This window comes from Bufo gargarizans, unplaced genomic scaffold (assembly GCF_014858855.1).
Source record: "Bufo gargarizans isolate SCDJY-AF-19 unplaced genomic scaffold, ASM1485885v1 fragScaff_scaffold_726_pilon:::fragment_2:::debris, whole genome shotgun sequence".
In the NCBI taxonomy this organism is placed as follows: Eukaryota; Metazoa; Chordata; class Amphibia; order Anura; family Bufonidae; genus Bufo; species Bufo gargarizans.
Genome location: NW_025334173.1, coordinates 365,027 through 499,995, shown reverse-complemented (window position 1 = coordinate 499,995; position 134,969 = coordinate 365,027). Strand labels below are relative to the sequence as shown.

The following is a 134,969-nucleotide window of genomic DNA, read 5'->3' as shown; positions in this document are numbered from 1 at the left end:
AGCCCCATTAATGCAAAAGGGGCCTGGCTGCGATACCAAGCACAGACGCTATACAATGTACGCACTGTGCTTGGTAACCACAGAAAAGGCTGCAGCGCTACTGCAAACGCCGAGGCCTTCTCAAACAGCTGATCAGTGGGGGTCCCAGGTGTCGGACCCTCACTGATCAGGTGTAATCATTAAAAAAAACACTTGGAAAACCCCTCCGACACTAACAAATGCCCCCCCATATGCCCGGCCCCTCACACTGATTCTACTTAACTGGCTTCCCACACCGCCGCTGCTGCTTCTCTCCATGCGCGGATGAAAACATCCAGTGTTGGGGGGAGCAGCCAGTGGCAGGCGGTGACGGGGACGAGCCTCCCCAGTATTGTGGTTGACGCGGATGTTTTCATCTGCGCACGGGGAGAAGCAGCAGAGGCGGTGCGGTAAGCCAGGTAAGTAGAATCCGTGTGGGGGGCCAGGCATATGGGGGAGCATTTGTTAGTGTCGGATACCCCCTTTAAGGATTTTCTGGGTCTCTAGAAAGTCCATAAGCATTACCTTGTCAATGTACACTGGGTAATCTTTTGGCACAAGGTGCTGACATTTTTCTCTGTTTCCAATAATTTTACGAAATTCAAATATCCTTTGAAATAGTAAAAAAGAAAATAAGTTACAATTAATTGACAGATCATTTTGAAAGTAAAGGCCTGGTAGGCAGGAATGCACAAATTTCAATGCCCTGAGCTTTTCTGTATTTTAACAAGAAAAAAAGGTCAGCAAACGTCTCTATTAGCATCTGTTATAAGTTTTATGGCTTTTTATTTTGCTTTGACATACTTCCAATGTACATTTAGCAGTTTCCTAACTGAAAGATGGAAAGAAATAGATTGGCTAAATGGAAGCATATACACTCGCCTAAAGAATTATTAGGAACACCATACTAATATTGGACCCCCTTTTGCCTTCAGAACTGCCTTAATTCTACGTGGCATTGATTCAACAAGGTGCTGATAGCATTCTTTAGAAATGTTGGCCCATATTGATAGGATAGCATCTTGCAGTTGATGGAGATTTCAGGGATGCACATCCAGGGCACGAAGCTCCCGTTCCACCACATCCCAAAGATACTCTATTGGGTTGAGATCTGGTGACTGTGAGGGCCATTTTAGTACAGTGAACTCATTGTCATGTTCAAGAAACCAATTTGAAATGATTCGAGCTTTGTGACATGGTGCATTATTCTGCTGGAAGTAGCCATCAGAGGATGGGTACATGGTGGTCATGAAGGGATGGACATGGTCAGAAACAATGCTCAGGTAGCCCGTGGCATTTAAACGATGGCCAATTGACACTAAGGGGCCTAAAGTCTGCCCAGAAAACATCCCCCACACCATTACACCACCAGCCTGCACAGTGGTAACAAGGCATGATGGATACATGTTCTCATTCTGTTTACGCCAAATTCGGACTCTACCATTTGAATGTCTCAACAGAAATCGAGACTCATCAGACCAGGCAACATTTTTCCAGTCTTTAACAGTCCAATTTTGGTGAGCTCGTGTAAATTGCAGCCTCTTTTTCCTATTTGTAGTGGAGATGAGTGGTACCCGGTGGGGTCTTCTGCTGTTCTAGCCCATCCGCCTCAAGGTTGTGCGTGTTGTGGCTTCACAAATGCTTTGCTGCATACCTCGGTTGTAACGAGTGGTTATTTCAGTCAACGTTGCTCTTCTATCGGCTTGAATCAGTCGGCCCATTCTCCTCTGACCTCTAGCATCAACAAGGCATTTTCGCCCACAGGACTGCCGCATACTGGATGTTTTTCCCTTTTCACACCATTCTTTGTAAACCCTAGAAATGGTTGTGTGTGGAAATCCCAGTAACTGAGCAGATTGTGAAATACTCAGACCGGCCCGTCTGGCACCAACAACCACGCTAAAAATTGCTTAAATCCCCTTTCTTTCCCATTCTGACATTCAGTTTGGAGTACAGGAGATTGTCTTGACCAGGACCACAACCCTACATGCATTGAAGCAACTGCCATGTGATTGGTTGACTAGATAATCGCATTAAATGAGAAATAGAACAGGTGTTCCTAATAATTCTTTAGGTGAGTGTATATCTGTAAGAGGTAGCAGAATGGAGCTTGGGAGGAGGGACGTGCATGCTGCATAATACTAAGAATCTATATTAAGACTCGGTTTTACAAAAATACATTTCTTATGTTGCTAAACGGGTTGTGTTTTTTTATCGAATGTGATCATGAGGATCATTATCAGGGCTCTAATATTAATGTATGAATTAGTAGTGCAAGCTATATGAATTATTAGTATATATGTAGTATTTTCTATGAATCATTAACCCCTTCCCGACCGCAATCTGTATATATATATATATATATACACACGTGATAGCTGCACATACCCCGTGCAGCTACCACGTATATATACGTTCTGGCAGCTCTTTAATCCAAGCGCTGCAAAGCGCTTGGATTAAAGCTTCTGCCCCTGCCCTGTATGCTGTCACGGACAGCATACAGTGCAGTAATGCCGGCAAGGGACCAATCAGACTGGCCCCTTGCCGGCAATCAATCCGATTGGTTAGTCTGCACAGACTAACCAATCGGATCGCGACAGTGTTAAAATGCTGGTTTCAGGCTCTGATCTGCGCTCTGCAGATCAGAGCCTGAAAGCCGATAGTGTTTCTCATGCCCCCCGATCTGGGCCGCTCCAAGCCCTTGGTGCCCCTCTGTGCCCCCCCTGATCTGTGCCCCTCTCCTGTGCTCATCTCCTGCCCTGATGGCATGCGATCCGCCCCCTCCCCGCCCCATGCATTAATTTTCTAGCCGCCCCTCCTGCCCTATTGTAGTCAGTACCCCCCGACCCCCCCTTTCCAGCGCTGCCCCCGATTCCCCATTCTGTGTGTGATGGCGGTGGCTTCATTACTCAGCCGCCGCCATCAGAAGAGAGTGTCAGCTCTATGCTGACACTCTCCTGTAACCCCATAGATGCCGCGGTTGCGGAATCCATGGGGTTAACGGAGGGAGGGAGCTCCCTCTCTCCACCATCGGGGCTGCAGCGCTGTGATTGCAGCACCCGATGGTTGCCATGGCAAAGGCGTCCAGTGCTGCCACCTACAGGCAATCTGGAAGTATTATACTTTGCAATGCTCTATCAGCCCTATCAGTACAACTATCAGCCCCACTGGATCTTCAAGATCCAAGAGGGAACTGATAAAAAAAAAAAAGTGAAAATAAATAAATAAATATGTAAATTTAAAAAAAAGACATTGCCTTTTCCTATAAAAAATAAAAGAAAAAATTAAATAAAATACACATATTAGGCGTCACCGCGTCCGTAACGACCGTCTCTATAAATATATCACATGATAAACACCATAAAAATAAAATAAACTGTGCCAAAAAAGCTATTTTTGTCACCTTACATCACAAAAAGTGCAACAGCAAGCGATCAAAAAGGCTTATGACCCCCAAAATAGTACCAATCAAACCGTCACCTCATCCCGCAAAAAATGATACCCTATTTAAGACAATCGCACAAAAAATAAAAAAGCTATGGCTCTCAGACTATAGAGACACTAAAACATCATTTTTTTGGTTTCAGAAATGCTATTATTGTGTAAAACTTAAATAAATAAGAAAAAAGTATACATATTAGGTATTGCCACGTCCGTAACGATCTTCTCTATAAAACTATCACATGACCTAACTCCTCAGATGAACGCTGTAAAAATAAATAAATGAAAACTGTTCCAAAAATGCAAATTTTTGGGTCACCTTGCCCCATAAAGTGTAATAATGAATGATCAAAAAATCCTATGTACCCAAAAATGGTACCAATAAAAACCTCAACACTTTCTGCAAAAAACGAGCCCCTGCACAAGACGATCAGCAGAAAAATAAAAAAATATATGGCGTTCAGAAAACCAATCCAGCACAATCTACCTTCCAAAAACCGTATGGCATTCCTCTCCTTCTGCGCCCTGCCGCATGCCCGTACAGCAGTTTACGACCACATGTGGGGTGTTTCTGTAAACCGCGGAATCAGGGTAATAAATATTGAGTTTTGTTTGGCTGTTAACTCTCAATGTGTTAAAGAAAAAAAAAAATTATAAAAATGGAAAATCTGCCAAAAAAGTGAAATTTTGAAATTTCATCTCCATTTTCCTTTAATTCTTGTGGAACGCCTAAAGGGTTAACAAAGTTTGTAAAATCAGTTTTGAGTAACTTGAGGGGTGTAGTTTCTACAATGGGGTCATTTATGGGGGTTTCCACTATGTAAGCCCCACAAAGTGACTTCAGACCTAAACTGGTCCTTAAAAAGTGGGTTTTGGAAATTTTCTTAAAAATTTTAAGAATTGCTTCTAAACTGCTAAGCCTTCTAACATTTCCAAAATGATGCCAACATAAAGTAGACATATGGGGAATGTTAAGTAATACATATTTTATTAGGTATGACTTTCTGTTTTAGAAGCAGAGAAATAGAAATTTTGAAAATTGTGAATTTTTCAAAAATTTTGGTACATTTGGGATTTTTTTTATAAATAAAAGGTGAAATATATTGACTCAAATATATGACTATCATGAAGTACAATGTGTCACGAGAAAACAATCTCAGAATGGCGTGGATAAGTAAAAGTGTTCCAAAGCTATTACCACATAAAGTGACAGATTTGTAAATTTTGACCTTGACACTGGGGCATCCATGACCCTTGGTCATGAAAGGGTTAATACACATTTAGCAATTAAAACTTTTTGGGGATATTATCTCATTGCACGTATCTAGACATTTCCAGTAAGAGGTGTGCCTATCATTCTATAGATCTTTATCATTCCACTAATATTGGCTGGCGTGGATAGGGCACCCTCCTTTTGCCCATAGAAAGAGTGGGTGAGCCACTTCACTAGTGTAGCATATCTTATGTTGTTAAAGAGTTGTCCGGGCATTTACTATTGATGACCTATCGTCAGGATAGGTCATCAATATCAGATAGGCGGGGGTATGGCACCCTCTCCCTTCCTGTCCGCTGCTGCGGTCTATGGTCTTTGCCATAGACAGCAGCGGTGAACAGGAGGAGAGACGGAAGATAGCACTGCACGCGTCATCTCCTCATACAGCTGATCGGCGGGGGTGCTGGATGTCGGACCCCCACCCATCTCATATTGATGACTTATCCTGAAAATAGGTCATCAATTGTAAAAGTCCTATAACCTATACCTAAACGGTTACAAAAAGCCTAAACATTTTTGTAATCTATTTTAGTTATTTCCCTGCAGCTCATACAGAATCTGTAAACTGTAGACAAATGTGGCGTACATATTCTGATTTCTACAATATGCTCTGCCGTGAGCAGTGTACTGCCTGTGCCCGCGCCGCTGAAACCTCAGCATAGCACACTGGAGCAGGATAACCTGCACCGATGTGCTATGCCAGGCTTTATTAAAGCAGAGCAAGGACAAACAGGAGCAGCTCTGCTACAGCATGGCATAGCACATTAGTGCAAAGTATCCTGCACCAATGTACTCAGGGCCGGCCTTAGGTGTTCAGGCGCCCTGTGCGAGCTAACCTTGTGGCTACAATCTGGCTCTGGGGACTCCATTGTCACCCTCTTCTCCCCCCCCCCCTCCCTCCCTTGTCACTCTCTCCACCCCCTTCCCTTGTCACTCTCATTATTCCACCCCCTCTCCCTTGTCACTCTCATTATTCCCCCCCTCTCCCTTGTCACTCTCATTATTCCCCCCCTCTCCCTTGTCACTCTCATTATTCCCCCCCTCTCCCTTGTCACTCTCATTATTCCCCCCCTCTCCCTTGTCACATCATTATTCCCCCCCTCTCCCTTGTCACTCATTATTCCCCCCCTCTCCCTTGTCACTCTCATTATTCCCCCCCTCTCCCTTGTCACTCTCATTATTCCCCCCCTCTCCCTTGTCACTCTCATTATTCCCCCCCTCTCCCTTGTCACTCTCATTATTCCCCCCCTCTCCCTTGTCACTCATTATTCCACCCCCCCCTCCCTTGTCACTCATTATTCCACCCCCCTCTCCCTTGTCACTCTCATTATTCCCCCCCCCCCTTGTCACTCTCATTATTTCCCCTCCCTCCCCCCTTGTCACTCATTATTTCCACCCCCCCCTCTCGTCACTCTCATTATTCCCCCCCCTCCCCCCTTGTCACTCTCATTCTACTCCCACCTCCACCTCTAGTGTAGCGTGGCCGAGCTCTGTTCGATCCGCGGTACAGGAGCATTTGTTTCCTGTACCCGGCCGGACTGACAGGAAGTGCACACTAAGTGAGCACTTCCTGTCAGTCCGGCCGGGTACAGGAAACAAAAGCTCCTGTACCGCGGATCGAACAGAGCTCGGCCATGCTACATTAACAGCACACAGCAGGCAGGATTCTTTAGAGCGGCAAGCGCTCAGCCTCAGCCGCTCAGGCGGCGCAGCATGAGGGGCGCCGCCGGCCGCCCGAACTTATATAAGCAACTTTTTTTTTAAACCGCAACGGGCGCCGGGCGCCCCCTGCTGGATGCAGGGGAGGGGGAGATGGAGGGGGCGGGGGCGCACCCCGAGGGAGAACACAAGTGCCGCCTCGCCTGCCGCATATTACATTGCGAGCTGTCGGCCGCCCGGCGCCCCTGTTGCTATGGCGCCCTGTGCGGCCGCACAGCCCGCACACCCCAAAGGCCGGCCCTGAATGTACTATGCAGAGGTCTTAGCGGAGCGGACACAGGCAGGAGCAGTGATGTGTGCGCCTGCCAGTACGGTGCTAACTACAGCACATACTGTACTGTAGAAACCAGAATCCGTACACCACATATATAGCTACGGTGTATGGATTCTGCATGCACTGCAGTGAAAAACTTTTAAAGGCTCGAACTTCAGGGACCTATTTTGCTAGAAAGACAAAAAATAAAAGTAAAAAAATGTTTATGTGCCATTTCTAAAAGTAAAAAAAAGGGAATGTGTCATCAGAAAATAACCTATTGTTTAAATCACAGTTTTAGGCTTCTTGCACAAAAACATATTTTTTCCCCCTGTTTCTGTTCCGTTTTTTGGGTTCCGTATACGTTCCATAGAAGTCAGTGCGGTCTGCACAGGTCACAGAACATGCCTAGAAAACTCTCCCATAGGAGTCAGTGAGGTCTGCACAGGTCACAGAGCATGCCTAGAAAACTCTCCCATAGAAGTCAGTGAGGTCTGCACAGGTCACAGAGCATGCCTAGAAAACTCTGCCATAGAAGTCAGTGATGTCTGCACAGGTCACAGAGCATGCCTAGAAAACTCCGCCATAGAAGTCAGTGATGTCTGCACAGGTCACAGAGCATGCCTAGAAAACTCCCCCATAGAAGTCAGTGCGGTCTGCACAGGTCACAGAACATGCCTAGAAAACTCTCCCATAGGAGTCAGTGAGGTCTGCACAGGTCACAGAGCATGTCTAGAAAACTCTCCCATAGAAGTCAGTGCGGTCTGCACAGGTCACAGAGCATGCCTAGGAAACTCCCCCATAGAAGTCAGTGCGGTCTGCACAGGTCACAGAGCATGCCTAGAAAACTCTCCCCTAGAAGTCAGTGAGGTCTGCACAGGTCACAGAGCATGCCTAGAAAACTCTCCCATAGAAGTCAGTGAGGTCTGCACAGGTCACAGAGCATGTCTAGAAAACTCTCCCATAGAAGTCAGTGAGGTCTGCACAGGTCACAGAGCATGCCTAGAAAACTCTCCCATAGAAGTCAGTGAGGTCTGCACAGGTCACAGAGCATGCCTAGAAAACTCTGCCATAGAAGTCAGTGAGGTCTGCACAGGTCACAGAGCATGCCTAGAAAACTCTCCCATAGAAGTCAGCGAGGTCTGCACAGGTCACAGAGCATGCCTAGAAAACTCTCCCATAGAAGTCAGTGAGGTCTGCACAGGTCACAGAGCATGCCTAGAAAACTCTCCCATAGAAGTCAGTGAGGTCTGCACAGGTCACAGAGCATGCCTAGAAAACTCTGCCATAGAAGTCAGTGAGGTCTGCACAGGTCACAGAGCATGCCTAGAAAACTCTACCATAGGAGTCAGTGAGGTCTGCACAGGTCACAGAGCATGTCTAGAAAACTCTCCCATAGAAGTCAGTGCGGTCTGCACAGGTCACAGAGCATGCCTAGAAAACTCTCCCATAGAAGTCAGTGAGGTCTGCACAGGTCACAGAGCATGCCTAGAAAACTCTCCCATAGAAGTCAGTGAGGTCTGCACAGGTCACAGAAGCATGCCTAGAAAACTCTCCCATAGAAGTCAGTGAGGTCTGCACAGGTCACAGAGCATGCCTAGAAAACTCTCCCATAGAAGTCAGTGAGGTCTGCACAGGTCACAGAGCATGCCTAGAAAAACTCTCCCATAGAAGTCAGTGAGGTCTGCACAGGTCACAGAGCAATGCCTAGAAAACTCTCCCATAGAAGTCAGTGAGGTCTGCACAGGTCACAGAGCATGCCTAGAAAACTCTCCCATAGAAGTCAGTGAGGTCTGCACAGGTCACAGAAGCATGCCTAGAAAACTCTCCCATAGAAGTCAGTGAGGTCTGCACAGGTCACAGAGCATGCCTAGAAAACTCTCCCATAGAAGTCAGTGAGGTCTGCACAGGTCACAGAGCATGCCTAGAAAACTCTCCCATAGAAGTCAGTGAGGTCTGCACAGGTCACAGAGCATGCCTAGAAAACTCTCCCATAGAAGTCAGTGAGGTCTGCACAGGTCACAGAGCATGCCTAGAAAACTCTCCCATAGAAGTCAGTGAGGTCTGCACAGGTCACAGAGCATGCCTAGAAAACTCCCCCATAGAAGTCAGTGAGGTCTGCACAGGTCACAGAGCATGCCTAGAAAACTCTCCCATAGAAGTCAGTGAGGTCTGCACAGGTCACAGAGCATGCCTAGAAAACTCTCCCCATAGAAGTCAGTGAGGTCTGCACAGGTCACAGAGCATGCCTAGAAAATCTCCCATAGAAGTCAGTGAGGTCTGCACAGGTCACAGAGCATGCCTAGAAAACTCTCCCATAGAAGTCAGTGAGGTCTGCACAGGTCACAGAGCATGCCTAGAAAACTCTCCCATAGAAGTCAGTGAGGTCTGCACAGGTCACAGAACATGCCTAGAAAACTCTCCCATAGAAGTCAGTGAGGTCTGCACAGGTCACAGAGCATGCCTAGAAAACTCTCCCATAGAAGTCAGTGAGGTCTGCACAGGTCACAGAGCATGCCTAGAAAACTCCCCCATAGAAGTCAGTGAGGTCTGCACAGGTCACAGAGCATGCCTAGAAAACTCCCCCATAGAAGTCAGTGAGGTCTGCACAGGTCACAGAGCATGCCTAGAAAACTCTCCCATAGAAGTCAGTGAGGTCTGCACAGGTCACAGAGCATGCCTAGAAAACTCTCCCATAGAAGTCAGTGAGGTCTGCACAGGTCACAGAGCATGCCTAGAAAACTCTCCCTAGAGTCAGTGAGGTCTGCACAGGTCACAGAGCATGCCTAGAAAAACTCTCCCCATAGAAGTCAGTGAGGTCTGCACAGGTCACAGAGCATGCCTAGAAAACTCTCCCATAGAAGTCAGTGAGGTCTGCACAGGTCACAGAGCATGCCTAGAAAACTCCCCCATAGAAGTCAGTGAGGTCTGCACAGGTCACAGAGCATGCCTAGAAAACTCTCCCATAGAAGTCAGTGAGGTCTGCACAGGTCACAGAGCATGCTAGAAAACTCTCCCATAGAAGTCAGTGAGGTCTGCACAGGTCACAGAGCATGCCTAGAAACTCTCCCATAGAAGTCAGTGGAGGTCTGCACAGGTCACAGAGCATGTCTAGAAAACTCTCCCATAGAAAGTCAGTGAGGTCTGCACAGGTCACAGAGCATGCCTAGAAAACTCTCCCATAGAAGTCAGTGAGGTCTGCACAGGTCACAGAGCATGTCCTAGAAAACTCTCCCATAGAAGTCAGTGAGGTCTGCACAGGTCACAGAGCATGCCTAGAAAACTCTCCCATAGAAGTCAGTGAGGTCTGCACAGGTCACAGAGCATGCCTAGAAAACTCTCCCATAGAAGTCAGTGAGGTCTGCACAGGTCACAGAGCATGCCTAGAAAACTCTCCCATAGAAGTCAGTGAGGTCTGCACAGGTCACAGAGCATGCCTAGAAAACTCTCCCATAGAAGTCAGTGAGGTCTGCACAGGTCACAGAGCATGCCTAGAAAACTCTCCCATAGAAGTCAGTGCGGTCTGCACAGGTCACAGAGCATGCCTAGAAAACTCTCCCATAGAAGTCAGTGAGGTCTGCACAGGTCACAGAGCATGCCTAGAAAACTCTCCCATAGAAGTCAGTGAGGTCTGCACAGGTCACAGAGCATGCCTAGAAAACTCTCCCATAGAAGTCAGTGAGGTCTGCACAGGTCACAGAGCATGCCTAGAAAACTCTCCCATAGAAGTCAGTGAGGTCTGCACAGGTCACAGAGCATGCCTAGAAAACTCTCCCATAGAAGTCAGTGCGGTCTGCACAGGTCACAGAGCATGCCTAGAAAACTCTCCCATAGAAGTCAGTGCGGTCTGCACAGGTCACAGAGCATGCCTAGAAAACTCTCCCCATAGAAGTCAGTGCGGTCTGCACAGGTCACAGAGCATGCCTAGAAAACTCTCCCATAGAAGTCAGTGAGGTCTGCACAGGTCACAGAGCATGCCTAGAAACTCTCCCATAGAAGTCAGTGAGGTCTGCACAGGTCACAGAGCATGCCTAGAAAACTCTCCCATAGAAGTCAGTGCGGTCTGCACAGGTCACAGAGCATGCCTAGAAAACTCTCCCATAGAAGTCAGTGCGGTCTGCACAGGTCACAGAGCATGCCTAGAAAACTCTCCCATAGAAGTCAGTGAGGTCTGCACAGGTCACAGAGCATGCCTAGAAAACTCTCCCATAGAAGTCAGTGAGGTCTGCACAGGTCACAGAGCATGCCTAGAAAACTCTCCCATAGAAGTCAGTGAGGTCTGCACAGGTCACAGAGCATGCCTAGAAAACTCTCCCATAGAAGTCAGTGAGGTCTGCACAGGTCACAGAGCATGCCTAGAAAACTCTCCCATAGAAGTCAGTGAGGTCTGCACAGGTCACAGAGCATGCCTAGAAAACTCTCCCATAGAAGTCAGTGAGGTCTGCACAGGTCACAGAGCATGCCTAGAAAACTCTCCCATAGAAGTCAGTGAGGTCTGCACAGGTCACAGAGCATGTCTAGAAAACTCTCCCATAGAAGTCAGTGAGGTCTGCACAGGTCACAGAGCATGCCTAGAAAACTCTCCCATAGAAGTCAGTGAGGTCTGCACAGGTCACAGAGCATGCCTAGAAAACTCTCCCATAGAAGTCAGTGCGGTCTGCACAGGTCACAGAGCATGCCTAGAAAACTCTCCCCATAGAAGTCAGTGAGGTCTGCACAGGTCACAGAGCATGCCTAGAAAACTCTCCCATAGAAGTCAGTGAGGTCTGCACAGGTCACAGAGCATGCCTAGAAAACTCTCCCATAGAAGTCAGTGAGGTCTGCACAGGTCACAGAGCATGCCTAGAAAACTCTCCCATAGAAGTCAGTGAGGTCTGCACAGGTCACAGAGCATGCCTAGAAAACTCTCCCATAGAAGTCAGTGAGGTCTGCACAGGTCACAGAGCATGCCTAGAAAACTCTCCCATAGAAGTCAGTGAGGTCTGCACAGGTCACAGAGCATGCCTAGAAAACTCCCCCATAGAAGTCAGTGAGGTCTGCACAGGTCACAGAGCATGCCTAGAAAACTCTCCCATAGAAGTCAGTGAGGTCTGCACAGGTCACAGAAGCATGCCTAGAAAACTCTCCCATAGAAGTCAGTGAGGTCTGCACAGGTCACAGAGCATGCCTAGAAAACTCTCCCACAGAAGTCAGTGAGGTCTGCACAGGTCACAGAGCATGCCTAGAAAACTCTCCCATAGAAGTCAGTGCGGTCTGCACAGGTCACAGAGCATGCCTAGAAAACTCTCCCTATAGAAGTCAGTGAGGTCTGCACAGGTCACAGAGCATGCCTAGAAAACTCTCCCATAGAAGTCAGTGAGGTCTGCACAGGTCACAGAGCATGCCTAGAAAACTCTCCCATAGAAGTCAGTGAGGTCTGCACAGGTCACAGAACATGCCTAGAAAACTCTCCCATAGAAGTCAGTGAGGTCTGCAAAGGTCACAGAGCATGCCTAGAAAACTCTCCCATAGAAGTCAGTGCGGTCTGCACAGGTCACAGAGCATGCCTAGAAAACTCTCACATAGGAGTCAGTGAGGTCTGCACAGGTCACAGAGCATGTCTAGAAAACTCTCCCATAGAAGTCAGTGCGGTCTGCACAGGTCACAGAGCATGCCTAGAAAACTCCCCCATAGAAGTCAGTGAGGTCTGCACAGGTCACAGAGCATGCCTAGAAAACTCTCCCATAGAAGTCAGTGAGGTCTGCACAGGTCACAGAGCATGCCTAGAAAACTCTCCCATAGGAGTCAGCGAGGTCTGCACAGGTCACAGAGCATGCCTAGAAAACTCTACCATAGAAGTCAGTGCGGTCTGCACAGGTCACAGAGCATGCCTAGAAAACTCTCCCATAGAAGTCAGTGAGGTCTGCACAGGTCACAGAACATGCCTAGAAAACTGTCCCATAGAAGTCAGTGAGGTCTGCACAGGTCACACAGCATGCCTAGAAAACTCTCCCATAGAAGTCAGTGCGGTCTGCACAGGTCACAGAGCATGCCTAGAAACTCTCCCATAGAAGTCAGTGCGGTCTGCACAGGTCACAGAGCATGCCTAGAAAACTCTCCCATAGAAGTCAGTGAGGTCTGCACAGGTCACAGAACAGGCCTAGAAAACTCTCCCATAGAAGTCAGTGAGGTCTGCACAGGTCACAGAGCATGCCTAGAAAACTCTCCCATAGAAGTCAGTGAGGTCTGCACAGGACACAGAGCATGCCTAGAAAACTCCCCCATAGAAGTCAGTGAGGTCTGCACAGGTCACAGAACATGTCTAGAAAACTCCCCCATAGAAGTCAGTGAGGTCTGCACAGGTCACAGAGCATGCCTAGAAAACTCTCCCATAGAAGTCAGTGAGGTCTGCACAGGTCACAGAGCATGTCTAGAAAACTCTGCCATAGAAGTCAGTGAGGTCTGCACAGGTCACAGAGCATGCCTAGAAAACTCTCCCATAGAAGTCAGTGAGGTCTGCACAGGTCACAGAGCATGTCTAGAAAACTCTCCCATAGAAGTCAGTGCGGTCTGCACAGGTCACAGAGCATGCCTAGAAAACTCTCCCATAGAAGTCAGTGAGGTCTGCACAGGTCACAGAGCATGTCTAGAAAACTCCCCCATAGAAGTCAGTGAGGTCTGCACAGGTCACAGAGCAAGCCTAGAAAACTCTCACATAGGAGTCAGTGCGGTCTGTACAGGTCACAGAGCATGCCTAGAAAACTCTCCCATAGAAGTCAGTGAGGTCTGCACAGGTCACAGAGCATGCCTAGAAAACTCCCCCATAGAAGTCAGTGAGGTCTGCACAGGTCACAGAGCATGCCTAGAAAACTCTCCCATAGAAGTCAGTGAGGTCTGCACAGGTCACAGAACATGTCTAGAAAACTCTCCCATAGAAGTCAGTGAGGTCTGCACAGGTCACAGAGCATGCCTAGAAAACTCTCCATAGAAGTCAGTGAGGTCTGCACAGGTCACAGAGCATGCCTAGAAGACTCTCCCATAGGAGTCAGTGCGGTCTGTACAGGTCACAGAGCATGCCTAGAAAACTCTCCCATAGAAGTCAGTGAGGTCCCCTCCTGTCCATTGTGTCTATGGACCATGTAGCGATGGCAGCCCTCATAATCAATATTAAGATAGAGAATGTGTTACTATCTGGTTTTAGCAGATAACATTTTTGGTGACACATTTCCTTTAACCCTTAGGATACCGGAGGTTTTTTCGTTTTTGCATTTTCATTTTTCTTCCCCATCTTCCTTCAGCCATAACTTTTTTATATTTCCGGTCACATAGCTGTATGAGGGATTATTTTTTGCGAGACAAGTTTTACTTTCTAATGCCACCATTTAATATGGCATATAATGTAGTGGGAAGTGGGGAAAAAAATCCAAATGGGGTGGCATTGGAAAAAAACAATTCCTCCACCGCTTTACGGGTTTGTTATTTATGCAGTTATTTAAACTTTTATATATTTTTTAACAGGTTTTTTTTAAACTTTTTTGTTATGATTTTGAAGCTCGTACTTGAGCGAAGAAATCCATTTTTTTGCTTTTGATTCTGAACAATCGTTAATTTTTAAAAATCCATTTATTACTGAGAATTGCTAATTTCTTATGTTGGCCTGCCACCTGGTGGCCAAAATAAGAATGGCAGCTTAAATGCCTTGAGTCTCTTCAGCGAGACCCAGCGTATTTAAATCAATTACCTCACTGGCCGCAGAGGAAGCCGGTAAGAAGCCACTGCAGCATGACAGTAGCACTAAAATCTATCTTGGAAGGATTTTTTGCGACTGTCGTTTTGCTGTCGCAGCATGTTGCAGTGCGACACCATTGACTACCTTTACGAAAATATTGCGCGACTTTCCTGCAACACATGTCTCCGTGTAGCACTAGCCTAACAGATAAATGTATCGAGGACAATATTTTTCAGTTCCTTACTGCCATCATATAAACTGTAGGAATAAAATAATTGGAGATATTTTGTATTCCAGACATACTGTTTCAAGTCTTCTGGTTTTCCCCATCCTCGGATGAAAAACTTAGCAAGGAGTAACCGTCTGTAGAGAACATCCAGCTTGCTCAATCCCATTTGTATAATTCACATCTGAAAATAGAAAATACATTTATAATAACTGACATGCATTATACACCTCATTTCAAATAATATTGCAAATAAGGTAACCTATTAAAATATCCTGAAACCAGCCACATTAGTCAGCTCGGCAACGCATCGAAGGAGGACTCTTCCATAACTATAGTAATAGTCACCACCATAGTAGTGCCCCTAGTGGTGGTGGTTAGGAGCTGCACCATACCAGACCTCTGCATAACCGGACATGTTGGGCACATAAAATCTGCTCTTATTAGAAGGGTATGTGAAGATTTGTTGTGGATATTTTCTGAAGCGGGTGGATGAGATTTTTTTTTTTAAATCTCACTTACTATGATGCTAGTGTAACCACTGGGGATTTTCCACACAAAAATCATTTGTCAAAATTCTGCAGCTTTTCTGCCACAACTGGCTGTGCCCTGAAAAATACAGCAAATGCCGCTGATCGTGCCCGAGAGCAGAGGCCGCAATAACGCCTGAGCAGGCAATTTTACTAGTTACAGAAAGTCTTGTGCGTATCTCTACATATGACACTTTCTTTGGTCCGGAGCGCTGTATAAGCGCAGTCTACATAATGGTATACAAAGTATGCTAGTGCAGTGATGGCGAACCTTTTACAGACCGAGTGCCCAAACTGCAACATAAACCCACTTATTTATCGCAAAGTGCCAACACAGCAATTTACCTTGAATACTACAGTCCAATATAGAATATCTTCTATGTACTTTATCATTTATTTACAATATCCTGCCTACATTCAGTGCGCTGCCTGTGCTGTTTATAGTGCGCTGCCTGTGCTGCTGAATAACAGGAAAAGTCTAAGGCATATTGATACACCATAGACTTTTTTCAGGGTGTGGGTGCCTACAGAGAGGGCTCTGAGTGCCGCCTCTGGCACCCGTGCCATAGGTTCGCCATCGCTGTGCTAGTGCATTATAAAACACAGTCCCCTAATAACAATATATTTTTTTTTTTTTTAAAGATGATTAAAAAGTTTCTTTAAAAAAAAATATATATTTCGTAAGTGGTAAAAAAACAAAACAAAAAACAAAACATGCACACATATTTACCACGTCAATGCCGTCATGTTTGTCAAAACCCATATAAGGCTTCTTTCACATTAGCGTTAGGCTTGTCCGGCAGGGGAACAGCCTGCTGGATCCGTACTAACACTTGCACACGTATGCTGCCGGACCCATTCACTATAACGAGGACGGGCCGGAGATGAGGCCGCAGCATGGCAAACATGCTAAGAGATGGCCGGACAAAAACCGCAGCGTGCCCTGCCGGACAAGCTTAACGATAATGTGAAAGAAGCCTAATAAAGATAACGTGATTTAAAGGGAACCTGTCACCCAAAAATCGTCTATCAAGCTGTTTACAGTACCTTATAGTGCTGTGTCCTCGTTTCTCGATGCACTTTTTCTTCGTTTTGCCGCATGTCTGCTCATTCAGAAATCGTAGTTATATTCAGCTGCTGCCCCGTGCTGCAAGTCAGGCTTGAAGTCACGGGGGCAGCGGCCTCGGCGTCTTCCATGGCCCTCTCCCCGCCCCCTGCCTCTGTGACTGACACCCGAACATCCGAATCCGGGACCGCGCTCAACGGCCGCATGCGCAGTAAAGGGCGGCAGGAGCGCGGTCTCGGCTGCCGCGCGTACTACGCGCCGTCTTACTTTCGCCGCACTGCGCATGCGCCCGACATCCTGTATCAAACGCGCCCGCGCCCAGATGCCGGGCGCGGGCGCGTTTGATACAGGATGTCGGGCGCATGCGCAGTGCGGCGAAAGTAAGACGGCCCGTAGTACGCGCGGCAGCCGGGACCGCGCTCCTGCCGCCCTTTACTGCGCATGCGGCCGTTGAGCGCGGTCCCGGATTCGGATGTTCGGGTGTCAGTCACAGAGGCAGGGGGCGGGGAGAGGGCCATGGAAGACGCCGAGGCCGCTGCCCCCGTGACTTCAAGCCTGACTTGCAGCACGGGGCAGCAGCTGAATATAACTACGATTTCTGAATGAGCAGACATGCGGCAAAACGAAGAAAAAGTGCATCGAGAAACGAGGACACAGCACTATAAGGTACTGTAAACAGCTTGATAGACGATTTTTGGGTGACAGGTTCCCTTTAAATCATCCCGAAAAATAATAAAATACTAATCAATAAATCCCATGTACCCTAAAAAAAAAAGTACCAATCAAAATGTTATCTTCCCTCACTGAAAACAAGCACTCATATAGCTACATCAGAGCAAAAATGAATGAATGCAGCAGCATAACGAGGCGTGCTATTATTGTTCAAAAGTAGTGAAAAACAGATACAACTATACATAGGTGCTATCCTCATAATAGTACTATGCTAACGTAATGTGCTAGGTGTGCTGTATAAGGAAAGTCAGAATGGCAAGAACTGTTTTTTCCCAATACCACCCCAAAAAAGGTAATAAAATCTTATTGCATACTCCTTGGCTAAAAATACTCCTCAAAAAATTGCTAAAAAGGAGTATTTTTATCTTCCAGAAAAAAATGTCATGCCAGCTTTGGCTCAGAGAGATGTTTAAAACAAAATCTAGAAATATTATCAATTCTTAAAATAATTCTCAGAGATTGAATTACTGGTGACCTATCCATAGGATAGGTCATCAAAATCACATCGGCAGGAGTCCGACAGTGGCACAGCTCCATCCGCCTATGGCAGTGTTTCCCAACCAGTGTGCCTCCAGGTGTTGCAAAACTACAACTCCCAGCATGCCCGCACAACCAAAGGCTGTCAGGGCCTGCTGGGAGTTGTAGTTTTGCAACAGCTGAAGGCACACTGGTTGGGGAACACTGGCCTATGGGACCCATCTGTATAATGGGGCCCCCAAAGTAAATGAGAGTGCACCATGTATGCGCAACGTGCTCCCTATTCTTGCCGATAGGAGCTAACTTCTTATAACCGGAATACCCCTTTAAAAGAGAATCTGTCAACAGTTTTAGGCTCGCCTAATTGCTAACTTCTAATAGCACAGATGCATGCCAATGAGTCTGGATCGTCATGAGCTCCCAGCTCACCCTGCCCCAACTGGCACCTTATTGGCATATTGACTCCCTCTGTCTCCCCACAAATGCGATCACGGGGTGCCTATGTGTATATGGGCTGGCTAGGACCTGATGTAGACCCCAAGCCTGCTTTGAGCGTCCCTCAAGTGCATTACAGGGATAGTGCATTGTATTTTAGAAGAATAAATTGCGCCCAAACGTAATCCAGACCCATTCATTTCAATGGGGCTGCGCACATGTGCGTTGGTTTTCACGCATCACTCTTGCGTTTCGTGAAATGCGCAGCATGTTCTATATTCAGCGATTTTCAACGCTGGCCCCATAGAAGCGAATGGAGCTGTGTGAAAATCGCATACGCAAGCAAGTGCGGATGCAATGCCTTTTTTTACACATGGTTGCTAGGAGATGATGCTTGTATACAGTCAGTTTTTTATCATGCGCGTGCAAAACGCATTAAATCGCATTGCACCCGAGTGATAAAAACTGAACGCGATCGCAAACAAAACTGAATGGACTTGCTTGCGAAATCACGCAGTTGGTACTGAACGCATCCGCTGGACCTTATCCGGACATGCTCGTCTGCAAGGGGCCCAAGTGTAACGGTGACACCCCCGTTGCTCCTAGAGGCTCATTTGCATATATTAAAACATCATTTTTCTCAGCAATGCGGACACATATGAACATAGGACCAACACAGATGCCTTCAGCTGCCAGGCGCACATGTAAGAGGTCAGCCAGCGTCATAGGTACAAAACTGCTGACAGATGCCCTTTAATAACTGGAAAACTCTGTTATACACTTAATAGTTGTAAGAAATCTATCAGAAACACTAGATTTATGTCCTGAGAATTTAGAGAATCATTTGCAAGTGGGAATAAAAGGAACATGTAAAGCTTGTAACTGCTATACTCAGTGCTGCCATGAGATGGTTGTCTGCGAATAGATAGCTTCTCACAAGAGCCCGCATCCTCCGCTATGGAGAATCATACTTACCTGCTATCTGCAGCTCTGGTCATGAGCACTGAATACGTGAGGAACCAAGGAGCAGAGCAGAGGGGAGGGGGGAGCAGGGAAGTAGGACTCTTTCCATAGCTGAGGCTGCGAGCGTCTGTGAAAAGCTACTTATTCCCGGACAACCCCTTCCTGAGAAGGCTGCAGGCGTGACTAGTGGTGACCTCCCTCCTCAGGTCGTGTGCTGCACAGTTTCAGGCATTGTGACTAGGGATGAGCGAACTTCTATTTTTAAGTTCGGCGTACAAGGTTCGGGTTATCTAAGAATTCTGTTGTGGATCTCAACTAACTCGGACCATAACTTATGGTCCGTAGTAGCAGAATCCATAATAGAATTCTTACATACTCCAACCTTGTACGCCGAACTTGAAAACAGAAGTTCGCTCATCCCTAACTGGTGCAGCATGAAGATACCTAGTATAAGGCCTGTACATTGGGTGTGCTTGGTATTGCAGTTCAAGCCATTCACTTGTCCAGGCTTTTAGTATTGATGACGTATCCTCACAATAGGTCATCTATAGAGATCAGCAGACTTCCGTTTTGTGAGTTCGGGTTCGTGCTGAATTGCGTTCCCACGTTCCGTTACCAGGCATTCTGTCATAATAGAAGTCTATGGCCAGCATTAGAGTTGAGCGAACTCCGCTTTGGTTTAAAAATTTATTACCAACATTATTCAACAAAGTCACGCGCAATTTCACTTACTTCGGAGCCCATACATTCTAATACTGTATGGAGACAAATCTCCATACAGTATTATTCTGAGGTTTTGAACTAAGCGACTTCAGATGAAGCATCCGAAGCTCCCTTCACTCAACTCTAGCCAGCACAATGGATCCGTCCGGAGGACTCCTGCATAACGGAAACCGGACGGATCCGTTATGCTGAGCATATACGTCTAAAGGCATTCTGTTATGGATCCGTGGTAACGGAACCCAAACTCACAAAACTGAAGTTCGCTTATCACTAGTCAGCTGTATGAGGAGGCGGCGCGCAGGTGCCGTCTATGGTAAAGATTATTAATAATTGCCACCATAGCTGACAGCAGATTTCGCCGATGCTAGACAACCCCTGGCAGTGGCTGATGTCCCAGAATCCTGACAGCAATTCACCATGAGAATACTCCAGTGTGCACATAGCGAGGGCCCTGCTGGGCATCCACTGATGACAGGGACCACGTGAAGAATATGGAGAGCATTAGGTGCAGACTAAGGACAAGGCCGCAGTCTGACGGATTTCGCTGGATCTGGCATTGCCGGATTCAGTAGTTCACCGCCGTATCCCTGTAGACTGTAGAGGTCCAGTGATGATGCGGCCAGACAAAGACCACTGCATGCCGCAGATCTGAACACAGCCTAAAGACAGGGCAATTCAGTCCACAGCTGTCACTATTACAGCAGGTGAGGGGCACACACCAGTGTGAACACATCCTGAGGGTCAGACTGCTAGAAAACACCTTCTAGGACAGAGGTCAGGAGCTGCAGTGTCACCACCCTCACATCAGCCTCTGCAGGTGACATTCCAACCTCAGAGGTGCGGTAAGTGTCCCCACATAGCACACCGAGGTGACCGCATACTCACACGGGGCCCGGCCGGCAGGAGGCGCCTCTAACTGAGGACCTGGGCTCGCTCACTGGAGCGGTGCCCACCTCGCTCAACCCCTACAGAGTGGGCGGAGACATGACGTCACTTGGCACATGTGTAGTGTAGAAAAGATTGTTTGACACTGTGCCCTTCAGATGGAAGGTAGCCTGTACAGTGCTCTTCTACAACCAGTCACCACAACTCCCATCCTGCCCTGAGAGCCGTACGGCAGGATGGGAGGTGTAGTTTCTACAGCACCGCCGTGCAGTGGCTAATAAATAACAGTACTAGTGTTTTTTTTCCCATAGTAAAGATGGCGCAGAAGGGCGGAAGCACTATTGTCATCTGACTGCACTACAGAGGTCATCTCTAATGTCTCTTCTGGGTCATCTGCGGCGGGAAATTGGCGCCGCCTACTGTATGTGCTGTAGAATGACAAGTGCAGAACGCTGCTAGTCTGCTGCTCCTGGCAGTTGGACCTATGACCTCACACATGGTGACAGCTATTCGGTAGATGGATAAAGTTCTCCTCCAATGTATTTTCTATGGCTATGGACTGCTCTCTGAATATAGAAACATTTTGTTACCAGTTTTACAATGGTTTGCCACAAAGTCTTTTCAGAGAAATGTCAGGTTTTAGTGACAGTTTTTTTTTTAGCCACAGTTAAAAAAATGAAATTAAAAAATGAAAAGTTCTGGAAAATATAAAGGAAGGGCTTGGGTATCTTCACGCTGTCAAAACCTGCAGCATACTCCGCAGCAGAGACTTCCGTGGTTTCTGCCGTGGTTCCATTGAATACAGCAGACTTGCTTGCGGCTTCGCGCCATTGAGTGGAGCTAATCTATGAGCAGACACCTGCGGTGGCTTCATGCCAAGGAGGGACATGTCGCAGCTTTAGGCTAGGGCTGCGATGATGCTGAAAAGTCGCACAACATTTTTTATAATGATAGTCAATGGTGTCGCACTGTGACATGCAACTGCAACACGAGTCGCAGAAAATACATCCAAGATTTTTGTGCGACTATCGCAGTAGCAGCGTGTCGCATGTCGTAGTGCAGGCATGCTCAACCTGCGGCCAGGGCCGTCTTTACCAAGGGGCAGCTGCCCTGGGCCCAGTTGCTCCTGGGGGGCCCAAGGCAGCTGCCTCTTGAGCCCTGCTAGCTACTGCCCCAGGTGTCAGGCTGTCGGCTACACAGGCATCATGATCGTACTGTGTTAATGATCTTAATTCTAGGACCTTAATGAGTTTTGATCTAGGACCTTAATGACATCATTACCATGTGACCAGTAACCTAGCAATTACTGGTCACATGGCTATGAGGTCATCACAGGTCCTAGCAGGAGTGTTGCAGAAGTTAACTGTGGAGCTTTTTTGTGTAAAGATTACATCAGAAAAAGGTGACAGGGGCTGTTATGTTAATATACTGTAAACTATTGTATAGTGGGGTGCTGTATACTGTGTGGTAGGCTGTATATTGTGTAATGGGCTGTATATTGTGTGGTGGGCTGTATACTGTGGGGGGGGGGGGCTGTATACTGTGTGGTGGGCTGTATACTGTGGGGGGCCTGTATAGTGTGTGTGGGGGGGGGCCTGTATAGTGGGGGGGGAGTGCTATACTGCTGTACTGTATAGTGTGGGGGGCTGTATACTGTGGGTGCGGTATAGTGTGGAGTGCTATACTGCTGTACTGTATAGTGTGGGGGGCTGTATACTGTGGGTGCGGTATAGTGTGGAGTGCTATACTGCTGTACTGTATAGTGTGGGGGGCTGTATCGTGTATAGTTTGGGGTGCTGTATACAGTGAGGTGTTGTATACCGTGAGGTGCTGTATACTGTGGGCTGCTATACTGCTCTACTATATACTGTGGGGTACTGTATAGTGTAGGGTGCTATACTGCATGCTGTGTGGTGCTGTATACTATAGGGTGCTATACTGCATACTGTGGGGTGCTGGGGTGCACTGTAACACTAGGGTGAGCCGAGCCCTGGTCTCCTTCCTGCAGAGCGGTGCCCACTTCCAGCCTGAGCCCAGCTGCCCAGAGCACTGATCCTGAGCCGCTGGAGTCTTCAGAACTGGAAGTATTTACAGTCATTCACTGTACTCTACCAGATGTGTGGATTTTTTGTGTGTGTGTTGTGGTGGAGGGCGTGATTGCATGCTAAGGTGTGGGAAGGCGGGATCCAGGGGGCCTAAGTAAATTTTTGCCCAGGGTCCAATCATTATTAAAGACGGCCCTGCCTGCGGCCCTCTAGCTGTTGCAAAACTACAACTCCCAGCATCCCCGATCAGCCTACAGCAGGGCATTGTGGGAGTTGTAGTTTTACAACAGCTGGAGGGCCGCAGATTGAGCATGCCTGTCGTAGTGCAACACCATTGATTATCATTATAAAAAAGTAGTGCGTCACAGTGTAGTTGTTCCCTTATTGTTGCGTGACACATGTCGCAGTGTAGTTGTTCCCTTATTGTTGCGTGACACATGTCGCAGTGTAGTTGTTCCCTTATTGTTGCATGACACGTCGCAGTGTAGTTGTTCCCTTATTGTTGCGTGACACATGTCGCAGTGTAGTTGTTCCCTTATTGTTGCGTGACACATGTCGCAGTGTAGTTGTTCCCTTATTGTTGCGTGACACATGTCGCAGTGTAGTTGTTCCCTTATTGTTGCATGACACATGTCGCAGTGTAGTTGTTCCCTTATTGTTGCGTGACACATGTCGCAGTGTAGTTGTTCCCTTATTGGTGCGAGGCAGACGCCACACACCCTTCTCCAGAATTTTGGCGTAGTGTCTGGATGGCATAAATCGCCATGTGAACGTCCTCAAAGGTCTAGTTCCCACGACAAATTCCACCTTTGTCAAAACTGCTGGAGATCCTGCAACAGTTTTCCAGTTTGAACGTGGTGGTCCTGCTCGTATTTTAGGCCCATGTTTACACTTCTGTTTTAAAAAAAATGCTTTAGAAAGCAGCATTTCAGTTCTTATTTCTAAGCTGAGTTAAATTGTTTTTCCACTTTAAAAATCAATTACCAAAGTCATTCAATGAAGTCACATGCAACTTCACGAAATAACTAACTTCGGCTCATCGGAGCCCATACATTCTAATACTGTACAGAGACGGATCTCCATACAGTATTATTCCGAAGTTTTGAACGAAGCAACTTTCGATTAAGCATCCAAAGCTCGCTTCACTCAACACTAGAAGTGACCTTGAGGGGCTTACATAATTGAACCCACCTATAAATGACCCCATTTTAGAAACTACACCCCGTACAAACTTTGGTAACCCTTTAGGTGTTCCACAAGGTGTTCAAAATTTTCATTTTAATTCAGTTTTCCTGTAACACAGCAAGGGTTAACTGCAGAATAACCCTTGATATTTATGACCCTAATTCCGTCGTTTACAGAAACACCAAACAGTATGTGTGATCATAAACTGCTGCTTATTTTGCTGGAATAATTTTTAGGTGTCATGTTGCATTTGACGTCACCCGGAGGTACCTCTACATTTGAAGCCCCCAAAAAGTGACCCCATTTTGGAACTTACACCCTACAAGGTATTTCTCAAGGGGTGCAGTGAGCACTTTGGCTTAACAGGCGTTTCATAGAATTTAGAGACACATGGCTGTGAAAAATTACAGTATTTTTCACTTTATAAGACACACCTGATGATAAAACGCACCTAGATTTTTTGAACCAAAAGGTGTGCTTTTGGTGGGTTTTCAACTAATAGTGGTCTGTGGATGACGCACTGTTATGGGGAGATCTGTGGATGACACACATATAGCATCTTATGTAATGGGGGTCACTATTCACACAGGGACAATATACTGTGGCACATAGGATACTGTGACCAGCATAAGATGATCCTATGCTGGTCACAGTATATTGTCCCTGTGTGAATAGTGACCCCCATTACATAACGTGGGCCCCGCTCACAGCAGTCTTTATATGTAAAATCTTTTTGTTTAAGGCTCCAGTAATGGCTCTGCTTTCTTCTGTAACAGTACTCACTATCAAAGCAGCGGTCCGGCCGGCGTGTGATGTCACTCACTCATTCACGCTCCTCCCACTTCATTAATGAAGCAGGAGCAGAAGCGTGAATTAGTGAGTGAGGTTACATTGCCGGCCGCTTTGATAGTGAGTACTACTACAGAGGATTGTGCTAGTTTAAAGCAGAGCCACTGCTTGAAGATTACATGAATGGACTTTACATATTAAGGGATCTTTCACACTTGCGTTGTCCGGATCCGGCGTGTACTCCATTTGCCGGAATTACACGCCGGATCCAGAAAAACAGCAAAGCGGCCGGCGATGTATCAGTGTCAGACATTTAAAAAGTGCACCATTCGCTTTATAAGATGCATTGCCATTTTCTCCCCATTTTTTTTTCTGGGGGGGGGGGGGGGAGGCCGAAGAGTGAGTCTTATAAAGCGAAAAATAATTTAAAAAAATTTTATAAGAAAATGCTGCTTGAGGCCCAAATTTGTCATTTTCACAAGGGGTAACAAGAAAAAAATGCACCCCACAATTTGTTACCCATTTTGTCCTGAATACAGCAACACTCCATATGTTGTCATAAACTGTTGTATGGGCACACTGCAGGACTTAGAAGGGAAGGACCCTATGGCTTTTGGAGGGCAGATTTTACTGGAATAATTTTCAGGTGCCATGTCACATTTGAAGACCCCCTGAGGTACCCCTATAGTGAAAGCTCCTAAAAAGTGACCCCATTTTGGAAACTATCAGCCCAAGGAATTTTTCCTTGGCCCAACAGGTGTTTTGATATAATTTAGAAACACTTGGCCGTAAAAGTGAAAAATTACATATTTTACAAGAAAATGTTGCTTTAGCCATGTTGCCTTTTCATTTTCAGAAGGCGTAACGGGGTGTAATGCACCCCAATTTTTTTTACCCATTTTCTCCTGAATGTAGCAACACCCCATATGTGGTTGTAAACTGCTGTATGGGCACACCGAAGTGCTCAGACGTGAAAGAACACCTACAGAGAATCTGTCACCTGCTTTTACCATTTTAAGCTGTCACCAGCGCCATGTTCACTAAAGTACCTTATTTCCTGCAGTCTTCTTCTTACTTTATTTCGTTTTGTCCTTTTGATAAAAAAAGCCCTTTTTATGATATGCTAATGAGGCTTCAAGGTGCCCAGAGGGGCGTTTTTTTCCTCTCTGGTGCGCAGTGATGCCCCCCTGCAGTGCCCAGCCCGCCTTCATTTGAATCCCAAGAACGCCTCCTGATCCTCAAATAACCTTCCACAGCCCCGGCAAACTGTTCCGCCCCCTCCCCACGTCATCGTCTACCTTCTAGAAATGCCCCGTCCTTCCTGTCGGCGGCCAGAAATCTCGCGCTGGTGCAGTACCGCCTGCGCGATCGTCAACCTCCTCAGGGCAACAGCACTTAAAAAGTCTTACTGGGCATGCGCTGAGCCCAGTGACGTAATCTGAGCACTGTTGCCCTGAGGAGGTTGATGAAACGTCCCTCACAGAATATACAGTACCAAAGGATGTAGTGAGCATCTTGACCACACAGGGGTTTTGCAAAAATGAATTTAGATGCTGCAAAGTGAAAATTGCAATTTTTACACAGATATGGCATTTCAATGCCGAATATGTTGTGCCCATCGTGCGCCAGTGTGAAAAGTCAGTCCTCATAAGCTATATTCACACGACTAAGTAACGGCCATTTTTAGCACCAAAGAAAGTCTATGTGGCCATTCTTTTAACAGCCAGTGACTAGCGTCCGCCCAAAAATAGGACATGTCCGGATGGACCCCATTGAAATCAATGGGACAGTTTTTAACGGCCGATTGACAGGATTGCACCCGTCTAACGGCCGTTAAAAACGGGTACACAGGCCATTTAGGCCTCTTTCACACGGACGTCATGGTTTTGGGCCTGATAAGATGCGGTTGCGTCACGGGAAAATGCTCAATTTTCCCCGCAAGTGCAAAACATTTTAATGCGTTTTGCACGCGCGTGAGAAAAATCGGCATGTTTGGTACCCAAACCCGAACTTCTTCACAGAAGTTCGGGTTAGGTGTTGTGTAGATTGTATTAATTTACCTTATAACATGTTCACGCAGCCCAGCTTCTCTTCTTTCTTCAGGACCTGGGTAAAGGACCTTTGATGACATCACTGCGCTCATCACATGATCCATCACCATAATGATGGATCATGGGACGGACCATGTGATGAGCGCAGTGACGTCACCACAGGTCCTTTTCCTACTGCACAGCAAAGATTAAGACAGAAGAGAAGCCAGGCTGCGCAAACAAGTGGATTAAGGAGAGTTAAATTATTTATTTTAACCCCTCCAGCGCTAATTTTACTAAACATTCTGTATTAAGAATGCTGTTATTTTCCCTTATAACATGAAAATAATAATGATCGGGTCCCCATCCCGATCGTCTCCTAGCAACCGTGCATGAAAAATCGCATAGCATCCGCACTTGCTTGCGGATGCTTGCGATTTTCACCCAGCCCCATTCACTTCTATGGGGCCTGCCTTGCGTGAAAAACGCACAAAGTAGAGCATGCTGCAATTTTGACGCAACGCACAAGTGATGCGTGAAAATCACCGCTCATGTGCACAGCCCCATAGAAATGAATGGGTCTGGATTCAGTGCGGGTGCATTCACCTCACGCATTGCACCCGCGCGGAAATCTTGCCCGTGTGAAAGAGGCCTTAGGGGTTTAAAAATAAAATAATAAACACACTATGGGGGACATTATTTAAGATGGGGTCCTACATTGGGGGCATTATTAAAGCTAGGGGCAGTTAAAAAAATTATATACACTGTGGGGAACATTTATTTAGCTGGGGGCCTACATGGGGGCATTATTAAAGCTGGGGGCAGCAAAAAAAAAATAAAATAAATAAAAAAAAAAAATTATGGATTTTTTGGACTCACCGTAAAATCCTTTTCTCGTGGACTTCCGGTTCCGGCGCTGAGATGGCAGACGAGGAGTGAGTGAGCTCCGTCCATCCCTCACCTATAGCAAGCTCCGGACGCTTTATATCGGCAGGGGGAGAGTTGGGCCTGTTCCCCTGGCCTTCCTATCTTGCCCTGCAAGGGATCCATGGATAGATACCTGCTCCGGAGTGGTAAAAAGCAAGTTCGGAGCGGCGTTACACAGGCCGACAGCGAGGCTACAGACAAGATGGCAGATCAAGCTCCCGCGTCTCCGTCGAGCGCGGTTGAAAGTGTCATAGACTCCTTACCTGACTCGCCACTCCATGATATATCGGAAGGGGCCAGAATAAATTACAAAGCACTGGCAATAGAAGTGGCCAGACACCTGGCACCAGATATTAAGGAGACACTCTCTAAAACACTGGCGGCGTCCCTGCATCAGTTACATGAGACCGTGGGGCAGCACGAGGTGTGCCTAGTGGATCTAGGACAACGATGCACAGCATTGGAAGAGGAGAACTCTAAGTCCAACCTGGCTATACAGGAGCTACAGAACCACAACATCATTCTGAGAGATCGTCTGGAGGACTTAGAGAATCGTTCCCGGCGGAACAATCTGTCACGAGGTTATCGAGAACCATGCCTGACTCCGTTATACCCGGGGTCAGGAAGTCGCAGCGGTTGGCTGCACGCTCTATTTAAGATAGGGCTGTTTTCCTTATGGTAGCTTTCTGGGTTTGCTTTGCAAACCCTTTTGGCTCACTCAGGGATCCGTAGCTCCTTCTCCTCAGCTGTTCCTTGTCCAGCACTCCCAAACCTCCTTATATTCCTCTCTCACACTTCTCTGGTTGCCAGAGATAGAGCTTCCTGCCTGGACATCTATTCTGACCCACTGGAGCTGTGTTGCTGCGTTCTCTGATTGTTGCTGTAGAACACTACCCTCCGGATCCCTGTTGGACCTTTGTGGACTGCTGTGGTCGCCCACCTGGGTGTTTGTCTGTCCTTTCCTGGTGTTTCCCTCTTAGTGCAGTGGTGCGGACTAGCGATCCCACCGGCCCGTTCACTATCTAGGGCTCATTTCAGGGAAAGCCAGGGTTTAGGAACGTGATCGCCGCACGGGTGAGGAACCCGTCTAGGGACGTCAGGGCAGTCAGGTGCCAGTCGCAAGGTGAGTTAGGGGTCACCACCTTTCCCTCTCCCTTGGGCAGGGCTTTCCCTGTTTTCCTCCCTGTGCGTGACGCCGGTCATTACACAATCTGAGGCTCCTAGGCCTACCGGAAGGGGTGAAAGCACAGGCCCTCAAAGAAATATGCGAACTTGACTTACCAAAGGCCCTGGATGGGAAGCACAAAGTTGAGCGTGCACACCGGATCGGAACGCTACCAGACCAAAGTAATTCACCAAGCCGGAGCAGCAATAACCCTACGCAGAGACCCCGTCCTGTGATCATGAGGTACCTGGATTACTGCGATAAAGAGGCGATTCTTAGGGCGTAAAGAGCCAGGAGAGGCCCCTTGAGGATTAAGGGGCAGGTAATACTGTTGTTTGCGGACTATTCTGCTCAAGTAGCGAAGTTACGGAGGGAATTTAGCGGCCTTTGCTCTGCTCTGTATCGCTGTCAGATCAAATTCCAGTTGCAATATCCGGCTACGTTGAGAGTGGCTATGCCAGATGGAACTTCTGCCGTATTCAGTGACCCCTCTATGGCGATGGAATCCCTGCAAGAATTACTTACCGCTGATGATGCACGGGACTTAGCTGACCGGGGAAGGGGTAACTAAGAGATGGGAGCGATCGAGGAGTCCGGAGGAGAAGCATCTTCCTCAGAGAGATCGTGGTCGTAGAGGCGGAGAACAGCCACCTGGAAGAGGTCGAGCACTACGGGCCAGTTAAGGACTATTGATAAGCTTGAAGTAGTCGTCTATAATATGGTGTGGGCATAAGGGCTAGTGGGGTAATGATGTTAAATTATTCCCATTAGAACCAGGCCACTATTTCTTTATGTGAATGTGAAGGTCGCTAATGTCACTTGGTAGACGATGTATTATAATATAATAACGGATATATGCATAGTTGGTGGGGGGTGGGTGTGCCTTGCAACTCAGAAAAAAGGAAGTTGTAAAAAAAAATAGAAAGTGTTTATGGTGTGAGGAGGAGCTGGTTAACCGTTGTTGTGGACGGGTATAGTTCGCGGTTACTTTTGAAAAGGGGGAGGGGTTCTTAGTTTATCTGCTGGTGATCTGTTGTCCTATTTCCCAGGGAAGTATAGTCTACTAAAATAGGAGATAAGGATCTCATACTGGTGTATCACTTAGGAGGCTAGAAACATGAAGGTCATTTCCTGGAACGTTAAGGGCCTAAGATCACCCCAAAAGAGATGGATGGTGCTGCGTCACCTGAAAAAGGCCAACCCAGATATAGTACTACTTCAGGAAACGCACCTTGCGGCAAAAGATTTAACAAGGATGAACAAATTGTGGGTTGGGAGAGTATATGGCTCGGCCTCGGTTGATAGAAAAGCTGGAGTATTAATCCTAATTAACAAAAATCTAAACTGCCAGGTTCTAGGATCCTTCTCTGATGAAGGGGGACGTATTATCCAAATCCAGGTTGAGGTTCAAGGAACGCAATATAGTATCTATAATGTATATGGCCCCAACAAAAACAATGGGAAGTTTTTTAAAGATCTAGAATCCAAATTACTGGCTGATCCCTGCGAGAACAAAATAGTGGGGGGGATTTCAATACAGTGGCGAGAGAGGCGGAGGATAGGCAGCGTAGTGTCCCTTTAAAGGCAGTAATCAGCAACCATGATAGAGCACTGGGTAGACTGATGGAGGGGGTGGTTTTGGTTGATCCATGGCGCCAATTGCACCCGGATGAAAGATCTTATTCCTTTTATTCTCATTCGCAAGATTCGTGGTCGCGTATAGACTATATACTGACCAGCTCTAACCTGGCGGGAAAGGTGGAAAAGGCTGCAATTGGCGACCTGGTGATATCAGATCACTCCCCAATTTGGATACAAGTGAGAGATACTTACCCCAAGGGCTCTGACTACTTATGGAGATTTCCTACTAACCTGATAACGAATGAGGATTTTACTAATAAGCTGATTGCATGGTGGGAGGAGTACATAGGTGACAACCAGGTTCATATAAATTCGCCTGAGCTATTGTGGAATGCCTCTAAAGCTGTTATACGAGGGAAAATCATGAGCCATGTTTTTAGACTCCGGAAACAGTCTCAAGCCAAATTTGAGCAAACAAGTCTATTGGTAAGAGAATCCTACCAGGAATATAGGAGGAACTCCACAGTCATCAACAAACAAAAGTGGATGGATGCCAGGGGAGCCTTTGAAGCTAATGAAAAAAATAGGGAGATACTAAATAATACTAGGCTGACGGCAACGCTGCACAAATATGGGAACAAATCCGGGCGTCTTATGGCTAACCTTGCTAAAGGTAGGAGGGCCCCTCAATTCATAACTGGTCTTAAGGGGCAAAAGGGACAAGTGGTCACTGACCCTTCTAGGATTAATTCAATGCTAGGTAATATTACGAAGAATTATACCAGGATGCCACTAAACCTGATCTTAAAGATTCTCTTTTGGAAAAAGTCAAGCTACCATGTCTTAGCACAGAACAGTTACAACTTCTTAATAGAGAGATAGGACTTGAGGAACTTCAATCTGTCATCAAGAAACTAGGCAATGCTAAAGCGCCAGGCCCAGACGGGTACCCTGGGGAATACTATAAAGCGTTATTAGGTCAGGTATCACCGATCTTATTACAATGGTATAATACAGTATTACAGGGAAAAGCATCCCCAGATCAGGAAAATACCTCGTATATCAAGTTACTTCCCAAGCCGGGTAAAGACCTTTTATTACCAGGGTCATACAGACCGATCTCGTTAATTAACGTGGATACCAAAATCCTATCAAAAATTGTAGCGGATCGTCTGGCGGTCATATTGCCATCGCTCATTAATAAAGAACAGGTGGGATTTGTGCAGGGTCGTTCAGCGGTAACAAACCTTCGCACGGTATTAACGGTCCTCGATAGAGTTCGCCACCAACCGCGACCCGGGGAAGCTCCAGCCATGCTCACCTTAGATGCTGAAAAGGCTTTTGATAATGTGAGGTGGGCATGGCTGGAGGCAGTGCTGGATAGGATGGGGTTCTCGGGGGCGTTCAGGGTTTTTCTTACACAACTGTATAGATTACCGAGGGCACGGATATTCACTCCAGGCTTCCTGTCCAAGCCCTTCTATCTCCAAAAAGGGACACGCCAGGGGTGCCCATTATCGCCCCTTTTGTTCAACCTTTCCATTGAACCACTAGCTAGGTTCTTAAGTCAGTCGGATTTATATGAAGGAATACAGATTGGAAACCGGCATCTGAAGGTCGCACTATTCGCGGATGACATAATGTTATTCATAGACAATCCTAGAAAACACATAGATAACATCTTCCAGGCTCTGAACCATTTTGGCTCCTATTCGGGGTATAGATTGAATGCGTCCAAATGCGAGATGTTGGCCTTATCCCGGAGTGATGCGAGAGGATATCAGATACCGATGCACCTGAATATAACAAAGGCGCAAGGTAGTATTAAGTATCTGGGCATTCATGTTGGCAAGGAGCCGCATTCGATGTATAGCTTGAATTTTCCCCCTCTTATAACCAGGATAGTGCAAGAGCTGGATAGATGGCAGGGTCTGCCACTAAACTTGGTAGGTAGATGCCATCTCATTAAAATGATGAGCATGTCCAAGCTATTATACCCACTTCAAACTATCCCGCTTCTTATTCGTCACGCAGATATCCAATTGCTGGAAAGCAGATTCATCCGCTTTTTATGGCAGGGAAAAAGGCCTAGAATCTCACTGGATAAGCTAAAACTAAGGAAGGAGGGTTGAACTTTCCTGACATCAGGGGCTATAACTTAACATGTTTAAGTAGACACATCTTAGATTGGGTAAATGAGACGAGTTACTATTCCAACTTGACTTTGGAGCGGGATTTGGTGCGGCCCTGGAATCTGGTTGCGTTATTGCATGCTAAAAGGCCCAATCTACCAGGTCACATAAAATCTTCCCTTATAGTAAGAGACACGATGATAGCCTGGAAAGCTCTTAGAACCCATTTTAATCTCCCATACCAGATATCCAAATACTTACCTTTACGGGGGAATCCGTCATTTCGTTCTGGCAGTGAAAATGCACTTTTCAAAGAATGGACCCTTAAGGGGCTGAATAAGATAGGGGATCTGTTCCACGAGTCGGAGGGGAGATGGGCAACGTTACAGGAATTAGGGAATAAATTGGCATTAGGACGTTCCTCATTTCTGCAGTACTCTCAAATTAAGAGTTATTGCAGGACTCTAGGGATTTGTCAAGGGAATGGAGTCCCAATAATTTTGATGCATTTATTAGTGTCAAAATGAAAAGGTCACTGTCAATGTTGCATCATGTGCTGAGAGATAGATGGAGAACTAAGGATCCCAAGGGAATTTTCAAGAAATGGGCCAAAGAATTAGAGGTGGCGGAGATCCATGAAACAGTTTGGTCAGGGATATCAGCAATGCGCGAGGCTATAATAAACGAAACATGGAGGGAAACACATGTAAAAATCCTGCATCATGCTATATACGGATTTGATATCCCAAGTTCCCCGTCTAGTCCGGGGAGGATTACAGCTTGCCCTAAATGCGGCACCCCCAAGACAAATTTATATCATGGTTTGTGGAAATGCCCAAAGTTGGGTAGGTACTGGGAAGCAATAGGCCAGATGTTGGGGAAAATTAGCAAAATATGTGCTGTTGTCTCGCCATCAGCAGCAATACTACACTGTGAAGCTAAGACTCATACAGGTGCTCAAACCTTAGGGGAAAAGGAAGGCGATCTTTCTAAAATACCGCTAGTGGGCCACAAACTATTCATGGTCGCTAAAAGGTGCTTGCTCCAGTTTTGGCTGTCAACCGAGGTCCCCACTATTACAATAGTGGAAGCCCAAATGGGGAATTTATTTCATTTGGAATGGCTTGAGGCGTTGAATTGCAAAGAGGTGCTTGGACAGCGTTTATTTCGGACATGGAAACTGTACATTCTGTCATATGTCCCAAATACGGAGTTCATGAAAATTATGAGCCCATTCAGACTGACGGCGTGGTATTTGAAAGAAGAATTAAGGGGAGGTCTAGGCCCATTGCATGTAACCGGATGAGTTTCTAATGTCATCCTCTGACTCCTATGGAGGCTAATCACATATGTGATCGGAAGGGAAATATTGATAGAGCTTGCTAGGGTTCTTTAAGGATAACAGATCTTCATCAGATGGGGGGGGGGGGGGGAGATCAGGGGATGTACCAGCGTTTTGGTGGAGGGGGGGGAGAAAATTGAAAATGAGATTCCAAATGTACTGTTTGATTTGCTTTTTACAACATTTCAATTGATGTAATGCAATGATGTGAGAAGGATACTGTTATGCCTTCAAATTGCTTGATATTTGTACCTTGCTTGTCATTATATGGAATCTCTTAAACTTAATAAAAAGATAAAAAAAAAAAAAAAAAAAAAATCCTTTTCTCGTAGTAGGCATTAGGGGACACAGCACCATGGGTATATGCCCAGCTGACACTAGAAACAAAAAAAAAGTGTTGGCTCCTCCCAGGTGGGCTATACCCCTCTGCCAGAGCCGAGAGAGAACAGTCGGTACGAAAGCAGTAGGAACACCACACCTGAACCAAAAAGAAAAACTGAAAGCCAACAAGTCTTCAATCAACTGGTGAGACCCGACGACCACACAGGCAACGTCGGGACCACAAACAAGAAGAAACTCAAGAAGGGTGGGATCTGTGTCCCCCAATGCCTACTACGAGAAAAGGATTTTACGGTGAGTACAAAAAATCCATCTTTCTCGTGCATGGCATTGGGGGACACAGCACCATGGGATGTCCAAAAGCAGTCCCCGAGGGAGGGAAGAAAAAAAAACGCCATGCCGCCAATCTAAAGCACAGCTGCTTGCAGAACCTTGCACCCCAGGCTGGCGTCAGCAGAAGCCATGGAATGAATGTGGTAAAACTTAAAAAAAAGTGTGAACTGACGCCCAGGTGGCGGCCCTGCAGACCTGGGAAGCCGATGCCTGATGACGCACCGCCCAGGAAGCCCCAACAGCCCTAGTCGAATGAACGGTCAACCTGGAAGGGGGAGCACGGCCCTTAGCGACATAGGCCTTCTTGACGGCCGACCGAACCCAGCGAGAGATGGTGGCCTTGGAGGCAGGCAAAACCTTACGAGGGCCCGACGGGACCACAAAAAGAGTCCGAGCGACGGAAGGATTACGTGAGACGAAGATACAGGCGAAGAGCCCGAACAACATCCAGGCAATGAAGGGATTTCTCCCTAGAGTGAGAAGGATTAGGGCAGAAAGAAGGAAGGACGATTTCCTCAATAATATGAAACGAGGAGACCACCTTCGGGAGAAAGGAGGGAACTGGGCGCAAAACCACCTTGCCCTGATGGAACACCAGAAAAGGCGAACGGCAAGAAAGCGCCGCCAGTTCGGAAACCCGGCGGATGGAGGTGACAGTCACGAGGAAGGCCACCTTAAACGAGACAAAAACGACAGAGATCTCTGCCAAGGGTTCAAAGGGCGAAGACTGAAGGGCGTTGAGGACGAGATTCAGATCCCACGGCTCCACCGGGAAACGAAAGGGAGGGGCTCGACGGGCAACACCCTGTAGAAAAGTCCTCACCTGAGCCCGCGAGGCCACAGGTCGCTGGAAGAGGACCGACAGGGCCGAAATCTGCCCCCTGAGAGAAGCCAGGCGAAGACCCTTCTCAAAACCGTCCTGAAGAAAGGCTAGAATGTTAGGGACGGAGAAGGCGAAAACGCCCGGACTCGCACCAGGCAAAATACGCTCTCCAAGTCCGGTAGTTAATGCGGGCCGACTGGGGTTTGCGAGCGTGAAGCATCGTCTGGATGACCGAATCCGAGAGTCCACGGGCCTTCAGGACCGCGGTCTCAACAGCCACGCCGTCAAACGAAGCTGAGGTAAATTCGGGTGGAACAGAGGGCCCTGAGAAAGGAAAGGAGATCGTGGTGCAGAAGAAGTCGCCAAGGAACATCGGCGAGCAGAAACACCAGATCTGCAGTACCACGCCCTGCGGGGCCAATCCGGAGCCACTAGGATCGCCGGAACACGGGCTGCCTTGAGATGCTTGAGGACTCGGGGCAGGAGAGGAATGGGGGAAACAGGTACATAAGGTCGAACTGAGACCAAACCAGAACTAGGTCGTCGACAGCGAGAGCTTGAGGGTCCCTGGATCGCGCGACATAGCGCGGGAGCCTGTGATTGAGGCGCGACGTGAAGAGATCCACGTCCGGAGTTCCTCAACGGTGACAAAGTTGGAGAAACACTTCTGGGTGGAGAGACCATTCGCCCGGGTCGACGAGCTGACGACTGAGGAAGTCTGCCGCCCAATTGTCGACCCCGGGAATGTGTACGGTGGAGAGATGCCTCTCCGCCCACTTTAGGATATGGGAGGCTTCCTTTAGGGCCATCACACTCCTGGTGTCCCCTTGGTGGTTCAGATAGGCCACGGCGGTGGAGTTGTCCGTCTGAACCCGGATCGGGAGACCGCGGAGACGTGGTGTCCAGTGAGACAGTGCCAGGAAAATTGCCCGTAGCTCGAGAACATTGATCTGCAGGGAAGACTCCTGAGAAGACCAAAGACCCTGGACAGTGAGGGACTCGAAGACCGCCCCCCAACCCGAGAGGCTGGCGTCCGTCGTGAAGAAAGGACCGGCCCAGGGACACCGTCCGAGGATTCAGCCACCAGGAGAGATCTTGGCGAAGCTGGGGAGGGAGACGAGTCCGGCAATCGAGGCCTGCCGGGGACTTGTCCCACCTGGATAGGATGAACAGCTGAAGGTCCCGAGAGTGGAATTGGGAATAGCTTCGAAAGAGGCCACCATCCTCCCCAGGACGTGCATACACGTCCTTATGGTCAGAGAGGACGGGCTGCGGAGACGAGTCACCCCCGCCTGAAGAGAGGCAATTTTTTTCCGGGGGAAGGAACACCCGCACGAGGCGAGTGTCGAAAATCATGCCTAGAAAGAGCATCCTCCGGCAAGGGACGAGAGAGGACTTGGAGTGGTTGATGAGCCACCCGAATTGGGCAAGAGCAGAGAGGGTGATGTGTAGGCTGGACAGGTTGTCCTCCAATGACGGGGCCCTAATCAGAAGGTCGTCCAGGTAAGGCACCAAGGCGACCCCCCTGGCACGGAGAAGGGCCACGAGAGGCGCTAGCACCTTGGTGAAAACCCTCGGAGCGGAGGCCAGGCCGAAGGGCAGGGCGACAAACTGAAAATGAAGAGAAAACCCACCCATCGAAGGAACTTTTGATGGGAGAGGGCAATGGGGACTTGCAGATAAGCGTCCTGGATGTCGATGGACGACAGGAACTCGTCCGCCTCCAGGGAGGCGATCACCGACCGGAGGGACTCCATACGAAAATGACTGACCCGGACGAAGTGATTGAGCGCCTTCAGGTCCAGTATTGGACGGAGCAAACCGTCCTTTTTGGGAACCATAAACAGATTCGAGTAGAAACCCCGAAAGCGTTCTGACTCAGGAACCGGAACGATGACCCCCAGAGAGCGAAGGGAACGAATGGCCTGAAAAAACTCTTCTGCCCTGGCTGGAGACCTCTGGGGCGACGTCAGGAAGAACTGTCCCGATGGAAGATCGGAAAATTCGATCTTGTATCCGGAGGAAACCACCTCCAGAACCCAAGCGTCTTCCACGCTTGCTTGCCAGATGTTCTGAAAGGCGAGCAGACTCCCTCCCACCTTGACCGAAGCCGAGTCATGCGGAAGGAGGCTTAGCGGACTGGGGGCGAGCAGGTTTGGGCTTGGCATGCCAAGATGGCTTGGCCTTAAAGGAAGGCCTGGTGGACTTCTTGTCTGATCGGGCGGAAGGGGCCCGAAAGGACTGCGCCCAAGAGGACGACCCAGGGAAGCGACAGCAGCGAGGTTGATTCTGGGGGAGAAGGGAACTCTTACCACCAGTGGCCTCAGAGATGAGCTCCTCCACACGCTTCCCAAAGAGCTTCCCACCGAGAAAGGGAAGGGAAATTAGAGCCTTCTTGGAGGCGGAATCTGCCGCCCAAGAACGAAGCCAGATGGTGCGGCGGATGGCCACGGAGTTAGCAGCCGGAGCGGCGGGCTGATTCCATAGAGGCATCGCAAAGAAACTTGGACGCCTGGTAAATTTGAGAGGCAAGCACTGCCAGTTCCCCCTGGACAGAGTCTGGAGGTAAGGCCCGAACAAGCTGTTTTGCCCAGATTGCCGCCTCCTGGGTGGCTAAGGCATGCGCTAACGCAGGACGGATGGCGGCACCCACTGCCACGAAAACAGACTTGGCCAAAGAGTCGACCCGTTTGTCAGTGGGATCCGACAAGGAAGCCACGTCAGCCAGGGGAAGGGTAGTAGCTTTTGCCAGGCGAGCAACCTGAGGAGGGACCGTCCAGAGATTTACAGATTCCTCAGAAAAAGGATAAGGGACATCAGAGGCCTTGGTAAGGTGAAGGCACCGATCGGGGTGACGCCACTCCTTAGCCAGAAGTGCGTCAAGATCCTTGTGATTCGGGAAAACCACAGCGGACCGTCTAGAACGGCGGAAGGACACCGACTCCTGGGAGGAGGAAGAAGGAACGTCCTGCACATGGAGCGCGTCCCGGACAGCTTTGATGAGATCCTGTATGGCCTCAGACATCGCCGAGCACCTCTCTGATTCAGAATCAGAAGCGGAGGAGTCCCCAGGAGCGGCGGAAGCAGAAATCTCGCCCGTCTCAGACCTATCCGGGGAATGATCCGGGGTAGCTGAGGAAGAGTGGGACCCGGCCGAGACCGTACGAGGTCGCTTGCGGGACCGCGTGCCAGAGCTAGAACGGACGTCCCCAGCGGGGGGAAGTCCCTGCCAGAGGCGGCCGCAATTTGAGCAGGCAGACTGTCCAAGGACTGCGCCAGGGATTGGGAGAGGCTGGCAAGGTTGCCTATGGCTTGGGACAGGGTAGCAGCCCATTCCGGAAGAACCGACAAAGAGGGGGCCGCAGGAGCGGAGTGGGCAGGCCTGGGGTTGAGGCACTGCGCGCAGAGAGAGGTAGACTGGCCGCATGGGAACTTGCTATTGCACATGGAACATGCATAATGAGTGGAAATGGCGGCAGGGGGTGTGGGGTCCTGACCAGAGGAAGACATGAGGGCGGATGGTGGAGCCTGCAAAAGAAAAAAGTCAGCCAAAGGCTGCCTACCAGACCCAATGGGGCTGTGTCCAGACAGAGAACCGATCGCAGGGATGGTGCAAGATGGTGAAAAAACAGAGACTGCAGGAAGGAAGGAGCCAGAAGAGAAGGAAAGCCCCCCCAGGAGCCCGCGCTGAAACAGGGTTGGTCAGAAACAAACGCCTCCCAGGGCTCCACCCACAGAGGGGAGGGAGAAAGAAGCAAAGCCCGGGAAGCAAGGAGAAGACGGAGGCGGAGTTTCGCCCCACGTGACCTGCGGCCTAGTAGGCCGAAAAAGCCGGGGCCTCGATTGAGAACGTGCGGCCGGAAACGGACGCCCGCGGTCACGTCCGGAAGCAGCAGCAAGAGCGTGGACACAGCACCGATGCGCGGGGGCCCAGAATAGGGCAGGTAGGTGCAGGCAATGATCGCCGTGATAACGGCCGTCTTAAAGGGCCAGGCCCAGGAAGAAACATGTGCCCCCTTGTAGGAGACCCGGCCCAAAAAAGATCCCTTGGGGATGAGTAGGTGCCGCAGGCAGTGCCCCCTTGCACAACAGCGGCCGTCTTAAAGGGCCAGGCCCAGGAAAAAGCATGTGTCTCTTGTTTTACAGCTACTCTAAGGGGAAGGGAGAAGGAGGGGGGGCTACAGGGTCCCCGAAATGGATCCGGATCCCTACTCACCTTCCGACGTCTTCAGGCGCGGCAATGACCACCCCCTCGGCGGCCGTGGGTCCACCGGAATTCCACTGCGGAAGCAGATCAAACGGGGACTGGGTGGCTGCCAGGTACCCAAGTATGCGCCCGCAGGGGGCAACTAAAGTGGAACACGATGGAGCCACCCATGCAGCAGGCCGAAACCTGCAGAGAAAAAAAGAGAAAAATAACCTGCGATGACCAAGGCTGACCTGCGAAAAAAAGACAGCAGGTCATGTCTGCCTCCTACGGACACTAGAACTAGACTGTTCTCCCTCGGCTCTGGCAGAGGGGTATAGCCCACCTGGGAGGAGCCAACACTTTTTTTGTTTCTAGTGTCAGCCGGGATATACCCATGGTGCTGTGTCCCCCAATGCCATGCACGAGAAAATAAAAAATTCCTACAGTATGGGGGACATTATTTTAGCTGGGGGCCTACGGTCCTGTGGGTGTTCTCAGAAGGGTGGGTCAAATTCATCTATTTTTCATGTCCGTTTTTAACGGACATGAAAAACTGATGCAAAACGGACATTAAAAATGGACACACAGCCAGAAAATGGATGCACACACTGATGCAAAATGGCCATGAAAAACTGACAGTGTGCATGAGGCCTTAGGCTTCGTTCACATCACTGTTCAGCCTTTCCGTTCTCCTGCCCAGTTTAAGAGCAGGAGAATGGAAAGGACGTATTCGGCACATAGCTGAGCCGAACGGAGCCCAAGGACCCCATAGGCTAACCTAGGAGGGAGGCATACAAGGGGTTAATTATTGTCACCGATGCTGGTGGATAGTGTCAGTAACAGCCAGGCCCCTGCCGCTAATCATACGAGCGCAGCTTCTGCACCCTCCCTATCAGTGTGCCATACATGTAAGGCGCTGGGACTTTAGGGGTTATACGCCAGTGCGACATTTTGTTATACGTGTGTTTTTGTGCTACATTCTACACTTTGGAGTCGGGGGGGGACCCCAATAAATGTACACCTGGAAACAGGCGTAAATCTTGGCGCAAAAACGACTCCAGTCAGGGACCGTTGTAGTTTCTACATCTGGTGCGCAGACTGCCGGAGGCAAGCCTTATAAATTATGTGCATCCTCTGCCAGCACAAAGGGGTAAAAAGACCGGATAAAAAGCTGGGCGCCCCCATTGTATAGCAAGCACAAGTGACCAATCTAGGGACCTGGCATCTAGCAGCTCCACACCTGTCATGGCATCCATTACCTCCAGCCAGGGGTCATGAAATAACACACCGGTCTACTGCTGCAGCAACACTCTGCATCACTATGGCCCCTAGTTCCCTGCACAGGTGGGGTCTCACCTTCCAGCCATTGATAGCAGCTTATGAATGACCTAAATAACAACTTCCACATAGTAACAAAACAAATCCCACTGAGGCTGTTGTGTAAATTAACAGAGCAATAGGCGCACCTTCCCGCCTCCCTTCACTCCTGAGGGCTGAAACTGTGGAGAGTCACTCTGCGCATGTGCAGTGGGGCGCGCTTTATGACTGACACATAGTCACATACCCGGCGACTTAGTGAGATGTAAGTCACTACTAAAGAGCTGGAAGTGGAGGGACTCGGTATAGACCATTAAGCCGTTGCTTCTCTTATTATTACTTTTGCCCACAAGAAAGATGTCGGGGAAGGGCGGAAGCGGTGTAAGCAGTCATGTGACCACACAGTCCCGTGCCGCGATGTCTGCAGCCTAGAGTTATGTGTACGTTGCACGGCTCGTCACGATGCAAGGCAGGTGCTTGTGTGCAGGATGGGTATAGCTGTGGCCTCTCGTGCTTTAGTATATTATATGCAGGATATACTCCAGTGTTTGCTACTTTATCTACTGTGTAGAGTAAAGCTCCTTTTCCTGCTCTGCTATGGATGGCATGTTTACAAGTAGGTTTTCCTATGCCCTGACCTATCGCAGATTCAGCTTAGCACACTGAGACTTAAAGGGGTTGTTCACCTTTTGGGGCGTTTGGCAGACCTGTAAAATGACTCTCTGGGGTCCCCCTCTGTCAGACACTGCTGCTGTCAGTCTGTGGTGGCAGTGCTGACCTGCTCACCTCTGTGTCACATGATCAGTTGACCTGACACAAGGGGAGCAGGTTAGGGTGGGTTCACATCACATTTTAAGCCTCCATTTGATGTATAAGTTGGGGGGGGGGGGGGGGGGAAGGATACAACAACGCAGCACTCCACGTTCTTTTATCCTGCACAGTCCGGTAAAAAAAAAAAAAAGTATATTTATTTTATTTTTACAGCAGAACTGTATGGTGAATTATGCCACTGTATGGTAGCTGAGGCATCCTTTTAACATACACGTTAAACGTATGGCGAAACGTGATGTGAACCCAGCCTTACTGCTGTGGCCAGCCATGCCTGTAAGGATGGAGCTACACGCTGACTTATGTCTGAGAGAATCATTTGCATGGTCATGTTATATCTGGGATTTGGTGCGGAAGCATTGTGGTCGGTCATGGTAAAGTCGTGTGTGACCAAACATCCAGCAGTGTTTAATTTATTTATTTTGGGGAGGGGGGGCTGTCGCAGCACCATGTCAGGAGTATCATCATGACCTCATTGACTATCACCAAATGAGATGTGGCATTCTGATCTTAATCATGTGCAGCACATTCACTGTGTAGCCCCAGCCTTACCCCCACTAACGTGGTGTTGCCAACCTGCCAAAAAATGTGCCTAGCAGCATGTTGGTATGCACATTAGTTGTTATTGATCGCACGTTTTTGTGGGTAAAGCTGCAGTTTACCTGCCAAATTGCATTAAAGGGGTTGTGTCACTTCAGCAAATAGCATTTATTATGTAGAGAAAGTTAAAGTAGTTATCCAACCCCTATAATGCCCAGACCCCTCCCACAGGTTGTACTTACCTTGCTCCCTGGCACCCGCGTTGATTCTGATGCCCACACGGCCGCCTCTGGATCCCCCGCATATGCATATTGTCTCCTTTGCTGGCTGGATTAATTATCCTATCACATTATACTCTGCTCGTTTCCATGGTTACGTCCACCCTGCAATCCAGCAGCAGTGGTCGTGCTTGCACACTATAGGAAAAAGCTCTAGCCCAGGGATCAGCAACCTTAGGCACTCCCAGCATGCACACCTCCATTGCTGTTCTCAGAACTTCCAGAGAAGTAAATGAAGCATGCTGGGAGTCGTAGTTTTACCACAGCTGGAGTGCCGGAGGTTGCTGATCCCTGCTCTAGCCTATGAGCGCGTCCATGGTCCTGGCCACCAGAGAGGCTGACGCTTTTTCCTATAGTGTGCAAGCACGACCACCACTGCTGGATTACAGGATGGTCGTAACCATGGAAACAAGTAGTGTATAATGTGATGGAAAAATAAATCCAGCTAGCAATACGAACAATAACAGTACATTAGTACGTGCCTTGTATTAACTTTCTCTACATGATAAATGCCACTTGCTGAAGTGACACAATCCCTTTAATGGGGTTCTGCAGTTCTTTTACACTGATGTATCCTAGTCTAGACAGATCATCAGCGGGGGAAAGACACCCGGGAGCCCCGCTGATCAGCTGTTTAAGAAGGCAGCGGCGCTCCAGCCTTCTCACTGTTTACCGCTGGCCTAGTGACGTCACGCCTAGTATCACTGGCCTGGGTGCGGGTAAGCTCCATTCAAGCGAACAGAGCTTAGCCGCGCCAGTGATACTAGTCATGATGTCACTGGGCCTAAAGAAATCTGGAGTGCCACTGCCTTCTCAAACAGCAGATCAGCGGGGCTCCCGGGTGTCGACCCCCACCGATGAGATGCTGATGAGGATACATCATCCGTGTAAAAGAACTGCAGAACCTTTTTTTTTTTTTTTAAACCAAATTTTATTCATTTAGTTTGACCAACATTAGTTACATATACAGTATACATTCTTCCAATGTTTACAATAACATTTTGCAAAAGCATTTTGACAAGTGATATACAGAAATATCAATCGGAGGATGCTGCAGAACCTTTTAAGGGATCATGCACACAAACGTATTTTTGGTCCACATCTGATCTGCATTCTTTAGGGGGTCGGATGTGGACCCATTCATTTTAATGGGGCCGCCAAAAATACGGACAGCACGACGTGTGCTGTCCGCATCCCCGGAGCTTCTAAGTTTCATATAGTAAGTATAGCAGTGATGCAGTTTACATTTATTCATGTTTCCAGCGTTTGCATGTGTCGTTGCGCATGGCAGTGTGCTGCTACTTGTTTACTTTTAGCAGTGTGAACACAGCCATGTTTTCATGAACTAGTAAAAGGTGGCTCTACCAAGAATTTCTAACATCGGGCTTCTTTTCACAGCAGTAAATATAACACAGTTATGGTAACACAGCTGGAGATAAATCCCACAAGTCAGGTAAGCAACGTTCCCTTCCTTACTGCCTATTGAAGTGAATAGGAGCAGCACTGCTATGCCATCAGCCAATCGGTGCGGCTGATCAGATATCGATAGCCTATTCTGAGGAAAAGACTCAGAAAACACCCCTTTGATTTTGTGTTGTACAGATCACTAGGGGGCAGTGATGGCCAGTTCGCCCGCGAACACATGCGGGCTGCCATCTTAAATCATAAGTCCGGCGAGGCACAGGTAAGTCCTTACCTGTGCCTGCACAGTGAGCCGGTCTGAAACAAATGCGGTCACCGGGAGCAGGCAGTTCAGAGAACAGCCCGATGAAGGCTGCCGGTGGCTGTTCTCTGAACTGCCTGCGGTCACGATGGGGAGTGGGGAAAACCCCCCACCGTACGATGACTGGGGGATAAGGAAAACTAGGCCTGAACACAAGGATAAGGGAGCAGGTCACCTCCTAATGCATCCCTATACCTAGCCCTAACGCCTAACCGTATGAGTGGACCTGGATGGTAGGACGGCTCATACCCTGGATACCTAAGGCCCTGAGAATCCCTCACAAAAGGAGCTGAGGAGAGGCGCCCTGTTCTTCCAGGACACAGAAGAACAGGAGTCTCAAAAGGCCTAGCAGCAGGGAAAGGAAAAGACCGTATGCAGCAATAGGAACAGCAGGTAAGAAAACAAGACAACACACCTACCTGCCGCTGCCACAACAACTGGAACCCGTGAATACGTACCGGAGCCCTAACACCAAACAGGACACCATACCAGCAACTCTCACAGGTATCCAGCACACCAGACTCCGCCTTGACCCCCATGCCACAAGGTGCGTGGCAGCCCCACATACAGGCTAGTGGTACAATAACAACACACCAAACAGACAACACATGTAAGCGAGGGAAGACATCGCCCTCACTCTGGGAGATGGAACATTAAGACCAGGAGCATAACTCCAGCACACACCATGGCTGGAGTACCACTGACTCCCGGCCTCTAGCCACAGGTAGGATGAAGCACCTAGTGACCACGCCCAACAAGGTGGTTAACTCCTCCAGCACCAGACAAAGGAGGAAACAACTGACAGGGCAAGTGCACACACCAGCATAAAAAGCTATACGTTGCCGTAGGCAACAACATGCAAGGCAACCATGTCACGGCACACACCACAAGGGCCGTGACACTGTCCCCGCATGCTGAAACAGCAACACGTTGCCACAGGCAACAGCAAGAGTGGCATAAGTGTCACAGCGCACACCAAAGGCCGTGACACCTGCTCCCGGTGACCGCATTTGTTTCAGACCAGCTCGCGGAGCAGGCACAGGTAAGGACTTACCTGTGCCTCGCCAGACTTGTGATTTAAGATGGCAGCCCGCATGTGTTTGTGGGCGAACTAGCCATCACTGCTAGGGGGTATTTACCAAGGCTTTTACACCACTATTGTGGAATAAAAAAGCCACAAATTATCGCACACAGCGTATTTGTGCCATAATTTGCAACTTTTTTTAGCTTCTGTAACTTTTTTTAGTGTGGCGAGAAAAGGGGCAGGGCTAAGCAGGAGGGGTGGGGTCTGTGCAGCCCTCTGGATATACTATAACGTATGGCAGAAACTGGCGTAGATCTCATTTGCTGGCGCTTAGAGGGGTGGAGTTGTGCCCAATAGTGCAGGGAGATCAAGGCAGGCAAGGTTTATCTCTGCCAGATTCACATAAAATCTGTACAAAATGACATTTTGCCATGTTCCAATAGCTTATGGAGTTATTCTTCTAAGACTAAGGCCTCATGCACACGACCGTTGTGTGCATCCGTGGCCGTTGTGCCGTTTTCCGTTTTTTTTCGCGGACCCATTGACTTTCAATGGGTCCGTGGAAAAATCGGAAAATGCACCGTTTGGCAGCCGCATCCGTGATCCGTGTTTCCTGGCCGTGAAAAAAATATGACCTGTCCTATTTTTTTCACGGCCAACGGTTCACGGACCCATTCAAGTCAATGGGTCCGTGAAAAATCACGGATGCACACAAGATTGTCATCCGCGTCCGTGATCCGTGTCCGTTTTTTCCTATCATTTCAATGGCAAACTTGACTTAGATTTTTTTTTCATTTTTCATGTCCGTGGATCCTCCAAAAATCAAGGAAGACCCACGGACGAAAAAACGGTCACGGATCACGGACCTACGGATCCCGTTTTTGCGGACCTTAAAAAAAACGGTCGTGTGCATGAGGCCTAAGGCTATCTAGTGACTTCTGGTCATGCAAGTTTAAAGAGGTTTTCCGGGCTTTTACTATTGATGACCTTTCCTCAGGATAGGTCATCAATATCAGATCAGACCGTCCAGGGAGACAGCGCACGCGCAGTGCCCCTTCTGTCTTCCTGTGTGCTGTTATATGTCTATGGGGCAGCAGTGGGCAGGAAGGGAGATGGCATGTGCCTACTAAGCGCGCCGTCTCCCCGTACAGCTGATCGGCAGGGGTATCGGATCTCCGCCAATCTGATATTGATGACCTATCCTGAGGATAGGTCATCAATAGAAAAAGCCTGGACAACCTCTTTATTATCACAGAAGTAGCACTGCCAGTCATGCAGAAATCCAGCAGGTTTCACACGAGCGAGTTTTCCGCGCGGGTGCAATGCGTGATGTGAACGCATAGCACCCGCACTGAATCCTGACCCATTCATTTCAATGTGTCTGTGTCCATGAGCGTTTTTTTTCACGCATTAGTTCTGTGTTGCGTGAAAAACGCAGCATGTTCTATATTGTGCATTTTTCACACAGCCCTGGCCCCATAGAAGTGAATAGGGCTTCAGTGAAAAACGCATTGCATCCGGAAGCAAGTGCAGATGCAATGCATTTTTCACTGATGGTTGCGAAGAGATGTTGATTGTAAACCTTACGTTTTTTTATCACGCGCATGAAAAACGCATCAAAACACATTGCACTCATGCGGAAAAAACTGAACGCAATCGTAGACTAAGGCACACGACAGTATTTTTTCACTGTCCGCAAAACGGGGTTCCGTTGGTCCGTGATCCGTGACCGTTTTTTCGTCCGTGGGTCTTTATTGATTTTTGGAGGATCCACAGACATGAAGAAAAAGTCGTTTTGGTGTCCGCCTGGCCGTGCGGAGCCAAACGGATCCGTCCTGAATTACAATGCAAGTCAATGGGGACGGATCCGTTTGACGTTGACACAATATGGTGCAATTGCAAACGGAGTCCCTTTTATACCATCGGATCAGAGTTTTCTCCAATCCGATGGTATATTTTAACTTGAAGCGTCCCCATCACCATGGGAACGCCTCTATGTTATAATATACTGTCGGATATGAGTTACATCGTGAAAACTCATATCCGACAGTATATTCTAACACAGGCGTTCCCATGGTGATGGTTAGAATATACTACAAACTGTGTACATGACTGCCCCCTGCTGCCTGGCAGGACCCGATCTCTTACAGGGGGCCGTGATCAGCACAATTAACCCCTCAGGTGCCGCACCTGAAGGGGTTAATTGTGCGTATCATAGCCCCCTGTAAGAGATCAGGGGCTGCCAGGCAGCAGGGGGCAGACCCCCCCCCCCCCTTCCCCAGTTTGAATATCATTGGTGGCCAGTGTGCGGCCTCCCCCGGCCCCCCTCCCTCCCTCTATTGCATTAATAACATTGGTGGCAGCGGAGTTCCGATCGGAGTCCCAGTTTAATCGCTGGGGCTCCGATCGGTAACCATGGCAACCAGGACGCTACTGCAGTCCTGGTTGCCATGGTTACTTAGCAATAGTAGAAGCATCATACTTACCTGCTGGCTGGTAAGTGACAGGTCTGTGCGGCGCATTGCTGTCACTTACCAGTAGGAGGAGCTCCCGGCCGGACACAGACATCGCAGCAGCCAGCAGGTAAGTATGATGCTTCTACTATTGCTAAGTAACCATGGCAACCAGGACTGCAGTGGCGTCCTGGTTGCCATGGTTACCGATCGGAGCCCCAGCGATTAAACTGGATCGGAACTCCGCTGCCACCAATGATCGGGGGGGGGGGGGAGAGGGGAGGCCGCACACTGCCACCAATGTTATTAATGCAATAGAGGGAGGGAGGGGGGGCCGGGGAGGCCGCACACTGTGCCACCAACGTATTAATACAATAGAGGGAGGAAGGGGGGGGGGCGCACACTGTGCGACGAATGAAATTTAAACTGGTGAGGGAGGGGGGTCTGCCCCCTGATCTCTTTCTCTTACAGGGGGCTATGATACGCACAATTAACCCCTTCAGGTGCAGCACCTGAGGGGTTAATTGTACGGATCACAGCCCCCTGTAAGAGATCGGATGCTGCCAGGCAGCAGGGGGCAGTCATGTACACAGTTCGTTCTATATTCTAAACTCAGCTCTGAAAAAGCTTTTATGCAGACGGATCTTCGGATCTGTCTGTATGAAAGTAACCTACGGCCACGGATCACGGACACGGATGCCAATCTTGTGTGCATCCGTGTTCTTTCATGGACCCATTGACTTGAATGGGTCCGTGAACCGTTGTCAGTCAAAAAAATAGGACAGGTTTTTTGACGGACAGGATACACTGATCACGGTCTCGGCTGCAAAACGGTGCATTTTCCGATTTTTACACGGACCCATTGAAAGTCAATGGGTCCACGAAAAAAAACGGAAAACGGCACAATGGCCACGGATGCACACAACGGTCGTGTGCATGAGGCCTAAACTGACTGAAGTTGCTTGCAAAATGGTGCGAGTTTCACTGAATGCACCCTGAACGCATCCGGAGCCAATCCGTTTCGTTCGTGTAAAAGAGGCCTTACACTGACCTCCGTGGGAACCTACTGGTCACAACATGACCACCTACACTATGATTAGGCGCAAGGTATCTGGTGCCTCACGCATACAAGGAATGGTTCAGAACCAAACCAAACAAAAATGGATTGGGCATTTCTATGAGGTTCTTTAATAAGATATACGCTGAATAATCTTTAAAGGATTTAACATTTTTAGCCACTGATTCCCAAATATTATTGTCTGGGGAGCAATCATTAGGAGAAATAAAATGGCCGCTGTCCTATTAGTAAACACAGACCCTGTCTTGATCACACAGAACACCGTGGTAACGAGCCGCCTCAGTATTTTCATTATCTTAATTCCCAGAAAACCACTTTAAGGCTACATTCACACGTCAGTATTTTTCTATATCCCGAATTTCGGTCCGTTTTTTGCAGATCCGTTTTTCCTGAAAATGTTTCCGTATGTCATCCGTTTTTTGCGGATCCGCAAAAAATGGAAACATGTATAAATTTCACAAAGCAAATAAAGTTGTTTGGATTTCTTTAAAAAAAAAAAAAAAAGTGAATAAGTGATTTCTGTGGGCAGGATTTAATTTCCAGGAACGGATTCCGCATAAAACGGATGACATACGTAATGACATACGAATGTCATCCGTTTTTTGCAGAACCATTGACTTTGTATTGTACCAGGATCCGATTTTTGCGGAAAAGAATAGGACAAGTTTTCTATTTAATCGGACATGCGGAACGGAAACGGACAGCACACATTGTGTTGTCCGATTATTTTTTTTTTTTCCAGGACCCATTGAAAATGAATGGGTCCAGATCTGGTCCTGATCTGTTCCACAAAAAACGGAACAGATCAGGAAAGAAAAAACGGACGTGTGAATGGACCCTAACAATAATAAATTAAACAGGCTTTTCCAGGATAGGTTATTAATATCTGACTCCAGCCCCCCCGCAGCATCATCTTCCTAGGCCAGTGAAGTGTTCTTCATCAGTCACATGGCCTAGGTCCAGCTCAGTCCTTTTCAAGTGAATGGGCCTGGGCTTCACCACCAAGCTGTGAGGAGGCCACAGTACTCACAGGGGACTTGCGGCCTCTACAGACAGCTAATTGGGTGGGCTGGCCATAGACCCTACAGGGAAATTTCCAGGTAAGCCGATTGCTAGGGGGCCGGAGCCCTCCTCACGGCTGCTGGCCAGGTACATAACGATCTGATCCTCTCAACATTAATTAATGCTAGGAGCATATGTACTCGTGTGCTCTGCTGAATTCAGCTGTGTCCTCAGTATGGTGATACAGCAGTATTTTATGCTGCACTGTGGTATTTGGTTATGCTGGGGTGGTATTTTTTGCTGCACTACGGTATTGTTGGCCCGGCCTACTGTCAATTTGCACTCGCCTACAACATGAGGCCACTTTTAGTTTTCTTTTTTCCCCAGGGCACCTTTACGCTGGGTTCACACCTGAGCGTTTTACAGCGCGTTCCTACGCGCTGTAAAACGCACAACAGGCAAGAACCAATGATTCCCTATGGGAAGGGTTCACACCTGGGCGTTTTACAGCGCGTACGATCGCGCTGTAAAACGCCCGACGCTCAAACAAGTACAGGAGCTTTTTTTGGCGCGTTTGACGCGCGTTTGGGCCATAGACTCTTTGGACAACACTACTGTCAATCACCCAAACGCGCGTCAAACGCGCGTTCACTATTAAAAAAAACGCGCATAAAACGCGCGACAAAAACGCGCATAGAAACGCGTGTTTGAGAAACGCCTAGGTGTGAACCCAGCGTTAAGGTCCCAGTCCACCCCAGGTGGCGGATATAGATGTCCTGTCATTCCTGGAAAACCTTTTGAAGTCTTAATTTTGCTGTCTGCTCCCAGGGCCAGGCTTTTGAGTGTGGGTTGTAAGCTAGCATGCAACCTTCAGCCGCGTGTCCTATGATCCCCCTAGCATGTGCACACAGAGAGCAGGGAATAGTTTGACCTCACAAAGGTGGCTTAACTCTTCACAGGTCAGTGAGAAAACATTAAATGGACATCGGTAGGAGCCATAAACACCACAGAGCAGCATTAACATGAGTAAACCCATTAAAGGGAACCTGTCATCAACTTTACGCTGAGCTCACTGAGGGCAGGATAAATTAGTGACAGAAATGCTGATTTCAGCGGTGTGTCACTCATGAGCAAAAAGTAAGTGGTTGCTGAGAACCAGCATCATAAACATTGCAGCCCAGGGCTGGAAAAGAGTCCAATTTACCTGAGAAGAGTCATGGATATACATAATCTTCACTCTCCACCCATCTGCTGATGATTGGCAGTTCTCTCCTAGAGAGAAAGGGAGGAAACTAGGTAGAAGCCTGTCAATCAGCAGGTGGGCAGAGAGAGCAGGACTTCATGAATAACCAGGACTCTTCTCAGGTGGCCGTGACTCTTTTCCAGGCCCAGTCTGCAATGATTGTGATGTTGGTTCTCGGCAACCACTTACGCTGGGTTCAGACCTGAGCGTTCGCGATGGAGCGCTCTGTATGCGCGATTGTACGGGCGTTTGCAATCGCGCATACAGAGACAAGCGAACGCCCATTGTCGCGCGCGTTCCCGCTAAAGTCTATGTACGGGAACGCGCGACAAGACGCCCCAAAGAAGCTCATGTACTTCTTGGGGCGTCGGGCGTTTTACAGCGCGTAGGAACGCGCTGTAAAACGCTCAGGTCTGAACCCAGCCTCACTTTTATCTTATAAATGACAAACCGCTGAAATCATCTCACCTGTCTGTACTTTATTCTGCCGTTAGTATGGGCAGCATAAAGGTGATGACAGGTTCCCTTTTAGCTTGTTCTGTATAATGTTCTGGTTCTTGACTTTTTACATGTTCTTTTTGGTTAATAATCTTTTTCTGAAGGTTCAAAGACAGTCCTCATTGATCTGACACCATGGCTTCAGTGATGGATGAAGATGAAGGCTCACCATTGTTGCCATCCTCAGATCATAGGTAAGATACATTTTTTTAAAACTAACTTTGAAGTAATGTTTGTAGCAGTGGCGTTACTAGACCCAGAGCATTTCCCCACCACCTGTCATGTTGCCCCAAGTTTATGGAGATTGGAAAGTAACAAAATTCCATAACTGAAAACTTAAAGGCAATGGCACCTTTTAAAAAGGATTTTTTTTTTCATTTATGAACATTAAAGAGAATCTGTCACCATGACTTTGGACTATTAACTGCAGTAATACATGGGTAGTACTGCATACAAGGTGTCCAAATCACAATTTTTTATTTTCCTACTGCACCTCGTTCTCAGCACTCAAAGCTGTGCTGAAAAGTACCGTCTGGAGAGGACTCGTGCGCATGCGCGGCAGTCCTGACAATGTATTTAAGTGCAGCTTTAGGGCTCATGCAAACGACCGTATGTATTTTGCGGTCCGCGAAACACGGATCCACAAAAAATACGGATGACGGAAAAGCTGGCCCCTAATAGAGCAGTCCTATCCTTGTCCGTAATGCGGATAATAATTGGACATTTTTTTATTTTTTTTTTGTTGAACGGACATACGGAAACACGGAGTAACTTCCGTTTTTTTGCGGACACGTTGAAATTAATAGTTCCGCATACGGTCAGCGGAATGGACACAGAAAGAAAATACAGTCTTGTGCAATGTTGGTCAATGTTGACAACGGAAGAACAAGGAGGGGATAATACTGGAATTAATAGTCCAAAATTGTGATGACCGATTCCCTTTAATAACTCAAGGTAGGCACTAAGACTGAGATTTATCACAACCTGAACTCTAAAATTCCATTTCCAGAAAGTTGCAAAATAGGGCTTTTGACCTTTTTGGGCTTAAGAGGGCGTGGCCAGTCGCAGCAACAAATTTATCTTCATTTATGCCAGTTTTCTGACGTAAATGAAGCCAGAAATCTACGGCTGGACCCTTGGATCAAACTCTTAGAAAACGATGCCATAACTGAATTTCTTTAACTATTCAGCTTCAACATTCCTGACCCTGTACTCATAAGGTTAGATTAAGCCTGATTCCCCTCCCTCCACCCCCCCCCCCCCCCCCCTCATGTATCCGCTGTTAAATTGTTCTCCCCCAAGTTACTGTTCTTTTTGAGATGTAGCTGGGATGACCCGAATAGATTGTTACACTCAGTAATTTAGAAGTTGACTAAATTCCGAAATACTAGGAAACTGTAGTGGTATAGGCGCATAACAAATGGCAAGCATAACATTGTGCTATCAATTAAGACTTCGGTCCTAATTTGCTATTTGATTGCCTGTCGCCCCAGCATCAACTGTTATGCCTCATTCACACATCAGTGTTCGGTCAGTGATTTCCATCAGTAATTTTGAGCCTAAACCAGGTGCGGCTCTAAACACAGAACAGGAGCAGATCTTTCCATTATACCTTATGTCTCTGGAGGCTCCAATCCTGGTTTTGGCTTACAATCACTGATGGAAATCACTGACCAAACACTGACTGTGTGAATGAGGCTTTATAGGTTTGATAGCTTTTGAGAACTAGATTTGTTTTTGTTTTTTTTACATTACTACTTGATTATTGTATAATTTCATTGTAATACATGTCATGACATTTAATGCTATGTATAATAATCTTATTTACGTTTGTGATATTGATTTACATTATCATTTCATTGTGAAAAAGAATTACTTTTTGAACTTGAAAAATTGTGGTGCACCTTTCGCAGTGATTTATGTATTTTTATATTTGCATCCACAAATTATCCCATCTTGTGTAGGATGCCATTGTGGTTAATGTGGTCCACTGCCAACATCCTCCATTGTATGCATTTTTGCTGGGGATTGCCGTTAGCAATGGATCCCAAGCGGAGGAATTGCTCTTCCGGTTTTAAACATGCCACAGTGTTTGGACACAGGCCTCTCACCCAGTTAAGCCAGTACTCTCTGCTCTGCACTGATGAGGGGCAATCACCCCAAAACAGCTGTCTGCAGATGAGGTGCTGGCTTATTTAATATCCAAGTCATATCTCAAGGCTTATTTTAAGAGCTGAACATTGACTTATAGGATAGGATAGCTGCCTTACATCTGGTGGCATTAGAGGCAGAGCTTGTTAACCGCCTCCGGACCGCCTAACGCAGGATCGCGGTCCGGAGGTGGCTGTCCCAGGCAGAGTCACACACAGGCACGCGCGTTCACAGGATCGGAAGGTAAGAGAGTGGATCTACAGCCTGCCAGCGGCGATCGTTCGCTGGCAGGCTGTAGATGCGATATTTTTTTTTTTAACCCCTAACAGGTATATTAGACGCTGTTTTGATAACAGCGTCTAATATACCTGCTACCTGGTCCTCTGGTGGTCCCTTTTGCTTGGATCGACCACCAGAGGACACAGGCAGCTCAGTAAAGTAGCACCAAGCACTACACTACACCCCCCAGCCCCCCCCCCCCCCCCCCCCGTCACTTATTAACCCCTGATCACCCCCCTGTCATTGATCGCCCCCCTGTCAGGCTCCATTCAGACGTCCGTATGTGTTTTACGGATCCACGGATCCATGGATCGGATCCGCAAAACACATACGGACGTCTGAATGAAGCCTTACAGGGGGGTGATCACCCCATATAGACTCCCTGATCACCCCTGTCATTGATCACCCCCTGTCATTGATCACCCCCCTGTAAGGCTCCATTTAGACATTTTTTTGGCACAAGTTAGCGGAAATTGATTTTTTTAGTTTTTTCTTACAAAGTCTCATATTCCACTAACTTGTGTCAAAAAATAAAATCTCACATGAACTCACCATACCCCTCACGGAATCCAAATGCGTAAAATTTTTTAGACATTTATATTCCAGACTTTTTCTTACGCTTTAGGGCCCCTAAAATGCCAGGGCAGTATAAATACCCCACATGTGACCCCATTTCGGAAAGAAGACACCCCAAGGTATTCCGCGAGGGGCATATTGAGTCCATGAAAGATTGACATTTTTGTCCCAAGTGATGATTTTTTTTTTTTTTTTTTTTTTTCTTTCTTACAAAGTCTCATATTCCACTAACTTTTGACAAAAAATAAAAAATTCTAGGAACTCGCCATGCCCCTCACGGATTACTTTGGGGTGTCTTCTTTCCAAAATGGGGTCACTTGTGGGGTAGTTAGACTGCCCTGGCTTTTTAGGGGCCCTAATGCGTCAGAAGTAGTTTGAAATCAAAATGTGTAAAAAATGCCCTGTGAAATCCTAAAGGTGCTCTTTGGAATGTGGGCCCCTTTGCCCACCTAGGCTGCAAAAAAGTGTCACACATGTGGTATCGCCGTACTCAGGAGAAGTTGGGGAATGTGTTTTGGGGTGTCATTTTACATATACCCATGCTGGGTGAGAGAAATATCTCGGCAAAAGACAACTTTTCCAATTTTTTTAATACAAAGTTGGCATTTGACCGAGATATTTATCTCACCCAGCATGGGTATATGTAAAATGACACCCCAAAACACATTGCCCAACTTCTCCTGAGTACGGCGATACCACATGTGTGACACTTTTTTGCAGCCAAGGTGGGCAAAGGGGCTCCCATTCCAAAGAGCACCTTTAGGATTTCACAGGGCATTTTTTACACATTTTGATTTCAAACTACTTACCACACATAAGTCCCCTAAAAAGCCAGGGCAGTATAACTACCCCACAAGTGACCCCATTTTGGAAAGAAGACACCCCAAGGTATTTCGTGATGGGCATAGTGAGTTCATGGAAGTTTTTATTTTTTGTCACAATTTAGTGGAATATGAGACTTTGTAAGGAAAGAAAAAAAAATCATAATTTTCCGCTAACTTGTGACAAAAAATAAAAAGTTCTATGAACTCACTATGCCAATCAGCAAATACCTTAGGGTGTCTACTTTCCGAAATGGGGTCATTTGTGGGGTTTTTCTACTGTCTGGGCATTGTAGAACCTCAGGAAACATGACAGGTGCTCAGAAAGTCAGAATTGCTTCAAAAAGCGGAAATTCACATTTTTGTACCATAGTTTGTAAACGCTATAACTTTTACCCAAACCATTTTTTTTTACCCAAACATTTTTTTTTTATCAAAGACATGTAGAACAATAAATTTAGAGAAAAATTTATATATAGATGTCATTTTTTTTCTTCCCTCCCATTGTGAATGGAATTTATTTACCAAAAAAATTAAACATATACAGCCTTATTCTACATAACTAAAAAACTAATCTTTATTTCATGATGGAATAACCTTTGGATGGTAATATATTTTCCTCAAAAAGCATTTTATATAAAAAAAATCTGATTTAAATGAAAAAAATCTGATTTTTTTTATTTATTTTTTTATTTTAAATCATTGATTTTTATCCACCCTGTTTTATGGCACCCAAGTGCATGTGTTTATAACCAATTTATTAAGTAATTATGCATTTGGCTCTGAGCCGAAAGTGACACTGTTTCCACTTCCGGTTCCTGCGGCCAGCCCACCTTTTGACCTGAAGTTGCATCTGGTCCCTGTATATACAGTGGATATAAAAAGTCTACACACCCATGTTAAAACACCTGTCAGGTTTCTGTGCTGTAAAAAAATGAGAAAAAGATAAATCATTTCAGAACTTTTTCCACCTTTAATGTGATCTATAAACTGTACCACTCAATTGAAAAACAAACTGAAATCTTTTAGGTGGAGGTAAGAAAACAACAAAAAAACTAAAATAATGTGGTTGCATAACTTATAACTGGGGATGTAGCTGTGATCAGAATTAAGCAATCACATTCAAAATCATGTTAAATAGGAGTCAGCATACACCTGCCATCATTTAAAGTGCCTCTGATTAACCCCAAATAAAGTTCAGCTGCTGTAGTTGGTCTTTCCTGAAATTTTCTTAGGCTAGTTTCACACTAGCGTTCGTCGGTCCGCTCGTGAGCTCCGTTTGAAGGAGCTCACGAGCGGACCCGAACGCCTCCGTCCAGCCCTGATGCAGTCTGAATGGAGCGGATCCGCTCAGACTGCATCAGTCTGGCGGCGTTCAGCCTCCGCTCCGCTCGCCTCCGCACGGACAGGCGGACAGCTGAACGCTGCTTGCAGCGTTCAGCTGTCCGCCTGGCCGTGCGGAGGCGTGCGGATCCGTCCAGACTTACAATGTAAGTCAATGGGAACGGATCCGCTTGAAGAGGTCACCATATGGCTCAATCTTCAAGCGGATCCGTCCCCTATTGACTTTACATTGAAAGTCTGAACGGATCCGCTCAGGCATCTTGCGCACTTAGAAAATTTTCTAAGTTATTAATGCAGACGGATCCGTACTGAACGGAGCCTCCGTCTGCATTAATATGATCGGATCCGTTCAGAACGGATCCGATCAAGCGCTAGTGTGAAAGTAGCCTAAGTTGCATCGCACAGCAAAAGCCATGGTCAACAGAGAGCTTCCAAAGCATCAGAGGGATCTCATTGTTACAAGGTATCAGTCAGGAGAAGGGTACAAAATAATTTCAAAGGCATTAGGTATACCATGGAACACAGTGAAGACATCATCAAGTGGAGAAAATAAGGCACAACAGTGACATTACCAAGAACTCGATGTCCCTCCAAAATTGATGAAAAGACGAGAAGAAAACTGGTCTGGGAGGCTACCAAGAGGTACAGCAAAATTAAAGGAGCTGTAGGAATATCTGGCAAGTACTGGCTGTGTAGTACATGTGACAACAATCTCCCATATTCTTCATATGTCTGGGCTTTGGGGTAAAGTGGCAAGACTAATGCCTTTTCTTACGAAGAAAAACATCCAAGCCAGGCTACATTTTGCAAAACACATCTGAAGTCTCCCAAAACATGAGGGAAAAGGTGTTATAGTCTGATGAAACCAAGGTTGAACTTTTTGGCCATAATTTCCAAAAGATATGTTTGGCGCAAAAACAACACTGCACATCACCAAAAGAACACCATACCCACAGTGAAGCATGGTGGTGGCAACATCATGCTTTGGGCTGTTTTTCTTCAGCTGGAACTGGGGACTTAGTTAAGCTAGAGGGAATTATGAACAGTTCCAAATACCAGTCAATATTGGCACAAAACCTTCAGGCTTCTGCTAGAAAGCTGAACATGAAGAGGAACTTCATCTTTCAGCATGACAACAACCCAAAGCATACATCCAAATCAACAACGGAATGGCTTCACCAGAAGAAGATTAAAGTTTTGGAATGGACCAGCCAGAGCCCACACCTGAATCTGATTTGGAGTGTTTTTGCAAAGAGTTGGCAAATCTTTCCAAGTCAAAATGTGCCATGATGATAGACTCATACCCAAAAAGACTGAATGCTGTAATATAATCAAAAGGTGCTTCAACAGTGTATTAGTTTAAGGGTGTGCACACTTATGCAACCATAAAAGATTTTTCCCTCCACCTAAAAGATTTCAGTTTGTTTTTCAATTCAGTGGTACAGTTTATAGGTCACATTAAAGGTGGAAAAAGTTCTGAAATGATTTATCTTTGTCTCATTTTTTTACATCACAGAAACCTGACATTTTAACAGGAGTGTGTAGACTTTTTATATCCACTGTATATGGTACTATATGTGATCCATGTTATACTGCTCTTGAAAAAGGGGGATCTGCCCCGAAACGCATTGAATAAAGACTTCTACCTACCCTTGGAGCCCTAGAAACATTCTTTGGGGACACAGAAGCCCTATTAATATCTGACAAGCGACCTCAGCGGGGGAGGAGAATGTATAGGTGTATTGAGCTTATCCAATACCTCCCTCCCTGGTGAAGTAATTTTTTTACCCATATTTTCAATATTATTAATCCACTACCAGAAGGACCCCGCTTTGCACTGTTATATTTAATCTATTTCATTTAATGTTTGTGTGTGTCGTTAAAAGATATCAACAGTATCCCCCATAACAGTCACCTTTACAGCACCCGGCCCCTTTAACAGTGAACTCCACAGTCCCCCACCCCTTAACACTGACCCCGCCACTTTAAAATGGGACCTTCATAGCAGCCCGCCCCTTTAACAGTGAGTTTCACAGCACCCCACTTCCTTGACAGTGACCTCCTCAGGGGCCTGCCCCCTTAACAATGACCTCACAGTACCCTGCTGCCTTAACAGTGACCTCCAAAGCAGTTGCCCCTTTAAAAGTTGCCCCTGTCCCCTTAACAGTGACCTCCACAGCGCCCTGCACCTTTAATGCTAACGCTACACAACGACATGTGTCGTGCAACATTTTGTCTCAACAATTTTTATAATGATAGTCTATGGTGTTGCACTGCGACACGTGACGTACTGCGACTCGACAGTCGCAGAAAAATCCATCTTGTAGCAGTGTAGTTGTGCCATATGTATCGTGCGACTTATTGTTGCGCAACACATGTCGTCCTGTAGCCCTAGCCTAAAGCTGACCTACAGCAGTGAAGAAAAATGGCTGGATGATTATGGAAACTTGGCGTAAAACTGTGTGTGTATGTGGAGACTAAGGACCTGCGAACTTGTATTGGCTGATAAGGGACATGTGACCGTGTGTATGGCAGTTGGGATATGAAGAGAAAGATTGCAGGCTTGTATTGGCTAATGCAGGTCATTTTTTGGGAATATCTCAGGAACGGTACGTCCAATAGAGCTGTGACCCCCCACAAGATTTCTTTCAAGGTACCAAGGGATGTGTATACCAAGTTTCGTTGAAATCGATGGTTGCGTTTTTGAGTGATTGCGGTACATACATACACATATATATATATATATATGTCCTTCTTTTTATATATATATATATATATATATATATATATACACAAATGAAAAACCACCAGCAGCACCATCCAAGAAAAACGGGTGCAGAGCCCAAGTATGGCAATAGGTGCTTATCCACTTATGTAGGACAAAAATTGGACTTTACTCCGGAGGACTTTCCAAAAAGTCAATGAACTTTATTCACCCATAAAGTGGCACAGAGCGACGTTTCGGCTCATACATGAGCCTTTCTCAAGCATTGGTACAAAATGAACAGCAAGCATATAAAGGTGTATCAATCAAAGTGATCAGTGACGTAACATAATTGATAATTAAGAAAACCATATGGATAAAAGATATATCAAATACATAAAAAGTCAGATATCGACGCTAGAAGATAGTGACACAGTGCATACTATAGATAAAATATATTGTACAATACATTGCATACAAAACCATATAATGTGCATAACTGGATCCATCTGTATCACATATATGTGTAATCAATGCACCCACGTCATCAGTGCATTAATAAGTGGGAGGAGAGAACATATTCGTACCTGGATGAACGATGAGGCCCACATATACCGTTGGGCCGATCGGCGCGTCTGGAGATTACCTATGCGCATGTCCCGGCTGCATTACATAATCAAAACAGGGCTGAATGAAAGCACGAGTGTGCCGCAAGGTTATTAAAAAGTTAGCTGATTTCACATGCTATGATTTTTGTGGGTTTCATATTGCCGTCCTCACTGTTCAAGTAATGACCCTGAATCGTCAGGGAATTTTAGAGCTTTATTGTATTAGTGTTATTCCATGCCCCTCATATGATTTGAGCACCCTTTTACGTTTTTATTTTCTGGTTGTTATTTACAGAGTTGTGGAAACCCAACAAGAGCATAAAAGCAGATGGTGGTCCATCCGAGTCATGTACCTTACCATGTTCCTCAGCAGTGTAGGTGAGTAGTTCTTTATCAACCCAGACTCCTGACTTTTGTTAGTTGGTCTAGTCATTGTGTTTGGGCTCCATCTACCAACACATGTTTTTCCTGCTTTTGTGCTGTTGTTGACCAACCTCAAAACATATCAAGGCAGGATCATATGCATGGTTGCCATGTTTTGCTTCTCCAGGATGACATATACAGGTCCTTCTAAAAAAATTAGCATATTGTGATAAAGTTCATTATTTTCTGTAATGTACTAATAAACATTAGACTTTCATATATTTTAGATTCATTACACACCAACTGAAGTAGTTCAAGCCTTTTATTGTTTTAATATTGATGATTTGGGCATACAGCTCATGAAAACCCAAAATTCCTATCTAAAAAAATTAGCATATCATGAAAAGGTTCTCTAAACGAGCTATTAACCTAATCATCTGAATCAACTAATTAACTCTAAACACCTGCAAAAGATTCTTGAGGCATTTAAAACTCCCAGCCTGGTTCATTACTCAAAACCGCAATCATGGGTAAGACTGCCGACCTGACTGCTGTCCAGAAGGCCATCATTGACACCCTCAAGCAAGAGGGTAAGACACAGAAAGAAATTTCTGAACGAATAGGCTGTTCCCAGAGTGCTGTATCAAGGCACCTCAGTGGGAAGTCTGTGGGAAGGAAAAAGTGTGGCAGAAAACGCTGCACAACGAGAAGAGGTGACCAGACCCTGAGGAAGATTGTGGAGAAGGACCGGTGCAGCCCTTAGACTGGGCCGCTGTAAAAAAGCGACGGCCCAGCCTAAGGCCCCCTATTGACCCCTGTAAAAACACATATGGGTGGTCACTAAGGTTTTATGACATTTAAAAATGTTAATTTGACTGATAAATGTTACAAGAAAGTCATTTTCACAGACTTTCTGTTCACAGTTTTTAAAACGGTTAAATTACATTACACAATAAAAATTTTTTTATTATTGACTCATATTTCATAACTCCTGGATTAATTCTGAATATTCTGTTAAGTGAATCAATGGGTTTATTTTCAGGGTTTTCAATTGTGATGACATCAATTTGGCCATATCTTCAAAAGGTTAGTTTTCCTGTAGCTACTGTATTACCTGATATACAACCCCGATTCCAAAAAAGTTATGACTATGTTTAAAATGTGAATAGATGTAAATAAAAACTGAATGCAATAATCTGTAAATCTCATAGACCCATATTTTATTCACAATAGATCATAAAACACATATCAGATTTTGAAAGTGAGACATTTTACCATTTCATGAAAAAAATTAACCCATTTAGAACTTGATGGCAGCAACGCATCTCAAAAAATTTAGGACAGGGCCGCGTCTACCATGGTGTACCATCCCCTCTTTGTTTAACAGTCTGTAAACGTCTGGAAAGTGAGGAGACCAATTGCTGGAATTTTGTGAGAGAAATGTCCAATTCTTGTCTGATGTAGGATGCTAGCTGCTCAACAGTCCTGGGTCGTCTTTGCTGGATTTTTTGTTTTATGAGGTGCCAAATGTTTTCTATTGGTGAAAGGTCTGGATTGCAGGCAGGTTGGTTCCGGAACGTGAATAGAAGACACAACTCTTCAACAATAGCATTAATTCAGTAATATTATATTTCATATCCAAAACTAGCATATATTTCATAGCAGTATACACACCATAGCTGCAAACACCATGGTGCTATACAAAAGGTGCAGGATCACAGCGCATCACGGCAAGAACATAAGTTAAGCCGGCGCATGCGCACGGTAAACTGTGATGCCCCGGCCAGACTGTGGTCATTCAATGCGCACGCGCCGATATCGCGGTCATCGGCGCATGCGTGGGATTACGGACGGGAGGAGGGAGGTTAGAGCAGAGACCAAGGGCGGGCAGACGCGGCGGAGGGGGAGTGGATTCATATGAAAATGACCCAGGGGCCTGGGCACCGGCCGTTGTAACGCTGGGCACCTTCACAGACTGATTTGCATATGGATTAAAAGTGTTTTTTGGCAGAACGATGATAGCAAGCAACATACCGTAAGCACAGTTTTAATAGGGGGGATGCCGTGGGCATAAGTCTGTTGTTAAGTTAATACGGTGAATCGGCGTGAAAGACTCCCTTTAAACCTAATAGGTACCACTTCTTGGTCTGTACAGCTCACTTTTACTTTAGTTACCTGCTTATCTGTAATTCTAATCCTGCCTGTCATGATATTACCTCTGTCTAGAGATAAGACAGGATCCACCATTCACAAAAAGTGGTTGTTGAAGCTTATCTATTCTTCCCTTGTACAATGACCGCTGCACAGGTCACAGAGCATGTCTAAAAAACTCTCCCATAGAAGTCATTGAGGTCCCCTCCTGTCCATTGTGTCTATGGTCCATGGGGCTGCCATAAAGCATATCTTTAAATGCTGTTAAGAACAGCTCAGCCAAGATAGCAGCCCCCATAATCATGTTTAGAAAAAGAATAAAGAAAAAAAAAGTGAGAAATAGTCATGCCTCAAATCACTTACACTTCAATGATACGTAATTGGTATTGCGAAAATTAAAATCATATGCTGGAGCTCTTTATGCACATAATTACTCTATTAAACTTATCATTATTAAACTATATATCAAATACTAGTACATAAAAAGAGCCACCACCTTATGAAAACACACTGAAGTTACAGGCTTTATTTATTCCCTTGGGGCTCAGACTCTCCAACATATAAATCAATAGACCCAACTTTCACCTGTCGTTCATCTACTATGTCTACTTCGTCCAACACAGGCTGGTTACTATGTTATTTTCTCAGCCCATGGATCGAAAAAAAGTATTGAGACAAGATAGTCATCATGCCCCACAAGTTTTTAATGGGATACCGAAGAGGCATTTCACACGAGGGAGGAAAATTTATAGTAGTGGTAATGAATATGAAAAACAAGCTACTGAAATGATGGAGAAGTTTATAGAGAGAGGTTATTTGAGAGAAGAGGTGACTAAAATTACAGAAGAAGTGAGTAAAGGTCCACGTGAAACAATTAGGAAGTCTAACACAGTAGTAAAGAAAAATGAGACATCTTTATTCCTATCTACTTATGATTTCCATCCTCAGATGATCAAAAATGTCATATGTATGGGCGATGCTGGCTAGGGATGATAAATAATGGTCATCTGTTTAAAGATCACCCCATTTTGTGTATCATAGGGGAAGAACCATTGGTAACCAGTTGATTGGTTGTCTCGCCTGTTACAACTACTTCTATAATTAAGGGTAATTATATCTGTCAAAAGGTTACGAGATCAAATTGAAAGAACTTTTTACATGTAGTACAATAAATGTACATACATGTTGAGATGCCCCTGTTTAGACAGACAACAAGGATGAAGATTACATTGAATGAACATCGGCCATCAAATCGTTCACGCAGAGAACGGTACCTCAAGAGAAGAAAGCCGTGAGACTAGTGTAGCACGATATTTTGTGGAGATGAGACATAATGTTAGGGAGATTTACTAAAAAAGTCACAAATTATGGCACGCGCCAAGTGTGCACCATAATTTGTGACACTTAAAGCTTCTCTGTACTTCTCTGAAGTGCCGAGGGAGGGGAGTGTCATTAAACTGCACTCTTGATTTACTGTAACTTACACCAGAAACTGAGGTAAGTTGTAGCTGAAGTCTACACCAGCTTCTAGTGTCACGGATGTACCGAGACATATGGACGTCCCGGCGATAGTGAGTGTCAGGAGATCTGTGAGACTGGCAACACGTGGTTTGATCTGACAGGTTTTCCTTGTGGATCAATAGGCATCTGTGTTGTTTCTGGTATGGCCACACCCCTTGCCTCAGGTGTTGCTTATGTGGTCATTTAACCTTCCTTATTTATAGTTGCTTCTCCCACTATGCTGTGCAGTTTATAGCTTCTGTGGACAGTTTGTGGTTGGATCTCGGCTGAGTTCCTGGTGGTTTCATAGCCTCTTTGGAGTTAAGTCTTTTTCCTTTCCTTTTTGTATTTTGTAAGGGTTCTGTGTGTTGCATTTCCCTATTTTTTGTATTAGGCCTGAAGTAGACTCCTGTTCGTCCTTCCTTTTGAAGGAACAGGTAGTCTCGTCCCTGCCACTAGTACCAGGGTCCTATAGGGCTAGATAGGACTCTAGGTATTCCTGCGTATGAACTCTCCTACCTTCGGGGTCTGTTCATACTGGTAGTCAGTTAGGGTTCTCACTAGGAGGTGTCCATCTTCCTTCCCTAGTTCTCAGGCCTGATTCCCTAACCCCCCCCCCCCCCTTCCCTCCTATGCTCTGTGTGGTTTTTCCCTCCCACACAAGCGTGACACCTAGTTGGCGTAGACTTCAGTTTCTGGCGCACAGCAGGCATCTTAATTAAGATATATTGAGGGTAATAATATCTGTTCTTTAATTTGATATATACTTTGATAATGAGAAGTTTAATAGTGTAATTATGTGCTCTGTGCTGTGATTTTCATTTTTGAAATATCCACTACACATCATTGTGTGAGTAATTTGAAGTATGACTATTTAAAGGGGTTGTGCAGGGGTTTTATATTGATGACTTCGCCTCCTGCACATGTACAAGATAATAGACCTTTCCCCAGTTAGTGAGGGAGCTAGCACTCAGACTTTTGCTATATTAATGGAATACTCTCTGAATATCGATTGCCATAATGCCTTTAATGTGTGTTATTTGCTGAGGAGGCTCCAGTAAACTGACCTTTTATACTACTATTGTCAGAAAAAGTCATTGTTTAACCCCTTCAACCACCCTGACGTACTGGTACGTCACAATGGTGGAGGGACTGGCTGCTGCGATGAGCCCGCTCCATACGTGTAAGGTGCCGGCTGTGTCATACAGCAGACACCCTGCTGCGCTGATGGGGAACAGCGATCACGCCGAACCCTGTCATTTAACCCCTCAGATGCCACAATCAACACCGATCGCTGCGTCTGTGAGGTAAGGCCGCCTTCCAATCGGAGCACCCTTGGAGAAATCGTGGGGCTCTGATCGGTTTCCATGGTAGCCTGGACACTTCTGAAGCTTACCAGGCTGCCATGGTAAGCTCCCTGCTCAAACGTGCAAGTTAAAAAAAAAATATGTAAAGTTTAAATCACCCCCCCTTTCCAATTTTACACATAAAAATATATTAATAATAAAGAAACAAAAATATCAGGTATCGCCGTATCCAATATGTCTGAACTATTAAAATAATCTTTTTATAATGGAAAAAAAAATTTAACCACACAATTCGTCATATATTTTTTTTGTCACCTTTTGCCCCCACAAAAAAATTAATAACAGTGATCAAAAAGTCGTACATACCACAAAAATGGTACCAATAAAAACTACAGTTTGTTCCGCAAAAAACAATCCCTCATACAGCTCTGTAGACTTAAATATTAAAAATAAGTTATTGTCAGAAAATGGTGAGGCAAAGAATTTTTATTTTTTAAAATGTTTTTTTTTTTTAAGTAGTAAAACAAAAAAAAAAACTTACAAGTTTGGTATTGCAGTATTCATATTGAGCAGCAGAATAAGGATGTCATGTCATTTTTAGCACACAGTGAACACTATGATGTAAACCTTAAAAACCTTGGTGGAATTGTATTTTATTTTTTTCAATTTAACCCGAAAAAACTAAAATGCAGGACAAAAATGGGCTCGGTGCTTAAGGGGTTAAATCCTGACTGTTTAATTTCTTTGGCAGATTTTCTAATTTTTCATTTCTTTATATAAATAATGTTTTAGTTTCTTGTTGTGTGGAGATCACTTATCACAGGCATGATTAGAATGAAATGGAACACCTCTTTTATGGAGGCAGAGATCACAGGATCCATTATTGACTATAGTTGATCCCGTACAGTCACCTTTACAGAGCATCCCGAGAATACTCTCCTATAGAAGCTAGTGGGAGAAAACTGCAGTAAAGTGATCTGTTCAAACCAAGAAGTGGCGCCAATTATTAGACATAGTGGCCAGTGCACAAACTGCAGGATTTTTTGTTTTAGTTTACAGCGAACCTTTCACCTCATTTTCACTTTATAAACTAGCAACAGTACCTTATAGATTATCTTGAGTGTGTTGTTATCCATGTTACTGCCGCTTTCCTGCGCTGTTTATTCATAAAAAAATCGTCTTATAAAGTTCACATTTCGTGCTCCAACAGTCAAGCAACAAGTCAAGGGGGTAGCCCTTCCCTCTCCTCTGGCCGTACCGCCCCTGCCCTAACGCCGCCTCTATGCCTTGTAATTGACAGCCGGCTCAGTCGCCGGGACGGCGCTTCTGAATCCTGCGCATGCGCCGTCCTCCTCATTCGCCTTAAGATAGTGGAGCGCGCGCACGGGAGGGAGAGCAGACAAGCAGGCATCGCGTACGGCGCATGCGTGATTCTGTTACATGGTCGCGCTTGTGTCCGCCAGAAAGACAGGATCGAGCGGCGAATGAGGAGGACTGCGCATGCGCAGGATTCAGAAGCGCCGTCCCGGCGACTGAGCCGGCTGTCAATTACAAGGCATAGAGGCGGCGTTAGGGCAGGGGCGGTACGGCCAGAGGAGAGGGAAGGGCTACCCCCTTGACTTGTTGCTTGACTGTTGGAGCACGAAATGTGAACTTTATAAGACGATTTTTTTATGAATAAACAGCGCAGGAAAGCGGCAGTAACATGGATAACAACACACTCAAGATAATCTATAAGGTACTGTTGCTAGTTTATAAAGTGAAAATGAGGTGACAGGTTCGCTTTAAATATAAAAAGTTACATGGAAAATTAAAAATAACAACATCAGAAATTATAAAAAAAAAATGTTTAACATAAAAAAGGGATTTAAACAGTAGGTCACTTTCTGATGACACATTCCCTTTAAAGAGCTAAAAGGCAAGATGGTTGTTTCCAAAATCATGCACAGAAAATAGAATAAAAATTATCGGGAAAAAAATCAGAAAAAAGAAGAAAAAAAAAATGTTTTTGTAATTTGGTTTACTAAGAAAGTATATCTAGGTGATACCTTTCTTTATTAACCTCTATAATTTTAATTTTTTTTCCGGTAGATTGACCCAAGCACTGATACAAGCTTTCTTGGCTGGGTTATAGCTTCCTACAGTTTGGGACAGATGGTTGCTTCGCCGTTGTTTGGTGTGTGGTCTAACCACAGGCCAAGAAGAGAACCTCTTGTGGTGTCCATATCTATACTGGTAGTAGCCAGCTGCTTTTATGCCTATGTGCATGTACCTGCCTCACACAACAAGTATTACATGCTCATTTCTCGAGCATTAGTTGGTTTTGGATCAGGTATGTTACTCTGAAGGTTTACTTCTTTGATATTTTAATATTGTGGACGTTTTCAGATGCAACAATAACATTTCCGTTAATTAGGGCATGTGGACAGTCTTTTATTAGACAGTTTCTATGGCTTCTTAGAATGTCTCACAACTTATGATAAACTTCTTCAGTACATATGATTGTAATGTAGGGATGGACAGATTTGCTGCTGGTGACTAACTTTTTGGAAATCAATCTTGTTTTTAATCTGTAGCTATTTGATAAATAAGGAGTATGTCTCCTGCATCAGCATTGAGGACCTTCTTGATAGTTCTTAAGAGGTTTTCCACGCATTTATAAGTGATGGCCTAGCCTCTGGATAGGCTACCGCTATTTGATTGGCAGGGGTTGGACACTGGACCACAACTGATCAGTTGTTCTGAAGTAGCTTCGCCACCATAACTACACAGCTCCTTCTGTTGCACGATGGACGGTTCTGGTTACAGCACTGATTTGTGACACTGGAGCTACTGCAGAGTCTCTGTTCGGCTGGGTGCCAGACCCCTGCCGGTCAGATAGTGATGGCTGATCCCGAGGATAGGCCATCAATTGTACAAGAGTGGACAACCCCTTTAATAAGGTACATTGATTAATTGTAAACTTCTGCACTCTAGGAAATGTAGCAGTTGTTCGATCATATGTCGCTGGTGCCACCTCGCTATCAGAACGGACAAGTGCCATGGCCAACATTAGTGCTTTTCAAGCCCTTGGGTTTATCCTCGGTCCTGGTAGGTATGTTATTAACGGTCTCATGGGTAAGGTGTTAGCCCTGTAATGTAAAGGGCATCAAGGAGAAAAATTCTGATTTTCAGCATTCCAGGCGGCATTTACATTAATCGGAGAAGAAGGAGTGACCGTCAAAGCCATCGACCTTCAAGTAAACATGTACACTGCGCCATCTCTTATGGGTGCGTTCCTTGGCATTGTGAACATCATTTTGATCTTTTCAGTATTCAGGTAATATGATTTTTGTCATACAAGGACAGTCCAAGTGTTGACTCTATGGCTTCCATGTGCCTACACAACATATTTCTTTTGACCGTATAACTTAATATATCTTCTTCTTACAGAGATCACCGAGTTGATGATCATGGAAGGCACTTAGGAAGTATAAACTATGAGTCTGAAGGTACTGTTATCTGTTATTGTTCAGCTTACATACCCAAGTGAATGTGTATATTAAAGGGGTATTGTGCTCTAATGAAAAAAGTGCCCCCGTCCTGGCATTGGGGTGCGATGCAACTTTCTAAAATGTCCTGAATTTTGAATCTTCCTCTGTGTAGAGGTTGCTGGTTGTCATCAGGCGTGTAGGGAGTTGTATAACCAATGCTGTTATATATGCTTCCTTTATTTGTATCCAATAATAGCCTACTTCTATAAACCATGTAGAAAATTATAGTTGTTCAAAGCAACTTAGGCAAACACTAGTCTAGGCACAAAACAGGAAAGCAAGGGCAAAAATAATTTTTTTGTGCTAAGGGACATATGAATGTTGTAAAGCCATCTGATTTATTAGTAATAGTCAAAAGTGTGTGTGTGTGTGTGTGTGTGTGTGTGTGTGGGTGGGGGGTGGCACCAAAATGGAAGGGGGCTAGATGGGCTGTAAGAGCCACAAGGTAATAGATTGTACAAGTCACCTTGAGTTTTAGTAGAGAGTAGACCTGTTAAGGGGGATGTGTCATAAGAAAATGTTTTATATATATTTTTTTTATATAATTTTTTAAAAAACTTATGTCACTATTTTTAAATAAAAATCCTAGAACTGGGCAGTTTTCACAGTGGTCACTATGTCCAGTCTTGCAGTTCTTTGAGAGCAGCCACATGGGGCCATGGGGGTCAAGCTGTGATCTCACCAAGTGTGAATGGTGGGTCCTGTGTTATCTCTATAGACCTGTTGCCTGCCACTGTAATTCTACCTGTGGTTATAATCAGAATGGCTACTGAAAAGTTACCTGTACAGAACAGGGAATCATGACTTATTATTACATCTAGAGGCCAGTGCAAAAATTGCAGGATTATATACCAAAAAAAGAAAATTATAATAATTGATATAAACCTTTTTTCATATATACTTTACTTTTCTTCAGGTTTTTCCTTAAGCAATAGACACCTGAACTTCAGGTGTCTATCGTGCTTTGAAATACGTACACTCGGACACCACTCGTGCCACAGTGAGCGTACAGACAGGAGCACACACTACTGCTCCTGCCTTTGCCTGCTTCTCTAAAGCCTGGCATAGCACATATATGCCAGGCTTTAGCTGAGCAGAGGTGGCACAGGCAAGAGCAGCAACGTGTACATTTGCTGCAGGCCCAGTAGAATGCATACACCAGTACACCACTGACATGTATACAGGTTCCAAGCGCGATAGACACCTGAACTTCAGGTATCTATTTCGTATGGAAGTAGTTGCAAAACCACGGCTCACAAAGAGTACGTATGAAGCTTTTGTGTGTTTATATTTTTTTGATATTTTATTTTTTTAAATCCATCCAGCAAACAAAATCTCGGCCAACATTTCCGTCCACTCCCTGGACCTTGTTCACAGCCTATAACAAACAAAGGAATATATGTATACACACATGTTGGCCGAGATTTTGTTTATTTGCTGGATATATATATATATATATATATATATATATATGTACCTCTGTGTCCCATGGTCACTTGTGCATCCATTTTACCGAAATTCTCCTGCCACATATCACAATTTCACCCAGCCAGTGTGCCCACCAGAATCTTTGTGTTGACTTATTTTCTATGGAAAACCTTGAAAAAAAAAAATGTATGTACTGTATATTAGAAAATTTATTTTATGCCATTTATTTTTCAATAGTTACTCCAAAGTTTAGGCACATTTTTATAATATAAGTTAATGTATCTCTGAAATAGGGGAATTTAGGGTACTTTCACACTTGCAGCAGAGGATTCCGGCAGGCAGCTCCGGCGACGGACTTGCCTGCCGGATCCGGCAATCCAGACGCAAACTGATGGCGTTTGTCAGACACATCTGGATGCGGATCCGTCTGACAAATGCATTGCAATACCGGATCAGTCTCTCCGGTGTCATCCGGAAAAACGGAACTGTTATAAAAAATGTTTTGCATTTTTAAAGGTCTGCACATGTGCAGACCGAAAAGCCGGATCCGTTTTGCCGGAACACTTAATGTAACTGATACACTTCAATGTAAATTAATGCGGGCATTTCAGCAAGTGTTCAGTATTTTTGGCGGGACAGAAAACTGCAGCATTCTGCGGTATTTTCTCCGTTCAAAAAAATGTAAGCGGGACTGGACTGATGCATCCTGATCCATACTGAACGTACTGCTCTCTATTCAGAATGCACTAGGATAAAACTGATCAGTTTTTTCCGGTATTGAGCTGCTGTGACGGGACTCAATACTAGAAAACAAAAGCGCTAGTGTGAAAGTACCCTTAGCCCACTGCAATTGAGCTGTCAGGTTTTGAAATCGGCGCAGTGGCATACATGACCCTAGTGCGCTCTGGATGAGCACCACAGAAATCTGTCAGATAGAGCTTTATAATATGTTTTAATTTCTTCTAGGCACCGATACAGCAAATGATTATGAACAACCAGTTGACCAGATTGCAGTAATCTCTTCAAATATTCTATTCTTCATTATTTTATTCATATTTGCCATTTTTGAGACGTACGTATACTCAGAATTATCATTCAGATTTAATGTGTGCATCCCTTTATGTATAACTGTATCTATATTATTATTTTTTTACATTTTAAAGAATAATGTTCACCGTGTAACAGAATGCACCCGTGTACATGTACATCCCATCTACATAAAAAGAATATGCTGCCTTAGAACCATTCAGTTACTATACAAGCGCTCCCTACTGATGCCGCCCATCACTGAAAGTCCACTAAAGGCTTGTTCTGGTTCTTGTGAATTCTGGGAATGTAGCCTAGCTCAGAGGAAGCCTAATGTATCGTTAGGTACAACCAGTAGAAAATTATGAAGGCAGCTCTGGACTGCAACACATAATGCAACTCTGGTTCAGTAAAAGATAAGGAAACCAAGTATGTACAGAGCGACTAAACATAGAGGCGGAATTACTAATCGCATAACTGGCGTAAACGTAGACTGTGCATGGGCAGACAGTTTGTCTCATCTGTACCAGCTGTTGGTTGGCTTACTTTTAGAGAACGTTATGCCATTTGTGACGCTAAACATTGTATCTTTCTGCTAAGCCCCATCACCTTTTTAAGTAAGTAATTTTTAATTTTTTTTTGGGCAAATACTAGGCACAGACACTTTAGTAAATCTGGCCTCTGGGATGTTACCTGTTGTTCTGTTAAATTGTTTTCATCTGTAGTGTAGTTTTTGTAATCTATACAAGTTTTGTTTTTACTGCCTCGGTACTAAATTTTTATATATGATTTTTTTATTATTTATTACCAATATAGGTCATTTAATAGAAAAATCACAGAAAACCCTTTTAAAGAGTAAATGTTATTTCAAAAAACATTAGACATGTCATGTGGGCAAGTCCCACAGATGGCTAAAACAAAAGGGGCAGTAGCCCTCAGCTGGGTACCGTCTCCCCTTGATGGCTGCAGGCTGGCTCATGCACTGCTCCTTCATTTTTCAGGACACAGTCCCCCACTGATTAAAAATATCACATTCTATATGACATGTCCAAAGTTTAAAAAAAAATTAAAACGGTCTTTAAGGGTCTGTTCATATCTTGCTGACTCCTAGATGAGATGTATATATCTCCGACAGCAGACCTTCCCCACTGCGTAGGCATAGTGTAATATGTCACTCATGGCATACAATAGCATGGTAAACTACGCTTTCCTGTATATTGGGGGGGAAAAAGGTATGCTGGTGCATGCCAAAAGAATTATCTTAGCATGTGCTGGGTGCAGTTATGAACACATCCTAAGTATTACATCTCTCTGTTAGATTAAAAAAAATTACATAATTTTTCAATTGGAATAACTAAAAGCACTGTTTTTGCGTCCACCTAATGTGTTGGTGAGCTAGAAACCACTTACAGTGCTCCAATTCTTACTGGTTGGCCTGCAATAACAGGAGTCACTGTGCCACCTCCAGTGATTACCTGTGCCTGCCAGTATTACACACATTAGGTGGACATTCTGAGAGGGACTCGCCAAGGGGGCACCACTGAAGGTTTTTAGCAGCAATATCTTGACACTTATTTTTTTTTTTTAATGGTTCCAGCTGAAAAATTTTAAGTTTGTTGAGGTGAACTAAATATTTAATCGTGGGAGAACTCCTTTAAATGGTTATCAGGCTCGATATAAGAGTCCAGGACTACCTTCACACTAGCGTTTTTACTGGATCCGGCAGGGTTCAGACAAAAACGCTTCCGTTACTGATAATGCAACCATCTGCATCCATTATGAACGGATCCGGTTGTATTATCTTTAACCCCTTTAAAGATGGTGCCTGCTCGCCTTATAGCAGACACCCGCAGCTCATGTCCGCAACTGGCAGTAATGCCGATCGCGGACATTTAAGCCCTCAGATGCCGTAGTCAATCCTGACCACGGCATCTGAGTGTGCTGAAAACTGAATGAGTGCGCTTTCGGTTATGCTCCGGCTTCCCCGTGTCGCGATCGAAGGAGCCGGAGCATGTGTGCAGCTGCCCCTGTCTTTGTAAATGACAAGAGGCTGCTGCATAGTATTTCCTATGGAGTCCTTGCCTGTAATAGGGCTCCATAGAAAAGTAGTAAAATCATCATAGATTCCAATGCAAGTGCATTGGAGTCTATGATAATAGCAATCTAATGATTGCATGTTATAGTTCCCTATGGGAAAAACATAAAAATTCAAATCACCCCCCTTTTCCCAAAATAAAAGAACAATTTTTTTTTAAAAATACCCATCATGGGTGTCGCGATGTGCGAAAATGCCCATTGTATATAAAATCGAATGTCGTAAATAAAAATAAAAACGTAAAACTGTGGTGGAATTGGTTTATATTTTTTTGCAATTTCACCCCATTTGGAATTTTTTTTCCCGCTTCCCACTACATCATATGCAATATTAAATGGTGGGGTTGGAAAGTACAACTTGTCTTGCAAAAAACAAGCCCTCATATGGCTATGTGAACAGACAAATAAAAAATGTATGCCTCTGGCAAAACAAAAAAAAAATAAAAAAAAATCCGGCCCTGAAAGGGTTAACATTGCCAAGACAGATTCGCCATTAACTCTATTGAAAGTCAATGGGGGATGGATCCATTTTCTATTGTGGCAGATTTTGTCAGAGAAAACGGATCTCAACACCGGAAAACTAAAACACTAGTGTGAAAGTATCCTTATTGGTGCCGGTTTTAAACGTCATCATCGCCACAGTGGTCAGACCCCCACAAATGAAACTTAAAGAAGTGGATAACCTATGACAGAACATTTTACATGAAAACCCCTTACAGTTAGCCCTGTTCTGCATTTCCCCAGTATCTCCACCCCGCTGACAATGGACATGTATGCATGGACCAGGACACAAGCTGTGTTCTACAACGGAATTATCCTGGCCGCAGTTGGCGCTGAGTCCGTTATAGTGTTCATCATGGTGAAAACTCTTTCTAAAAAGTAAGTTGTGAAAATGATACTGTTAGCAGTGTACATTTTTAAGAGTTAAATTTTTTTTTTTTAACATAATAAGAAATCATGTTTGGTATGCACATGGGCAGTACCCCCCCGACTTGTGCCATTAGGGAAGAGTTGCGACAACTTTAAACGCCATTAAATGGTTGATCTGTCCCGCATTTGGGGCAGAATTCATCTAATGTGTATGGCCACATTTAGTTTCCAGTTAGACAACATACTAGAACAATACACGGATTGTCTCCTTAGTCCATTATTTATTACTTGCTTGATCTTAGCTTATTTGACTCCTTTTCCCATATAATGCAGGACTGGAGAACGAATTCTGCTCCTTGGGGGATTGGTTGCTATTTGGATTGGATTTTTCATCTTGTTACCTTGGGGAAATCGGTATCCCAGCATACAGTGGCAAGGTAGTAATATAATATCATTAAAATGAATACGTAAAAGAAAGCTATCCCTCCCCTCTTCACCATCATCGGATCTCTTTATTTTTAGACATCCAGAATACAACCAAAAATAATTCGACCTTCTTGGTTTCAAATCTCTTGGCTTCCGGAAATCACACGGTAGAACCCACAGGCTGTCCAGCGACTCAGTCCTGGTGTTTCTATACACCCATTATCTACTTTGCCCAGTATATCACGTCTGACATTTTGATTGGTCTGGGCTATCCAGTCTGTAATGTCATGTGTTACACTTTGTACTCTAAAGTTATTGGCCCCAAACCACAGGTAAGGCTGGGAAGGTTGAAAATCTAGAACCTTTTTTTTAATGATTAAAAATATTCATTAAATAGTCTTGTGCAAATGAAGTAATAGTGGTAGTAACTAATGTTGCACAAGAAACACGATGGACAGCTTAGACGACTTTCTCTAATTTCATTGGCTTACTCTGGACCAGGGATGCTCTACCTGCAGCCCTCCAGCTGTTGCAAAACTACAACTCCCAGCATGCCCTAATAGCTGTCCAGGCATGCTGAGAATTGTAGTTTTGCAGCATCTGGAGGGCCATAGGTTGAGCATCCCTGCTCTAGACCATTTTTGTGCACCTAAATGGTGGAGAAACTGCCCCTGTAAGTATTTACTTTGTAGGTCCCCTCCTGGTTCCAGGTACAGATTGCGGGCACATGGTGTGCTGTCTGCATCTTTAGCAGCCACATTGAAATAAAGGAGTCCGCATCTGATCCACAAAAAATGCTGATTGGATACAGACCAAAAATATAGTTGTGTGAATGGACCCTGAGGGTGCATTCACACGATGGTATGTATTGTGCGGTCCACAAAATACAGAAGACATCCGTCTGATGTCCACTGCTACCAGCACCATGTGCAATTTTATCTGTTCCCATTGAGGAGCTTCCTTAGTGGCAGCATACTTGCCCCCTCTGCTAGGGCATGCTGTAACCCAGATATAATTTTTAGCCCCAGAATGGGTTACAGAAAACTGTTGCAGAATGTTAAAGTGCCATGCGTTTCTTAGGCTACTTTCACACTCGCGTTTGGTGCGGATCCGTCATGGATCTACACAAACGCTTCCGTTCAGATAATACAACCGTCTGCATCCGTTCAGAACGGATCTGTTTGTATTATCTGTAACATAGCCAAAACGGATCCGTCTTGAACACCATTGAAAGTCAATAAGGGATGGATCCGTTTTCTATTGTGCCATATTGTGTTAGTGAAAATGGATCTGTCCCCATTGACTTACATTGTGTGTCAGGACGGATCAGTTTGCCTCCGCATCGTCAGGCGGACACCAAAACGCTGCAAGCAGTGTTTTAATGTCCGTCTCCAGAGCGGAACGGAGGCAAACTGATGCATTCTGAGTGGATCCTTATCCATTAAGAATGCATTAGGGCAAAACTGATCCGTTTTGGACCGCTTGCGAGATCCCTGAACGGATCTCACAAACTGAAACCTAAACGCCAGTGTGAAAGTAGCCTTAGTGTTTCCGGGCTGACTTGTTCTTTTATTTTAGGGTGTCTATATGGGATGGCTAACTGCTGCTGGGAGTGCAGCTCGAACGTTGGGACCTGTGTTTGTCAGCGAAATCTATACACACCTAGGACCCAGATGGATATTTGGAATCATTTGTGGCATTGTAGCATGTTCTCTTTTACATTTAGCAGCGGTTTACAAAAGACTTATTGCCTTCTCTGTACGATATGGCAAAATACATGAATGATCTGTATTCCAGCAAAGAACACAAGACTCTTGTCTTAGTGGGTACAAAATTAAGTAGGGTAAATTTCAGTGTAGGAATAATTGACTGCAATGAGGTGACTTCTTAGAGAAAAAAATCATTCATGATGAAGACTTACTTCCCTTATGTGAAATGCAACTCATTTTAAATAGAAAAGAAAGAAAATGTATGGAGCCAAGATTAGCAATAGTAAATTATATTTATATGAGAATACATTATATACAGGTGAACTTTATTACTAATTAAGTGACTTCTGGAGGCAATTGGTCACAGTGGATTTTATTTAGGGGTATCAGAGTACAGGGGGTTGAATACAAATGCACAACACTTTTTTCAGATTTTTATTAATAAAAAATGTTGATAACCATGTGTTATTTTATTTTTACTTCACACATACTTGCTACTTTGTGTTGGTCTATCACATGAAACCCAAATAAAATACATTTACGTTTGTGGGTGTAACGTGAAAAGAAATGTGGAAAGTTCAAGGGGTATGAATACTTTTGCAAGGTACTGTATTCACGTTTCACTATCCACTACACATTCATTTCTGGAAAACACCTGTGGGAGTCAAAGTGCTCCCTACACCACTTAAAAAATTCCTTGAGGGGTGTAGTTTCGAAAATGGGTCATTTCTTGGGGGTTACCACTGTAGGGGGTGCCTCAGGGTCTTCAAATGTGCACCTGGCACCTGAAAAACATTTCAGAGAAATCTGGCCTCCTAAATCCATGTCGCCTCTCGTCCTGTGGTGCTCCCATACAGTAGTTTATGAGAACATATGGGGTGTTGCTATATTCAGGAGAAAATGGACAACACATTGGGAGGTGTATTTTCTCCTGTTACCCCTTTTAAAAGTGAGAAATTTTGGGCTTAAGCAGCAATTTTTTATTTTTTTTAAAGAAAAAGTTAATTTTTGTTTTAACAGCCAAGTGTTTCCAAATACTATGAAATGTCTGTGGGGTCCAAGTGCTCACTACACGCCTTTAAAAATTCCTTGAGAGGTGTACGCACACATTTACCCTGCTTTCACACCTGAGCGTTTCCCAAACGCGCGTTTTTAACGCGCGTTTTTGTAATAGTAAACGCGCGTTTGACGCGCGTTTGTGTCATTGACTGCAGTGTCCTATGGCCACAAACGCGCGTCAAAACGCCCCAAAGAAGCTCAAGTACTTGTTTGAGCGTCGGGCGTTTTACAGCGCGATCGTACGCGCTGTAAAACGCCCAGGTGAGAACCATTCCCATAGGGAAGCATTGGTTTTCATGTGTTGAGCGTTTTACAGCGCGTTTGAACGCGCTGTAAAACGCTCAGGTGTGAACTTAGGGTTAGGGTTTTTGTTCTATTTCACATCAGAGCTCCTGCAATTTCATCCAATACTGTGTAAATCACCAAATTAGGCCTCAACTGCACATGGTGCTCTTTTACTTCTGAGCCCTGTCGTATATCCCAAAAACAGTTTGTAAAAACTTCCTACATGTGTCCCTAATCAGGAAAGGGGATAATATTTAGCTGACTTTTCAGAGTGGACAAAATGGATACAACTTATGAGAGCTAAAATGGAATGTCTGTGGGAATAAAAAATGCAATTTCATTTTTCACTTTCCACTACGCATTTATTTCTGGGAAACAAAACTTGGGGTGCTCGCTGCACCTCTTGAAAAATTGCTTGGGGTGTAATTTCCAAAATAGTCTGTTTTTGGGGGTCTTCACTGTAGGGGGGTACCTCAGGGTCTCTTCAAACATCACTTGGAGTCAAAAAAACATTTTAGCAGAACCTGCCCTCTGAAAGCTATATGGCACTCCATCCCTTCTGAGCCTCACAGTGTGCCCACACAGCAGTTAGGACCACATATGGTTTCTCTAAACTGCAAAATCAGGGTAATCAATATTTAGGGTTCTTTTGCTATGTGTTTAGTTTTGAATAATTTGAGTGGTGTCGTTTCTAAAATTGGGTCAATAATGGGTGGTTTCTGTTTTAAAGTGACTTCAAAACTGAATTGATCCTTTAAAAAGTGTTTTTTGGAATTTTTGGGGAAAAATGGCTTCTAAAATTCTAAGCCTTCTAATGTCCTAAAAAAAAAAAAAAAAAAAGACATTTACAAAATGATGCCATTTACTTAGACATATGGTGAATGTTTATTTTGTCAGGTATCACTGTCTTAAAGCAGAGAAAGCCAAATTTAGAAAATTGATTGTTTTTTCCACATTTTCAGTAAATTTTTACTTCATAAATAAAGGTAAAATCTTACCTGTGTATTGCGAGTATAATAAACCCTGTTTTACTCCAGTTCATGTGACGGTACTTTACTATTGGCTGCATTCTTGGTGTTCCATAGAAGCCTGGAAGGGGGAGGAGGAAAGGCTTCGACTGGCCTGTTTGCTTTCCCATGTCCGCGATTATTTGACCGATTTCAAATGTGGAATTTCTGCTAATCCTGAGGCAGCGCGGTCCAACAAAAAGAAACGCATTTACCTGTGTGAACTGCACCCACTTCACCATTGGGACCTGCAATGCTATTAGGCAATTTACTTTTTGAGGCTGGTTTTTATTATATAAATAAAGGTAAAACTGACTCAAATTGACTGCTTACATGAAGTACAATTTGTCATGAGAACATCTCAGAATCGCTTGGATAAGTAAAATCATTCCAAAGTTATTACCACATTAAGTAACACCTCAGGCCTATGTTCATATGTCTGGCATGCCTGATCCAGCACAAATGGCGGTTGTTAGCTGGACAAAAAAAATGTTGCATGCAACAGTTTTTGTTTGGCTGAAACTTGCCATTTATGCCGAAAAGTGGATGGATCACCATCATACCTCATAATAGGGATCATGGGTGAACTGTAGAATCTGGCGATGTTAGATCCGGCAAAATCTGGAAGGGTGCTTTGTACTAGAACAGCCTACCGCATGTGTGAAGGTTTCCTAAGATTTGAAAAACTTGGCTTGGTCCATAAAGTGAAAACTGGCTGTGTCCTGAAGGGGTTAAAGATATTTGCGCAATGTCACTGAATGAGAACACTAATGTTTACATCTGTACAAAGCTAGTCCTCTTAAGGCTCATGCACACTAACTTTTTTTTCCTGTGTCCATTCCGTCTTTTTGCGGCTTGCATGCAGAACCATTCATTTCAATAGAGCCGCAAAAAATATGGAAATGCTTCAGTGTCCGTATACACGCATGCCATTATTTATTTAAAAAATATATATAAAACGTGTCTGCATTACAGACCAGGATAGGACTGTTCTATAAGGGGCCGGCCGTTCCATTCTGCAAAATGCAGAATGCAAATAGGCTGGTATCAGTGCTTTGTAGATCCGCAATTTACAGACCGCAAAACAATCAATAGTCAAGCGCGTGATCTCTTAGCTGGATAAAACCGTTTGAGCAGCCTGCACTTGGGGAGATTTATCAAAGGAAAACTAGCCTAGTTGCCCATAACAGCCAAACAGATTGATTCTTTCATTTTCCAAATGAGGTCTAAAAAAATGAGGCATCTGCCTCTTAAATTAGGTACATCTCACGCCAGACCAGAGAGATGAAGACTGGCGTCTTGATAAATCTCCCCCCCCCCCATATATACATGGGTGGCAGAATCCTATTGGGTCATTTGTATTTTTAGGTTATATGTAGGAATGAGCGAATAGACTTCGGATGTAACATCCGAAGTCGATTCGCATAAAACTTTGTTTCAATACTGTACAGAGCGAGCGCTCCTTACAGTATTAGGAAGTATTGGCTCTGATGAGCTGAATTATTACTTTGCAAAGTCTCATGAGACTTCTCATAACTACTTCAGAAATTGATTTATACTGTAAAAAAAAAAAAACATTTCCTGAACTTGGGTTCGGTTCCAAGGTACCACTTGGAACCAAACCAGAGTTTGGGAAATATTTTTTTACAGTACAAATATATGAAGTTATTGCGCAAAATAATAACTTCGGCTCATCGGAGCCAATACATTCTAATATTGTACGGAGCTCCTGTTTGCTCATCCCTAGTTATAAGGGTAACATCTAAGTCATTGCTTAATAAACTGGGTCTTCTGCCGTTTTGGGTCAGAAGAGGAAGACTCCAATACCAATACGAGTCATGTCTTCTCATTCATTTGTTCCTAGACTGAATTTGAAGATTTTGAGCATTGCAGACAACATGGTTAGATCCCATGTTTAGGGGTCATCTAAAATTCTACCATTGCAATTTCAAATGGTTAGGAATAATCCTGACAGTATATATACATACGCGCGCAATTATGTGGGCACCGCATCATAGAACATGTTCTATTTTTTGTGGTGCAAATGGATTATAGACCAAGTTGAATGGGTCTGGATCAGTCTGCAGAATCCACATGGATGTTGCCTGTGCATTGGGGACTGCAAATTGCGGTCCCTAATGCACGAATCTGCTGAGCAACGGCCGTGTGAATGAGCCCTTAGGGGAAAATTATCCTAGACATGTTTTACACCATATATGATAGATTCCTCTGGCAGTCCAAACCCCTAGACTGAAATCTACAGAAGCCCAAAGTGGGGCCCGCTGGCTGCGCCATCGTCTAGGAAAGTGGCGAGGATGACTTAAAAATGCCACTTGTGCCTAGATTTAGGCATTAAAGAAGTCTCAAACACGGGGTTTGCGCCTTTTTTATGTTTATTTTTTGCAAGTATGTCAACTAAATGTCAAACCAACAAAACACACCCCAAAAATGGCTTTAACATTACACAAGTGTCAAACACAATGGACATTTTATAGTTTTTCAGAGGACTATATACAGATGTCATTCATTCAGTGAACAGCAAATAATTTATCCAAATACTTTGTTCAGAAAAGACCAGAATCCCTCCAGCTTTTGTGCAGTCTCCCCTTGCCTATTAGGATCCGATTCCCTCCCTTCCCCCAGTTAAAGTGTTCCCTTCAGACACTCCGTCAGGATAGGTTGTCAATATCAGACCAGTGGGGGTCCGACACAACCGCCGATCAGCTGGTTGAAGAGAAGGATGCACTCCATGTCTATTCAAGTGTATAGGAAGGAACCATTGAAGTGAATGGGACAGTTTGTAGTTTCAGCTGCTACCACTGCAATGTCAACAATGAAGGGAAGGCTGCACTCACATGAGGCGCGGCCTTCTCTTCAACCAGTTGATCATGGGGGTTTCTAGGTGTCTGATCCCTGACAATCTGATATTGATGACACATCACGAGGATGGGTCAATATTAAACTCCCAGAAAATCTCTAAGATTGTTGTTCTACCAGCGCATTAAGATTCAGAGGGGTCATCCAATGTGGGAAGATATTTCTCGGAGCCACTGTAAGATTTATACTTATTAGGGGAGGAGCCTTTCTACTTGTCGTGTCTACCAAATCCAGCAGAGAGATAGAATGAGAGGAAAACTAGGGGATCTAAGGGTAATGGGAGTGCCATAAGGAAGGTACATAGTTTGATTAAAGAACATGTCCAAACCCTGTGCCATAGGTCCGCAACTGACATTCAAAACCATATATTGTTCTTTGCATTAGCTTGAAGTGCGTTTCCCCTCCACTTCTCACTAATGGCATATTTCTTAAAAGGGGCCGTCTGCTTTCTACTATTGATGACCTATCCTCAGGATAGGTAATCAATATCAGATTTTGGGGGGGGGGGTCCAACTCCCTGCACCCTTGCTGAACAGCTGTTTGAAGAGAAAGCAGCGCTCATACGAGTGTTGCCTTCTCTGCTGTGTTTACCTACTCGTCACAGCAATTGCAGTGGTGAGCAGGTGTAATTGCAAGTATGGCGTCCCTATTCACTTCTATGGAACGGCTCTGAAGTGGTCACTTGAACAGAAAGAGACGTCCCATAGTAGTGAATGGGGATGCCATACTTGTAATTACACCTGCTCACCACTAAGTATGGCATCACCAATGCAGCAGGCGATTGTCAGGAAGGAAACGTTTGCTAATGCCATCGCTCGTTCCCATACAGACCCTTTGTTTGCCGGCAGCAGTTCATGCTGTGTAATCACGCTCTGCTGTCGGCCAGATAATTTCTAACAAGTGTTTCTATGAACGCTCATTAGCGATTATTTGGCGGATTTGCGGCCTGTGTAACGGTAATGAGAAGAGTAGTGGAGCGAATCCAGCACGTCTGAAGAGACCATCTACATTATAACCACCAATGTTGGGCATACTGGGGCCTCCATCCGGTTTACCCAGCAAGATATTCGGTATTACCAGTCTTCCTGCGCAGGATCGCAGAGTTCAAAGTTTTGCCATCATTATGTTTAAGCATGGGGATCATCTGGAGGGGATATAACACCCTAAGAAAAGTGATCATCTTGACCGAATGCTATAGGCCAAGATATGAACGGACGAGGCGGGTTTAACTGCAGCGTGTTCACGGAACACGATTAACATTGCTTCGATAAAGAACTCTTTAATGCCACAGAACCATTTAATGGAAGGAATACTTGTTCACTGCATTTATTATGTAGATTTCTGCAGGAAGATTTCATTATGGTGGTTACAATGTATAAGTTAACAAAAAAAAAAAATATAAAAAAAACACTTTTCACATTACAAGACATACAACATTTACATATAGACAGTTCTATAGACTTATTATCCATGATGCTTTAAACGCACTCTTATGTACATATTATGTAAAGACATTATTGAGAATGATAAAAAAAAGCAAGACATCTTAAGACCAACTGATAAAGGAGAATGGCCATGTATTGGTAGGTTAATGCAGAAGGCTTATAGTCATGAGTGGCCTGAAGAACTTGCAAAGAGCATCAAGATGGAAGACAGACACTGCAATTTATTCTTGATGTATTCTGGAAGTTTGTCGTTTTCTCCATGTCTACAAAATAAGATGCGTTATGTTAAAGACGAGTTGTGGGGCGTATATCTTACCCAATAACACATGGCGGTCATGGACATTCTCAAACATTTATTTCTACATCTCACTCTGCTAAAGGCTATCTTCTTTAAAAGGGACACTGCCATCAAAAATCTGTTATCACATATTAACTTCTATGTGTATGTTCTATGTACTTCACATGTCACGCCATGTATTCTTCATGCCCCGACTCCAATTTCCACTTTGGTCTTTCGGCACAGCAAACAGTGTTGCTAACCCTTTTCAGTAAGGGTACTTTCACACTTGCGGCAGAGGATTCCAGCAGGCTGTTCCGTCGGTGGAACTGCCTGCCGGATCCGTCAAAACACATGCAAACTGATGGCATTTGTCAGACGGATCAGGAACCTAATCCGCCTGACAAATGCATTGAAATGCCAGATCCGTCTCTCCGGTGTCATCCGGAAAAACGGATCCGGCATTTATTTTTTTCACATTTTTTGCGGTCTGAGCATGTGCTCAGCACTCGGCATTAATGCATGTCAATGGGGGAAAAAAAATATAATAATAAATGTCGGATCCGGCATGTGTTCCTGAATTTTGGCCGGAGATAAAACCGCAGCATGCTGCAGTATTATCTCAGTCCTGAAAAGTAAAAAAGACTGAACTGAAGACATCCTGAACTGATTACTCTCCATTCAGAATGCATGGGGATTAAACTGATCAGTTCTTTTCCGGTATTGAGCCCCTAGGACGGAACTCTATGCTGGAAAAGTATAACGCTAGTGTGAAAGTAGCCTAAGACTATTACTGCAGCCAGGTAGAGGCAAAAGCGTGTGGGCATCACAAATTACATACACCAACCAGTGCTCTTCTGTGGGCATCTTTATCTAGGCCTATCAAAAGAACAGTACAGAGGTCATACGGTTACCTGTTTTTCCCCATAAGTTGACAAAGTATCAAAGCATTTCAGGTTATTCTATGTGGTGGAAATGTGACTTTATAGTTCGAAATCCATCCATCAATCAGTACTAAGCAATTATACTCATTAACAAAAAAAAATAAATAAAAAAATGCACCCAGATAGAAATGTTGGATGGTTGCAAAAAGGCATCTGTGTAAATTACAGCTGTGGTCTGATTAGACACTGGATGTTATATATTAAAAAAAAAAAAAAAAAAAAAAAAAAAAAGCTCTCAGATCATACTTTTGGGTAGAGTACCTCTTGGTGAGAGATCGTTGACTACTAGACACACCTCTGTGATGCACTTGAAGACACTGATCGTTTTTTAGAGATGAGCGAATTTCATATTTTGAAGTTTGTTTGCGATTCGTTTACTGGTAAAAGCAGAATTGCGTTATGGATTCCGTTACCATGGACCATAACGCAATTCTATGACGGAATGCCTTTAGAGGCATTTGGTTATTCATTCCTTCATAATAGAAATCTATGGGCTGCATAACGGATTCGTCCCGTTTCCGTTATGAAGTGGAGTCCTCGTCTGCATAATGGAAACGGGACGGATCCGCTTTGCAGCCCATAGACTTCTATTATGACGGAATGAATAACGGAATGCCTCCCGTCATAGAATTGCATTATGGTCCATGGTAACGGAATCCATAACTCAATTCTGCTTTTACCAGTAAACGAATCGCAAACGAATTTCATAAGCGGAAATTCGCTCATCTCTAATCGTTTTGATGATTTGCACACCAGCGGTATTTGTCCAGCAGCTTCTCTGCATATTTGCCATGCTGTGGCCAGACAGACTTCCGGCAGCACGCGGTAGTCACGGATCCGGCTAGCTGTTCCCCTGCCGGAACCATTAACGCTACTGTAAAACAATATAATATATATATATATATATATATATATATATATACATACATATACATACACACACAGGACATCCATTCACACGTCCGCATCCGTTCCAGCACTTCCGTTTCACACGGACAAGAAAAGGCATTTCTATTAAAGTACCTGGCATGTGCGGTCCGCATGTTGCGGATCCGCAAAACACTTGCGGACGTGTTAATGGACCCTTATGCTCAACCACACACAGCAACGGTTTACCAGGAATGTCTACTCCAGATTATAACACTTTTTTTGCCTGGCCAGGTCACCAGATTTATAGTCAGTTGATCAGTTATAGCAGGGCTGGCCAACCTGAGGCTCTCCAGCTGTTGCAAAACTACAACTCCCAGCATGCCCAGTCTGCCTACAGCTATCAGTCTACAGCACAGCATGGTGGGAGTTGTAGTTTTACAACAGCTGGAGAGCCGCAGGTTGGCCAGCCCTGCGTTATAGGATCAGCTAGGATACTAGCTTTAGCAACCTACGTGTGCGCAGGATCTGCAGGTCCGGCTGCAACATCTGTGGGCAAATGTGCCGCAGGATACCATACAGAACCTCGTATCTCATCTTGTATCCAGGCTAGTGGTGGCCCAGCAGGACACTAGATCCTCCGTTCAATTACAGAGTTTTCCCTCAATAAACTTATACTTTCTTTCTAATACTGTAAATCTCATTACATTCACACATAGAACGTTTCCTTTGATTCCAACAACTACTTCTTGGTGTTTTATTTTTCGGTCAATGAGTGTATATTCAGTACTGAATACATACACTATGAATAAGGTACAATGCCTACTCCGCATATTATAAAGGTATAAGGTAGTACATGTATATCACAATACAAACTCTGCTCCTCACCTGGTTACTTGTCCATTTGGTGCTGTGTATATAATAGATGAAACTCCAGGCTGTACAACCAGCTGAGAGCCGTCATTGAACTGCACCCATACTGCCCCAGTGTTTAACTATTACAAAAAGAAAATGGTAACCACTGAAAACCATTGACGATGTCCGCAAGCTTGGGCTGTGCTCATTATTCACTTAGGGCTACACAGTAACATTGTAACGCTAGGCTAGAAATACCTACTTACCTGAGATGCCCAGCCAACATTTTTAACAAAAACGGACTTCAAGACTTGACCAGGATCTGGAGTGTGACCTTTTGGTGTGCTGGATGAAGGTGCGCTCTGAGCCGATAATAGAGATCCCTCATAGGAGAGAATCTATACAGAAAGTATAGTTTCAGTATCAAATCTAAAAATCAACATGGTAGTTAAAGGCTATGTACACCTTCAGGGGCAATTTTCTTTTCGGATTGCATTTTACTCATTTTGGGCTAAACAAAAAAGAAAAATCTTCAATTAAAAATCTTCAGCTGTTTTGTCACAAAGGGTTTACTGTCTGTGTGAATTGTACTTTCATTTTGTGCCAGACATCTAATAAATCTTATGTCTATATTACTAATAGGTCATAAAGAATTGAGCTATGTGTTTAGGTCAGAGATCAGCAGCCCTTGGCTGAGCTGCCTGAAGGGAAACCGCAAAAATACAGAGCTCGCTAATAGAGAATCTCAAGGCTAGGGCTGAAACAATTAATCGAGTAACTGGACACCCAAAAAATCCTCGATGCAATTTTTTTTTGCAGAGGATTCATTTGTGCCTTGTGACTACGGAGCGGGAGTGAAGTGCTTGCTATTACTCACGCTCTGGTCTCCCGCCGGCCGGCACCACACTGTACTGCCGTAAGTGCTCACTATGACCTGATGCAGTGTGGCGTGCAGGAAAGGCAAGTATTTTACTTCACTGGCGCTGATAGCTAGAAACGGGAGATGATGGCACTGGAGGGGGAGAACCTGATGGCACCGGGGTGAAGCTGATGGCACCGGGGGGTTAAGCCTCATGGCACCAGGGGAGCGTCCGGCAATGGGGGGGGGGGGGGGGGGACTGATGGCACTGAGGACTGATGGTACAGGGGTCTGATGATGGCATGGTTGGGGGAGAGATGAGTTTTTATAAAGGAAAACATTATTTTAATTAGTTTATTTTCTTATTAGAGTACTCGATTAATCATTGGAGTAAAATCAGTAGAATACAAAAATAAAAAAATCGATGGCTGTACAGAGAAAGGGGCTCAATTTTTTATATAGACCAATTGAAAAAATTATTTTCATCTCAAAATGAGCACAATGCAATAATAAAGAAAATTGCCCCCAAAAGGTTTACATAACTTTTAAGTATACATCACAATTAAATACTTTAAGGAGTTGTACCAAGTTTAGAAATTCTCCCCCAACTAACTGATCACTGGAACCTCCACTAATCCTGAGAACGAGGGTCTCGTTCCTCCGATCGGATGGCGCAGCAGGTCAAGCATGTGTCCTGTCACTCCATTGTCTAATGGAGTGTCTCAGGTAGCGGAGTACAACACTTGGCTATTTCCATCGGTCCCAGTGAGAATGAATAGAGTGGCAGTGCACATGCTCACCCTGCTGCTCCATCCGGTCAGATGAAGAGGACTCCATTTCTCAGGATCAGTGGGGTTTAATCTGTTGGACAGGTTCGAGCATGAGGTGTGAATAGGGTTTCTAAACCCTTTAATATTATCATTTCTTCATTGGTGCAATGTTTCATAATAAACAGTTTACATTTTTGAAAAATGGAGCCACTTGTCTTTGTTTCTGCTTCTCTACATTCATGTACTCTATAAGCCTTAGGCCTCAGGCACCAATGAAAGTCTATGGGGCTATTCACATGGCCGTTCTTTTTATTACAGATTGGGGCGGTAAAAAAATAAAATAAAAATTTAAATAAAATAAAGTATAATCACACACTATGGGGGACATTATTTTACCAGGGGGCATTATTACAGCTAGGGGCGGTTAAAAAAATAAATACATTTCCTTAACTATAGGGGACATTATTTTTGCTGGGGGCCTACTATCCTGTGGCTGTTCTCAGACGGGTGGGTCTGGAAATACCTGCCAATCAAATTAATCAATTTTTCATGTCAGTTTTTAAACGGACATGAAAAACTAATGCAAAAAACAGACATTAAAAACAGACACACAGCCAGAAAATGGATGCACACACTGATGCAAAATGTCCATGAAAAACTGACAGCGTGTCCGTTTTTAACAGACGTTTTTTTCCCCACTGTAGTGTGCATGTAGCCTTAGGGCCTATTCACATGGGGGAATTTGCCGTCAGAGTTTTGGCATGGAGTCCACCCCAAAATTCTGCTGGCGGCTGCGTGAGGTTTGCTTCCCATTGTTGGCAATGGGAGGCAGTGCTGCCATTTGTATGGTCCCTTCTTTGGTGGGGTGTCCGGACAGATGGCACTGAAAGCCGTGGCATGTGTCCACTTGTTGTTTACCTTTATTCCATAGGACTAAACCGTAGCAGAAACCACGCTGGATTTTGAAACAAAATCGGCCATGTGAACATGCCAATGGCAGAATTTGTTGTAGAAAATGTCTGCAAAATGAGTATCAGTTTCCTTCACGTGAATGAGGCTACCGGAAATGTATACGCTTCCCTCCAAAACAACGCTATTTAAAAGGAATTGAACTGTTGCCCTTAGGTTGATAGTTGATAACATGACAAAGGTGGATATTTAAAAATGATTTGACTCATTATTTGACCCATTTCAGAAGTTACACACAGCCAGATGAGAAGTTATATGCACTGACAGTCCCGGTATTTGCATACTGTATATTAAAACATCATTTTTCTCAGTAATGCGGACACATATGTACAAGGGACCAACACAGGTGCCTTCAGGTGGCAAGGGCACATGTAACAGGTCAGCCAGTGTCATAGGTACAGATCTGCTGACAGATGCCTTTAATATCATTAACCCCTTTAACTGATATTTGTCTGCCAACTCCTCCAATGAAAACCATTAGAGTTCATTTATGTGGCATTGTCTATATGGGCGATTGTCTCTATCCTATTCTGATGCCATTCCGATGCCATTCCCTGAAATTCACAGCCTTTTAATGAAATATGTTCATTTGTAAAAAGTCCACAGAATACGATGGGAAACAGGGGTCTCAAACAATGCATTATGTGGTACTATATTATGTTAAGGGTCCATTCACACGTCCGTAGTGTATTGCAGATCCGCAATACATCCGGCTGGCACCCCCCCCCCCCCCCATAGAACTGCCTATTCTTGTCCGCAATTGCGGACAAGAATAGGACATATTAAGTTTTTTTGCGGAGCCGTGGTCCGGAAGTTCGGAGAGCACATAGTGTGCTCTACGCATCCATTCCTGCCCCATTGAGAATGACTGGGTCCGCACCCGTTCCCGATATTGCGGAACGAATGCGGACGTGTGAATGGACCCTAAATATGAGGATTTATTTAATATGAGCAGTTTAAATACTGTAAACACCGCACACGTAAGGACTTTACTAATCCCCAGTATTTTATTAATCTGCCCCTTAGTACATATGGGAATATCGAATACCCTACAAATATGTGCAATAATTGGGGATCACAACATGTGACATGCATACCCCAAATCACTTACAGAAGGGTTGATGTTAGACATCTGGTGTGGTGAGGATGCGCTGCCAACTGCCTGATTAGTTGGGCTTTGACTCTTGTGTCCACATACTGACTCCCCAGAAGGTGTTTGTGCTGGAGGTTTTGGGGAATCAGTGCTCACTGGTCTCCTAGAGATTGAGAAAAATTATGATTATTTCCCTTCATAAAATCAGTGTGACGGTCACACAGAAAAAATGCTGTGCACTTAGGGCATATTGAAAATATAAAAAAAAAAAAAACTCTTTATACTCTTATTGTAATTTTTCATTTACAGTACATATAAAAAGGTAAAAACAAATACAAGTCATAAAACAAAAAAAATAAAATAAAAAACAAAAAATAAAAATGTATATATATATCTCTATCTTAACATGAAAGAAAAGCATCATTTTAGAAAAATTACATAAAGGGCGTTGTGTCAAGTTTTAAAATGATCCATTACTGGGAAAGGGGGGGGGGGGGGGTTCCAATCGCATTGTCCACTTGTATGAATGCAGCAGCTCCATTCATCTCTATGGGGCTTTCAATGAGAAGATGAGTTCAATGCTCAGCCATTACTGGCAGTCACAGAGATGAATGGAGCAGCAGCACGCATGCCCAAATGTCCCTCTGTTCATACATGGACAGACAGGACCCTCGTTATTGTGACCGGGCCGGGGGGGGGGGGGGGGGGGGGGTGTCGGTGGTCACCATCTTCACCGTTCAGACCTTATACCCTATCCGGTGGTTAAAGTGGGTATCCCAAATCTAATAGGGCATTAATGAGAGGGGTTGTTTTTTTTTTATTAGAGATTGTTGAGTCGGAGGTCTGGTAAAGACAATGTATATGGCTGGTACAGGGCAAGCAGTAAAATCTTACCTCCCAAATGTGATTGGAAACAATGAGATATTGTCTCCCTTTTTTTCTTCTATGTTAATTGCAGATTCCAAAGAAAGACAAACCTGATGACTCTGCAATAAAGAAAATCACAACTGAGATCAAGCACAATGTAAGATAGGATACAAGCCAACATAAAACTATAAGGAACCGTGGAAGGAATGCTCTGGGAGAAGCATTAACTCCATCCTGACACAGCAACTTTCCGTTTTTGTGAAAAGTAACAGAATTTTCTCCATTATTCTATAATGTAATATACAAGTAATCCGGCTGGAAGCCCAGTACAAGCTCAGGTTCATTACTTGCATGGAACGCCTTCTACGATCTCCGCCTAGAGAGACATTCCTGCCCACGAAGAGAGTTTCCGACCCCTTAGATGCCATAGCCACATTTCACCACAGCATCTGAAGGGTTAAATGTCCATAATCGGCATTACCGTCTATTGAGGACAATAGCTGCAGGTGTCTGTTGTACGAAACAAAATGCACGGCTTGCTATGGTGCTAACATGTACGGGGGACGTCGGGAAGGGATTAAAGGGCATCGTCAGCAGATTTGTACCCATAAACCGGCTGTCCTGTTACATGTGCACTTGGCAGCTGAAGGCATCTGTGTTGGTCCTATGTTCATATGTGCCTGCTGCACCAAGCAGTGAAAACATCATTCCTGGCCCTGTCAAAGTGCAGAAGGTGAGGCAGGTGCAGAGAGAGCAGAGTCTCTAGGTGTAACCGTAACGCCCACGTTGCTCCTAGAAGCTCATATGCATATATTAAAACCTAATTTTTCTCAGAAATGTGCGCACATATGAACATGGGACCAACACCGATGCCTTCAGATCAGCCAGTGTTACAAATCTGCTGAGAGATGCCCTTTAAGAAGTTTTGCAATAAGCTCAAAATGGAAATGGTTTACATTTGTAATTAGACCATTGATTACCTCATTGGCATGATCCACATAGCACTTTATTTCATCACTCAAACCGTTAACTCTGCCCCCATCTTTCAGAGTGTACGACTTTCCAGACTTCTCTATTACTCTAATAAAATCAGCGGTCTTGTGAATTTTTGCTCCTGAGAAAATGAACACAAATATAAACTCAAATAATCTTCTTACAGTAAAAAGGGTTTTCCAAGACTTTATAACTGATCGGACACCCGGGACCACCGCCAATCAGCTGTTTGAGAAGGCAAAGGCGCTGGTGACGCTAGGGAGGCTTGTCACGGTCACCACCTGGCCACCCTAACCCCCCCCCCAATACTGGATGATTTCATCCACGCACGGGGAGAAGCAGCTGCGGCCATTCGGGGACCAGGAGCGGGGAGCCAGGTAAGGGCCGAGCGTATGGGGGCCCCTCGGATAACCCCTTTAAGTTACACATTTTACCCGTAAAATACACAACCACATTGAAACACATGACAGAACTACACGCAGTTTTTCCATTGGGGATTTGACCCGCACCCTTTTACTATATGTAGAATTGTGTTTTCTCAACGTCGAGCGCACATTTTTAATCAACATTCATGTTTACCCGCCTTCTCTCTTTATTCAGCTTTCACCTGTCAAATGGAATGGAGCAAGACCCACTGTGTGCAAGTTGACCCTTCCGACTTACCATCGTAGAAGCAGGCCTCAAAGTCAGCACTGGGGTGGTTCTCCATTAACATACATTTTGCATATCTAGTGTAGTAGGTAACCTTAGGTGTCTTGGACCTTACAAGCTGGATGAACTTTGACGCATACTGGTATTTTTTCCAGTACTTTTCTGTATAAAAAAGGGAATAAAATGTGAAGTTGAAGTTAGCAGTAAACCGCTGCAGCCAGACCAGTTCATATTACTTGCAGTATGAAGAGATCATTAAAACTGCATTACCAAAATTAACTTAGTCTTAGCGATTTCCACAACAAACATAACCTTGAACGGTACATTATAAAGATTACAATAAGATGCAAGAATATCCACCAATGATGGTAATTACACCGCCCGATGTAGTGCGAGCACCGATGGGTCAACACATCGGCACTCGTTTGCTCTGTCCTGATTACACAGGCCAATGCAAACAGAATGCTGGAGGAACAAATGCTTCCGCAGTCATTCCTCCCTCACAATGTTCTATTGATTGTCGGCAGCACATCCCCGATTACCTGCCGATAATCGGGCACCTCTCATCCTGATGAAAGATGCCTATCAGCTAACCAAGGAGGACGTTTACTCATTCATTGGCTGCTGGAATATACGGCTAATTATCGGGAACGAGCACCCCTATGCACGCTTGTTCCCGATAATTTGCCAGATTATTGTGCAGTCTAATAGGAATTCATGGTTATTGTGCTGCAGAATGTTAACAATGACTCATTCACAATGAGTGTATGGTGCAAATATCCATTAATAATTTAAATTATCCGCTCCAGTCAAGTGACAAAGTTCTGCGAGAATAGCTGTAGTACAGGCTCTGTGATAAACCAGTCATGGGAGCTGCAACAGGGTGGTTCTCGAACCTCAAAACTAGCTTCCAAGACAGATGTTCTTCACTTTCCCCAGACCTGTACTATTAGGCCATGTGCTGCCATTGTGGAGGACTAACATGAAGAATGCTCGTACCTGGTAAACTGTCAAATGTGTAACTGAACATGTTTTCCGGAGGAGATGGAGGCCGATCCACTAAAGGAAACCCCTTGCCTTCATTTGGATGGTAAATATAAAACTGAAAAAAGGTCAAATGTTTAAATCAGTTACTAAAAAAAAAAAAAAAAAAAAAAAAAAAAAAAAAAAGAGAATGCACATGATCATCTTAATCAACCCAACGATATATCACATGACTAACTGCTACCCATGCCATCAGATGTCTTTACGTAAGAAGACAGGTCTCTATTCTTTAAGTGGTCTGTATTAGTAAACCCGAATTCACCAAGAAATAACATAATACACACTTTATTAGGGAAAGATGTTTCTTTCTACTAGAAAACACGGTGTAAAGAGTCTAAGCAAAGCTCTAAAAGCCTTGCTAAGGAGAGTCTACTGAGTGCTGAAGACCCCTGTGTGTAACTACAGAGGCTTCCAGCCTGCCTCTTGTCACTGGCTCAGTCCATGACTATGTATATGTGGTCTTCTATCACTGTCCATTACCCTGCGTATCTGACTTGTTACACACAGGCATCTTCAGCGCTCAGTAGAACATTGAAGACAGACTGTCCTGCTCAGTTACAGCTTGGCTAAGAAGACTCTACATCCGGTTTCTTGTACAAAGAAACATCTTTCCCTAATAAAGTATATTACATAAATGTTTAATATCCCTGTCCCTACACTATATTCAAAATAAACTGAAACATAAAAAATTAAAATAAATGTTCCTTCACCGTTAGGCTTTGCTCACAGGTGTTAGATTTGACAAGGTGGAAAAGCCCAATGCAGATGAGCCCCATTGAACGGGGCTGATCCTAGTCAGAACTGCGGCTCTTCGCACTGCACATCCACTGCAAAATACAGAGTAATTTTTGCCACCGATCTTGCAAATCAGACACCTGAGGAATGCAATTTTATTTATTTTACTCACTAATATTGCGCCGACATATTCTGCAGCGCTTTACAGTCATCATCATCATCACTTATTGTCCCCAATGGAGCTTACAATCTAAGGTCCATATCAGTATGTCTTTGGAGTGCGAGAGGAAACTGGAGAACCCGGAGGAAACGCAGGCAAACACAGGGAGAAGATACAAACTCCATGCAGATGTTGTCCTACAAAGGCACCAGTGCTAACCGCTGGACCACTGTGTGTGTTTTTCTTAGACTTCTTTCGCACGGGCGTTGCGGGAAAAGATGTGGGTGCGTTGCGGGAAAATGCGCGATTTTTCCGCGCGAGTGCAAAGCATTTTAATGTGTTTTGCACGCGCGTGAGAAAAATAAATAAATATCGGCATGTTTGGTACCCAGACTCGAACCCGGACTCCTTCACAGAAGTTCGGATTTGGGATCGGTGTTGTGTAGATTATTTTCCCTTCTAACATGGTTTAAGGGAAAATAATAGCATTCTTAATACAGAATGCTAACTAAATTAGGGATGGAGGGGTTAACGTAAAAATAATAATTAAACTCACCTCATCCACTTGTTCGCGCAGCCCGGCTTGTCGTCTTTCTTATTTTTTGAGGACCAGGGAGGAAAAGGACCTTGGGTGACGGACCGTGTGATGAGCGCAGTGACGTCACCAAAGGTCCTTTTCTCCCAGGTCCTCAAAGAAGAAAGAAGACGAGCCGGGCTGCGCAAACAAGTGGATGAGGTGAGTTTTTTTTAATCCCTCCATCCCTAATTTACTTAGCATTCTGTATTAAGAATGCTATTATTTTCGCTTATAACCATGTTAGAAGGGAAAATAAAGATCGGGTCCCCATCCCAATAGTCACCTAGCAACCATGCGTGAAAAATCACACTGCATCCGCACTTGCTTGCGATTTTCACGCAGCCCCATTCACTTCTATGGGGCCTGCGTTTTGTGTGAAAAACGCACAATATAGAGCATGCTGCGATTTTCACGCAACGCACAAGTAATGCGTGAAAATCACTGCTCATGTGCACAGCCCTATAGAAATTAATGGGTCCGGATTCAGTGCGGGTGCAATGCGTTCACCTCGCCCGTGTGAAAGGGGCCTTAGCAGTTGTAAAAATATATCCTAGACCTAAAAAAATACTAGTAAGTGTACATTAAAAGTCCTATCACAGCATGATCTCTCCTAGATGGATAGGAAGGAGATGCACAAAACAAGAGAAATATCTGAAAATAATTGTCCATACTGATATCGCAGGTATTATGTTTTAGCTCCTTTCATCTCTACAAGGATGAACATGAGCCAAGAACTACTACTTGAGACCTTAGAACCTTTCAATGATGAAACCTTTGAATTTATCTAAAAAGTCACTACTCTGCACAGATCTTCCCATAAGGCTCTAGAACCATAGAGACAACACCTACCAAATTTCCATCGCAGGATATGCGCAAAACCTCCTTGACTCGTTCCTGAGAGTTTTGTTCTTTCACAAATTCCATGCAAACTTCTCCAGTGTCCAAAATGCTGACCTGCCAAAAGACAATTCTCTTACAACGTCTGCAGTACTAAGGGGATCAGCGATCCTCCCCACGTACAAATATAGAGCTGTGACCATCAGCCAAGGCTACATACCACCGCATTCTTGGTTTTCTGCCTGATCGGCTTCAGTCTTTCTGAATTAAGAGGAGGAATTATGCTCCTCAGGGAGCCATAGCTTGCAGCTTGTTGAGGTAGCTTTGACTTTAGGGTGTGTGGATTTTCTTCTGAAGCCGGGTGTTTCCTCACTCCTTTCTGTGCGCCGTCAAGGGAAGAGTCTGTCACTTTCTTCATTTTAACATCATTCCAATTACACAGGGGGGCCTCGTGCTGTATGCCTGGCTGGCCATAATAATTTCCAGCAGCGTTACTTATGCTGCTCACATCCTGAGGTTTTTGTATTTGACCTAAAAATGGAAAAAAATATCAGTTTTTTTTGTACAATGCATTGGTTCTTGAAGTATGAGGATGAATATAGTACATATTATCTGTAAATCACTTTGCAATTCTTATACCCAACCAAACTAAATCTGGGAGCAGCTTTTCTTGCTATGGGGAACTAACAGGAGCGGACTGGGAGCGTGAAGCGGCCCTGGGGGAAAAAATTAAAAAAATAAAAATAAAAAAAAATTACTGGTCGTCCACACTTACAGCGCAACACAAGCCACAAGTAGGCAGGGACAATAGGAGTAGTCGGGGCCAGCAGTACCCTAGTGCAGTTCAGAATACCGTCCCAGCAAAACCAGATACCACAGGGCAGCATAAAATACTGCGCACAGTAATACAGTTGAATTTAGGAGGACACCTGTGGCCAACTGCATAAGTACCTGATACTCCTACATTATTTAATGCTGAGAGGATCAGATCTTTATGTATGTACCTGGCCAGCAGCTGTGAGGGGTACTCGGGTGTCCACATGGTCAGAGGCCCACCGAGAAATTTCCCTGTAGGGTCTATGGCCAGCCCACCCCTGGTAAACTAAGGCAGAGTTCACATTTCAGTTATTTGATCAGCGATTTCCATCAGTGTCTTGTAAACCAAAACCAGGTTCGGGTCAAAAACACAGAAAAGGTGCAGATCTTGCCATTACACCTGATCTCTGTGTAGCCTCCTCAATAACTGATGGAGATAACTGACCAAATAACTGAAGTGTGAACTCGGACTAAGGCCTCTTGCCCACGACCATATGGTTTTTTTTCAGTATTTTGCGGTCCACAAAAAATACAGATGACGTCCATGTGCATTCCGTTTTGTGCGGAACGGAACAGCTGGCCCCTGATAGAACAGTACTATCCTTGTCTGTTACACGGACAATAATAGGACATGTGCTATCTTTGAACGGAACGGAAAAATGGAAACGAAAGGCATACGTAGTACCTTCAGTTTTTTGGCGGATCCATTGAAATGAATGATTCCATATACGGTCCGTATACGGAGCGCAAAAAACGGAACTTAAACGAAAAAAAAAAAAAAAAGTGTGTGTGCAAGAGGCCTAAGGCTACATGCACACGACCGTTGTGTGTTTTTCAGTCCGCAAAACACGGATGGCGTCCGTGTGTGTTCCAGGCACGCACACTCCGATAACCACTGAGGGCATCGGCCTCGGGCACATGCACACTGCTGCAAATAAAGCCGATGCCCTCAGTGATTATTGGAGTGTGCATGCCTGGCATCTCGGGAGCTGGAGATGATGATGCAAGAGGATTATACGGCTGGCCAGGAGGTAGGAGCGCAAAACAGAGGGGACTAGGCACTTACAGCCAGAATGCCACCCCAGGGCACCTCAAAGCGGTTTTTGCAGCTTTAGAAAAAAAAATAATTATATATAAAGAAATCAGACTCAAACGACAAAGGGTACCACTATGATCATGTGTGCGCGCAAGGCGGCAATATAAGCAGTGCAGAACGTGAAAAGTCGGTGACCGACTCCCTTCAACGTACACATTTAGAACCAGGTCATATAATAAGGCACGCTGATCGTTTAAGACCATGCCACCATTCCCTTTAAGATTTGATACCTGATATGTGTATCATATTGCAGTGGACACCTACCATTTAACTGCATGGCTCCAAACCATTGCTGCACGGTCTCCGCTTGGCACCTTTCATCGGCTTTGACACCTGGGAGTTTTGGAGGATAGAAAAATTCAGACCTTGAATCAAAAATAAAAAAGTAAATATTAAAATCAAGCAAAGGGATATGTAACATTACAAGGTGCACGTGTCTCACCTACAGACTAAAGTCCTGTGTCGGAAATCAGGGCTTCAATGACACTTTACTTATATGAGTGCAAATAGACTTTGGTGGAAATTGCACAAAAATGAAGGGTAATTTGGCTCATCTACTGTAGGTTTAGAGAAATGATCTGCTCCAGACCAGACAAGGCTTAAAGGGGTCGTCTCATCACGTCATTACTAAAGCGAGATGGTAAGGCCAGTCAGGGAAACAGCATTGCTGGCTGTGCTACGTGGTTTCTGTAGACCCCATGCACTGCCATAGGAGCTACTAAAACAGCGGAGCACCGTCCCACTGCGCGGTTTCCTCGCCACTTGGGGGTCACGACTTGTGCACACCACAGATCAGCAAAATACAGATAACACCTGCGGGCATGCTCCAACTTTCTCAAAATGAAGAATAGGACATGTTTTAATATTTGCAGAGGTCATCCGTGTGCTCTCAGTATTTTTGCCTGACCCATAGAAATCAATGGGTCCATGTACGATCCACACAAAAAATTTTTAATAATTAAGATTGGATGGGCCCAAAATAAAGTGATGCGTTTGAGACCTTAGCCTCATCTCACCTTAGTAATGGCGCAATGAGACAACCTCTTTAATGGAAAAGGTGATGTGGATATGTTAAAAAAAAATATATACTAAGATCCTAAACTACAATAATTGTTAAACAGGATCGTCAAAAAAGGGTCTGCTTTGTTATGCACCTGCGAACACATCTGTCCAGGGAAGGGTATGGTACTGAGGGAAATGGAGCTGAATAGCAATACCAGACACACGTGGGCATGGACAGACGTGGTGCTGGGAAATCATGCGAGGAGTGATGACACAATTGAAGCTAGGGAGTGCAGCTATGGTGCACCGAACGGTCCCTCTAAATGCACCTAAAAACACAATTAAGCATTTCTCAATTTTGGCTGCGAGACTCTTTAAAAGGCACTGTCAGCAGTTTAGAACATACCAAACTGCTGGCTGCAGTAGGTACAGGCTGATGACAGCAGTACAAAGTTTAACCTACCTTTTGTGTAACTGGTCAGAAATTGTGAGTATATGAAGATTACTCTTTCAAGTGCCCAGGGTTGGGTTTTACTGTGAAGTGGTCTGTGCATTCAGCGGCTTCATAGCCCCTCCCCTCTGACTTGAGTGACAGATGTATCATCCAACCAGGAAACCTGTACAGCTGTCGCTGAGAACATAGGGGAGGGTCTGTGAAGCATCTCAATGCAGTGAGTACTTTACTGTGGGGGACCGCCTCCAGGGCACTAAAGGAACAGAACTTAGCAGAATAAAACTTCATATTATCACTACTTCTGATAAGAAAAACTCCACAAACTGTCTGTCCTGCTTTCCCCAGCCCCTACCTAGTGCTGCCAGCAGTACACTTAACTATACCTGATGCGGAGTTCACCACCAGTCATTTTTAGCTATATACGCACTGTGTGCCCCCAAACCAGCCATGCAATGGCACTTCTGAGAGTGCATACAAAATGAAGAGGGCTCTTCTCTATGCAAAACATGGGCGCCTTGCAGGAGTATAGAGATATAAATTAGTGACATCCAATGTGTGTTAGGTGTTCTATTCATGCAATACTGTAATGCTTTTAACCCAAACAAACGTATGAGTTATAGGGTTTGCTGCAGATTTCTACCACATATTTCATTCTGGTCACTGCAAAGATATCCTGACTCCACCATCCACCAGAGCAAAGGTACTATTGTGTTCTTAAAAACCATCACAAATGAAAGGAGCCAATACAAAAATGACAGGTCATCAATATAAAGCTCTAGAGAACCTGTCCTAAAAGCTAATATACACCTATGGGGGATTGCATTTTTTTTTCAATTGGTCTTAATTAAAAATATTGAGCCCTTCTGTCAAACGGTTAACCGTTTGTCTAGCTGTAAGGCCTCATGCACACGGCAGTGTTCCACACACGGCCTGGATTTCTGTTGAGAGCAGGAGCGCACGGCGTCATGGCAACCAATGATGCCGTGCGCTCCTGCTCTCAACAGGAATCCAGGCCGTGTTACCACGGACCGCTCTCAGTCGCGGAACACGGCCATGTGCATGAGGCCCAATTCATACTTTTTACTTTCACTTTGTTCCGGTCATCTAATAATCCTTATCTCTAATTTACTAAAATGTCAAACATTTTCTTAAGGGGAACCTGTCAACTGGATTCTGTGTATAGAGCTGAGGACATGGGCTGCTAGATGGCCGCTAGCACATCTGCAATACCCAGTCCCCATAGCTCTCTGTGCTTTTTTTTTTTTTTTTTACACAATAAAAACAGACTAGCCCAGCGTGAAGGAGCCCAGCATCCTCCGAATCTCCTCCTTGCTTCCCGACGTCACAAAGCTAGAGCGCCGTAATCTCGCAGTGTGCAAGCTAGCGCATGCGCAGGGTCATCATAGTGTTCCTTCCCTGTGCTGGCATCAGCCTCAGGGAACAAACTGCGCATGCGCTAGCTCTCGCATCATGAGATTACGGCGCTCTAGCTTTCTGACGTCGGGGAGCAAGGAGGAGATTCGGAGGATGTGGGGTGGTGCTGGGCTCCTTCACGCTGGACTCATTTCAAAACATTTTATTTTTTTAACACAATAAACACACAGAGAGCTATGGGGACTGGGTATTGAGGATGTGCTAGCGGCCATCTAGCAACCCATGTCCTCAGCTCTATACACAAAATCCCGGTGACAGGTTCCCTTTAAGCCTCATTCTTATCAGTAAGATAAGGACTGAGCTATGAGTGTTTATAAAAGGTCAGAGATAAGGAGCCCATCAGCTGAGCTGCTTGACAGAACAGAATGAAAATTCAGACTCTGCTACTAGAGAAACTCAAGGCTGTACAGAGACAGGGGTTCCACATTTTTTAACAAAGATGTATTGAAGAAATGATTTCTAGCCAAAATGGAGTATGATGCAATAATAAAAACGATTTTCCCCCAAAGGCTTACATAGCCTTTAAAAGGGACTCTGTCACCAGTTTCTAACCCCCACTTTTAAAACTATTGTTCTGTCCATGGAGCCCTTGTGATTACTAAGGTGTTGTTATAAGCTAAATCTGCTGGCTCGTTTTGATAAAAAAAAACTTTTATCCAACCTGTCAGTCATGTAGTTAAGGTGCCCAGGGCGTTTCTCATGGTCTGAAGATGCCGCCCGCCGCCGTTGGTGCCCAGCTCCTCCTCTGCTCTGGTCAGCGCCGCCTGAATATCAAGAAATACGCCTCCGGCTCTCCCTCAGTCCCCCCTCCTTCTTTTCTAAGATCCCGCGCGTGCGCACAGGCCTGTGCCTGATGCGCCCGTGCGGACTTTTCGATTCAGCCTCATTGAGCGAAGTGCGCATGTGCACTTCGCTCAACCTCCCGATAACGCGAACACTGCCGCACGCGCGGGATCTTAGAATAGAAGGAGGGGGGACTGAGGGAGAGCCGGAGGCGTATTTCTTGATATTCAGGCGGCGCTGACCAGAGCAGAGGAGGAGCTGGGCACCAACGGCGGCATCTTCAGACCATGAGAAACGCCCTGGGCACCTTAACTACATGACTGACAGGTTAGATAAAAGGTTTTTTTATCAAAACGAGCCAGCAGATTTAGCTTATAACAACACCTTAGTAATCACAAGGGCTCCATGGACAGAACAATAGTTTTAAAAGTGGGGGTTAGAAACTGGTGACAGAGCCCCTTTAATGGTACTTTCACACTAGCTTTCCGGTATTGAGTTTCATCACAGGGGCTCAATACCGGAAAGAAATGCTTCAGTTTTATCCTAATGCATTCTAAATGGAGAGCAATCCGTTCAGTATGCATCAGGATGTCTTCGGTATTTGGCAGGAGAAAATACTGCAGCTTGCTGCAGTATTTTCTCCGGCCAAAATTCCGGATCCGATTTCCTGGTCTGCGCATGCGCAGACCTTAAAAATATTTTTTTTTTAAAAATACCGGATTCGTTTTTCCGGATGACACCGGAGAGACGGATCTGGTGTTTCAATGCATTTGTCAGACGGATCCGGAAACAAAAGCTATCCGTTTGCATACAGATTTCTGGATCCGGCAGGCAGTTCCGGCGACCGAACTGCCTGCAGGAATCCTCTAACGCAAGTGTGAAAGTACCCTAAGGAAGGGTCATCAATATCAGATTGGTGGGGGTCAGCTGAGCTCACTGGAACCAGACACCGTTCTGTTGGTGTATTGGCAATGCATCCAGAAAACTCCTTTTATAAAATATGCTCGCCACAGTTTGTGTGTGTAAAAAAAAACAACAAAAAAAAAAAAAACACACACTATAGGGGAGATTTATCAAACTGATATAAAGTAGAACAGGCTTAGTTGCCCATAGCAACCAGACTCCACCTTTCATTCTTCACAGCTCCTTTGGAAAATGAAAGGTGGACTCTAAATGGTTGCTATGGGCAACTAAGACAGTTCTACTTTACACCAGTTTGATAAATTTTCCCCCTATGTAGCTTCAGCCTGACACAGCAAATAAGATACCTCCTGCCAACCAGACATCAGTTCCATGCTGCAAATGGTCATTTATAAATGTATAAACCTATGAAACATTGTATAAAACCAGCACGTGATCACAAAATAGACTTTACTTACGGAGTTCTCTCTTTGACCGGAGGCGAGGCAAGTCTACCCAAAGAGCTGTGGGCTGCTTTTTCTGTGAACATCTGAGGGATGTCTCCATAACTATTTGCAGGAGAAGACGCGGAGGTCCTGAACCCAGTCAGCTGGCCAGGTTTATTCAAAGCCTCCACAGAGTGACATCTGTCCACAAAGCTGTTTGGTTTACTATGTGTCTGACTACGAGAGGCACCTGTCCTGTCAGAAGAATGAGCCCTTCGGAGGTAGCGCGAATGCGGCCTATCTTCACTGACAACAGCTTTTCTCCCCCTCCTCTCAGCGGAGTCACTGTCCTCTCTAGGACAACCGTGAAAGCTTCCACCATCCACTGTCAAGACATCATTTGGTTGTCTATCCTTGAACTGAAAGACATTCATTTTGTTGGGAAGTGACGGTCCTGATAAAATCCTTTTCTCCTGTAAGCGCCCACTAACACTAACCCCAGAAGAACCAGTAAATCCTGTAGAGATTGTAGCATGTCCACTGTCAATGGAATCTTCAACAGCTCCCGTATCATCACACGTGGAAGAAGAATACCCCGTCATGAACAGGTGGTCCAGCACAGAAGAAAGACTCAACCGATCTGCAGGGTTTTTGCGCAGCAACTTAAATATCAGATCCTTCGCCTCCCTTGACATAAAGCTGGGCAGTTCATAGTCTGCCAAAACTATCTTATTTAAAGTGTTCTTCACAGTGTCGGTGTCAAAGGGAGGTCTTCCCACAAGGAAAGTATACAACATGCACCCCAAAGACCAGACGTCAGATTCAAGACCGTGAGCACTCCTGGTAGCAATTTCAGGAGCAATGTAGTTTGGGGTGCCACACATCGTGAAGTGCTTCTCGTTTGGCAATTTTAATTGAGCTGCCAGTCCAAAGTCTGCAATCTTAATATTCATATCGCTGGAGAGCAGGAGGTTGGAGAGCGTGAGGTCCCTGTGCAGAATGCCATGCGAATGTAGATACAGCATCCCCTTAACTATCTGTTCCATGAAATGGCGAGCTGTTGAAAGATGAATAGTTAAAAATAAATGAAAAAAAAAAGTTTCCTGTAATGAATTTTTAATAGAACATCAGGTATGTGGGTAAGGCTGGGATCACACCCGAGCGTATCCGATAAGCGCTGTTTACAGGCGTTTTTATCGGGCGTATTTTGGGGCGTTTTTGTATTTGGAAATGCACATCGTACGTGCGTTCTTGCTATTGACCACAACAGAGGGGTATACGCGACAATACGCCCCAAAGAAGCTTCTGTACTTCTTGGGGCGTAGGGAGTTTTACAGCACGTTCGTACGCGCTGTAAAACGCTCAGGTGAGAACCATGCCCATAGGGAATCATTGGTTTTTGCCTGTTGAGCGTTTTACAGCGCGTAGGAACGCGCTGTAAAACGCTCAGGTGTGAACCCAGCCTAAGGGTCATCTACCAACTAAACCTTCTCAGCCCTGGATAAGTCTAGGACTCCACAGTGGTTATTGGAGGTAGCAAAATCACAGGCAACTGACCTCAGATGCTCACCCTGCTGCTTCTAGCGCTGAGCTCCGGTCCTCTCTGACGCTCACGTCACCTTCCTGGCTGCAGCGGTGACGTTCTGTGTCTACAGGTTACTGCTGCAGCGAGTCACGGGACTCGGCAGTACACAGGACGTCACTACCAGGCCAGTGATTGGCTGCATGGTGACCTGCGAGCATGGAACGTCACAGCTCCACCTAGGAAAACAATCAGCAGTGGGGAGGACAGCGCGCAGCGCTGGAAGGCGCAGGGGAGGACAGCGCGCAGCGCTGGAAGGCGCAGGGGAGGACAGCGCGCAGCGCTGGAAGGCGCAGGGGAGGACAGCGCGCAGGGGAGGACAGCGCGCAGGGGAGGACAGCGCGCAGGGGAGGACAGCGCGCAGGGGAGGACAGCGCGCAGGGGAGGACAGCGCGCAGGGGAGGACAGCGCGCAGGGGAGGACAGCGCGCAGGGGAGGACAGCGCGCAGGGGAGGACAGCGCGCAGGGGAGGACAGCGCGCAGGGGAGGACAGCGCGCAGGGGAGGACAGCGCGCAGGGGAGGACAGCGCGCAGGGGAGGACAGCGCGCAGGGGAGGACAGCGCGCAGGGGAGGACAGCGCGCAGCGCTGGAAGGCGCAGGGGAGGACAGCGCGCAGCGCTGGAAGGCGCAGGGGAGGACAGCGCGCAGCGCTGGAAGGCGCAGGGGAGGACAGCGCGCAGCGCTGGAAGGCGCAGGGGAGGACAGCGCGCAGCGCTGGAAGGCGCAGGGGAGGACAGCGCGCAGCGCTGGAAGGCGCAGGGGAGGACAGCTTCATAAGCATAATTCATGTTAACATGCAGACCTGACCCTCCTGCCAGTGCTGCCTGGGAACATGGCCGATGATCGATGGTTCCGTCCATCAGCAGCCTCCATTAATTTACACCAGGGAAACCAGTGCATGCGCAGTCCGTCCCCAGTGTAAGTGAATGGAGGCCGCTGATGGACATAACCCTCCATGAGCAGCCATGTTCCCAGCGCGGCACCCAGAGGACCTGCCTGTAAACTATTCATATTAAATCAGACATCGGTGCTTATTACTAGCTGTATGCATGTCCTCTTATCAGCACATGCGCAGCTAGTAATATAGCCTGGCTAACCCCTGTAAAGGGCAACCTGTAAGTGTATGATGGAATTTATCATAGTATAGTATATAAGCTAGTACTGTTCTACCTTCTTTTTCAGAAAATGGTTTCTTTCTGTTCTTTAAATATCTGTTCAGCTCCCCATTGTGACACATCTCTAGTATCAGGTACACATAATTGCTGTCTTCAAAATAGTTGTAAAGCTAGAAGACAAAAGAAATCTAGATGAAAACGTGTACAAAAAGCGATTCAAAGATCTTCTCCAAATCCGTAGAAATTCATACCTCCAAGATAGACGGATGTTTCAGCTGGCAGTGGATCTCCACCTCATTGCGCACCCGCTGCACCATGCCCACCCGCTGCATTGCTTTTTTGTCTATCTAAATTTTAAAACAGACAGACATTGGCCAATGGAACAGACAGGCACGTATGACGGCTCGATAAGAAAATCACTAATCTCAATAGTATGGAAAAAAGCTCAACTAATCTCAATACGAATAAATACTTGTGTAAAAAAATATATAAATAGTGTAAAAAAAAAATGCACAAAGAAAATGTACTATAAAAAATAATTGTGCAAAAAATATATAATAAATAACTGTGCAACAAAAAGGCAAACAAGAAAGAATGGCGACAAGGATACAGTATTAGGGTACTTTCACACTTGCGGCAATCCTGACGCAAACGGATGGCATTTGTCAGACAGATCCGGATGCGTCTGACAAATGCATTGAAATGCCGGATCCGTCTCTCTGGTGTCATCCGGAAAAACGGATCCGGTATTTTTTTGCATTTTTAAAGGTCTGTGCATGCGCAGACCGGAAAACCGGATCCGTTTTACCATTACACTTAATGCCGGATCCAGCAAATGTTAAGTATTTTTGGCCGGAGAGAAAACTGCAGCATGCTGAGGTATTTTCTCCGTCCAAAAAACGTAAGAGGGACTGAACTGATGCATCCTGAACGGATTGCTCTCCATTCAGAATGCATTAGGATAAAACTGATCAGTTCTTTTCCGGTATTGAGCCCCTAGGACGGAACTCTATGCCGGAAAAGAAAACGCTAGTGTGAAAGTACTCTTACATGGGACTTACCATTTTGATAGCAACCTCGATGCCAGTATTTATGGACTGTGCCCTGTAAACGCAGGCAAAAGAACCTTTTCCGAGGAGGTTGAGGACCTTGAAGTCCTTAAGAAGAAATAAGATAAAAATACATATTAGTCAAGCAAATCAGTCAGATGCTTAAAAGTACCCAGGGTTTAGGTAGAAGCCTGTGGCCACAGAGGATGGAGACCAGGGAATACTTCTAGAGGGCTTAGGTAGAAGCCTGTGCCCATGGAGGATGGAGACCAGGGAAGACTTCTAGAGGGCTTAGGTAGAAGCCTGTGCCCATGGAGGATGGAGACCAGGGAAGACTTCTAGAGGGCTTAGGTAGAAGCCTGTGCCCATGGAGGATGGAGACCAGGGAAGGCTTCTAGAGGGCTTAGGTAGAAGCCTGTGCCCATGGAGGATGGAGACCAGGGAAGGCTTCTAGAGGGCTTAGGTAGAAGCCTGTGCCCATGGAGGATGGAGACCAGGGAAGACTTCTAGAGGGCTTAGGTAGAAGCCTGTGCCCATGGAGGATGGAGACCAGGGAAGACTTCTAGAGGGCTTAGGTAGAAGCCTGTGCCCATGGAGGATGGAGACCAGGGAATACTTCTAGAGGGCTTTCCTACTGTCAGCTTGGATGATGCCTTAGCTTGGGATGAGTAGGGGTCCGGCTGCTGGCCCCCACGAAGCAGCTGTCACATCCATGACCCCAGGAATGGCCAGGAGCTCAGGTCCCCCCATTACCTCAATGCTGTTCTCTCCCTGGAGCAGAGGCTTGCAGCCCCCTCCTGCCTGCTTCTCGTCTTCTCCATGTGGGGCCTGCTCCCTGGAGGTGAGGTTGGGGAAGAGGAAGGAGAGGACCCTCTCCAGCATGTTGTAGAGCGGACGTGCACCCAGGACAGCTGCAGGACAGCACTGAGGAGGATGGTGCCGGCTGCTGCCCATACATCCCGGTTCTGTTCCCGCTGCCCCAACTGACAGCACAACCACAACATGACAACGACCACAACACCGGGAGGGGGAGGGGCCGGGCACCCCGGGGACGCCGCAGTAACTAAGGCACCATGGCAACCGGTCCCTGCAGACGGCGCTCCGGGCATACCTCGATCCTCCCTCCTATGCTGCTCGCCATGGTTCTTCTGCTCCGCTCCGGCTCGGCTCATCCTCGCTGGCTTCCTGCAGGACCCCGGACTGTACCGGTGACCCAGTGCTGTCGGCGGGGCTGAAGGCTGGGGCTCTCGGCTCCCGGTTCCATTCCCGCGACTCAAGTTGTTATTTGAAAAAATCCGCCCGTTATAGTCACGTGATGCGAGGGTGGTGACGTCAGAGGAAATGCCTGCGCTTGCCAGTCACGGGAGGCTTCGTGTCATTTTCAATAAAGTTCTGACAGTGGGAAGTTTGTTTCTGTCGCTGAGTGTGTGAGACCGGGGGCTCGGGCATAATGGAATACGCTTATGTGAGACCGGGGGCTCGGGCATAATGGAATAAGCTTATGTGAGACCGGGGGCTCGGGCATAATGGAATACGCTTATGTGAGACCGGGGGCTCGGGCATAATGGAATAAGCTTATGTGAGACCGGGGACTCGGGCATATTGGAATAAGCTTATGTGTGACGGGGGCTCGGGCATATTGGAATAAGCTTATGTGAGACGGGGGCTCGGGCATAATGGAATAAGCTTATGTGTGACGGGGGCTCGGGCATATTGGAATAAGCTTATGTGAGACCGGGGGCTCGGGCATAATGCAATAAGCTTATGTGAGACCGGGGGCTCGGGCATAATGCAATAAGTTTATGTGAGACGGGGGCTCGGGCATAATGGAATAAGCTTATGTGAGACGGGGGCTCGGGCATAATGCAATAAGCTTATGTGAGACCGGGGGCTCGGGCATAATGCAATAAGTTTATGTGAGACGGGGGCTCGGGCATAATGGAATAAGCTTATGTGAGACGGGGGCTCGGGCATAATGGAATAAGTTTATGTGAGACGGGGGCTCGGGCATAATGCAATAAGTTTATGTGAGACGGGGGCTCGGGCATAATGGAATAAGCTTATGTGAGACCGGGGGCTCGGGCATAATGGAATACGCTTATGTGAGACGGGGGCTCGGGCATAATGGAATAAGTTTATGTGAGACGGGGGCTCGGGCATAATGGAATACGCTTATGTGAGACCAGGGGCTCGGGCATAATGGAATAAGCTTATGTGAGACCGGGGGCTCGAGCATAATGCAATAAGTTTATGTGAGACGGGGGCTCGGGCATAATGGAATAAGCTTATGTGAGACGGGGGCTCGGGCATAATGGAATACGCTTATGTGAGACCGGGGGCTCGGGCATAATGCAATAAGCTTATGTGAGACGGGGGCTCGGGCATAATGGAATACGCTTATGTGAGACCGGGGGCTCGGGCATAATGGAATAAGCTTATGTGTGACGGGGGGCTCGGGCATAATGCAATAAGTTTATGTGAGACCGGGGGCTCGGGCATATTGGAATAAGCTTATGTGTGACGGGGGGCTCGGGCATATTGGAATAAGCTTATGTGAGACGGGGGCTCGGGCATAATGGAATAAGCTTATGTGAGACCGGGGGCTCGGGCATAATGCAATAAGCTTATGTGAGACTGGGGGCTCGGGTATATTGGAATACGCTTATGTGAGACCGGGGGCTCGGGCATAATGCAATAAGTTTATGTGAGACCAGGGGCTCGGGCATAATGGAATACGCTTATGTGAGACCGGGGGCTCGGGCATATTGGAATAAGCTTATGTGAGACGGGGGCTCGGGCATAATGGAATAAGCTTATGTGAGACCGGGGGCTCGGGCATAATGGAATAAGCTTATGTGAGACCGGGGGCTCGGGCATAATGGAATAAGCTTATGTGAGACCGGGGGCTCGGGTATAATGGAATAAGCTTATGTGAGACCGGGGGCTCGGGCATAATGCGATAAGCTTATGTGAGACCGGGGGCTCGGGCATAATGCGATAAGCTTATGTGACACCGGGGGCTCGGGCATAATGGAATACGCTTATGTGAGACCAGGGGCTCGGGCATAATGGAATAAGCTTATGTGAGACCGGGGGCTCGGGCATATTGGAATAAGCTTATGTGAGACGGGGGCTCGGGCATAATGCAATAAGTTTATGTGAGACCGGAGGCTCGGGCATATTGGAATAAGCTTATGTGAGACGGGGGCTCGGGCATAATGGAATAAGCTTATGTGAGACCGTGGGCTCGGGCATAATGGAATAAGCTTATGTGAGACCGGAGGCTCGGGCATAATGGAATACGCTTATGTGAGACCGGGGGCTCGGGCATAATGGAATAAGCTTATGTGAGACCGGGGGCTCGGGCATAATGCAATAAGCTTATGTGAGACTGGGGGCTCGGGTATATTGGAATACGCTTATGTGAGACCGGGGGCTCAGGCATAATGCAATAAGTTTATGTGAGACCAGGGGCTCGGGCATAATGGAATACGCTTATGTGAGACCGGGGGCTCGGGCATATTGGAATAAGCTTATGTGAGACGGGGGCTCGGGCATAATGCAATAAGTTTATGTGAGACTGGAGGCTCGGGCATATTGGAATAAGCTTATGTGAGACGGGGGCTCGGGCATAATGGAATAAGCTTATGTGAGACCGGGGGCTCGGGCATAATGGAATAAGCTTATGTGAGACCGGGGGCTCGGGTATAATGGAATAAGCTTATGTGAGACCGGGGGCTCGGGTATAATGGAATAAGCTTATGTGAGACCGGGGGCTCGGGCATAATGCGATAAGCTTATGTGAGACCGGGGGCTCGGGCATAATGCGATAAGCTTATGTGAGACCGGGGGCTCGGGCATAATGGAATACGCTTATGTGAGACCAGGGGCTCGGGCATAATGGAATAAGCTTATGTGAGACCGGGGGCTCGAGCATAATGGAATAAGCTTATGTGAGACCGGGGGCTCGGGCATATTGGAATAAGCTTATGTGAGACCGGGGGCTCGGGCATAATGGAATAAGCTTATGTGAGACCGTGGGCTCGGGCATATTGGAATAAGCTTATGTGAGACCGGGGGCTCGGGCATAATGGAATAAGCTTATGTGAGACCGTGGGCTCGGGCATATTGGAATAAGCTTATGTGAGATCGGGAGCTCGGGCATAATGGAATAAGCTTATGTGAGACGGGAGCTCGGGCATAATGGAATACGCTTATGTGAGACCGGGGGCTCGGGCATAATGCAATAAGCTTATGTGAGACCGGGGGCTCGGGCATAATGCAATAAGTTTATGTGAGACCGGGGGCTCGGGCATAATGGAATAAGCTTATGTGAGACCGCGGGCTCGGGCATAATGGAATACGCTTATGTGAGACCGGGGGCTCGGGCATAATGGAATATGCTTATGTGAGACCGGGGGCTCGGGCATAATGGAATACGCTTATGTGAGACCGGGGGCTCGGGCATAATGGAATAAGCTTATGTGAGACCGTGGGCTTGGGCATAATGGAATAAGCTTATGTGAGACCGGGGGCTCGGGCATAATGGAATAAGCTTATGTGAGACCGGGGGCTCGGGCATATTGGAATAAGCTTATGTGAGACCGGGGGCTCGGGCATATTGGAATACGCTTATGTGAGACGGGGGCTCGGCCATAATGGAATAAGCTTATGTGAGACCGGGGGCTCGGGCAAATTGGAATACGCTTATGTGAGACCGGGGGCTCGGGCATAATGGAATACGCTTATGTGAGACCGGGGGCTCGGGCATAATGGAATACGCTTATGTGAGACCGGGGGCTCGGGCATAATGGAATACGCTTATGTGAGACGGGGGCTCGGGCATATTGGAATAAGCTTATGTGAGACCGGGGGGCTCAGGCATAATTGAATACGCTTATGTGAGACCGGGGGCTCGGGCATAATGCAATAAGTTTATGTGAGACCGGGGGCTCGGGCATAATGCAATAAGTTTATGTGAGACCGGGGGCTCGGGCATAATGGAATAAGCTTATGTGAGACCGGGGGCTCGGGCATAATGGAATACGCTTATGTGAGACCGGGGGCTCGGGCATAATGGAATACGCTTATGTGAGACCGGGGGCTCGGGCATAATGGAATAAGCTTATGTGAGACCGGGGGCTCGGGCATAATGCAATACGCTTATGTGAGACGGGGGCTTGGGCATAATGGAATACGCTGCTTGTTTAAGGCTCAGTTCACACTTGTGTTTGGGTTTCCACCACTTTTTATGGTAATGCTCAGTTTATTTCGCTGTAAAAAATTTTGAAACCCCGTCAACTTCAGTGGCTGTCCATCCTGACTCCCCATACACAAGCATTCTCAGTATGCATGTTATTAAAAGAGACCAACACAGATGCCTTCAGCTGCTAGGCGCACATGTAACAGATCAGCCAGTGTCATAGGTACAAAACTGCTGACAGATGCCCTTTAAAGGGTAAATGAGGAGACGGTATAGGCGTGTCTGGTAGGAGCTTATATTTTGCCAGCCAAAAAGGATTGGGTATTGAAATTCAACTTGCTTGGCCCTTCTTTCCAGGGAGACTCGAGACACCCCATCAAAACCTCCAAAATTATAAGTCGGGGGTCCATTGCACTCCTGTTGTATCTGGTGTAGAAACAAGAGCTGTGATACCAAAGAGCAGGAGCTGTCCTCTGCTATATTACCCGGCACTCAGCTTTCCCAGGAACAGAAACTGCACGTTCTCCTGAGAAGAGGCCATAAGAGGGTCCTTTCAGCCTCCGCCTGGTCGGTTTAGCCTTTTCTTAACTGTATGAGAAATCACAGCATATGGTGTATTTCTATAAGGAGGGTTACTAGGGGTCTTATGGGCAGAGACACCTGCTGCATGTACACTGCCAACAGAACGCACACATGCCGAGTGCTTGTAGTTGTACCATTAGCTAATAGCTCCAATCCCGGCTGTTTAACTCCGTACGTGCTGCAGTCCAGTACAAGACAATCTCAGCTCAGTGATTCAGCGCCTGCGCAGCAATCGGATGTGCACTGCTTTTGCAGATCCTGAGCCTCAGCGCTGCTATGAGAACACAGGACTGGATGAGATGTCCAGTCCCGTCACTCAAAGGGGATGGGGGAGAACAGAGAGCACAGGGGTGTTATGCTAGCGGTGCTCCAACTAGGTAATTTATAGAAATATAACAGTTAATATAACTCTGCACTTATTAACCCTAAAGAGAGGAAATAAGTATATTGTTTTATTCAACATGATCAACCCTACCAGCAATATGCCTAGTTTAATAGGGTTGATCATGCTGACAGAAGCTCTTTAACATAGACTCCCTGGCATGCCATAGGCTGACCAGATCTGGCAGGATTGTGTGACAATCTTATGTGTATGAGGGTGACTCCCTCAGTGGCAGATGTCAGGGAACAGAGGCCCTCAGCATGTTGGATATCCCCCCCGGTGATGGCCGGCTCCAGTTATTTCATATGTATGGCTATGGTATGAGTGCTCTATAGGAGGTTTAAAGAGGACCTTTTCCCGGATTTTATTAATGGAGATAAGTTCCTGTACTTGCGGGGTACCCCCAGCTGATGCTGCCACCCTGCCTGTTTTGTTAAAATAGCGCTCCTACGCCACGCTGTGCCCCCTGGTATTTTCCCCGCTCAGGAGCAATGGGGAGGAGACGCAGTCTTTCTCTGTGGGCGTCTCCTTGTTCCCTGGCTGTAGCGCTGTCCAATCGCAGTGCAGAGCGTCACAGAAAAAAAACCTCCCTGGCTGTGACGCTCTACGCTGTGATTGGACAGCGCTACAGTCAGGGAAGAAGGAGACGCCCACAGAGAAAGACTGCGTCTCCTCCCCATTGCTCCTGAGCGGGGAAAATACCAGGGGGCACAGCGCGGCATAGGAGCGCTATTTTAACAAAACAGGCAGGGTGACAGCATCGCAAGTTCAGGAACTTATCTCCATTAATAAAATCCGGTGAAAGGTCCTCTTTAAAGTTGGGGAAATTTCCGGAGGTAAATCTGATGGGTGTTCAGACTGTGCTGTCTCAGAGCAGTGAGGATGGGCATGTTTGACATAGGCCTCATGCACACGACAGTTTTTTTTCACGGCCCGCAAAACGGGGTTCCGTTGGTCCGTGATCCGTGACCGTTTATCCATCCGTGGGTCTTCCTTGATTTTTGGAGGATCCACGGACATGAAAAAAAAGTCATTTTGGTGTCCGCCTGGCCGTGCGGAGCCAAACGGATCCGTCCTGAATTACAATGCAAGTCAATGGGGACGGATCCGTTTGATGTTGACACAATATGGTGCCATTTCAAACGGATCCGTCCCCATTGACTTTCAATGTAAAGTCTGGAGTTCTGTTATACCATCGGATTGGAGTTTTCTCCAATCCGATGGTATATTTTAACTTGTAGCGTTCCCATGGTGATGGAGACGCTTCAGGTTAGAATATACAAAAAAACTGTGTACATGACTGCCCCCTGCTGCCTGGCAGGTGCTGCCAGGCAGCAGGGGGCAGACCCCCCCCCCCTGTTTTTAACTCATTGGTGGCCAGTGGGCCCCCCCTCCCCTGTTGTTAACTCGTTGGTGGCCAGTGTGCGCACCCCCCCCCCCTCCCTCCCTCTATTGTAATAATAGCATTGGGGCCAGTGTGCGCGCCCCCCCAACCCCCCCCCCCCTCCCTCCCTCTATTGTAATAATAGCATTGGGGCCAGTGTGCGCGCCCCCCCAACCCCCCCCCCCCCCTCCCTCTATTGTAATAATAGCATTGGGGCCAGTGTTGTGCCCCCCCCCATCATCGGTGGCAGCGGAGTAGAAGATTCATACTTACCTGGCTGCTGGCTGCTGCGATCTCTGTGTCCGGCCGGGAGCTCCTCCTACTGGTAAGTGACAGGTCTGTGCGGCGCATTGCTGTCACTTACCAGTAGGAGGAGCTCCCGGCCGGACGCAGACATCGCAGCAGCCAGCAGCCAGGTAAGTATGAAAATCTTCTACTCCGCTGCCACCGATGATCTTGGGGGGGGTTGGGGGGGTGCGCACACTGGCCCCAATGCTATTATTACAATAGAGGGAGGGAAGGGGGGGGGGGTTGGGGGGGTGCGCACACTGGCCCCAATGTATTAAAACAATAGAGGGAGGGAGGGAGGGGGTTGGGCGGGCGCGCGCACACTGGCCCCAATGTATTAAAACAATAGAGGGAGGGAGGGGGGTGCGCACACTGGCCACCAACGAGTTAACAACAGGGGAGGGGGGGGGCCGCACAATGATATTCAAACTGGGGAGGGGGGGGGGGGGTCTGCCCCCTGCTGCCTGGCAGCCCTGATCTCTTACAGGGGGATATGATAGTACAATTAACCCCTTCAGGTGCCGCACCTGATGGGGTTAATTGTACTATCATATCCCCCTGTAAGAGATCGGGTGCTGCCAGGCAGCAGGGGGCAGTCTTGTACACAGTTTGTAGTGTATTCTAACTAGAAGCGTCCCATCACCATGGGAACGCCTCTGTGTTAGAATATACTGTCGGATCTGAGTTTTCACGAAGTGAAAACTCAGCTCTGAAAAAGCTTTTATGCAGACGGATCTTCGGATCCGTCTGTATGAAAGCAACCTACGGCCACGGATCACGGACACGGATGCCAATCTTGTGTGCATCCGTGTTCTTTCACGGACCCATTGACTTGAATGGGCCCGTGAACCGTTGGCCGTGAAAAAAATAGGACAGGTCATATTTTTTTCACGGCCAGGAAACACGGCTCACGGATGCGGCTGCCAAACGGTGCATTTTCCGATTTTTCCACGGACCTATTGAAAGTCAATGGGTCCGTGAAAAAAAACGGAAAACGGCACAACGGCCACGGATGCACACAACGGTCGTGTGCATGAGGCCTTATTCACTGGGAGCGTTCCCTGCACGTACAGCAGGCATAGTGTGAGTCCACCCCAGAGGCCTCATTCAGACAGCATGTTACCGTCCAGATCTGACCGCAGGTCTAATGACTTGAATCGGGGCTCATGCACATAAATGTACATTCTTTCCTTGTCCGTTCCGTTTTTTTTTTTTGCGGACCGTATACAGAACCATTCATTTCAATGGGTCTGCAAAAAACGAAAAAATACGTAAGTTACTCCGTGTGCATTCTGTTTTTGTATGTCCGTATTTTAGTTATATTGTGTGCATGAGCCCTTAAGGAGGTGCTTGGTTGGATATACATAGTAAGAAGGGAGGCAGCCCCTGAAGTTAATAAGGCAACACAGTGAGCAACTGGTTTTGTGTGTCCTCCATAAAGACCTTGTTTAACCACTTCAACCCCGCTAGCTGAAACCCCCTTCATGACCAGGCCACTTTTTACACTTCTGCACTACACTACTTTCACCGTTTATCGCTCGGTCATGCAACTTACCACCCAAATTAATTTTACCTCCTTTTCTTCTCACTATGGCCTCATGCACACGACAGTTTTTTTTCACGGTCCGCAAAAACGGGGTCCGTGATCCGTGACCGTTTTTTCGTCCGTGGGTCTTCCTTGATTTTTGGAGGATCCACAGACATGAAAAAAAAGTAGTTTTGGTGTCCGCCTGGCCATGCGGAGCCAAACGGATCCGTCCTGAATTACAATGCAAGTCAATGGGGACGGATCCGTTTGACGTTGACACAATATGGTGCAATTGCAAACGGATCCGTCCCCCATTGACTTTCAATGTAAAGTCTGGAGTCCCTTTACTTTCACACTTGCGTTCATATAATGCAGACGGTGGCTCCGTTCAGAACGGATCCGTCTGCATTATATTGTTAAAACATTTAGTGTGAAAGTAGCCTCAGACGGATCCGTCCAGACTTTACACTGAAAGTCAATGGGGGACGGATCCGTTTGAAAATTGAGCCACAGTGTGTCATATTCAAACGGATCCGTCCCCATTGACTTACATTGTAAGTCTGGACGGATCCGCTTGCCTCCGCACGGCCAGGCGGACACCCGAACATAACTTGAAGCGTCCCCATCACCATGGGAACGCCTCTATGAAACTCAGATCCGACAGTATATTCTAACACAGAGGCGTTCCCATGGTGATGGGGACGCTTCAGGTTAGAATATACTGAAAAACTGTGTACATGACTGCCCCCTGCTGCCTGGCAGGTGCTGCCAGGCAGCAGGGGGCAGACCCCCCCCCCCCTGTTTTTAACTCATTGGTGGCCAGTGCGGCCGCCCCCCCTCCCTCCCCTGTAATTAACTCATTGGTATCCAGTGGGCCCCCCTCCCTCCCCTGTAATTAACTCATTGGTGTCCAGTGGGCCCCCCCTCCCTCCGCTGTAGATAACTCGTTGGTGGCCAGTGGGCCCTCTCCCCTCCCTCCCCCTCCTAATTAAAATCGCCCCCCCTATCATTGGTGGCAGTGGAGACTACCGATCGGAGTCCCAGTGTAATCGCTGGGGCTCCGATCGGAAACCATGGCAACCGGGACGCTACTGCAGTCCCGGTTGCCATGGTTGCTTAGCAATTTGTAGAAGCTTCATACATACCAGCGAGCTGCGATGTCTGTGACCAGCCGGGAGCTCCTCCTACTGGTAAGTGACAGGTCTGTGCTATAAGCAATGCGCCGCACAGACCTGTCACTTACCAGTAGGAGGAGCTCCCGGCCGGTCACAGACATCGCAGCTCGCTGGTAAGTATGAAGCTTCTACAAATTGCTAAGCAACCTTGGCAACCGGGACTGCAGTAGCGTCCCGGTTGCCATGGTTACCGATCGGAGCCCCAGCGATTACACTGGGACTCCGATCGGTAGTCTCCACTGCCACCAATGATAGGGGGGGCGATTTTAATTAGGAGGGGGAGGGAGGGGAGAGGGCCCACTGGCCACCAACGATTTATCTACAGGGGAGGGAGGGGGGGTCCACTGGACACCAATGAGTTAATTACAGGGGAGGGAGGGGGGGTCCACTGGACACCAATGAGTTAATTACAGGGGAGGGAGGGGGGGCCCACTGGACACCAATGAGTTAATTACAGGGGAGGGAGGGGGGCCCACTGGACACCAATGAGTTAACTACAGGGGAGGGAGGGGGGGGCCCACTGGACACCAATGAGTTAACTACAGGGGAGGGAGGGGGGCCCACTGGACACCAATGAGTTAACTACAGGGGAGGGAGGGGGGCCACTGGACACCAATGAGTTAACTACAGGGGGGGGGGGTCTGCCCCCTGCTGCCTAGCAGCACCTGCCAGGCAGCAGGGGGCAGTCATGTACACAGTTTTTCAGTATATTCTAACCTGAAGCGCCCCCATCACCATGGGAAGGCCTCTGTGTTAGAATATACTGTCGGATCTGAGTTTTCACGAAGTGAAAACTCACCTCTGAAAAAGCTTTTATGCAGACGGATCTTCGGATCCGTCTGTATGAAAGCAACCTACGGCCACGGATCACGGACACGGATGCCAATCTTGTGTGCATCCGTGTTCTTTCACGGACCCATTGACTTGAATGGGTCCGTGAACCGTTGTCCGTCAAAAAAATAGGACAGGTCTTATTTTTTTGACGGACAGGATACACGGATCACGGCCTCGGCTGCAAAACGGTGCATTTTCCGATTTTTCCACGGACCCATTGAAAGTCAATGGGTCTGCGAAAAAAAACGGACAACGGCCACGGATGCACACAACGGTCGTGTGCATGAGGCCTAATAGAGCTTTCATTTGGTGGTATTTTATTGCTGCTGACATTTTTACTTTTTTTGTTATTAATCAAAATGTAACGATTTTTTTGCAAAAAAATGACATTTTTCACTTTCAGCTGTAAAATTTTGCAAAAAAAACGACATCCATATATAAATTTCTCACCAAATTTATTGTTCTACATGTCTTTGATAAAAAAAAAAATGTTTGGGCAAAAAAAAAAATGGTTTGGGTAAAAGTTATAGCGTTTACACACTATGGTACAAAAATTTGATTTTCCGCTTTTTGAAGCAGCTCTGACTTTCTGAGCACCTGTCATGATTCCTGAGGTTCTACAATGCCTAAACAGTAGAAAAACCCCACAAATGACCCCATTTTGGAAAGTAGACACCCTAAGGTATTCGCTGATGGGCATAGTGAGTTCATTGAACTTTTTAATTTTTTGTCACAAGTTAGCGGAAAATGATGATTGTTTTTTTTCCTTACAATGTCTCATATTCCACTAACTTGCGACAAAAAATAAAAAATTCTAGGAACTCGCCATGCCCCTCACGGAATACCTTGGGGTGTCTTCTTTCCAAAATGGGGTCACTTGTGGGGTAGTTATACTGCCCTGGCAATTTAGGGGCCCAAATGTGTGAGAAGTACTTTGCAATCAAAATCTGTAAAAAATGACCGGTGAAATCCGAAAGGTGCACTTTGGAATGTGGGTCCCTTTGCCAACCTAGGCTGCAAAAAAGTGTCACACATCTGGTATCGCCGTACTCAGGAGAAGTTGGGGAATGTGTTTTGGGGTGTCATTTTACATATACCCATGCTGGGTGAGAGAAATATCTTGGCAAAAGACAACTTTTCCATTTTTTTTATACAAAGTTGGCATTTGACCGAGATATTTTTCTCACCCAGCATGGGTATATGTAAAATGACACCCCAAAACACATTCCCCAACTTCTCCTGAGTACGGCGATACCAGATGTGTCACACTTTTTTGCTGCCAAGGTGGGCAAAGGGGCACATATTCCAAAGTGCACCTTTCGGATTTCGCAGGCCATTTTTTACACATTTTGATTGCAAAGTACTTCTCACACATATGGGCCCCTAAATTGCCAGGGCAGTATAACTACCCCACAAGTGACCCCATTTTGGAAAGAAGACACCCCAAGGTATTCCGTGAGGGGCACGGCGAGTTCCTAGAATTTTTTATTTTTTGTCACAAGTTAGCGGAAAAAGATGATTTTTTTTATTTATTTATTTTTCCTTACAAAGTCTCATATTCCACTAACTTGCGACAAAAAATAAAAAATTCTAGGAACTCGCCATGCCCCTCACGGAATACCTTGGGGTGTCTTCTTTCCAAAATGGGGTCACTTGTGGCGTAGTTACAGGTCCTTCTCAAAAAATTAGCATATTGTGATAAAGTTCATTATTTTCTGTAATGTACTGATAAACATTAGACTTTCATATATTTTAGATTCATTACACACAACTGAAGTAGTTCAAGCCTTTTATTGTTTTAATATTGATGATTTTGGCATACAGCTCATGAAAACCCAAATTTCCTATCTAAAAAAATTTGCATATTTAATCCGACCAATAAAAGAAAAGTGTTTTTAATACAAAAAAAAGTCAACCTTCAAATAATTATGTTCAGTTCTGCACTCAATACTTGGTCGGTAATCCTTTTGCAGAAATGACTGCTTCAATGCGGCGTGGCATGGAGGCAATCAGCCTGTGGCACTGCTGAGGTGCTATGGAGGCCCAGGATGCTTCGATAGCGGCATAAAGCTCATCCAGAGTGTTGGGTCTTGCGTCTCTCAACTTTCTCTTCCTAATATCCCACAGATTCTCTATGGGGTTCAGGTCAGGAGAGTTGGCAGGCCAATTGAGCCCAGTAATACCATGGTCAGTAAACCATTTACCAGTGGTTTTGGCACTGTGAGCAGGTGCCAGGTCGTGCTGAAAAATGAAATCTTCATCTCCATAAATCTTTTCAGCAGATGGAAGCATGAAGTGCTCCAAAATCTCCTGATAGCTAGCTGCATTGACCCTGCCCTTGATAAAACACAGTGGACCAACACCAGCAGCTGACATGGCACCCCAGACCATCACTGACTGTGGGTACTTGACACTGGACTTCAGGCATTTTGGCATTTCCCTCTCCCCAGTCTTCCTCCAGACTCTGGCATCTTGATTTCCGAATGACATGCAAAATTTGCTTTCATCCGAAAAAAGTACTTTGGACCACTGAGCAACAGTCCAGTGCTGCTTCTCTGTAGCCCAGGTCAGGCGCTTCTGCCGCTGTTTCGGGTTCAAAAGTGGCTTGACCTGGGGAATGCGGCACCTGTAGCCCATTTCCTGCACACGCCTGTACACGGTGGCTCAGTCCACTGCTTCCGCAGGTCCCCAAGGTCTGGAATCGGTCCTTCTCCACAATCTTCCTCAGGGTCCGGTCACCTCTTCTCGTTGTGCAGCGTTTTCTGCCACACTTTTTCCTTCCCACAGACTTCCCACTGAGGTGCCTTGATACAGCACTCTGGGAACAGCCTATTCGTTCAGAAATTTCTTTCTGTGTCTTACCCTCTTGCTTGAGGGTGTCAATGATAGCCTTCTGGACAGCAGTCAGGTCGGCAGTCTTACCCATGATTGCGGTTTTGAGTAATGAACCAGGCTGGGAGTTTTTAAAAGCCTCAGGAATCTTTTGCAGGTGTTTAGAGTTAATTAGTTGATTCAGATGATTAGGTTAATAGCTCGTTTAGAGAACCTTTTCATGATATGCTAATTTTTTGAGATAGGAATTTGGGGTTTTCATGAGCTGTATGCCAAAATCATCAATATTAAAACAATAAAAGGCTTGAACTACTTCAGTTGGTGTGTAATGAATCTAAAATATCTGAAAGTCTAATGTTTATCAGTACATTACAGAAAATAATGAACTTTATCACAATATGCTAATTTTTTGAGAAGGACCTGTATACTGCCCTGGCAATTTAGGGGCCCAAATGTGTGAGAAGTACTTTGCAATCAAAATCTGTAAAAAATGACCGGTGAAATCCGAAAGGTGCACTTTGGAATGTGTGCCCCTTTGCCCACCTAGGCTGCAAAAAAGTGTCACACATCTGGTATCGCCGTACTCAGGAGAAGTTGGGGAATGTGTTTTGGGGTGTCATTTTACATATAACCATGCTGGGTGAGAGAAATATCTTGGCAAAAGACAACTTTTCCCATTTTTTTATACAAAGTTGGCATTTGACCAAGATATTTATCTCACCCAGCATGGGTATATGTAAAATGACACCCCAAAACACATTCCCCAACTTCTCCTGAGTACGGCGATACCAGATGTGTCACACTTTTTTGCAGCCTAGATGCGCAAAGGTGCCCAAATTCCTTTTAGGAGGGCATTTTTAGACATTTGGATCCCAGACTTCTTCTCACGCTTTAGGGCCCCTAAAAAGCCAGGGCAGTATAAATACCCCACATGTGACCCCACTTTGGAAAGAAGACACCCCAAGGTATTCAATGAGGGGCCTGGCAAGTTCATAGAAAAAAAAATTTTGGGCATAAGTTAGCGGAAATTGATTTTTTGTTTTGTTTTTTCTCACAGTCTCACTTTCCGCTAACTTAGGACAAAAATTTAAATCTTTCATGGACTCAATATGCCCCTCAGCGAATACCTTGGGGTGTCTTCTTTCCAAAATGGGGTCAGTTGTGGGGTGTTTGTACTGCCCTGGCATTTGAGGGTCTCCGCAATCATTAAATGTATGGCCAGCATTAGGAGTTTCTGCTATTCTCCTTATATTGAGCATACAGGTAATGAGATTTTTTTTTCCGTTCAGCCTCTGGGCTGAAAGAAAAAAATGAACGGCACAGATTTCTTCATTCGCATCGATCAATGTGGATGAAAAAATCTCTACCAAAAAAAAAAAAGGAGGGGAAAGGCGTCTGCCAGGACATAGGAGCTCCGCCCAACATCCATACCCACTTAGCTCGTATGCCCTGGCAAACCAGATTTCTCCATTCACATCAATCGATGTGGATGAATAAATCATTGCCGGGATTTTTTATATTTTTTTTATATACAAAGTGTTTGCCAAAGCATAGGAACGCCGCCTCCTCCTCAGCTCGTATGCCTCGGCAAACGTATCTGTTACTGCAGAGGAGAAATCTCGTCTTGCAGCGGCGCATACACCGACTTGCGTGTAATCTGACAGCAGCGCAATGCTTCTGTCAGAATGCACATCAGTGCTGCAGCTAGTCGATTAGTTGGTCCACCTGGAAGGTAGAAAAAAAAAGAAAAAACCAGGCCGCAACGCAATAATTTTATTAACTTTGCAACAGAACATAAACTTTAACTTTTTGAACTAAACATTAACCTTTTTGCTTACTGGTGTTGTTTTTTTTTTTGTTTTTTTTGTTTTTTGTTTTTTTACCTTTATAGAACAAACCTCTCCTTCCCCATGGGTCAATGTGCAAAGAGCAAATCGCCCAAAGATGTGGCGAAGTGCGTTATGCACTTTGTCCCAGGTGAAAGGAGACGTTTGCAGCAGCTGTGTGAGTGAATGGGCCCTAATAGCCCTGTGTGCCTGTCCTGGTGAGATGATCCCTATGCTAATAGTGTACCTGTGAGTGGTACTTCCGGAAACACTCTCCAAAGCATAGGGCAGGGTGGTCAGGACAGAAATAGCGGGTGTCACGCCTTATTCCACTCCTGCTACAGACACGACATCTTTTTCGGGGTGACGGTTGGGTTGAGGTACCAGGAATGACATTGGGGAAATGTCGCTCGTGTAGACGGCTAACTACACTGGTGGATGGGGCCACGGAACCTCCTGGGTACAGGAGATTCTCGATGATCTCTTCCTGAAATTTGAGGAAGGATCCAGTTCTCCCAGCCTTACTGTAGAGAACAAAACTATTATATGCAGCCAATAAAATTAAATATACAGACACCTTCTTATACCAGCGTCTGGTTCTGCGGGAAACTAAATACGGAGACAACATCTGGTCATTGAAGTCCACCCCTCCCATGTGAAGGTTATAGTCGTGGACTGAGAGGGGCTTTTCAATGACACGGGTTGCTCGCTCAATTTGTATTGTCGTGTCTGCGTGAATGGAGGAGAGCATGTAAACGTCACGCTTGTCTCTCCATTTCACCGCGAGCAGTTCTTCGTTACACAGTGCGGCCCTCTGCCCCCTTGCAAGACGGGTGGTAACGAGCCGTTGGGGGAAGCCCGCGCAACTAGTTTGCGCGGTGCCACAGGCGCCAATCCGTTCTAGAAACAAATGCCTAAAGAGGGCCACACTTGTGTAAAAATTGTCCACATAAAGATGGTACCCCTTGCCGAATAAGGGTGACACCAAGTCCCAAACTGTCTTCCCACTGCTCCCCAGGTAGTCAGGGCAACCGACCGGCTCCAGGGTCTGATCTTTTCCCTCATAGATCCGAAATTTGTGGGTATAGCCTGTGGCCCTTTCACAGAGCTTATACAATTTGACCCCATACCGGGCGCGCTTGCTTGGGATGTATTGTTTGAAGCCAAGGCGCCCGGTAAAATGTATCAGGGACTCGTCTACGCAGATGTTTTGCTCTGGGGTATACAAATCTGCAAATTTCAGGTTGAAATGGTCTATGAGGGGCCGAATTTTGTGGAGCCGGTCAAAAGCAGGGTGGCCTCTGGGACGGGAGGCGGTGTTGTCGCTAAAGTGCAGGAAACGCATGATGGCCTCAAAACGTGCCCTGGACATAGCAGCAGAGAACATGGGCATGTGATGAATTGGGTTCGTGGACCAATATGACCGCAATTCATGCTTTTTAGTTAGACCCATGTTGAGGAGAAGGCCCAGAAAAGTTTTAATTTCGGAAACTTGGACTGGTTTCCACCGGAAAGGCTGGGCATAAAAGCTTCCCGGGTTAGCGGTTATAAATTGTGTGGCATACCTGTTTGTTTCGGCCACAACTAAGTCTAAGAGCTCCGCAGTCAAGAACAGCTCAAAAAATCCCAGGGCCGAACCGATCTGAGCTGTCTCAACCCGAACTCCAGACTGGGCAGTGAAAGGGAAAACTACAGGTGCGGCTGAAGTTGGGGACTGCCAATCAGGGTTTGCCAGCACCTCAGGGATTCTAGGGGCTCTACGGGCACGTCTTTGCGGTGGCTGCGACGGGGTCACTACTGCACGTGCCACCGTACCAGCTTCAACTGCCCTTCTGGTGCTCGCTACTTCACCAGGTTCTACGGCAGTGCTGGTACTAGGTCCAGGGAGGGCTGCGCTGCTGGTGTATGCCTCACCACGTAATCCGACAGCAGCAGCCCCACTCTGCTGCTCTTGAAGCGGATCCTGCGCAACCTGCGGTCTAGCGACACGGGGCCGGGTACGCCTGGTGCTATCAGGGACCTCAGCCTCCTCGTCCGAACTTTGGGTCAGAGAGCCACTGCTTTCTACAGGTTCGTATTCTGACCCGCTGGATTCATCAGATGAGGGTTCCCATTCCTCATCCGACTGGGTCAGAAGCCTGTAGGCCTCTTCAGAAGAATACCCCCTGTTTGACATTTGGGCAACTAAATTTAGGGGTATTCCCTGAGACTACCCAAGAAAAAAAAGCAAGCCGGTCTTACAAAGGGGAGGCTAGCGAAGTACCGGAGGCCGCTGCGGTTGATAAAAAATATCAAAACTGATTTTTTTATCGCCGCAGCGTGTGTAAAGTGAATGTGCAGTGATCAAAAAAAATAATTTTTTTGTCACTGCGGTGGGGCAGGTGTGGGCGACCGATCAGGCCTGATCGGGCAAACACTGCGTTTTGGGTGGAGGGTGAACTAAAGTGACACTAATACAATTATAGATCTGACCGTGATCAGTTTTGATCACTTCCAGATACTATAAAAGTACAAATGCTGATTAGCGATACGCTAATCAGCGAATAACGGACTGCGGTGCAGTGGGCTGGGCGCTAACTGATCCCTAAACTACCTAACCAGGGGGCCTAAACTATACCTAAAACCTAACGGTCAATACCAGTGGGAAAGAAAAGTGACAGTTTGCACTGATCACTTTTTTCCTTTCACTAGTGATTGACAGGGGCGATCAAAGGGTTAATTGGGGTTCAGGGGGGTGATCTGGGGCTAGTATGTAGTGTTGGTGTACTCACTGTGTAGCCTGCTCCTCTGCTGGATCCAACCGACGAAAAGGACCAGCAGAGGAGCAGGCCAGCCATATAACAGATCATATTTACTAATACAGGGAGTGCAGAATTATTAGGCAAGTTGTATTTTTGAGGATTAATTTTATTATTGAACAACAACCATGTTCTCAATGAACCCAAAAAACTCATTAATATCAAAGCTGAATATTTTTGGAAGTAGTTTTTAGTTTGTTTTTAGTTTTAGCTATTTTAGGGGGATATCTGTGTGTGCAGGTGACTATTACTGTACATAATTATTAGGCAACTTAACAAAAAACAAATATATACCCATTTCAATTATTTATTTTTACCAGTGAAACCAATATAACATCTCAACATTCACAAATATACATTTCTGACATTCAAAAACAAAACAAAAACAAATCAGTGACCAATATAGCCACCTTTCTTTGCAAGGACACTCAAAAGCCTGCCATCCATGGATTCTGTCAGTGTTTTGATCTGTTCACCATCAACATTGCGTGCAGCAGCAACCACAGCCTCCCAGACACTGTTCAGAGAGGTGTACTGTTTTCCCTCCTTGTAAATCTCACATTTGATGATGGACCACAGGTTCTCAATGGGGTTCAGATCAGGTGAACAAGGAGGCCATGTCATTAGATTTTCTTCTTTTATACCCTTTCTTGCCAGCCACGCTGTGGAGTACTTGGACGCGTGTGATGGAGCATTGTCCTGCATGAAAATCATGTTTTTATTACCTTGCAGACTTCTTCTTGTACCACTGCTTGAAGAAGGTGTCTTCCAGAAACTGGCAGTAGGACTGGGAGTTGAGCTTGACTCCATCCTCAACCCAAAAAGGCCCCACAAGCTCATCTTTGATGATACCAGCCCAAACCAGTACTCCACCTCCACCTTGCTGGCGTCTGAGTCGGACTGGAGCTCTCTGCCCTTTACCAATCCAGCCATCTGGCCCATCAAGACTCACTCTCATTTCATCAGTCCATAAAACCTTAGAAAAATCAGTCTTGAGATATTTCTTGGCCCAGTCTTGACGTTTCAGCTTGTGAGTCTTGTTCAGTGGTGGTCGTCTTTCAGCCTTTCTTACCTTGGCCATGTCTCTGAGTATTGCACACCTTGTGCTTTTGGGCACTCCAGTGATGTTGCAGCTCTGAAATATGGCCAAACTGGTGGCAAGTGGCATCTTGGCAGCTGCACGCTTGACTTTTCTCAGTTCATGGGCAGTTATTTTGCGCCTTGGTTTTTCCACACGCTTCTTGCGACCCTGTTGACTATTTTGAATGAAACGCTTGATTGTTCGATGATCACGCTTCAGAAGCTTTACAATTTTAAGAGTGCTGCATCCCTCTGCAAGATATCTCACTATTTTTGACTTTTCTGAGCCTGTCAAGTCCTTCTTTTGACCCATTTTGCCAAAGGAAAGGAAGTTGCCTAATAATTATGCACACCTGATATAGGGTGTTGATGTCATTAGACCACACCCCTTCTCATTACAGAGATGCACATCACCTAATATGCTTAATTGGTAGTAGGCTTTCGAGTCTATACAGCTTGGAGTAAGACAACATACATAAAGAGGATGATGTGGTCAAAATACTCATTTGCCTAATAATTCTGCACGTAGTGTATGATCTGTTATCTGGCCTTTGATTGGATTTTTTTAAAATCATCAGCTTGCCAGCCGCGATCATTGGCTGGCAAGCTGATGACGAATTACTCCTCGACGAAATGCCGGCCCGAACTGCGCATGCGCGGGCCGGCAAAGCGCGTCATCTCGCGTCTCGCGAGATGACGCGTATATGTGTGACTGTGCGCAGCGCTGCCGCCCCCGGACCGCACATCTGCGTTAGGCGGTCCGGATGTGGTTAAAAGGGGTTTCCAACTCTTTACAGCTGATGACCTATCCGGAAGTCAGACCCCCACTGATCAGATACTGATGACCTATCGTCAGTAGGGATGAGCGAACTTGTGTTTTCAAGTTCGGCGTACAAGGTTTGGGGTTATCTATGAATCCCATTATGGATTCTGCTACCATGAACCATAACTTATGGTCCGTGGTAGCGGAATCCACAATAGAATTCTTAGATAACCCCAACCTTGTACGCTGAACTTGAAAAGTTCGCTCATCCCTAGTCATCAGTATGTAAGTCTCAGAAAACCCCTTTAATAGGTTTAGTGTGGGAGAACTCTAGTAGCCTGCACAGAGCCCTGCCTTCACACCATTGAACAGAAATGGGCACAAATTCCCAAAGACACACCCAAAAAAATCTAATGTTTGGGGCAGCAGAAAGCAGCGTCCACTGTGCAGTTTCTGGCGCCGGCTTACTGCAGCTCAGATACCTTTCACTTGAATGGGCGCTGAGCTGCAGTACCCTGCATGGCCACTACACAGTGGATGGCGCCTTCTTTTAGCTCTGACCATTGGGGGTTCTTGGTGTTCGACCCCTGCCGATCTGATATTCGTGACCTATCCTTAGGATAAGTGATCCATCTAAAGGCCCCCTTACACTGCTCAACTGAGCAGACGATTGGATGGAAGCGTTCCTTCCTGACAAACCCCTGCTCATCAATGGAGGTGACTGTTACATGTACATGCAGCGATCTTCTCCACAGTATAGGGAGGAGCGATCGCTAATGCCGCCGCTCGTCCCCATATAGAATCAGTGTTTGCCAGGAGCAGGGCGTCATTAGACAGCACTATCTACTGCCAGCAAACCAGAAACTTAGGTGACGGTACTATCCTGACTAGAAGGATATTTCTAAGGAAAATAAAAGACTGCTGCAAGTGGACAACCCCTTTAAATAAAACTGCCATACAATTCTCCATCGGCATTGTACCCGTTAGTGACACTTTCAGATTTGGGAAGTTTACAGACCCCTGGTGACCCATGAACAGGTTCAGTTTGTTGTCCTGAAGAGATTCCATTAGACGTGTCTGGCACAAAAAGGCCAGTGATCTCTGCAGAAAGGTATGTGCATTCACCATTGTTCTACCTCTTCTGACCCAGTGTCAGCGAATGTTTCTGAATGATGTCACCATGGTAACCTGTACATGGCTCAGGAGCTGCTGCCACTGCACCACACACTTCTCCAGAGCTGTGCTCCTCTCTGCCCGCTCACAGTAAGTACTGGAACCAACTCTTAAATCTGTGTACACGCTCGGGCTGCCGCGTGTAGCCTGAAGCCAACCGGACAATGGCAGGTAAAGCTGGGGTCTTTCCTTCAAAACCCCAGGTGGGTGGCGTTTCATCCTCATGCAGTATGTGTGTATATTGCCATTCAGCTAGTGATTGATCGTTACACTAGTGCAGACATGCTACTTGGTAAACAGATTAGGCTTGGGGCTCATGCACACGACCGTATGTATTTTGTGGTCCGCAAAACACAGATCCCCCAAAAGTATGGATGATTGCGGACCCGATGTAACAATGACTATCCTTGTCCACAAAACAAGAATAGGACATGTTCTATCTTTTTTGCGGGGCTACGGTACGGACATAAGGATGCGGACAGCACATGTGCTGTCCTCCGTGCTGCCTTCTACATGTTCCAGTCCCCGTTGACGCAGCATAGGCATGCCACAAGCAGCGTGTCACCGCTGAAGCAGAGCATGTGACCATGCCGCGGTGGATGTTAACACCTATTGGGGACTGCAAGATGGACATGCGCAGCGTGGAGAACCAAAGTGGCAGGTATGACTCTTCGGTTTACTGCTGTTACATGCGGCTTTCATGTTTCCACGCTGTTACATGCGGATTTCATGTTTCCACGCTGTTGCATGCGGATTTTATGTTTCCACGCTGTTGCATGCGGATTTCATGTTTCCACCCTGTTACATGCGGATTTCATGTTTCCACGCTGTTACATGCGGATTTCGTGTTTTCACGCTGGTACATGCGGATTTCGTGTTTTCACGCTGGTACATGCGGATTTCATGTTTCCAGGCTGTTACATGCGGATTTCGTGTTTTCACGCTGGTACATGCGGATTTCGTGTTTTCACGCTGGTACATGCGGATTTCATGTTTCCAGGCTGTTACATGCGGATTTCATGTTTCCACCCTGTTACATGCGGATTTCATGTTTTCACGCTGTTACATGCGGATTTCATGTTTCCACGCTGTTGCATGCGGATTTCATGTTTTCACGCTGTTACAGTGCCTTGCAAAAGTATTCACCCCCCCTTGACTTTTTTTGTGTTTTGTTACATTACAGCCTTAAGTTTAATGTTTTGTTAATCTGAATTTTATGTGATTGATCAGAACACAATAGTCAAAGTTGGTGAAGTCAAATGAGAAAAATATATAAATAAAACTATTGTTTAGAAATAGAAAACAGAAAACTGGCATGTGCGTAGGTAATCACCCCCTCTGTTAGGAAGACCATAAAAAGCTCTCGTGCAACCAATTACCTTAGAAGTCCCATAATTAGTGAAATGATGTCACCTGTGTGCAATCTAAGTGTCACATGATCTGTCATTATATATACACACCTTTTTTGAAAGGCCTCAGAGGCTGCAACACCTAAGCAAGAGGCATCACTAACCAAACACTGATAAGGGACATGGTTAGGTTATAAAAAATATCCAAATCTTTGATGATCCCCAGGAGCACCATTAAATCTATCAAAACCAACTGAAAACTGCAAACCTGCCATGAGACAGCCGCCCACCAAAACTCACGGACCGGGCAAGGAGGGCATTAAAGAGATTCTGTCACCTCGTTTTAGCCTATAGAGCTGCGGACATGCATGGCTAAAAGGCCGCTAGCATGTCCGCAATACACCGGTCCCATAGGGCTGTGTTCTTTTATTGTGTTTAACCGCCTCCGGACCGCCTAACGCAGGATTGCGGTCCGGACGCGGCCAGTTTATTCCTCTTCAGCGCGTCATCTCGCGAGACGCGAGATTTCCTGTGAACGCGCGCACACAGGACCACGCGTTCACAGGAAACGGCAGGTAAACGAGTGCATCTAGAGCCTGCCAGCGGTGATCATTCGCTGGCAGGCTGTAGATGCGATTTTTTTTTAACCCTTGAAAGGTATATCAGACACTGTTTTGTTAACAGCGTCTGATATACCTGCTACCTGGTCCTCTGATGGTCCCTTTTGCTTGAATCGACCACCAGAGGACACAGGTAGCTCTGTAAGTAACACCAAATACCACTACACTACACCCCCACCCCCCTGTCACTTATTAACCCCTGATCACCCCATATAGACTCCCTGATCACCCCCCTGTAAGGCTCCATTCAGACGTCTGTATGTGTTTTGCGGATCCATGGATCCGCAAAACACATACGGACGTCTGAATGGAGGCTTACAGGGGGGTGATCACCCCATATAGACTCCCTGATCACCCCCCCCTGTAAGGCTCCATTCAGACGTCCGTATGTGTTTTGTGGATCGCATTTTTCTGCGGAACCGCACATTGCCAGAACTATATAGAAAATGCCTTTTCTTGTCCGCAATTGCGGACAAGAATAGGACATGTTCTATAGGCTCTACAAAAAACGCAGTGTTCGCCCGATCAGGCCTGATCTTGTGCGCACACTTGCGTTCAGTCCGCCCCACCGCAGTGACAGAATTTTTTTTTCTGATCACTGCAAAAACACTGTAAAATCGCTGCGGCGCTATAAAAAGATCACTTTTGAGGGGCATGGCGAGTTAATAGAAGAATTTTTTTTTGGGCACAAGTTAGCGGAAATTGATATTTCTCTTATTCCACTAACTTGTGCCAAAAAATAAAATCTCACATGAACTCACCATACCCCTCACGGAATCCAAATGCGTAAAAATGTTTAGACATTTATATTCCAGACTTCTTCTCACGCTTTAGGGCCCCTAAAATGCCAGGGCAGTATAAATACCCCACAAGTGACCCCATTTTGGAAAGAAGACACCCCAAGGTATTCCGTGAGGGGCATGGCGAGTTCCTAGAATATATTTTTTTTTGGCACAAGTTAGGGGAAAATGATTATTATATATTTTTTTCTCTTACAAAATCATTTTCCGCTAACTTGTGCCAAAAAAAAAATATATTCTAGGAACTCGCCATGCCCCTCACAGAATACCTTGGGGTGTCTTCTTTCCAAAATGGGGTCACTTGTGGGGTATTTATACTGCCCTGGCATTTTAGGGGCCCTAAAGCGTGAGATGAAGTCTGGAATTCAAATGCCTAAAAATGCCCTCCTAAAAAGTACTCATTGGAATTTGGGCCCCTTTGCGCATCTTGGCTGCAAAAAAGTGTCACATGTGGTATCGCCGTACTCAGGAGAAGTAGCGTAATGTGTTCTGGGGTGTATTTTTACATATACCCATGCTGGGTGAGAAAAATATCTCTGTCAAATGACAACTGTGTATATAAAAAAATGGGAAAAGTTGTCTTTTAGAGAGATATTTCTCTCACCCAGCATGGGTATACAGGGAGTGCAGAATTATTAGGCAAATGAGTATTTTGACCACATCATCCTCTTTATGTATGTTGTCTTACTCCAAGCTGTATAGGCTCGAAAGCATACTACCAATTAAGCATATTAGGTGATGTGCATCTCTGTAATGAGAAGGGGTGTGGTCTAATGACATCAACACCCTATATCAGGTGTGCATAATTATTAGGCAACTTCCTTTCCTTTGGCAAAATGGGTCAAAAGAAGGACTTGACAGGCTCAGAAAAGTCAAAAATAGTGAGATATCTTGCAGAGGGATGCAGCACTCTTAAAATTGCAAAGCTTCTGAAGCGTGATCATCGAACAATCAAGCGTTTCATTCAAAATAGTCAACAGGGTCGCAAGAAGCGTGTGGAAAAACCAAGGCGCAAAATAACTGCCCATGAACTGAGAAAAGTCAAGCGTGCAGCTGCCAAGATGCCACTTGCCACCAGTTTGGCCATATTTCAGAGCTGCAACATCACTGGAGTGCCCAAAAGCACAAGGTGTGCAATACTCAGAGACATGGCCAAGGTAAGAAAGGCTGAAAGACGACCACCACTGAACAAGACACACAAGCTGAAACGTCAAGACTGGGCCAAGAAATATCTCAAGACTGATTTTTCTAAGGTTTTATGGACTGATGAAATGAGAGTGAGTCTTGATGGGCCAGATGGATGGGCCCGTGGCTGGATTGGTAAAGGGCAGAGAGCTCCAGTCCGACTCAGATGCCAGCAAGGTGGAGGTGGAGTACTGGTTTGGGCTGGTATCATCAAAGATGAGCTTGTGGGGCCTTTTCGGGTTGAGGATGGAGTCAAGCTCAACTCCCAGTCCTACTGCCAGTTTCTGGAAGACACCTTCTTCAAGCAGTGGTACAGGAAGAAGTCTGCATCCTTCAAGAAAAACATGATTTTCATGCAGGACAATGCTCCATCACACGCGTCCAAGTACTCCACAGCGTGGCTGGCAAGAAAGGGTATAAAAGAAGAAAAATCTAATGACATGGCCTCCTTGTTCACCTGATCTGAACCCCATTGAGAACCTGTGGTCCATCATCAAATGTGAGATTTACAAGGAGGGAAAACAGTACACCTCTCTGAACAGTGTCTGGGAGGCTGTGGTTGCTGCTGCACGCAATGTTGATGGTGAACAGATCAAAACACTGACAGAATCCATGGATGGCAGGCTTTTGAGTGTCCTTGCGAAAAAAGGTGGCTATATTGGTCACTGATTTGTTTTTGTTTTGTTTTTGAATGTCAGAAATGTATATTTGTGAATGTTGAGATGTTATATTGGTTTCACTGGTAAAAATAAATAATTGAAATGGGTATATATTTATTTTTTGTTAAGTTGCCTAATAATTATGCACAGTAATAGTCACCTGCACACACAGATATCCCCCTAAAATAGCTAAAAGTAAAACCAAACTAAAAACTACTTCCAAAAATATTCAGCTTTGATATTAATGAGTTTTTTGGGTTCATTGAGAACATGGTTGTTGATCAATAATAAAATTAATCCTCAAAAATACAACTTGCCTAATAATTCTGCACTCCCTGTATGTAAAAATACACCCCAAAACACATTGCCCTACTTCTTCTGAGTACGGCGATACCACATGTGTGACACTTTTTTGCAGCCAAGATGCGCAAAGGGGCCCAATTTCCAATGAGTACTTTCAGGATTTCACAGGGCATTTTTACGAATTTGGATTCCACTTCTCACGCTTTAGGGCCCCTAAAATGCCAGGACAGTATAAATACCCCACATGTGACCCCATTTTGGAAAGAAGACACCCCAAGGTATTCTGTGAGGGGTATGGTTAGTTCATGTAAAATTTAATTTTTTTGTCACAAGTTAGTGGAATATGAGACTTTGTAAAAAAAATAAAAAAAAATCATAATTTTCCGCTAACTTGTGACAAAAAATAAAAACTTCCATGATCTCACTATGCCCATCAGCGAATACCTTAGGGTGTCTACTTTCCAAAATGGGGTCATTTGTGGGGTGTTTCTACTGTCTGGGCATTGTAAAACCTCAGGAAACATGACAGGGGCTCAGAAAGTCAAAGTGCGTAAATTCACATTTTTGCACCATAGTTTGTAAACGCTATAACTTTTACCCAAACCAATAAATATACACTTATTGCATTTTTTTTTATCAAAGACATGTAGAACAATACATTTAGAGAAAAATTTATATAGAAATGTAGTTTTAATTTTTGCTAAAATTTCAATTAATATCATAAAAAGTAAAAATGTCAGCAGCAATGAAATTCCACCAAATGAAAGCTCTATTAGTGAGAAGAAAAGGAGGTAAAATTCATTTGGGTGGTAAGTTGCATGACCGAGCAATAAACTGAGAAAGTAGTGTAGTGCAGAATTGTAAAAAGTGGTCTGGTCATTAAGGGTGTTTTAAGCTAGGGGGGCTGAGGTGGTTAAAAAATTATTTCATAGATATGTAAATGAGCCTAGTAAGGAGCCCAAGGGGCTGCACTAACCTTCTTGGAGACCAGCCACGCCCTCTGTGAAGGAGTTCAGCACCGCCTGCGTCCTCTGAATCTCCTCCTTGCTCACACAGTTAGATTGCCGTAATCTTGCGATGCGCGAGCTCGCACATGCGCAGTTCCTTCCCTGAGGCTGATGTCAGCACAAGGAAGGAACGCTATGCCGGCACTGCGCATGAGCGAGCTTGCGCATCGCGAGATTACGGCAATCTAACTGTGAGCAAGGAGGAGATTCAGAGGACGCAGACGGTACTGGGCTCCTTCACAGGGGGCGTGGCTGGGCTCCAATACGGTTAGTGCAGCCCCTTGGGCTCCTTTAGATATCTATAAAATCATTTTTTTATGATAAAACACAATAAAAGCACACAGCCCTATGGGAACGGTGTATTGCGGACATGCTAGCGGCCATCTAGCCGAGCATGTCCACAGCTCTATAGGCTAAAACGAGGTGACAATCTCTTTAATCAGAGAGGCAGCACAGAGACCTAAGGTAACCCTGCAGGAGCTGCAGAGTTCCATAGCAGAGACTGTAGTATATGTACATAGGACGACAATAAGGCTTTATGGCAGAGTGGCCAGGAGAAAGCCATTACTTTCAGCTATAAACAAAAAGGCACGTTGTGAGTTTGCGATAAGGCATGTGGGAGACTCCCAAAATGTATGGAGGAAGGTGCTCTGGTCTGATGAGACTAAAATTTAACTTTTTGGAAAGTAAAGAAAACGTTATGGGCCAGATTTATCATGACTCTGACAGCTCACTCCACTTTCACATATGGCTAAAGTCAGTTTTAGCCAAGTCAGATTTATGATCGGCCCTCTAAGACTGTAATAAATGTGGTTTGACGGTAGCAGTTTATCCATCAGTAAGCAGCTTTACAAAAGTCGTACGTTTTTGTGAAAAAGTCGCAAGTTTTTATGAAAAAGTCGCATTTTCTATTAAAAAGTCTCATAAGATAAGCATGGTCCTCACTGGAGTGAAATTGCGACTTTTTAAATAGTCCCAATAGTAAATCTGTCTAGAGATTAATTTACATAAGAAAACACACCCACTTTCACAAAACTGGCGAGCATAGCGCAGAGCAGAAAAAAGTCGCAAATTTGTGCGCAGTATTAGCGTTTGGGACTTTTTTGGGGACTTTTTCACTCCATTATTCTGACCTGAGCTAATGAT

At 45.7% G+C, this 134,969-nt stretch overlaps 2 protein-coding genes and 1 long non-coding RNA gene across 8 annotated transcripts; 1 reads left to right on the top strand and 2 right to left on the bottom strand.

The window, feature by feature from the left end:
• Positions 1-496: 496 nt before the first annotated feature.
• On the bottom strand, positions 497-20,615 carry LOC122922804. Its single transcript, XR_006387193.1, has 3 exons — positions 20,450-20,615; positions 14,716-14,822; positions 497-628 (listed from the first exon to the last, which is right to left on the bottom strand). It is a non-coding gene; the product is annotated as an uncharacterized LOC122922804 (long non-coding RNA).
• Positions 20,616-40,870: 20,255 nt separating this feature from the next.
• MFSD8 (major facilitator superfamily domain containing 8) lies at positions 40,871-76,658 on the top strand. Of its 6 annotated transcripts, none has more exons than XM_044273534.1 (14): positions 40,871-40,911; positions 43,691-43,745; positions 51,418-51,507; positions 60,092-60,174; positions 61,202-61,245; positions 67,209-67,449; positions 68,094-68,207; positions 68,292-68,436; positions 68,550-68,608; positions 71,045-71,150; positions 73,943-74,077; positions 74,402-74,505; positions 74,591-74,826; positions 76,073-76,658. In XM_044273534.1, the coding sequence occupies exons 3-14, from the start codon at positions 51,449-51,451 to the stop codon at positions 76,277-76,279; spliced, it is 1,533 nt and encodes a 510-aa protein (XP_044129469.1). In that variant the 5' UTR covers positions 40,871-40,911; positions 43,691-43,745; positions 51,418-51,448; the 3' UTR covers positions 76,280-76,658. The 6 variants fall into 6 exon arrangements, with proteins under 6 accessions (XP_044129469.1, XP_044129470.1, XP_044129466.1 ...); XM_044273535.1 differs by lacking the exon at positions 40,871-40,911 and adding an exon at positions 41,011-41,027; XM_044273531.1 differs by lacking the exon at positions 40,871-40,911 and adding an exon at positions 41,036-41,115.
• Positions 76,659-82,173: 5,515 nt separating this feature from the next.
• PLK4 (polo like kinase 4) lies at positions 82,174-107,333 on the bottom strand. Its single transcript, XM_044273530.1, has 16 exons — positions 107,164-107,333; positions 106,065-106,160; positions 105,255-105,350; positions 105,059-105,173; positions 102,339-103,362; positions 97,551-97,651; positions 95,595-95,905; positions 95,387-95,491; positions 93,021-93,123; positions 92,034-92,183; positions 91,358-91,491; positions 90,405-90,496; positions 89,529-89,673; positions 86,086-86,217; positions 85,853-85,959; positions 82,174-83,139 (listed from the first exon to the last, which is right to left on the bottom strand). Exons 1-16 carry the CDS (start codon positions 107,191-107,193, stop codon positions 83,040-83,042), a joined length of 2,841 nt encoding a protein of 946 aa, XP_044129465.1. The 5' UTR covers positions 107,194-107,333; the 3' UTR covers positions 82,174-83,039.
• Between the last annotated feature and the right edge of the window lie 27,636 nt (positions 107,334-134,969).

Excerpts from the sequence above, each read along its gene's own strand:
- PLK4 (XM_044273530.1), bottom strand. The coding sequence starts at position 107,193 with ATGGCGAGCAGCATAGGAGGGAGGATCGAG. Across the intron at positions 86,218-89,528 it reads TGTCTAACATCAACCCTTCT|ATTCTCTCCTATGAGGGATC; the intron begins GTAAGTGATTTG and ends CTTTCTGTATAG. Across the intron at positions 83,140-85,852 it reads CCAAATGGACAAGTAACCAG|ACATGGAGAAAACGACAAAC; the intron begins GTGAGGAGCAGA and ends CTTATTTTGTAG.
- MFSD8 (XM_044273534.1), top strand. The coding sequence starts at position 51,449 with ATGGCTTCAGTGATGGATGAAGATGAAGGCTCACCATTGTTGCCATCC. Across the intron at positions 61,246-67,208 it reads TTTGGCCATATCTTCAAAAG|ATTGACCCAAGCACTGATAC; the intron begins GTTAGTTTTCCT and ends TTTTTCCGGTAG. Across the intron at positions 68,437-68,549 it reads TTGATCTTTTCAGTATTCAG|AGATCACCGAGTTGATGATC; the intron begins GTAATATGATTT and ends TTCTTCTTACAG.